This window comes from Salvelinus namaycush, chromosome 18 (genome assembly GCF_016432855.1).
Source record: "Salvelinus namaycush isolate Seneca chromosome 18, SaNama_1.0, whole genome shotgun sequence".
NCBI classification, from domain to species: domain Eukaryota; kingdom Metazoa; phylum Chordata; class Actinopteri; order Salmoniformes; family Salmonidae; genus Salvelinus; species Salvelinus namaycush.
This window is the reverse complement of record NC_052324.1, coordinates 30,230,939-30,356,004: the sequence shown is the minus strand read 5'-3', so window position 1 is coordinate 30,356,004 and position 125,066 is coordinate 30,230,939. Positions and strand designations below refer to the sequence as shown.

Below are 125,066 nucleotides of genomic sequence, written 5' to 3'. Positions count from 1 at the left end.
ACCTTAATCCGTACCCATACCCTAACCTTAATCATAACACTTACCTAACCCTAACCTTAACCCTTATACAGTTCAACTTCAATGGGGTAACGTCAGAGTTGGGACATCCCAAGGATCCCGGATAGCAGTGACCCAATCCAAATGGGAGATAAGTGAGTGGATCATTAAATGAATGACATAACCCTTTTCCGGCCTGACACTGATGTGAGTCTCAGTGTTTGCTCTACCTAAGATTATCACAGTAAGTCACAGTAAATTACCTCATGACTGAGGAATAGGCTACTGTGTATGTATAACACTATACATATATGGTATACAAATTAAATTAAATGTTATCTCTACATGATAGCTTCCTGTCCTGAACATTTCACACTCTGTCCAACTGCACTTGGCTTTAAACTTTGGGTTATAAATAGTGAATCCTTTAATACCTGCATCACGGATTACCTAGTTTATCCTGCCGCTACCTTTATTCTCTCCTGTGCTAAGCAGTAGACAGGGAATACAACCCAAATACTGAGGAGAGGGTTAGGATACTTCCAAAACCTGAACCTAGGACCGCATGACAATGTGACATCTATTTGCATTCCTGTTTACTGGTACATCTGTGTGCGGAATACAGGAACCACAGAGGCCTACGTCAAAACGGTTGCTGTTTTTTCAGTTGCATGAGCAACGCTTCATAAGTAGAAGGAAAAGAGAAAGAGAGTAAATTGATGTGCAAATACAGAGGTAAAACATATTTGGAAACATCATTGCTGACCTTTTCTGCACTCCCTTTGGCTCATATAGAAAGGCACATTTTATTGAAAGAGTGCTTTGTCTGAATTGTGACGAATATGAACAGGGAGGGCTATGATCAGTACCGATGGCTTTTTACAATGGTTTTGCTTCTGTTAATTTAATAATGATTTAATGTGGTACTGTGTGTTTTTGCTGCTTCCAAGGAAAGGAAGGAACACATTATTGACAAGGGCCGTGTCTGACATGGCACTCCCTAGTGAACTACCATATGGCTCTGGTCAAAAGTGCACTATACTGTGTATGGCCTGGTGCCATGTCAGACGGAAACAAAGAGTCATATACTGTAGGAGGAAAAGTTTAAGATGGATGGAGAGAAACAATGAGTATGAGAATTGGCAGAACGGCCAGCACACTGCCTGAGCACTGCGTAGGTACTGACAAAGAGATAAGCATACTTCAGCCAGTAGGTTTGCATTGCTCTGATGTGACAACAGTGGCTGTGGATGTGTAATTTCTTCTGGACAATAGCTTCTATGCTGTAGTTTGGAGTTAGATCCCAATGTTCTGACCTTGTGTTTTGTTCTATTGTATTATGTGATGGAATATAGCGTTCTGATTCTCCTATTCTATAAGCAGCAGCTGACACTGTCTGAGTCACACCATTGTCTGAAGGTGATATCTATCGCCATATACTGAAAGCCCCTGTTGAAATAACAAGATCACACAAAAAGCAATACTAAGACTGAAAAAGACAAAAAACAACTTATTGAAAAGAAAACAAACAGTTGGGCTTGGAGAGAACCATATAGAAGAAGAGAGATGCTGTTGCCATGGCTGGAAACTGACTAAAGAAATTACTATGAAGGAAAACTTGAGACTAATTTAAAAAGCTTCAAAATGTATCAGAAGAATGCAAAATGACAGAATACGTTATTACGTTATGTCATCATGGTCATTGTGAAATATGAGTGAGCCCGTTCCTCTGAAATTCTAGATGGATAAAAGGACACCTAAAGATCATTATCTGTGCGGTGATGGGCAGAGGCATATGGTGATGGGTATCTGCCCAGGTGAAGTGCATAAAGCCTGCAAGCAGCCGCCCACAGTACTTTATCCTCTCATGAATTTCCACTATCAGGCTTAGTGCCAGTGTTTGGCTAAAAAAGGTTGCCTTTTTGTGTTTCTACCTCAGAGGTCCGCCCCCAAAAAGCCAGAAAAAAGCCTTGGGACGCAAACCTACCCTGACATGGGGCCAGACTGAGGGGGAGTGAGACTTCTCAGTGCTCTAGCTGAATCTTCAGGTCACTACACCTTAGACCCCATACAGAAAAGTAATATATGACATATATTAAAAAATATATGATAATATATTTAAAACCCATATATGAATGTGCCATACATAAAAAAATATGATAATATATTTGAATAGCATATAGTGCATTTGGAAAGTATTCTGACCACTCAACTTTTTTCACATTTTGTAACGTTTCAGCCTTATTCTAAAATTGATAGAATTGTTGTTTTTCCTCATCAATCTACGCAAAATACCCCATAACGACAAAGAAAAAACTGTTTTTTTGAAATGTTTAAAATGTATTACAAATAAACAAACAAAATATTTCATTTACATAAGTATTCAGACCCTTTTCTCAGTACTTTGTTGAAGCACCTTTGACAGCGATTACAGCCTCGAGTCTTCTTGGGTATGACGCTACAAGCTTGGCACACCTGTATTTGGGGAGTTTCTTCCATTATTCTATGCAGATCCTCTCAAGCTCAGTCAGGTTGGATGGGGAGCGGCGCTGCACAACTATTTTCAGGTCTCTCTAGAGATATTCGATCAGGTTCAAGTCCCGGCTCTGGCTGACCACTCAAGGACATTCAGAGACTTTTCCTGAAGTCACTCCTGCATTGTCTTGGCTGTGTGCTTAGGGTCGTTGTCTTGTTGGAAGGTGAACCTTTGCCCCAGTCTGAGGTCCTGAGCAGTCTGGAGCAGGTTTTCATCAAGGATCTCTCTGTACTTTGCTCTGTTCATCTTTCATCTTTCCCTCAACCCTGACTAGTCATTCTTTACATCTAATTATACATGACATTAAACATGACATTAATTATGTCATAAACATTCTAAACATCATAAATATCTATCAATTAATATCAAGTCTATATCTCACAATGAACACAGAATATACCATACATACTGTATATGTTTTTAAACAACGTCATAGGGTCGTTAGTGCAGTTGTTATGTTATTCGGCATACTTAATTTTTTATTTTTATTTTTATTATTAGTGTGCTTGTGAAGTAACACACTCATTATTCAGCATACTTAATTTGCTTATTTTACACATTATTATTCCCACCGCTCCAACCTTTTAAGATGGGAACACCAACCCAAATCAATTTGTTATCTCATAGTGGTTCAGAAATCTGAAAATATAGTCAACTCACAGCTTCTGCATGTATACTGAACAAAAATATAAATGCAACATGCAACAATTTCTAAGATTTTACTGAGCTACAGTACATAGAAGGAAATCAGTCAATTTAAATAAATTCATTTGGCCCCAATCTAGGGATTTCACATGACTGGGAAGGGGCACAGCCATGGGTGTGCCTGGGAGAGCATAGGCTTGGGAGCCAGGCCCACCCACTGGGGAGCCAGGTCCAGCTAATCAGAATGAGTTTTCCCCCACAAAAGGGCTTTATTACAGACAAAAATACTCCTCAGCACCCCGCCTCCTGTCCTCACACAATCCCGTAGGTGAAGAAGCTGGATATGGAGGTCCTGGGCTGGTGTGGTTACACGTGGCCTGTGGTTGTGAGGCCAGTTGGATGTACTGCCAAATTCTCTAAAATGGCATTGGAGGCGGCATATGGTAGAGAAAATAACATTCAAATCTCTGTGACCAGCTCTGTTGGACATTCCTGCAGTCAGCATGTCAAATGCACGCTCCCTCAAAACTTGAGACATCTGTGGCATTGTGTTGTGTGCCAAAACTGCACATTTTAGAGTGTCATTTTATTTACCTTAGCACACAATGCAGCTGTGTACTGATCATTCTGTTTAATCAGCATCTTGATATGCCACACCTGTCAGCTGGATCAATTATTTTGGCAAAGGAGAAATGCTCACTAACATTTTTTTTCTTTCTTTTATTTCAGCTCATGAAACATGGGACCAACATTTTACATGTTGCGTTTATATTTTTGTTCAGTATACAGTATATAAATAAACATTTATGTTGAATGTGAGAAGCAGGTACAGCTGTGAGGTGGCCCAATACCTTCCCCACAGGGAGGAAATACTGAAGATTCAGAAATTTTGTGAAGAAGGTGTGTTTTTCACCCTCAAAGTACTGACCAATTGCAGAGCAAGTGTCTCCACTTCCGAAATCTGCTACAATGGAAAGCGCTGTTATCTTTTTTATTTTATTTCACCTTTATTTAACCAGGTAGGCTAGTTGAGAACAAGTTCTCATTTACAACTGCGACCTGGTCAAGATAAAGCAAAGCAGTGCGACACAAACAACAACACAGAGTTACACATGGAATAAACAAACATACAGTCAATAACACAATAGAAAAAGTCTATGTACAGTGTGTGCAAATGAGGCAAGATAAGAGAGGTAAGGCAATAAATAGGCCATAGTGGCGAAATAATTACAATTTAGCAATTAAACACTGGAGCGATACATGTGCAGAAGATGAATGTGGAAGTAGAGATACTGGGGTGCAAAGGAGCAAAATAAATAAAAATAAAAATAACAGTATGGGGATTAGGTAGTTGGATGGGCTATTTACAGATGGGATATGTACAGGTGCAGTGATCTGTGAGCTGCTCTGACAGCTGGTGCTTAAAGCTAGTGAGGGAGATATGAGTCTCCAGCTTCAGTGATTTTTGCAATTCGTTCCAGTCATTGGCAGCATAGAACTGGAAGAAAAGGCGGCCAAAGGAGGAATTGGCTTGGGGGTGACCAGTGAAATATACCTGCTGGAGCGCATATTACGGGTGGATGCTGCTATGGTGACCAGTGAGCTGAGATAAGGCGAGGCTTTACCTAGCAAAGACTTGTAGATGACCTGGAGCCAGTGGGCTTGGAGACGAATATGAAGCGAGGGCCAGCCAACGAGAGCATACAAGTCACAGTGGTGGATAGTATATGGGGCTTTGGTGACAAAACGGATGACACTGTGATAGACTGCATCCAATTTGCTGAGTAGAGTGTTGGAGGCTATTTTGTAAATGACATCGCCGAAGTCAAGCAACGGCAGGATAGTCAGTTTTACGAGGGTATGTTTGGCAGCATGAGTGAAGGATGCTTTGTTACGAAATAGGAAGCCAATTCTAGATTTAATTTTGGATTGGCGATGCTTAATGTGAGTCTGGAAAGAGAATTTACAGTCTAAACAGACACCTAGGTATTTGTAGTTGTCCACATATTCTAAGTCAGAACTGTCCAGAGTAGTGATGCTGGAAGGGCGGCAGGTGTGGGCAGCGATCGGTTGAAGAGCATGCATTTAGTTTTACTTGCATTTAAGAGCAGTTGGAGGCCACGGAAGGAGAGTTGTATGGCATTGAAGCTCGTCTGGAGGTTAGTTAACACAGTGTTCAAAGAAGGGCCAGAAGTATACAGAATGGTGTCGTCTGCGTAGAGGTGGATCAGAGAATCACCAGCAGCAAGAGCGACATCATTGATATATACAGAGAAAAGAGTCGGCCCGAGAATTGAACCCTGTGGCACCCCCATAGAGACTGCCAGAGGTCCGGACAACAGGCCCTCCAATTTGCCACACTGAACTCTGTCTGAGAAGTAGTTGGTGAACCAGGTGAGGCAGTCATTTGAGAAACCAAGGCTGTTGAGTCTGCCCGATAAGAATGTGGTGATTGACAGTCGAAAGCCTTGGTCAGGTCGATGAATACAGATGCAAAGTATTGTCTCTTATCGATGGCGGTTATGATATCGTTTAGGACCTTGAGCGTGGCTGAGGTGCACCCATGACCAGCTCGGAAACCAGATTGCATAGTGAAGAAGGTACGGTGGGATTCGAAATGGTCGGTGATCTGTTTGTTAACTTGGCTTTCGAAGACCTTAGAAGAGGGGGATGACCGCGGCAGCTTTCCAATCTTTGAGGATCTCAGACGATACGAAAGAGAGGTTGAACAGGTTAGTAATAGGGGTTGCAACAATTTCGGCAGGTCATTTTAGAAAGAGAGGGTCCAGATTGTCTAGCCCGGCTGATTTGTAGGGGTCCAGATTTTGCAGCTCTTTCAGAACATCAGCTATCTGGATTTGGGTGGAGGAGAAATGGGGGAGGCTTGGGCAAGTTGCTGTGGGGGGTGCAGGGCTGTTGGCCGGGGTAGGGGTAGCCAGGTGGAAAGCAATCTCTGTGAAAGGCTATATCTGTTCCTGGTTCAAATTATTTTGAATGGAGCATGCTTATTTAAGATGGTGAGGAAAGCACTTTTAAAGAATAACCAGTCATTCTCTACTGACGGAATGAGGTCAATATCCTTCCAGGATACCCGGGCCAAGTCGATTAGAAAGGCCTGTTCACTGAAGTGTTTTAGAGAGCGTTTGACAGTGGTGAGGGGTGGTCGTTTGATCGCAGACCCATTACGGACGCAGGCAATGAGGCAGTGATAGCTGAGATCCTGGTTGAAGACAGCAGAGGTGTATTTGGAGGGCAGGTTGGTTAGGATGATATCTATGAGGGTGACTGTGTTTACGGATTTGGGGTTGTACCTGGTAGGTTAATTGATAATTTGTGTGAGATTGAGGGCATCAATCTTAGATTGTAGGGGTGTTAACAACACGAGCTCTGAAGATAGATGGGAGGCAATCAATTCACATATGGTGTCCAGGGCACAGCTGGGGGCAGAAGGTGATCTATAGCAAGCGGCAACGGTGAGAGACTTGTTTCTGGAAAGGTGGATTTTTAAAAGTAGAAGCTCAAATTGTTTGGGCACAGACCTGGATAGTAAGACAGAACTCTGCAGGCTATCTCTGCAGTAGATTGCAACTCCGTCCCCTTTGCCAGTTCTATCTTGTCTGAAAATGTTATAGTTAGGGATGGAAAAGCCAGGATTCAGACACAACTAGGACATCCGGGTTGGCAGAGTGTGCTAAAGCACTGAATAAAACAAACTTAGGGAGTATGCTTCTAATGTTAACATGCATGAAACCAAGGCTTTTACGGTTACAGCAGTCAACAAATGAGAGCGCCTGGGGAATGGGAGTGGAGCTAGGCACTGCAGGCCCTGGATTAACCTCTACATCACCAGAGGAACAGAGGAGGAGTAGGATAAGGGTACAGCTAAAGGCTATAAGAACTGGTCGTCTAGTACGTTCGGAACAGAGCGTAAAAGGAGCAAGTTTCTGGGCGTGTTAGAATAGATTCAAGGTATAATGTACAGACAAAGGTATGGTAGGATGTGAATACAGTGGAGGTAAACCTATGCATTGAGTGACGATGAGAGAGGTATTGTCTCTAGAGACACCATTTAAACCAGGTGAGCTCACTGCATGTGTGGGAGGTGGAACAAAAGAGTTAGCTAAGGCATATTGAGCAGGGCTGGAGGCTCTACAGTGAAATAAGAGAGTAATGGACAAGGCATATTGACAATAGGGAGAGGCATGTGTAGCCGAGTGATCATATGGTCCAGTGAGTAGCTAGGCAGGCTGGAGACACAGCGATTCAGACAGCTAGCGGGCCGGGGCTAGCAGGCTAGCAGAAGGGCATTAGAGGGACGTCGCGACGGAAGAAGTCTGTTGTAGCCCTCTCATGCGGTTACGTTGGCAGACCAGTCGTGATGGATCAGCAGGGCTCCGTGTAGTAAAAGGGTCCAGGCCAATTGGCAAAATAGGTATAGTAGCCCGAGAAATTGGCTGATGTACGTCTTCAGCTAACAGTCCGATATGCTCTAGACAGTTAGCGGGCCGCGGCTAGCAGGCTAGCAGATGGGCAGTCATTGGACGTCACGACGGAGGAGCCTGTTGAAAAACCCTCTCGGGTGGGTTACGTTGGTAGTCCAGTCGTGATGAATCGGCGGGGCTCCGTATCGGCAGTAAAAGGGGTCCGGGCCAATTGGCAAAATAGGTATTGTAGCCCAAAGAGTGGCTGATGGACCTCTTTAGCTAACTCCATCAGCCACTCCTTGGGCTACAATACCTATTTTGCCAATTGGCCTGGACCCCTTTCACTGCCATAGGGCGGCGCACAATCGGCTCAGCGTCGCCAGGGTAGGCCGTCATTGTAAATAATAATTTGTTCTTAACTGATTTGCCTAGTTAAATAAATAAAAATGTGATTGCACAGCAGTCAAGGGTTAAAACAATAAAGTAACTCCCCTGTTTCATGTGTCCCGTTAAAATCATGAGTTTCATTGCAATACACGCCGTCATCCTTCAGTTCCATTGCGAGGGCACAATTTACACAGACATCATGGAATTGAATGTAATCCTTAAAATCACCTACATTCTAGAATATTTACCAGTGATGGCATTTATGACTCTTAAGGTATCCTCAAGTGCTTCATCTGTTAATTAAGCTGTGTTTTAACTTTAAATCAAGCAGCATCCAATTCGTGTTGGTTTATGGAGATCTTTACTTTGCCCCTGGCCTGCCTAACTGTTTTGTTCCCAATTAAATCCATCTTGGAAATCCAGTCCTCCATTCCTCCCTTCATTTGTGTACATAATTTGTCTTTTACTGCCTGCATCTTGGTATTCTCCTCCAACATCACCTTGTTATTGTCCTTGGGAGCCAGAGTCTGTGTCTTTTCCTGTAGGTCTACAGTGGACCTGAAAATCAATGTAATTGATGTAATCGAACAATGAACAACGTAAATCGGACCTGCTCTGCAAGAGAGTGAGAACCACTTCTTAACCATTTAACATTTATTGGTGATTCAATATCACATGTTTTATAGTAATCCACACAATATTGCTGTTTTCAGTTGTCAAAGGAGAGATCACTGCACTGGATAGGATCTTTGGCCACAGTTATATTCTAGCATTGTAAGTAAAGAGAGGAACAGTTATGAATAGAATGTTCACACCTTTTCCCCAGTCTTTGAACAGCTGCTTCTGTTTGAGCTTCCTCTGCTTCTCCAAATACATCTGCTGCTCCTGGTCTGCCTCATCCTCCTCCAACACAGTTGGCTCTGGGGGGTGAAGTTCTCTGAAGGAAGAGTAAAGTGTGAATCATAATATTGAACAAAACCAGGCATGAGTGAATCATACATTTTATTTGTAAGTCTCCCTCACCATCGTCAATGATGTGCATGTCCACCATCCTGTTGTCATCAGACTGTTGAGGTACATCTAGTCCCGGTATGCGGACACCCTCATTTACAACCTCTTGGCCCTCCTGATCCAACTGCCTGCGATCCCGGGATCCCAAGCCCTGCACTGCCTCGTCATCGAGTAGCCAATGTTTACATGCACGCTAATAATTGTCATTAAATGGGTTACGGCAGTAGACAGATTATGCAATAGTCATGTGAACATGTTACTCTGTGTATCTTAATTCGATATAAGGTCAAAATCGAATTAAGCATATGCCGATTAAAACACCTGGTTTTCTGATAAATATTTAGAATTATTAGGACATGTAGGCCTAAACAGCTTAATCGGCGTTCCAGAGGTGTATTTGATGTGCGCACGGGTCAGCATCGGGGTAGCGCAAGCTTCCTTCTTATGTGAGTGATGTGAGTTCGGAAAACTCTGAATCAAATAGTCCTCCCAAAAACAACATGCTCACTGTGGTAGAACGTTTATTTAGATTGACGATTTTCTGAATTTATCAAAGTTCCATCAGTAGGTAGTCTAGCGGTTAAGAGCGTTGGGCCAGTAACCAAAAGGTCACTAGTTCGACTCCAGGTATTGCGCAGAAAATCTGGAGTCTGCGTTTCATTTTTTTTTTTTTTATGTCGGTTTGATAGCGGGTGAGGCACTAGTAATGTCTGCAGTTTTTGGTTTGGCTATTTGTTTCAAGTGCATTAGTCAATAAATAAATCTATTTTCCAAAATTCATCATCTCTCTCATGTCTTAGACTACTAGTTGTTCTGAAATGTTTATTGCTGGTCTACATTTTACTCCCTCTGTTTAATATAACACACATACATTAATTATTAATTTAGGTTGCCTATCCTGACATGAAGTTTGTTCTATAGAAAGTATTTGACTCTGATGTGTGCCACAGAAAGTATTTGACTCTAGTGACAAAATTAAGGAAATTAGAAGGGGGGGGGAGTCAAATACTTTCTATAGAACAAACTTCACGTCAGGATAGGCAACCTAAATGAATAATTATTGTATGTGTGTTATATTAAACAGAGGGTGTAAAATGTAGGCAAGCAATAAACATTTCAGAACAACTAGTAGTCGAATAAGACATGGGAGAGATTTTGGAAAAGTTATTTATTTATAGACTAATACACAAATAGCCAAACCAAAAACTGCAGACATTGCTAGTGCCTCCCCCACGATCAAACCACCATAAAATTTTTTAATGAAACGCAGCCTAATGTGATCGTTGACAGCTGCCTTGAAGGACACAAATAAAAAATTATTTCTGCTACTAAGATCAGTGAAATGTAGGCTAAGAATCATAAATCACGGGACGAGATGTTAAAACTGTCCATTGTGCCAATAGATGGTATGCACTCACATGAGATTTGCCGTGATGTTGACAGAGTGGCATGGGAGGTTTATTTCTTAGACTGGGTTAAGATGTCAATTTTGGGACACATCCTCAGTAGTGTGCCTTCGAATCAGTGGGTGTTTCGGCCTTTAATCACTAAACACCCTCATCAAAGGTGGCCAGCTAAAGGGTGATCAAGCCTTAGCTTGTGTCCCATGCCCAATTAAGATTTCCCACGGGACTATGCAAGGCAGGGGTGTCCTCTTCCCTGAGCCAGCCCTACAGCTGACCGCATACCTCATATGCCCTCCTCAAGTTGGAGGGATCTGAATTGGGTTCTCAGGTGGGGGTGGGGGGTCAAGAAGTTATAGCCCAGCAAGGGTCCTTCCGTTTGATCCAGATCCACTGGCTGCCTCTTTCAGCTGCTTGAGAAACTGCTCTGACGGTCTGCCGCAGAGCCTGTCCATGGATTCCAAGTTCTTTCAGCAACCTGATGGTGGAAGAAGCCACGAATCCTCTGCATCCCACTTCAACTGGCCAGACTTTTGCATTCCAGCCACGCTGAGTTGCGTCTGCTGCCAACTCTGTGTAACGCAGTTTCTTACGCTCGTAGGCCTCTTCAACAGAGTTTTCCCATGAGACTGTGAGCTCTATGATGTACACAGCCTTTCGTGAAGGGGACCAGAGTACCATGTCTGGCCTAAGGTTGGTAGAAGCAATCTCAGGTGGAAAAATGAGTTGCTGGCCAATATCGACAAGCATCTTCCAGTCCCGGGCCATGCCTAGGTGTCCAGTTTCTGGCTTTGTAGGAGGATGCTTGGGCCTTTTCTGTCCCTCCCGGATGAATGTTGTTGTTTTGACGGGATTGCTTGTTTTTGGAGGTAATGAATTGGTTGCACTCCTCTTGGTCTCAAGTGCTGCAGCCAGGCTCTTGAGGACCTGATTGTGCCTCCAGGTGTAGCGGCCTTGTGAGAGGCTGGTCTTGCAACCTGTCATTATATGCCTAAGAGTCGCTGGAGCTGGGCAGAGGGGGCAGGTCGGGTCCTCGCCATACCATTGATGTAGGTTTTTTGGTGATGGAAGCACATCATAAACAGCTCTTATGATGAAGCTGATGTTGCTTGCCTCCATTTGCCAAAGCTCACTCCAATTGATCTTTCTCCTCTCCAGGCCTTCCCACCGCGTCCATTGCCCTTGTTTAGCAAGAGAGACAGCCTTTGCACTTCTTGCAGTCTCCTCCTGTCTGCGCACCTCCTCGACCACCAGCTTCCTGCGTTCAGATGTTGTTGCCTTATGGAACGTTGGTTTGCTTGCTGCCAGGCCAAAGCCTCCTCTTCCATGCTGGATATTCCCCACAATGTCTTGGTGTCTCAGGGCTGATGTTGCTTGCTGCACAGCCTTGGATGATGTCCATTTCCGTCCAGTTTGTAGGGGAGGTGCAGCCTTGCTAATGGTCTGGTCTTTGGAGTCCTTCAATGTCATCTGAAGTCTTACTTTAGAGCACTTGTACTCCTCCGTTAGACTTGTAAGAGGTAGTTCAAGGACCCCTTTGCCATAGAGGCCGATGTTACTCAGGCATCGTGGGACACCCAGCCATTTCTTCACGTATGAGGTAATGGTTCGCTCCATCTTCTCCACTGTTGTTATTGGGACCTCATAGACGGTGAGTGGCCACATTACCCGGGGGAGAAGTCCAAACTGTAGGCACCAAAGCTTGAGCTTCCCAGGCAGTAGGGTCTTGTTGATGTTCTCAAGACCGTCGGCGATGTCCTGTCTTACTTGCTGCACTTGATCTTTATCCCGGAGGCTTTCGTTGTACCATCTACCCAGGCTCTTGACGGGTTGCTCAGACACCGTTGGTATCGGGTCATCTCCAATGCAGAACCTCACATCTTTAAGCTGTCCCTTGACTATGGAGATGCTTCGAGATTTGCTTGGCTTGATTTTCATCCGGGCCCACTTGATGTTATCCTGCAGTTTTGCAAGTAGCCGCCTGGTGCATGCTGCAGTGGTGGTCAGTGTAGTCATGTCATCCATGTATGCTCGGATAGGTGGGAGACGGAGCCCTTCCTTAGTTCTCTCACCCCCGACCACCCATCTCGATGCCCTGATGATGACTTCCATGGCCATAGTGAAGGCCAGAGGTGAAATTGTACAGCCTGCCATTATGCCCACTTCCAAGCACTGCCATGTTGTTGTGAAGTCAGGTGTTGTGAAACACAATTGCAGGTCTTGGAAATAGGCCTTTACCAGTGTAGTGATGGGTTCTGGTACGTAGAAAAAGTTGAAGGATTCCCAGAGGAGTTCATGGGGAACTGAGCCAAAGGCATTGGCCAGGTCGAGGAAGATGACATAGAGGTCTCTCTTGTCCTTCTTAGCTGTTTGGATCTGGTGCCAAATCATACTAGTATGTTCCAGGCAACCAGAGAAACCAGGAATGCCTGCTTTCTGTACAGATGTATCAATGTACTTGTTCCTTTCCAGGTAAGTGGACAGCCTCTGTGCTATTATACTGAAAAAGATCTTCCCTTCGACGTTGAGAAGGGAGATTGGTCGGAATTGACTGATGTCTGTCGCATCCTTCTCTTTCGGGATTAGCACACCACCAGCCCTTCGCCATGCCTTTGGTATTATTTCCTTCTGCCACACTATCCTCATGAGCCTCCAAAGAAAGCGTAGAACATCCGGGGCGTTCTTGTAGAGCTTATATGGTACTCCATTAGGCCCAGGAGCCGAGGCCGCTCTTGCTCGTCGGACAACGTTCTCTACTTCCTTCCATTTTGGAGGGTCAGTGTCCAGATTGAATTCTGGTGGTTGAATAGGTGGGATGTCATGTGGGATGATTATCTGCTCATGCCTTTTCGTGTCCTGGTGGACCTTTTCCAGATGTTCTTCCAGTTCTGGCTTTGGAGTTTTTAGGATTCCGCACTTTTCCTTTGCGAAGAGTTCTTTGACAAACTTAAAGTTTTTTTTATAGAACCGTGTTCTTGAGTGTTCCTTCTTCCTACGAAGTTTCCTTAAGTTTTCCGCTCTTCGCAAGGTTGCCAGCCGACATTTGATGTCTGCTTGGAGTAGCATGAGACCTTCTCTCTCTGCATCAGAGGCCTTCTTCCACTGCTTTCTCAGCTGCCTTCTCTCTCTGACAAGTATCTCGATCTCTTGCTGCCTCCTAGATTTGGCTGGCGCGGGTGGTGTCTTGCCACTTCTCCTTTCGTTTACTCCAAAGCGCTCTTCTCCGTGGTAGATAATGTCTCCCATCCTTTCAAGCTTTTTCTCTGCTGTTCCTACCTGTTGTTCCAAGATTTTTGTCAGGTCGTTGTTGATTGTTTCCCACTCTCTCTTTTCAACAGCTTTGGGCCACTTCACACTCGGTCTGTACCCTTTGACCTTTTCCTCTTTTAGAGGTCTCTGTGGTTGGGTGAGTTCATCCACCGGCATTTCTGTGCTTGTGTTATCCTCCTCCGTTACAGGGGTGCTGATGCTCTGCGAACTTTGGTTTGCGTCCCGTCGCTGTGCTTCATTCGACTGATTTGACTGGCTGCTTCGTAAGAAGTACTGGTCAATGCGAGGTCCCTGTCTCTGCTCTCCCAAGCACCTTTTCCTCCCTTGATGGTAAACTGATAACGGAGTGAAGGGCAGAAATCTCAACTAGTAAGCAAGTCGCAGTAATGAAGAATTGAGTATGTGCGCTTTTCGGCACAACACCAGAGTCAACTAGGTGAAAAATCTGTCAATGTGCCCACGAGCAACGCACTTATGCCAACCCTAATTGCGGTCTGTAAAAATGTAAATGATTTCAGATGTATCCATTATTTGGGAAATCGTTCTTCTTGCAAAGCATCTAAATGTTTTAAACAAACTATTATATTAACCTGACTATCCACAATAATCACATTATTGTGTGCATGTAACCATGCTCATTGTTTCCGAGGTCGGACAGGCAGACAGCAAGGTTTATACAAAATATCACTGTCGGAAATAAAATGCTAGGCTAGAATAGAAGCAGGAGGAAATAATGTCTAAAAAGAAATGCATTATTACTTATAACATTGGTCATGTGGCAGAGATAGAATGTTGGTCGCATGTCTGTTTGTCCGTTAGCCCAGGGCTGTGGAATATGTGTGAATCCTTAGCCCAGGGCTAAAGCAGCCCAGGGTTAACAAATGCTTGTGTAAACACAGGCTAAGCTATCCCAGGGCCAGTCTAGACTGGGGATAAGATAGCCCGGGGCTAATAACAATGCAGTGTGAAATGGCCTTGTAATGCCTAGCTTTGTGGGATATGCAGATGTATGTGAACAAAAGCACTGCGATTTTGTTAGTTAGTATGATAAAAATTGTATTACTTGTTGCAGAGAATGACCTTGGCTTGGCGCATGTAATACAACCACGCACGCACGCACGCACGCACGCACGCACGCACGCACGCACGCACGCACGCACGCACGCACGCACGCACGCACGCACGCACGCACGCACGCACGCACACACACACACACACACACACACACACACACACACACACACACACACACACACACACACACACACACATACACACACATACACACACACACACACACACACACACTGAGTGGCACCTGGCTAGACAACAGTGTTGTGGAAATACTTCTCTCTGTCTTGTTGATTTAGTGCCATACAATAGATTCTTCACAAACATTCTTGAGATTTACTTTTTTTCTATTCAATACAAGAATGTGAAAATGTGCATTTTCACAGTGACAGAATCAGTCATTACAGAAACTTCATGCCAATAGATTGAACTACTCCCTGAAAGTAAGGACAAGTTCTTCACGTCCAGACTTTATGGCCATGTACTCTTACAATCTCCACCCCTCAAAGCCTGATTCCTTTCTAGTTTCCTGCCTTTCTAGGGAGTTTTTCCTAGCCACTGTGCACTGTGCTTCTACATCTGCTTTGTTTGCTCTTTGGGGTTTTAGGCTAGGTAGGAGATCTTTACTTTGCCCCTGACCTGCCCAACTGTTTTGTTCCCAATTAAATCCATCTTGGAAATCCAGTCCTCCATTCCTCCCTTCATTTGTGTACATAATTTGTCTTTTACTGCCTGCATCTTGGTATTCTCCTCCAACATCACCTTGTTATTGTCCTTGGGAGCCAGAGTCTGTGTCTTTTCCTGTAGGTCTACAGTGGACCTGAAAATCAATGTGATTGATGTAATCGAACAATGAACAACGTAAATCGGACCTGCTCTGCAAGAGAGTGAGAACAACTTCTTAACCATTTAACATTTATTGGTGATTGAATATCACATGTTTTATAGTAATCCACACAATATTGCTGTTTTCAGTTGTCAAAGGAGAGATCACTGCACTGGATAGGATCTTTGGCCACAGTTATATTCTAGCATTGTAAGTAAAGAGAGGAACAGTTATGAATAGAATGTTCACACCTTTTCCCCAGTCTTTGAACAGCTGCTTCTGTTTGAGCTTCCTCTGCTTCTCCAAATACATCTGCTGCTCCTGGTCTGCCTCATCCTCCTCCAACACAGTTGGCTCTGGGGGGTGAAGTTCTCTGAAGGAAGAGTAAAGTGTGAATCATAATATTGAACAAAACCAGGCATGAGTGAATCATACATTTTATTTGTAAGTCTCCCTCACCATCGTCAATGATGTGCATGTCCACCATCCTGTTGTCATCAGACTGTTGAGGTACATCTAGTCCCGGTATGCGGACACCCTCATTTACAACCTCTTGGCCCTCCTGATCCAACTGCCTGCGAGTGACAGAATCAGTCATTACAGAAACTTCATGCCAATAGATTGAACTACTCCCTGAAAGTAAGGACAAGTTCTTCACGTCCAGACTTTATGGCCATGTACTCTTACAATCTCCACCCCTCAAAGCCTGATTCCTTTCTAGTTTCCTGCCTTTCTAGGGAGTTTTTCCTAGCCACTGTGCACTGTGCTTCTACATCTGCTTTGCTTGCTCTTTGGGGTTTTAGGTTAGGTATCTGTAAATCAAATAACATTTTATTGGTCGTGTACACATATTTTGCAGGTGTAGTGAAATGCTTGTTCCTAGCTCCAACAGTGCAGCAATACCTAACAATACAAAGCAACACATGCAAATCCGAAAAACAAAAAGAAAGGAATTAAGAAATATAAGAAATATATGTCAGAGTCCGGAATATATACACTACCGGTCAAAGGTTTTAGAACACCTACTCATTCAATGTTTTTTCTTTATTTTTTCTATTTTCTACATTGTAGAATAATAGTGAAGACATCAAAACTAAGAAATAACACATATGGAATCATGTTAATATAAGAGTGTGCAAAGCTGTCATCAAGGCAAAGGGTGGCTACTTTGAAAATCTAAAATCTAAAATATATTTTGATTTCTGTAACACTTTTTTGGTTACTACATGATTCCATATGTGTTATTTCATACTTTTGATGTCTTCACTATTTATCTATAATGTAGAAAAATATGTAATGGCTTTAGAAGCTTCTGATAGGCTAATTGACATCATTTGAGTCAATTGGAGGTGTACCCGTGGATGTATTTCAAGGCCTACCTTCAAACTCAGTGCCTCTTTGCTTGACATCATGGGAAAATCAAAAGAAATCAGCCAAGACCTCAGAAAAAAATTGTAGACCTCCAAAAGTCTAGTTCATCCTTAGGTGGAATTTCCAAATGCCTGAAGTTTCTTGCGAAAAGTGCAAATCAATCCCAGAACAGTAAAATACTTTGTGAAGATTCTGGAGGAAATAGGCACAAAAGTATCTACAGTTGAAGTTGGAAGTTTACATACACCTTAGCCAAATACATTTAAACTCAGTTTTTCACAATTCCTGACACTTAATAGAGCAGGGGGTGGTTTTAGTTAGCGTTGGGGAAGTGTGACTCGTGTTCCAGTACAAGAAAATGTTGTCAGAGGAAGGAGGCTTGATACAGAATGTTAATTTAAGGAGTTGAGAGAGATGGCCTTTGTTTGACCGTGGTATGATTGACAAAAAACTAATTGGCTTAGGCCTCTTGTAGACGATGTACCTAACTGGAAATCTAAATAAGATAAAGAACATATATCATGATTTTCCATTGTGTAGTCTCTGTGATGACTGCTTGTCTGTAATGTCACCTTGGCTGTGGAAACAATCTGAACCTATCAGGAATCAAGGTAAGACCCAAGTGCAGACTGTGTGAAGTAACAATGTTTATTGTAACCACAGGGGCAGGCAAACGACAGGTCATGGCAGGCAGGGGTCGATAATCCAGAGCTGAGGCCAAGGTACAGGACGGCAGTCAGGGTCAGGTCAGGCAGAGGTCGGTAATCCAGAGGTGGAACAAAGGTACAGAATGGCAGGCAGGGTCAGAGACAGGCAGTGGTCGGTTGGGTACAGGGTCAGGACAATTAAAAGTTAAAAACCAGGAGGACAAGAGACTAGGGGAAAAACAGGAGCTGAGACAAAACGCTGGTAGGCTTGAACAAACAAGGTGAACTGGCAAAAGACAGACAGAAAACACAGGTACAAATATACAGGGGATAATGGGGAAGATGGGTGACACCTTGAGGGGGTGAGACAAGGACAGGTTAAACAGATCAGGGTGTGATAGTACCCCTCCCCCTCCCCCCTAGGGATGCACCATGCGTCCTACCTGGGCGCATAGCTGGTTGAGCGGGGTGCCGGCGTTGGAATTCAGAGATGAGGCCTGGGTCCAGGATGTTCCTATTGGAGACCCAGGACCTCTCCTCCGGGCCATAACCCTCCCAGTCAACCAGGTACTGGAATCCCCTGCCCCGAGGTCAAACCTTCAGGAGGCGTCTCACCATGTACGCCGGTCGGCCGTCGATGAGACGAGGAAGAGGGGTGGGCCTGGAAACAGGAGACAAGGGGCAGTCAGACATGGTTTTAATTCTAGACACAGAAAAGGTAGGAAAAATACGGAGGGTACGGGGCAACAGAAGACGAACAGCAGAGGGGCTAATGATCTTGGAGCGGGGGGGAAAAGGTATCGACTTCTGGGGTAGTAGCCGCGGCACTATACCGGCGAGCCAGCGCCTCAGGCTTGACCTTCTTGGATACAGGTTGGTGCTGGGGAAGCAAAGTGGCCCGGGCCTTACTGAACCCCTCCCAGAGGTCCTGGTACTCGGTTGAGCAGACGGACAGGTCCGGGGCAATTTCCAATCCCCCAGGAAGACGTCCCTGGGCCCAGCGTCGTCTGGGTTTGGCCGGGGTAGGCTGTCATTATAAATAAGAATTTGTTCTTAACTGACTTGCCTAGTTAAATTAAAAAAATCGAAATAAAATATCAGATTACTGTTGGCATTTCAGCAGGGTAGATTGTAGTATAATGAGTGCCAGATGTATTCTGTTAGCGGTGACAAGATGGTACTGCCACTGCCCCTAATGGCTCCGGCCCATAGCTACTAGGGTTGCACATTTTGGAATATTCAGAGGTGGGAATTAACGGGAATATATGGGAATTAATATTAATACCATTTAAATGTAGATGTTTTTTGCGTTGGATATACACTGCTCAAAAAAATAAAGGGAACACTTAAACAACACAATGTAACTCCAAGTCAATCACACTTCTGTGAAATCAAACTGTCCACTTAGGAAGCAACACTGATTGACAATAAATGTCACATGCTGTTGTGCAAATGGAATAGACAAAAGGTGGAAATTATAGGCAATTAGCAAGACACCCCCAATAAAGGAGTGGTTCTGCAGGTGGTGACCACAGACCACTTCTCAGTTCCTATGCTTCCTGGCTGATGTTTTGGTCACTTTTGAATGCTGGCGGTGCTTTCACTCTAGTGGTAGCATGAGACGGAGTCTACAACCCACACAAGTGGCTCAGGTAGTGCAGCTCATCCAGGATGGCACATCAATGCGAGCTGTGGCAAGAAGGTTTGCTGTGTCTGTCAGCGTAGTGTCCAGAGCATGGAGGCGCTACCAGAAGACAGGCCAGTACATCAGGAGACGTGGAGGAGGCCGTAGGAGGGCAACAACCCAGCAGCAGGACCGCTACCTCCGCCTTTGTGCAAGGAGGAGCACTGCCAGAGCCCTGCAAAATGACCTCCAGCAGGCCACAAATGTGCATGTGTCAGCATATGGTCTCACAAGGGGTCTGAGGATCTCATCTCGGTACCTAATGGCAGTCAGGCTACCTCTGGCGAGCACATGGAGGGCTGTGCGGCCCCACAAAGAAATGCCACCCCACACCATGACTGACCCACCGCCAAACCGGTCATGCTGGAGGATGTTGCAGGCAGCAGAACGTTCTCCACGGTGTCTCCAGACTCTGTCACGTCTGTCACATGTGCTCAGTGTGAACCTGCTTTCATCTGTGAAGAGCACAGGGCGCCAGTGGCGAATTTGCCAATCTTGGTGTTCTCTGGCAAATGCCAAACGTCCTGCACGGTGTTGGGCTGTAAGCACAACCCCCACCTGTGGACGTCGGGCCCTCATACCACCCTCAATGAGTCTGTTTCTGACCGTTTGAGCAGACACATGCACATTTGTGGCCTGCTGGAGGTCATTTTGCAGGGCTCTGGCAGTGCTCCTCCTTGCACAAAGGCGGAGGTAGCGGTCCTGCTGCTGGGTTGTTGCCCACCTACAAGTGTGCTTGTTCTAGTTCCTCAACAGCACAGTTAGAATTAGAGGTCGACCGATTAATCGGAATGGCCGATTAATTAAGTTTTCATAACAATCGGAAATCGCAAATTTTGGATGCCGATTTTTGCCATTTTTTTTTATTTTACACCTTTATTTAACTAGGCAAGTCAGTTAAGAACACATTCTTATATTCAATGATGGCCTAGGAACGGTGGGTTAACTGCCTTGTTCAGGGGCAGAACGACAGATTTTTACCTTGTCAGCTCAGGGATTCAATCTTGCAACCTTACGGTTAACTAGTCCAACGCTCTAACCACCTGCCTCACGAGGAGCCCGCCTGTTACGCGAATGTAGTAAGAAGCCAAGGTAAGTTGCTAGCTAGCATTAAACTTATCTTTTAAAAAACAATCCATCAATCAATCATAATCACTAGTTATAACTACACATGGTTGATGATATTACTAGTTTATCTAGCGTGTCCTGCGTTGCATATAATCGATGCAGTGCGCATTCGCGAAAAAGGACTGTCGTTGCTCCAACGTGTACCTAACCATAAACATCAATGCCTTTCTTAAAATGAATACACAGAAATATATATTTTTAAACCTGCATATTTAGCTAAAAGAAATCCAGGTTAGCAGGCAATATTAACCAGGTGAAATTGTGTCACTTCTCTTGCGTTCATTGCACGCAGAGTCAGGGTATATGCAACAGTTTGGGCCGCCTGGCTCATTGCGAACTAATTTGCCAGAATTTTATGTAATTATGACATAACATTGAAGCTTGTGCAATGTAACAGGAATATTTAGACTTATGGATGCCACCCGTTAGATAAAATACGGAACGGTTCCGTATTTCACTGAAAGCATAAACGTTTTGTTTTTGAGATGATAGTTTCCGGGTTCGACCATATTAATGTATTTCTGTGTGTTATTATGTTATAATTAAGTCCATGATTTGATTGAGCAGTCTGACTGAGCGATGGTAGGTAGCAGCAGGCTCGTACGCATTCATTCAAACAGCACTTTCGTGCGTTTTGCCAGCAGCTCTTCGCAATGCTTCAAGCATTGCGCTGTTTATGACTTCAAGCCTATCAACTCCCGAGATTAGGCTGGTGTAACCGATGTGAAATGGCTAGCTAGTTAGCGGGGTGCGCGCTAATAGCGTTTCAAACGTCACTCACTCTGAGACTTGGAGTAGTTGTTCCCCTTGCTCTGCATGGGTAACGCTGCTTCGAGGGTGGCTGTTGTCGATGTGTTCCTGGTTCGAGCCCAGGTAGCGGCAAGGAGAGGGATGGAAGCTATACTGTTACACTGGCAATACTAAAGTGCCTATAAGAACATCCAATAGTCAAAGGTATATGAAATACAAATCGTATAGAGAGAAATAGTCCTATAATTCCTATAATAAATACAACCTAAAACTTCTTACCTGGGAATATTGAAGACTCATGTTAAAAGGAACCACCAGCTTTTATATGTTCTGAGCAAGGAACTTAAACGTTAGCTTTCTTACATGGCACATATTGCACTTTTACTTTCTTCTCCAACACTTTGTTTTTGCATTATTTAAACCAAATTGAACATGTTTCATTATTTATTTGAGGCTAAATAGATTTTATTAAGTTAAAATAAGTTTTAATTCAGTATTGTTGTAATTGTCATTATTACGAATAAAAAATAAAAAATCGGCCGATTTAATCGGTATCGGCTTTTTTTTGGTCCTCCAATAATCGGTATCGGCGGTGAAAAATCATAATCGGTCAACCTCTAGTTAGAATAGCTCAAAAGAAGGACCTTATGGTTGATGACTCTTTGAGTCAGAATCACCCTTATTCGCCAAGTACATTTACACGTACTCAGATTTTGACTAGGTAATATGGTGTTGCTTGTGATCGACAACATTTAGAGACAGAATACAGACAGCAGAGTTTAAAAAACGTACATTATATAGAACTAGGTAGAGTGAGCATAGAGCTATGAGAATGAGCAGCTATACACATATACAGTGGATGTACAAATGTACACTATCAGTATGAATATACAGTGGGGCAAAAAAGTATTTAGTCAGCCACCAATTGTGCAAGTTCTCCCACTTAAAAAGATGAGAGAGGCCTGTCATCATAGGTACACTTCAACTATGACAGACAAAATGAGAAAAAAAATCCAGAAAATCACATTGTAGGATTTTTTATGAATTTATTTGCAAATTATGGTGGAAAATAAGTATTTGGTCACCTACAAACAAGCAAGATTTCTGGCTCTCACAGACCTGTAACTTCTTCTTTAAGAGGCTCCTCTGTCCTCCACTCGTTACCTGTATTAATGGCACCTGTTTGAACTTGTTATCAGTATAAAAGACACCTGTCCACAACCTCAAACAGTCACACTCCAAACTCCACTATGGCCAAGACCAAAGAGCTGTCAAAGACACCAGAAACAAAATTGTAGACCTGCACCAGGCTGGGAAGACTGAATCTGCAATAGGTAAGCAGCTTGGTTTGAAGAAATCAACTGTGGGAGCAATTATTAGGAAATGGAAGACATACAAGACCACTGATAATCTCCCTCGATCTGGGGCTCCACGCAAGATCTCACCCCGTGGGGTCAAAATGATCACAAGAACGGTGAGCAAAAATCCCAGAACCACACGGGGGGACCTAGTGAATGACCTGCAGAGAGCTGGGACCAAAGAAACAAAGCCTACCATCAGTAACACACTACGCCGCCAGGGACTCAAATCCTGCAGTGCCAGACGTGTCCCCCTGCTTAAGCCAGTACATGTCCAGGCCCGTCTGAAGTTTGCTAGAGAGCATTTGGATGATCCAGAAGAAGATTGGGAGAATGTCATATGGTCAGATGAAACCAAAATAGAACTTTTTGGTAAAAACTCAACTCGTCGTGTTTGGAGGACAAAGAATGCTGAGTTGCATCCAAAGAACACCATACCTACTGTGAAGCATGGGGGTGGAAACATCATGCTTTGGGCCTGTTTTTCTGCAAAGGGACCAGGACGACTGATCCGTGTAAAGGAAAGAATGAATGGGGCCATGTATCGTGAGATTTTGAGTGAAAACCTCCTTCCATCAGCAAGGGCAATGAAGATGAAACGTGGCTGGGTCTTTCAGCATGACAATGATCCCAAACACACCGCCCGGGCAACGAAGGAGTGGCTTCGTAAGAAGCATTTCAAGGTCCTGGAGTGGCCTAGCCAGTCTCCAGATCTCAACCCCATAGAAAATCTTTGGAGGGAGTTGAAAGTCTGTGTTGCCCAGCAACAGCCCCAAAACATCACTGCTCTAGAGGAGATCTGCATGGAGGAATGGGCCAAAATACCAGCAACAGTGTGTGAAGACTTACAGAAAACGTTTGACCTCTGTCATTGCCAACAAAGGGTATATAACAAAGTATTGACAAACTTTTGTTATTGACCAAATTCTTATTTTCCACCATAATTTGCAAATATATTCATTAAACATCCTACAATGTGATTTTCTGGATTTTTTTTCTTCTCATTTTGTCTGTGTCACGACTACGACCGAAGGTGACTCCCCTTCCCGTTCGGGTGGCGCTCGGCGGTCGTCGTCGCCGGCCTACTAGCTGCCACTGACTCTTTTTCCTCCCCCTCCTTATGTGTTTATTTGTTACACCTGTGTGAAGGTGATTATCATTAGTTGGGCTTTATTAGTCAGCCAGCCTGTACGTTTCTTTGTGCGGGATTGATTCAGTTGTACATTGGGATTCGGGAGTAGACGAACGTATTTGTTTGTTGCGTTCATTAGAGTATATTTGGACTGGGTTTTTGTCTCCCGTGTATGGGACATTTGTTTTGTTACACCCAGTGTTTTCGTGGGGACATTGTTTCCCGTGTGTGCATTAAAAGCACTATATTGAACTCTCTGTTGTTCCTGCGCCTGACTTCACACCCCCGACACCCAGAGCGTTACAGTCTGTCATAGTTGAAGTGTACCTATGATGAAAATTATAGGCCTCTCTCATCTTAAGTGGGAGAACTTGCACAATTGGTGGCTGACTAAATACCTTTTGCCCCACTGTATCTAAATGCTGAGAGATTAACAGTGCAATGCAGTATAGTGCAGTTATTTTGTGTACAGTTCAAGTCAGAGATGACTTGATGCGGTGTGCAGCAGAGTTCATAGTCCTTTAGTCATAAAAGTGCATTGAAATTGCTTAGGAACTGTGCACACTTTAGAGAGGTGTGTGGCCACTTGGAGACACCAATTAGTCCTCTCACTTAACCTTGTAATTTGTTTGTCTTATTTTTCACCTACCCCACATTTTCCAGGAAAATATCATGTTACTGAATGTTACTGAATGTATCCAGAGTGTTTTCAGATTTCGTTATCAACAAATGCGTCAAAAAGTACAGTAAACATAAAATCAACACTAATGTTTGGATTCAGTCTTTTCAGGGGAACTGTTGTGGTCTAATAATTTTTTTAATTTTCTCCAAACTGTTCCTTTTCAATTGCTACCAACGTTATGCATATACTTGTCATATTTATTATGTAAGAAACATTTGAATTAAGCCCTATCGATATAGGCCAATTCCCATGATTGTAAAGGGTTTACAACCCATATGAGCAAACTTATTTAATTTCAAACTTCACATTTCTCTTGTATAGGCTACTTATCATAATACACAATATCAGCAAAATGCCTGTGATAAGTAATCGGTATGGTCGTTGTCGATAATTTCCAATTTATCATCCCAGCTCTAACTCGCACACACATGTTTGTTTTACTATACTTGTGAGGACTTTTTAGGAACCAACAATTGATTACCATTCAAAATCCTATTATCTCTTAACCTAACCTTAACCTTAAACCTAACACTAACTCCTAAGCCTAAAATAGCCCTTTCCCTTTGAGGACTGGCAAAATGTCCTCACTTCTCAGAATTATCTTTGGTTTACTAATCTTGTGAGGACTTCTGGTTCACACAAGTATATAAGCGGTTACACACACACATACTAATTGTGCTAATTCAACACAACGTTATGTAACTTCAGTGGGAAAGCAACAAAATAGAGACATACACTTATAACCACGTAAGCAAACAGATGGTTCCTTTGTATAGCTATTAGCTACCCATTGTCACTGCACGGTAAACCTCATGAGCATTGACTACTCATGTCAGGCTGTAAGTCAGACATTCAATAAGGAATCAATAGCGTCCTGTCCAGGGGGTAGACTGGTACGTCAAGCTGCCTCACGCTACAGAAACAGGAAACATGCTCCTGCCCTATTAGCCTTTCTGTCTCGAACAAGGCCTGTTGTAATAATGCATCTTCTTTTCTCTGTTGCCCTTTCCTAAGGTCAGGTGGATAAATACCTTTACCACCTTCCAGTTACAGTGCATTCGGAAAGCATTAAGACCCTTTGACTTTTTCCACATTTTGTTGTTACAGCCTTATTTTTTAAAATGGATTCATTCTTTCCCCCCCCTCATCAATCTACACACAATACCCCATAATGACAAAACAAACAGGTTTTTCAAAATTGTTGCAAATGTATTAACACTGAAATATCATATTTACATAAGTATTCAGACCCTTTACTCAGTACTTTGTTGAAGCACCTTTGGCAGCGATTACAACCTCGAGTCTTCTTGGGTATGACGCTAGAGGCATGGCACACCAGTATTTGTGGAGTTTCTCCCATTCTTCTTTGCAGATCCTCTCAAGCTCTGTCAGGTTGGATGGGGAGCATCACTGCACAGCTATTTTCAGGTCACTCCAGAGATGTTCGATCGGGTTCAAGTCCGGGCTCTGGCTGGGGCCACTCAAGGACATTCACAGACTTGTCCTGAAGCCACCCCAGCTTGGTCTTGGCTGTGTGCTTAGGGTTGTTGTCCTGTTGGAAGGTGAACTTTCACCCCAGTCTGAGGTCCTGAGTGCTCTGGAGCAGGTTTTCATCAAGGATCTCTCTGTACTTTGCTCCCTAAATCTTGACTAGTCTCCCAGTCCCTGCTGCTGAAAAACATCACCAGAGAACTGTGGAACACTGTCAGTGACCATCGGGTTCTTGGTCACCTCCCCCGATTGCTCAGTTTGGCCGAGCGGCCAGCTCTAGGAAGAGTCTTGGTGGTTCCAAACTAAACTCAGCAAAAAAAGAAACATCCTTTTTTCAGTACCCTGTCTTTCAAAGATAATTCGTAAAAATCCAAATAACTTCACAGATCTTCATTGTAAATGGTTTTAACACTGTTTGCCATGCTTGTTCAATGAACCATAAACAATTAATGAACATGCACCTGTGGAATGGTCGATAAGACAGTAATAGCTTACAGATGGTAGGCAATTAAGGTCACAGTTATGAAAACTTTTCTACTGACTGAAAAACACCAAAAGAAAGATGCCCAGAATCCCTGCCCATCTGCGTGAACGTGCCTTAGGCATGCTGCAAGGAGGCATGAGGACTGTAGATGTGGCCAGGGCAATACATTGCAATGTCCGTACTGTAAGATGCCTAAGACAGGGCTACAGGGAGACAGGACGGACAGCTGATCATCCTAGCAGTGGCAGACCACGTGTAACAACACCTGCACAGGATCGGTACATCCGAACATCAGACCTGCGGAACAGGTACAGGATGGCAACAACAAATGCCCGAGTTACACCAGGAACGCACAATCCCTCCATCAGTGCTCAGACTGTCCACAATAGGCTGAGAGGGGCTGGACTGAGGGCTTGTAGGTCTGTTGTAAGGCAGGTCCTCACCAGACATCACCGGCAACAACGTCGCCTATGGGCACAAACCTACCGTCGCTAGATCAGACAGGACTGGCAAAAAGTGCTCTTCACTGATGAGTCGCGGTTTTGTCTCACCAGGGGTGATGGTCGGATTCGCGTTTATCATCGAAGGAATGAGTGTTACACCGAGGCCTGTACTCTGGACTGGGATCGATTTGGAGGTGGAGGGTCTGTCATCGTCTGGGGCGGTTTGTCACAGCATCATCGGACTGAGCTTGTTGTCATTCTCAACGCTGTGCGTTACAGGGAAGACATCCTCCTCCCTCACGTGGTACCCTTCCTGCAGGCTTATCCTGACATGGCCCTACAGCATGACAATGCCACCAGCCATACTGCTTGTTCTGTGCGTGATTTCCTGCAAGACATGGATGTCAGTGTTCTGCCATGGCCAGCGAGGAGCCCGGATCTCAATCCCATTGAGCACGTCTAGGACCTGTTGGATCGGAGGGTGAGGGCTGGGCCATTTTCCCCCACAGAAATGTCCAGGAACGTGCAGGTGCCTTGGTGGAAGAATGAGGTAACATCTCACAGCAAGAACTGGGAAATCTGCTGCTGTCCATGAGGAGGAGATGCACTGCAGTACTTAGTATCTGGTGTGTCCACCAGCTGCATTGACTGTTACTTTTGATTTTGACACCCCCCCCCCCCCCCCCCCCCCTGTTCAGGGACACATTATTCAATTTCTGTTAGTCACATGTCTGTGGAACTTGTTCAGTTTGTCTCATTTGTTGAATCTAATTTTCATACAAATATTTACACATGTTAAGTTTGCTGACAATAAACGCAGTTGACAGTGAGAGGACGTTTCTTTTTTGCTGAGTTTACTTCCATTTAAGAATAATGGAGGCCACTGTGTTCTTTGAGACCTTCAATGCTGCAGAAATGTTTTGGTACCCTTCCCCAGATCTGTGCTTCGACACAATCCTGTCTCGGAGCTCTACTGACAATTCCTTCTACCTCATGGCTTGGTTTTTGCTCTGACATTCACTGTCAACTGTGGGACCTTATAGAGACAGGTGTGTGCCTTTCCAAATCATGTTCAATCAATTGAAGTTACCACAGGTGGACTCCAATAAAGTTGTAGAAACATCTCATGGATGATCAATGCACCTGACAATGCACAGGATGCACCTGACCTAAATTGTGTCTCTTTTCAAAGGGTCTGAATACTTATGTAAATAAGGTATTTCTGTTTTTTTTATATTCACTAAAGTTAAAAAGTTTGGGGTCACTTAGAAATGTCCTTGTTTTTGAAAGAAAAGCTTTTTTTTTTTGGTCCATTTAAAATAATATAAAATTGATCAGAAATACAGTGTACAGGGCCTCCCGGGTGACGCAGTGGTCTAGGGCACTGCATCGCAGTGCTAGCTGTGCCACCAGAGACTCTGTGTTCGAGCCCAGGCTCTGTCGCAGCCGGCCGTGACCGGGAGGTCCATGGGGCGACGCACAATTGGCCTAGCGTCGTCCGGGTTAGGGAGGGTTTGGCCGGTAGGGATATCCTTGTCTTATCGCGCACTAGCGACTCCTGTGGCGGGCCGGGCGCAGTGCACGCTAACCAGGTCGCCAGGTGCACGGTGTTTCCTCCAACACATTGGTGCGGCTGGCTTCCGGGTTGGATACGCGCTGTGTTAAGAAGCAGTGCGGCTTGGTTGGGTTGTGCTTCGGAGGACGCATGGCTTTCGACCTTTGTCTCTCCCGAGCCCGTACGGGAGTTGTAGCGATGAGACAAGATACTAATTACTAACAATTGGATACTATGAAATTGGGGAGAAAAGGGGGTAAAATTCAAAAATATATAATAATACAAAAATAAAAGGAAATAAAAGATAGTGTACTGTAGACATTGAGCAAGAGGACAAGTATATTATTCTCTAGTTTGAGAAACAGACGCCTCACAAGTCCTCAACTGGCAGCTTCATTAAATGGTACCCACCAAAACACCAGTCAATGTCAACAGTGAAGAGACGACTCCGGGATGCTGGCCTAGGCAGAGTTACAAAGAAAAAGACATATCTCAGACTGGCCAATAAAAAGAAAAGATTAAGATGGGCAAAATATCACAGACACTGGGCAAAATATCACAGACACTGGACAGAGGAACTCTGGAGTGGTTGAAAAACACTTTGGTTGGTGGCATTAAAACTCGTATGTAAACCTCCGACTTCAACTGTAATTGCAAAAGGGTTTTCTAATGATCAATTAGCCTTTTTAAAATTATAAACTTGGATTAGTTAACACAACGTGCCATTGGAACACAGGAGTGATGGTTGCTGATAATGGACCTCTGTACGCCTACGTAGATATTCCATTAAAAAGCTGCCGTTTTCATCTACAATAGTCATTTACAACATGAACAATGTCTACACTGTATTTCTGATAAATTTTATGTTATTTTAATGGACAAAAAATGGGCTTTTCTTTCAAAAACAAGGACATTTCTAAGTGACCTCAACTTTTGAACGGTAGTATATATTTGCAAAAATGTCTAAACCCGTTTTTGCTTCGTCATTATGTTTTTTTTGTGTGGTTTGATGCAAAAAAATTATTAATTCAATTTTAGAATAAAGATGTAACGTAACAAAATGTGGAAAAAGTCATTGGGTCTGAAAACTTTCCGAATGCTCTGTATATCTATCTTACTCTGTTTTCTTCCTCTCTCTCTCCCTCTCTCCCTCTTAAGGTGGATAAATTCTTGTACCACCTGCGGTTATCGGACGAGAACCTGATTGACGTGTCTGAGAGGTTCCGGAGGGAGATGGATAAGGGGCTAGGGCGTGACTCCAACCCTACGGCCGCTGTGAAGATGCTGCCCACATTTGTGCGCTCCACCCCTGACGGGACAGGTAAGGGGGTCGGTGGAGGGGGTCTGACAGACATCTGTTGAGTAATTTCTATTTTATTTACGTTGTGTCCCAAATGGCACCACATTCCCTTTAAAGTGGGACTGGCCAAAAGTACTGGTCAAAAGTAGTTCACTATAAAGGTAATCGGGTGCCATTTGGGACACAGACTTAAATGTTATTTAATCAGGAAGTCCCATTGAGGTCAGAAGACTTCTTTCTTCAGGGAGGCCTGGAGTAGTCTCAGTACATCCATGCCACAGGCCCTTCTTAGAGTCCATAGAGACCCATGCCTTGCCTACCAATGCACTGTACAGGAATAAGAAAAATTGCACAATCCTTCAATAATTTCATATTTGTAACTTGCTTAGATGAGGGCAGGCTGGTAGGAAGTTTTTTGAGTGACAGTTGTTTAGATGGCAAATGAGAGACTGGTGGTGAAAAGCACATACATCCTGAAGCTGTGTGTCTCAGCGGCAGAATATGACCTGTGTCAGTGAACTGTGTCAGAATGACAGAGCTAAGCCCAGTTAAGAGCCATAGATATTTATAGCTATATGACTCTGACCCCATCTAAAGTCTTTTTAAAATCTTATTTAACCTGTATTGAATGAAAAAGTGCCATTGGTGTCAGAAGACCTCTCTCCCAAGAGAGACCTGGCCTTCAAGCCTTCTCATGCACAGTAATTGGAATTTTCAAGGAACAGCACAACCATGCTTAGAAATATGTCAACTATGGACTGGTTGTTGAGGTGAGAATAGGAGGGAGTTTTTTTTAGTTTGACAGCCCTTTAGATCAGGGTTTCTCAATCTTCGCCCTAGTTTGTCAATCTTGGCACCTTTTTGTTTTTGCCCTAGCACTCACCCACTTGATTCAACTAATCTACTCATCATCAAGCCTTTTGATTTAAATTGGGTGTGTGAGTGCTAGGTCAAGAACAAAATGTGCACCCCTTTGGATCCCCAGATCCATGATGAACCCTTAGCTAATGAGAGTATGCTGGTGAAGAATGGCACATAGAAAATCTGGGCTCTGTTATAATATCCATCCACACTAGCATACCACTTTGAATGAAATTAATTGGACATGCACTCTAGGAGGGTTTTGTCTAGAAGGGATACAGCTTTTGTCAAAATTGACTTTTTTTTGCAGGTTAGAAGAACTTACCAGCAGGTTAGGAGAATTAACGTAGCAGCTTAGGAGAATTAGGTTAAGGTTAGGAAAAGGGTTAAGGTTAGCTAAAATGCCCCCCCCCCCCAAAAAAAAATGTTGACGTAGCTGTATCCCATCTAGACATTACACTCTAGCGGTAGGTCTATGCTGCATGAACATTGAAATGTCCCAGCTGCGTTTTCCTTTGAGTTTGACGTGTGTTAGTGACTGTGACCGGGTCATATCAAAAACCACTCTTGGAGACTGGGGAAGGTGATTTGTCGTAAGTGACTGGAGAGGAATGGTAAATGTGAATTGCAGAGGAAGTGCAAAAGCACCCAGGCCAAACCTCTGTTTGCTCAGCCTGTTGACTCTGGTCATTATTGGCATATTAAACTCCAACCTATCAGATAAGTGTCTATCCAGCTGAACCACTGTTATGTCTCCCTCCCTCTTTCCCATCACTCTCACTTCCTCTGCCTCTATCTTGTCTCTCTCTCTCTCACTCTTTTGTGTTGCACGATATACCGAAACGTCTGTACTTTTTTTATACTAAAACATGAAAAGCGGTTTGGTACTAGAATTGTTGTTACTTTCTGTACTTTTGTCAAATGTGTCTCACGTGACATCATATATGGTTTGAGAGGATCGAGTCTGAATCTTTGACAGACAAATGATTGTTACTTTCTGTACTTATGTCCAATGTGTCTCACGTGACGTCAAACATTTCAAAGATTCAGACAAATTACTGAAGGGGGCAGTAGCTAGCCAGGCTGCGTTTGCACATGCAGCTGACACCGAGCAAGCCACTTCCTTAAGAAGCAAGCAAGAAGAGCATGGCTTCTTCAAACGTAAATTCAACTTTTATTATAGCTCAGTGTCCGCAGCTTGTTGACCAAACTGTCTGCAGAGGCAAACTATGGTAATACTTTGATTACAGAGCAAAACAACTAAGTAAAAGGTGTTACAAAGCAGTACAGTGCAGTTTATTAGGCTACAGATTAAATAAGTGATGAACTTCACAGGTGGTGAATGTGCAAAGTGATGAGCTTGATGCTCCTTTCCAATAAATAACGAGGGTTTTATTCTGGTGACATGATCAATGCTTGGTTGCCATTTGACAAATACAAATAACTCTCTTATCCATAATAATCTCATAATGTAGGTAGCCTATCTGCGAGTTGTTGTCTATAGCGCACATGCCAAGACCAGAGTGGGCACATTTGCTATATAAACGCAACAGTTTTTGACATAACCATCAGCAGAGTTGAAAAAGTGAACGAAACTCATTTAACATGTATTTGCATTCGGTAATTTAACGTCAATAGACGTTAACGTCAAAAGTTATTTTTATGTGCACTACGTCATCAAATAATCAAAGCTTGATGATGAGTTGGTTATTTGAATCAGTTGTTTAGTGCATGGGGGGACACTGCTGTAGACTTAATGTCTATGGTAGACTATTGCAGTATAGAAGCTTCAGAAATTAGATATTCTATTTGTTATTTTATTTGTTCTATCAGTTATCAATATATTGTTCAATGTTAAATGTTATCTGTATCGAAAAAATCTGCTATTGTGTGTGTGTGTGTGTGTGTGTGTGTGTGTGTGACAGCACTATTTCTTACTCTCTCTCTTCGTTCTCTCTCCTTCCTTTCGATGTGGTTTTCTTTTCAATCTAAATTATGTGGTTAGCCATTGATCATGTAAACCTCACTTTGAAAAGGACATTTCAATGAAAGGGACATTGAAATGTTGAATGTTCGGTAGCCTATTCACTCGTGACAGGATTCAAAACTTATTTTATACTTGTTTATTGCGTTGAATAAAACCTTATAGTTTGGTAATGAACATTTTATGTTGGTTGTTATGCATTATAACATAAGGTCAGTCCATTGAAAGATTCACCTTTATATCTCATAAAAATGGTAGAAGGTCATGGGTATGTTATTGGCAATGGGTGAAAGACATCACTTTTCAAAGAGGACTCCGATGTTCAGAAGGACCCTACTGCTTCATGGTCAAAGTCCTCTGTGGTTGTAATGAAATTAATTTTAGTCTGACCTGTGATCACCCCTGCTCCAATCAACATTATTGCTGCTCATGGTTATCTCTATTGCAGCTTTGTAGCTTTCATAAAGACTGTGGTAGAAACGTATACACTTTTTATAAAATAGTACTATGACATGAAAAATACCATTAGGCCTTATTGTTGTCCTCCATATAGGCTGTGTCACGCCCTGACCTTAGTTATCTATGTTTTCTTTATTATTTTGGTTAGGTCAGGGTGTGACGAGGGTGGGTATGCTTGTTTTGTATTGTCTAGGGTTTTTGTATGTCATTGGGTGTTTGTAAGTCTAGGCATATGTATGTCTATGGTGGCCTGAATTGGTTCCCAATCAGAGGCAGCTGTTTATCGTTGTCTCTGATTGGGGATCATATTTAGGTTGCCATTTTCCCTTTTGGTTTTGTGGGTTCTTGTCTGTGTAGTTACCTGTTCAGCACTCTTTGTATAGCGCCACTGTTAGTTTTGTTCAGTGTTCATTCTTATAATAAAGAGAATGTACGCATACCACGCTGCGCCTTGGTCTCCTCCTTATGACGGCCGTGACAGGCTGTTTGGAAGACTTGTAGTATATAATATATTTACCCAGACGAGCACCACATTCCCACTTAACTATTTGGTAGAGCATACCTGTTTTCTTTACCCTCTCTATTGCAGTTTAGTAGACTTAGTACTGTTAGTTTGTGTTTTTTGTATAATTCTTTTTTTCTTGCTTTACTGCATTTTTGAGTGTGTGTTTTTTCCCTGACTCGTCCAGAAAAGGGAGACTTCCTGGCTCTAGATCTGGGTGGGACCAACTTCCGGGTCCTGCTGGTGAAGGTGTCTGACAACGGGAAGCAGAAGGTGGAGATGGAGAACCAGATCTATGCCATTCCTGAGGAGCTGATGAGGGGCAGTGGCGAAGAGGTGAGAGGAGAAGGGGATGTTCATTTCAATGGACATCAGGAATGACCTAAATTCACACAGCAAATCCTTGCAATGGGCCAGATGCTTGACCTTTGACCTTATTACTGTGACCTCTTAAAGGGCCAATCGGGAGTTGAAACAATAACAAAGCAACCACCCCATCACTTTTTCTGTAAAAAGCTGAGGGATGGGGCTGGAGAAATGTAATTAACACACAGACCTATGGATGCAAGGACTAACCATCCATGATATCAAAATTATAGTTTTAACTATGTTATGAGGCTTTAACTTGTTTTTTTACATTTACTTTGTTTACAAACATTGGTGTAAAACAGTTTTCTATTTTGGGTTCTGATGGGGTACGAAACTAATAAGCTCATGAGTCATAAGTTATATTCTTCAAGAATCAACAGATACATTTTTTTAAACTTATAAATGAATGATATGTATGTAGCAACTGCTGATTGTCCCTTTACACACTTTGCCTCATTGTTCAGACCAAGCAGTATCAATGTCGGTAGGTCTGATTTATGACATTTGTATAACATCGCTAACTTTGATGCTGGGAAGAACATCTGGTTCTGGAATAGGGGTTTCATAGGTATTTCTAATTCTTAACTGTGTTGGGTAAAGACAACATTTGGGGTGTTCAATAAGGGTTGAGGTTGGTAATGGCTTTTATGTCATATTTGTAATATTTGACCATAACATTATTTTGCTAAAATATGAGAAAAATGGGGTGGGAAAAAACCATAGATCATATCAATGAACTGAAGGGGTTACTAGCACATTAACCAGTTTGCTGCTGTATGTTAACACCCCTCTGTTTCGCCCTTAGCTCTTCGACCATATTGCTGAGTGTCTTGCTAACTTCCTGGAGAAGCTGGGGATCAAGAACCAGAAGCTTCCTCTGGGCTTCACCTTCTCCTTCCCCTGCCAGCAGACCAAACTGGATGAGGTGAGGAATAAGGAGGTTGACTATTGAGGACCGCATTTGAAATTTAAAGAGAAAAAAGGAACTGTGATTTGGAGGTTTGAGCCTTCAGAATGATCCAGAAGTTGTCATTTGTCTGTGTGTGTGTGTATGTTCATGCAGAGTATTCTGGTGTCATGGACCAAGGGCTTCAAGTCGCATGGGGTGGAAGGGAGAGATGTGGTCAGCTTTCTGAGGAAAGCCATCATAAAGAGAGGGGTGAGTCAGTGGAAAATGAATGGGCCAAGGTTATGCACCAGTGGCAGCACTCTCTGTGCCTACCACCTTGCCACATTATGCCTTTTTCCTTCCATACAGATAATGTATGGCCTTCCAGCAAACTCCCAGACATTGTGTGCTATAAAAGTAATCTGACCTATATAGGTTATGCTGAAAGTATAACATGAAGGCTTCAGGCCAGCAACATTAAGATGAACTGAAACCCAGTGTTTATTCAAGTTTAGAAAGAGACCATCACACTCAACCCACCAATATCAAACAAAAAGATACGCCATACAATATACAGTACCAGTCAAAAATTATATAATAATAGCGAAGACATCAAAACTAGGAAATAACACACATGGAATAATGTAGTAACCAAAACAGGGTTCAACAAATCCAAATATATTTTAGATTCTTCAAAGTAGCCACCCTTTGCCTTGACAGCTTTGCACACTCTTGGCATTCTCTCGACCAGCTTCACCTGGAATGCTTTTCCAACCGTCTTGAAGGAGTTCCCACATATGCTGAGCACTTGTTGGCTGCTTTTCCTTCACTCTGCGGTCCAACTCATCCCAAAACATCTCTATTGGGTTGAGGTCGGGTGATTGTGGAGGCCAGGTCATCTGACGCAGCACTCCATCGCTCTCCTTCTTAGTCAAATAGCCCTTACACAGCCTGGACGTGTGTTGGGGAATTGTCTTGTTGAAAAACAAATGATAGTCCCACGAAGCGCAAACCAGACGGGATGGCGTATCGCTGCAGAATGCTGTGGTAGCCTTGCTAGTTAAGTGTGCCTTGAATTTTAAATAAATCAGACAGTGTCACCAGCAAAGCACCCCCACACCATCACACCTACTCCTCCTTGCTTCACGGTGGGAACCACACATGCAGAGATCATCCGTTCACCTACTCTGCGTCTCACAAATACAGGGAGGTTAGAACCAAAAATCTCAAATTTGGACTCATCAGACCAAAGGAGAGATTTCCACCGGTCTAATGTCCATTGCTTGTGTTTCTTGGCCCAAGCAAGTCTCTTCTTCTTATTGGTGTCCTTTAGTAGTGGTTTCTTTGCAGCAATTTGACCATGAAGGCCTGATTCACGCAGTCTCCTCTGAACAGTTGATGTTGATGTCTCTTACTTGAACTCTGTGAAGTATTTATTTGGGCTGGTAACTCTAATGAACTTCTCCTCTGCAGCAGAGGTAACTCTGGGTCTTCCTTTACTGTGGCGGTCCTCATGAGAGCCAGTTTCATCATAGCGCCTGATGTTTTTTGCGACTGCACTTGAAGAAATTTTTAAAATTCTTGAAATGTTCAATATTGACTGACATTCATATCTTAAAGTAATGATGGACTATCATTTCTCTTTGCTTATTTGAGCTGTTCTTGCCATAATAGGGACTTGGTCTTTTACCAAATAGGGCTATCTTCTATATACCACCCCTACCTTGTCACAACATAACTGAATGGCTCAAACGCATTAAGAAGGAAATAAATACCACAAATTAACTTTTACAAGGCACACCTGTTAATTGAAATGCATTCCAGGTGACTACCTCATGAAGCTGGTTGAGAGAATGCCAAGAGTGTGCAAAGCTGTCAGAGGCAAAGGGTGGCTACTTTGAAGAATCTCAAATATAAAATCTATTTTGATTTGTTTTAACACTTTTTTTTGGTTAGTACCTGATTCCATATGTGTTATTTCATAGTTTTGATGTCTTCCCTATTATTATACAATGTAGAAAATAGTAAAAATAAAGAAAAACCTTTGAGTAGGTGTGTTAACTCGACTGGTACTGTATAATAAATCCAATAAATTAAGATTTTAACACTAAAGAGAAATACCAAGGTTTTTGTTTTTGCAATTTTTCTATTTTATAACATCACACCCTGAATAATGCTTGTTAGTAGCTGACATGTCTGTGTGACTTTGTTCCCATGCTTAAGAAAATTACCGCACTGATGAACCTTGGAGTATTTACCCATTTTGTATGGAACATTAAGTCAAGCTCTTCATACTGAGCTTTACAGTAGTTATCCTTTCATGTCTTAGGGTGTATTCAAAACTCGGGGGGAGTCATAGGGCGCAGGTAACCTAGCGGTTAGAGCGTTGGGCCTGGTGTACGTAACCCTAAGGTGCCGTACTACTTTGGCTGACCCTATAAAACAACACATTTTACTGCACCTATTTGGTGTGACAATAAAACATATTTCTTTTATAGCCCACTCTGTGATGGCTATTATGGGAATGTGCTGTGTGTATGTACACACAGTGCGTTTGGAAAGTATTCAGGTCCCTTCACTTTTTACAGTTGTGGAAATTCTTAAACAAGGACACTCAAAGTCAATTTTAAATGAATCATTGTCTGTCAGCGAGCTGGAGAGGTTCCAACAAACTTAATGCACCATAGTGAATGTCTGTCAGAAGCTCTGCTAGAGCAGTCCCAGCAGTTGTCTGTGTATAGCTGTATATAAGACAAGTTATATTTGCATGATTTAGCATAATTAATTCATCATTACCATTTTGTTTCATTCATATGACCGACCAATACTGACTGGTTCATAACATGTGACACACCAATACCTCACGAGGCTTCTTCTCCTTAAGCTGAGACCTTGAAATATTAAGTTGTCAAAACAAGGTCTAGGCATACTGCCAAATTGCAGATACTGATAAGTGAGGATTTGTTCAATCAGTCACTTGCATGAACTCAGAAATTGGTTATTAGAACAGCACATGTATAAAATGTCCATCACATTACGTTACAGCCTTGTTCTAAAATTGATTAAATAATTTTTTTCCCTCAATATACACCAAGCATAAGGACAAAGCGAAAACGGGTTACATTTTTTTTTTTTTTTTTTTTTTACAAATGTATTAAAAATAAAGAGCAGACAGACACCTCATTACATAATTATTCAGACCCTTTGCTATGAGACTCAAGTGAGCTCAGATGCATCCTGTTTCCATTGATCATCCTTGAGATGTTTCTACAACTTGATTGTGGTCTACCTGTGGTAAATTTAAAATGACATGATTTGGACAGGCACACCTGTCTGTATAACTCCGAGACAGGATTGTGTCGAGGCACAGATCTGGGGAAGGGTACCAACAATTTTCTGCAGCATTGAAGTTCGCCAAGAACACAGTGTACACCATCATTCTTAAATGGAAGAAGTTTCGAACCACCAAGGCTCTTCCTAGAGCTGGCTGCACGGTGATCATCTCAAGGATGATCACTGGAAATAGGATGCACCTGAGCTCAATTTCGAGTCCCATAGCAAAGGGTCTGAATACTTCTGTAAATAAGGTATTTGTTTTTTATTTTAATAAATGTGCGATTTTTTTTTTTTTTTTTTTTGTCATTGTAGTATCTGGGATCTACATTTGTTTATATTAGTTACTATGCTGTTACTAAGCGGTGATGTATTACGACAGTGTTACGTTACTACACCTAATAGGAAATGCACATGCGCACTAGTGTGCCCGGGAACTGTAGAGCACAAGAGGTTTTGACCAAACGAAAACTGTACTCCCGGCACCTGCCTGGTCATTTATCCACAACACAAATATTACAGTCATTATGGGGTATTGTGTGTAGATTGAGGGGGGGGGGGAAATAATTTTAATACATTTTAGAACAAGGCTGTATTGTAACAAAATGTGGGAAAAGTCAAGGGGTCTGAATACTTTCCAAAGGCACTGTATATATGTACAGTACCAGTAAAGTTTGGACACACCTTCTCATTCCAGGGTTTTTCTTTATTTGTTCTATTTTCTACATTGTAGAATAATAGTGAAGATATCAGAACTATGAAATAACATATGGAATCATGTAGTTACCAAAAAAGGTGTTAAACAAATCAGTAAATTGTGTATTTGAGTTTCTTCAAAAGTAGCCACCCTTTGCCTTGATGAGCACACTCTTGGCATTCTCTCAACCAGCTTCATGGAGGACAGTCCATCATTACATGAAGGTCAGTCAAAATGGCGCTGATAGAGGGCAGCCGTTCTTCTAGCCCCTAGGCAACTTTGCAGTATTTTTCATGTTTTTTCTTACATTATTAGGTCAGAAACTTGTGTTATTACGTACAGCCGGGAATAACTTTTGGATATCAGAGCGGTGGTAACTTACCAGCATTACGACCAGGAATACGACTTTCCCGAATTGGATCCTTTGTTCGTACCCCCGAGGGCAATAGAACTGTTTCCAGAGGCTGATCCAAAACACCGCTGGCGGAGTAGAGGTACTCAGAGTGGACTTACAAGTATATTACTCGCTAATGTTCAGTCTCTGGACAATAAAGTTGATGAGCTGAGGGCATGGATTTCCTTGCAGAGAGACATCTGGGATTGTAACATGCTCTGTTTCACGGAAACATGGCTCTCCGTACAGCCAGTTGAGTTCTCAGTTCAACCAGCAGACAGGATTAAATCTCTTCGGGAAGAAGGAGGGCGGGGATGTATGTTTCATGATTAACTACTCATGGTGTGATTATGATAATATACAGGAACTCAAGTCCTTTTTTTCACCCGACCTAGAATACCACAATCAAATGCCGACCCTATGACCTCCCAAGAGAATTCTCTTCGGTTAGTCACAGCCGTGTATATTCCCCCTCAAGCCGATACCATGCAGCCCTCGAAGAACTTCACTGGACTTTATGCAAACTGAAAACCACATATCCTGAGGCCAAATGTATTGTAGCTGGGAATTTGAACAAAGCAAATTTTAGGAAAATGCTACCGTAGTTCTATCAACACATTGACTGAAGTACAGTGGCTTGTGAAAGTATTCACCCCTTTGGCATTTTTCCTATTTTGTTGCCTTACACCTGGAATTAAAATGGATTTTTGGGGGGTTACCACTTTGGTAACCTACCACTTTGAAGATGCAAAATTGTTTTTTTTGTGAAACAAACAAGAAATAAGGCAAAAAACAGAACTTGAGTGTGCATAACTATTCACTCCCTCAAAGTCAATACTTTGTAAAGCCACCTTTTGCAGCAAGTCTCTTGGTATGTCTCTATAAGCTTGGCACATCTAGCCACTGGGATTTTTGCCCATTCTTCAAGGTACAACTGCTCCAGCTCCTTCAAGTTGGATGGGTTCCTGCTGATGTACATCAATCTTTAAGTCATACCACAGATTCTCAATTAGATTGAGGTCTGGGCTTTTGACTAGGCCATTCCAAGACGTTTAAATGTTTCCCCTTAAACCACTCGAGTGTTGCTTTAGCAGTATGCTTAGGGTCATTGCCCTGCTGGAAGGTGAACCTCTGTCCCAGTCTCAAATCTCTGGAAGACTGAAACAGGTTTCCCTCAAGAATTTCCCTGTATTTAGCGCTATCCATCATTCCTTCAATTCTGACCAGTTTCCCAGTCCCTGCTGATGAAAAACAGCCCCACCGCATGATGCTGCCACCATGCTTCACTGTGGGGATGGTGTTCTCGGGTGATGTGGTGTTGGGTTTGCGCCAGACATAGCATTTTCCTTGATGGACAAAAAGCTCAATGTTAGTCTCATCTGACCAGAGTACCTTCTTCCACATGCTTGGGGAGTCTCCCACATGCCTTTTGGCGAACACCAATTTTTTTTCTTTAAGCAATGGCTTTTTCTGGCCGCTCTGTGCAGTGTACGGCTTAAGGTGGTCCTGTGGACAGATACTCCAATCTTCGCTGTGGAGCTTTGCAGCTCTTTCAGGTTTATCTGTGGTCTCTTCGTTGACTGATTTAATGCCCTCCTTGACTGGTCCGTGAGTTTTGGTGGGTGGCCCTCTCTTGGCAGATTTGTGGCCATATTCTATACATTTTTTAATAATGTATTTAATGGTGCTCCGTGGGATGTTCAAAGTTTCTGATATTTTTTTGTAACCCAACCCTGATCTGTACTTCTCCACAACTTTGTCCCTGGCCGGTTTGGAGAGCTCCTTGGTCTTCATAGTGCCGCTTGCTTGCTGGTGCCCCTTGCTTAGAGGTGTTGCAGACTCTGGGGCCTTTCAGAACAGGTGTAGATATACTGAGATCATGTGACACTTAGATTGCACACGTGGACTTTAAATAATTGTGACTTCTGAAGGTAATTGGTTGCACCAGATCTTATTTAGGGGCTTCATAGCAAAGGGGGTGAATACATATGCATGCACCACTTTTCTGTTTTTAATTATAATTTTTTTTCAACACATTTTTCACTTCACCAAGTTGGACTATTTTGTATGTCCATTACATAAAATCCAAATAAAAATAAATTTAAATTACAGGTTGTAATGCATCAAAATAGGAAAAACACCAAGGGGGATAAACTTTTGCAAGGCACTGTACCCGTGCTCAGGACTATTCAACGCTGGTCTGACCAATCGGAATCCATACTTCAAGATTTTTTTTATCACGTGGGCTGGGATATGTTCTGGGTAGCCTCTGAGAATAACATTGAATACGCTGATACGGTGACTGAGTTTATCAGGAAGTGTACAGGAGATGTGACTGACCATTAAAACCTACCCTAACCAGAAACCGTGGATAGATGGCAGCATTTGCGCAAAACAAAGTGAGAAACCACTGCATTTAACCATGGCAAGGTGACTGGGAATATGGTTGAATACAAACAGGGTAGTTATTCCCTCTGTAAGGCAATCACAGGCAAAACGTCAGTATTATGACAAAGTGGAGTAGCAATTCAACGGCTCATGCACGAGACGTATGTGTCAGGGTCTACAGACAATCACGAACTACAAAAGGAAAACCAGCCACATCGGAGACCAACGTCTTGCTTCCAGACAAGCTAAACACCTTCTTCGCCCGCTTTGAGGAAAATACAGTGCCACCGAGGCAGTCCGCTACCAAGGACTGTGGGTTCTCTTACTCATGTTGGCCACGGAGAAGAACATTTAAGCTTGTTAACCCTCGCAAGGCTGCCGTGCCAGACGGCATCCCTAGCCTGTCCACCGAGCATGCACAGACCAGCTGCCTGGAGTGTTTACGGACATATTCAATCTCTCCCTGTCCCAGTTTGCTGTCCCCACATGCTTCAAGATGGCCACCATTGTTCCTGTACCCAAGAAAGCAAAGGTACCTGAACTAAATGTCTATCGCCCCGTAGCATCCACTGTCATTAGGAAGTGCTTTGAGAGACTAGTCAATGATCATATCACCGTTACCTTACCTGACACCCTAGACCCACTTCAATTTGCATACCGCCTCAATAGATCCACAGACGATACAATCGCCATCGCACTATCCCATCTGGACAAGAAGAATACCTAAGTAAGAATGTTGTTCATTAACTATAGATCAGCATTCAGTACCCTCCAATCTCATCATTAAGCTCGGGGCCCTGGGTCTGAACCCCGCCCTGTGCAACTGGATCCTGGAATTTGACAGGCCGCCCCTAGGTGGTGAAGGTAGGAAACACCTCCACACTGTGGCCCCACAGGGTTGCCTGCTCAGCCCCCTCCTGTACTCCCTGTTCACCCATGACTGCGTGGCCACGCACGCCTCCAACTCAATCATCAAGTTTGCAGACGACACAACAGTAGTATGCTTGATTACCAACAATGATGAGACAGGGAGGAGGTAATGGATCTGAGTGTAGTGCCATGAAAAAAATAACCTCTCACTTCGTCAAAAACAAAAGGAGCTGATCATGGACTTCAGGAAACAGCAAAGGGAGCACCCCCCTTTCCTCATAGACGGGACCGCAGTGGAGAAGGTGGAAAGCTTCAAGTTCCGCGGCGTACACATCACTGACAAACTGAAATGGTCCACCCCACACAGACAGTGTGGTGAACAAGGCGCAACAGAGAAATGTTCGACATTACTGCACTGTTCGAGCTACAAACAAGCATTTCGCTATACCCGCAATAACATCTGCTAAACATGTGTTTGTGACCAATAAAATGTATTTCAATTATAAAAAATGAAGAACTTAACGTTTCTTCAAGTGCAGTCGCAAAAACCATCAAGCGCTATCCCATCTAGTTTGCGCTTAGTGGGACTATCAATTGTTTTTCAACAGTACAATGACCCAAAACATAGCTCCAGGCTGTGTAAGGGCTATTTTGACCAAGAAGGAGAGTGATTGAGTGCTGCATCATATGAACTGGCCTCCACAATCACCCGACCTCAACCCAATTGAGAGGGTTTGGGATGAGTTGGACCGCAGTATAATTGCACAAGGCAAGACCCAAATGCAGACACAGGAGGCAGATGGTTGAGCTCCGATATTTATTGCACCAAAAGGGGTAGGCAAAAAGGCAGGTTGGGGAAAGGCGAGAGTTCATAAACCAGGTCAGAGTCCAAGGTGATAGGCAGGCTAGAGGTCAGGCAGGCGGACCAAGGGTTAGAGTGGTCAGGCAGGCGGATTCGGCGTCAGGACCGACAAGGGTCAAAACCAGGAGGGCTAGGAAAAAACAGACTGGGAAAAATAGGAGCTAGGAGAAAAGATGAACTGGCACAGAGAGAAACACGGGGATCAGCAGACGAACGGGTGTTCCCAATACCCGACCTCCTCACTCCGCCGTTCTCGTAGGCGCCCATCAATCCTAATCTCCCAGGCGATGAGGGAATCGAGATCACATGGTATTTCCCTAGCTGCAAGCTCGTCCTTTATCCCCTCCGACAGTTTGTGGAGAAAGGTGTCAAACAGAGCCTCCGGATTCCAAGAACTTTCTGAGGCCAATGTGCGAAAATCTACTGCGTAGTCTGCCACGCTACGGGAGTTCTGATGAACCTGCAGTAGTTTGAGCCTCCTCCCCCCCGGGCACTGGAGAATCAAACCTTTCTCACTTCTGCCATGAATTCCTCCAGGCTATGGCACACAGCGGATTGCTGCTCCCACACAGCCGTTGCCCAGGAGAGCGCCCTTCCGGACATTAGCGTGATTAAATACACTATCTTCGATCAATCCGACGGGAACAAAGAGGGCGGAATTCGAAAATGAGGGAGCACTGGGAAAGGAACGCCCGGCAGGTACCAGGATCGCCTGCATAACGTTCCCGGAGGTGGTAAGCAGGGTTCTCGAGGAGCCAGGGTAGGTTGAACAAATCTACTAGTAGTAGAAATGTTACTGGGGGGTTAAGAGGTTTCAGAGGTGGCAGGCTGCCTATGAGCTAACTTACTGATTTGCTCCATTATAGACTTGAACCCTTGGTCGTGAAGTTCCGTCAGGGAACAAAGCCCTTCCAAAAGGTCCAGCAGTAGCTCCTCATGCCTCCCAATGGTGGCTCCCTGCAGGGAGACAGCGTGACGGAGCTGGTCCTAGTCTGCTGGGTTTATCATGGCAAGTTCCTACTATAAGGGCACAAGGCGAGACCCAAATGCACACACAGGAGACTGGTTGAGCTCCGATATTTATTACACAAAAAGGTTGTAGGCAAAAGGCAGGTCGGGAACAGGCGTGAGTTCATAAACCAGGTCAGAGTCCAAACAGTACCAGGGGATAGGCAGGCTTGAAGTCAGAACAGGCAGAGTGGTCAGGCAGGCGGATTTGGCATCAGGACAGGCAAGGGTCAAAACCAGGAGGGATAGGAAAAAACGGGAGCTAGGAGAAATCCTGGTTGACTTGGCAAAACAAGATGAACTGGCACAGAGAGACAGGAAACACAGGGATAAATACACCGGGTACTAACGGGGAAAATAGGAGACACCTGGAGGTGGGTGGGGACAATCACCAAGACAGGTGAAACAGATGGAAGGAAAAGCAGCCAACAAGTGCTCAGCATATGTGGGAACTCCTTGAAGACTGCATTCTTCATGAAGCTGTTTGAGAGAATGCCAAGAGTGTGCAAAGCTGTCGATCAAGGCAAAGGATTGCTACTTTGAGGAAACTAAAATATATTTTGATTTGTTTAACACTTTTTTGGTTACTACATGATTGCATATGTGTTATTTCATAGTTTGTCTTCACTATTATTCTACAATGTAGAGAATAGTTCAAATAAAGAAAAACCCTTGATTGAGTAACTGTCCAAACCTTTGACTGGTTCTGTATGTGTGTATAACATGCACTGTCCGGTTTGGATTTTTACTTTACATAATGGTATTTCAAATATATATTTTTTTAATGTAATAACTGAGTGATAAATCGAACAATTATGACAATCATCCTTTCTTACCGCCAATAAGACTTTGTGTCTTTCACCACTTGAAAAAAGTAATAACCATTTAGTTTGCAAGAAAATGTAAAGCTAGTCTGAGTTTAGGCCGGGGCACATTTGTTTAAAGGGATAGTTTACCCAAATTACATACTGGTTTCCTTACCTGTAAGCATTTATGAACAAAGTATGACAGGAATCCATGCTTTGGTTTAAGCTGTGTTCGAATACTCATACTAATGTACTATTTGTGATGTAAATGGAGTATGTAGTATACCTTTTGGATGTTGTAAGTGTGCCTAAAGTTCCCAGATGACATACTAAATTTGCCAAAATACAAAGTATACAAGCGGTGGACACTATTTCCATGCTTTTAGGGCCCATAATGCAATTCTTCAGAAAATGGGTATGGCTTCACAATGGTTTCAGATTTGAAGAAAATGATGGAAAATATTCAGCCGAAGTCCAACAAGATCGGATACAAATTAATTTCTTTAACTAATTATGCGAAACATTAAAATGTTGAGTAATGTAATAAAGTAATGATTGAAATAAATTACATTACATGTTATGTTGGCTGACAATTTGTTAGCTACACTATCCTTACGAACCGCATAGCAGTACAGCAGTATGTACCGGTATGCTAGTTACCTAACGTTAGTTGGCTACTAATACATCGAACTTGCCATGCAGTATGTTAATTATATGCTAACTACGCAGCTTTTATTGACTTGATTATTCACTTCATTCTTAGCTAAGTGGTATAGTCGTTGTGCCTTCTCAATGGACATTGTTAATGCTGGCCATCTACTCTGATTTCAGAGCACTCTCGTCTGAGTGTTCCAGAATAACTGAATTTATGAACGCTCAAAACCTGTTGAATGTGTCGGTAAACATCGGCAAAAAAAATAAGCATAATTTTGCCAGCAGTACATTTACATCACCAACACTCTGGATAACATGAAAACAGCCTAACCAGCTCTGTTTGGGCAAGTAAAATGGTCAGAGTGAGGTGTTCTCTCATTTGTGTCTGGAAGTAGCTAGCCAACCTTAGCTTGGGTGCAGTTGTGAGGTCAAAACGCTCGGATCAACTCTACTCGGCCAGAGCGTCCAGTGTGTGCTCTGAACGCTCTGAGTTTACAAACAGATAATCTGACAATGCTCTGGATTTTCAAATGCTCAGAGGGCACTCTGGCACTCCAGATTGAATTTACGAATACACCCGAAATCATAAAATGTCTAGCTAGTTATGCTAACAAGCTAGCAAGAGGTTGCATAGCAACAGCATCAATTTCCGGTAGACAGGGAAAATGCTAGTACGCTCAACTGAAACGATACTGTTCGTTTACAGTATGCTAAAATGAACTCGTGGTGTATACACTAATTATGTAGTATACAGTATGTTAATATGGGTATTCGAACATAGCTTTAGTTTCCCTAGCATGTTTTTCAAATGCAAAATTATCTGAAATTGATTGTGTAGCTTATCGAAGATGATTTGGACATGAAGCACGACATGCATGGGATTTGTGCCACAAATGCTAAAATGTGTGGATTTGGAAACAGTCACAGGGTAACTAAACCAAAGCATGGATTGCTGTCATATCTTGTCCATAGACTACTTACAGGGTTAGGAAACCAATATGTAATTTGTGTATGTGTCACGTTCCTGACCTATTGTTCCTTTTTCTTTTATTTATTTAGTTGGTCAGGGCGTGAGTTGGGGTGGGTTGTCTTTGTGTGTTTTTGTATTGTCTAGGGTGTTGTATGGTTTAGGGGGTTAAGTAGAGTAGATGGTTTAGTGTTCAGTGTAGGTGTCTAGGAAAGTCTATGGTTGCCCGAATTGGTTCTCAATCAGAGACAGCTGGTTATTGTTGTCTCTGATTGGGAGCCATATTTAAGGCAGCCATAGGCTTTAACTGGTTGTGGGTAATTGTCTATGTCTAGTCTGTTGCATGTTTGCACTTAGTTCTGTTTAGCTTCACGTTTGTTTTGTTCATTTTGTAAGTTTTGTTTTTCCCTTCATTAAAGAAGATGTATTTTTCACGCGCTGCGCCTTGGTCCTCTCTCTTGTCAAGACGATCGTGACAGAATTACCCACCAATCTAGGACCAAGCGGCGTGTCAAGCGGCAACAGGACCCACCTACACAGGATTCATGGACATGGGAGGAGATACTGGATGGTAAGGGACCTTGGGCACAACCGGGAGAATATCGCCTCCCTCGTGAAGAGCTGGAGGCAGCTAAAGCCGAGAGGAGGCGATATGAGGAGGCAGCACGGAAGCAAGGCTGGAAGCCCGTGAGTACAACCCAAAAATTTCTTGGGGGGGGCCTTAAAGGGAGTGTGGCGAAGTCAGGTAGGAGACCTGCGCCTACTCCCTGTACTTACCGTGGAGAGCGAGAGTACGGGCAGACACCGTGTTACGCAGTAGAGCGCATGGTGTCTCCTGTACGCGTGCATAGCTCGGTTCGGTACATTCCAGCTCCACGTATCGGCCGGGCTAGATTGAGCGTTGAGCCGGATGTCATGAAGCCGGCCCAACGCATCTGGCCACCAGTGCGTCTCCTCGGGCCGGCTTACATGGCACCAGCCTTACGCATGGTGTCCCCGGTTCGCCTACATAGCCCGGTGCGGGTTATTCCACCTCCCCGCACTGGTCGGGCGACGGGGAGCATACAACCAGGTAAGGTTGGACAGGCTCAGTGCTCAAGGGAGCCAGTACGCCTGCACGGTCCGGTATTTCCGGCGCCACCTCCCCGCTCCAGCCCAGTACCACCAGTGCCTACACCACGCACCAGGCTTCCTGTGCGTCTTCAGAGCCCTGTGCCTCCTCCACGCACTAGCTCTATGGTGCGTGTCTCCAGCCCTTTACCACCAGTGCCTACACCACGCACCAAGCCTCCTGTGTGTCCCCAGAGTCCTGTGCGTCCTGTTGCTGCTCCCCGCACTAGCCCTGAGATGCGTGTCCTCAGCCCGGTACCACCAGTTCCGGCACCACGCACTAGGCCTAATGTGCGTCCCCAGGGTCCAGCATGCCCTGTTCCTTCTCCCCGCACTAGCCCTGAGATGCGTGTCCTCAGCCCGGTACCTCCAGTTCCGGCACCACGCACCAGGCCTACAGTGCGTCTCAGCCGGCCAGAGTCTGCCGTCTGCCCAACGGCGCCTGAACTGCCCGTCTGCCCAACGGCGCCTGAACTGCCCGTCTGCCCAACGGCGCCTGAACTGCCCGTCTGCCCAACGCCGTCTGAACTGTCCGTCTGCCAAGCGCCGCATGAACTGCCCGTCTGTACTGAGTATTCAAAGCCGCCCGTCTGTACTGAGCCTGCAAAGCCGCCCGTCTGCCATGAGCCTTCAGAGCCGTCCGCCAGACCGGAGCCGCTAGAGCCTTCCGCCAGACAGGAGCCGCTAGAGCCTTCCGCCAGACAGGAGCCGCTAGAGCCTTCCGCCAGACAGGATCAGCCAGAGCCTTCCGCCAGACAGGATCAGCCAGAGCCTTCCGCCAGACAGGATCAGCCAGAGCCTTCCGCCAGACAGGATCAGCCAGAGCCTTCCGCCAGACAGGATCAGCCAGGGCCTTCCGCCAGACAGGATCAGCCAGAGCCTTCCGCCAGACAGGATCAGCCAGAGCCTTCCGCCAGCCATGAGCAGCCAGATCCGTCAGCCAGCCATGAGCAGCCAGATCCGTCAGCCAGCCATGAGCAGCCAGATCCGTCAGCCAGCCATGAGCAGCCAGATCCGTCAGCCAGCCATGAGCAGCCAGATCCGTCAGCCAGCCATGAGCAGCCAGATCCGTCAGCCAGCCATGAGCAGCCAGATCCGTCAGCCAGCCATGAGCAGCCAGATCCGTCAGCCAGCCATGAGCAGCCAGATCCGTCAGCCAGCCATGAGCCGCCAGATCCGTCAGCCAGCCATGAGCCGCCAGATCCGTCAGCCAGCCATGAGCCGCCAGAGCCGTCCAGCCAGCCATGAGCCGCCAGAGCCGTCCAGCCAGCAATGAGCCGCCAGAGCCGTCCAGCCAGCCATGAGCCGCCAGAGCCGTCCAGCCAGGATCCGCCAGAGCCGTCCAGCCAGGATCCGCCAGAGCCGTCCAGCCAGGATCCGCCAGAGCCGTCCAGCCAGGATCCGCCAGAGCCAGCCAGCCAGGATCCGCCAGAGCCAGCCAGCCAGGATCCGCCAGCCAGCCAGGATCCGCCAGAGCCAGCCAGCCAGGATCCGCCATTCAGTCCGGTGCTGCCCCTCAGTCCGGTGCTGCCCCTCAGTCCGGTGCTGCCCCTCAGTCCGGTGCTGCCCCTCAGTCCGGTGCTGCCCCTTAATCCAGTGGGGTTAATGTGGAGGGTGGCCATTTGGAGGAGGCTACGAAAGCGGGTAGTGACTATGGTGGGGTGGGGACCACGACCAGTGCCAGAGCCGCCACCGTGGACAGACGCCCACCCAGACCCTCCCCTAGACTTTATGCTGGTGCGCCCGGAGTTCGCACCTTAAGGGGGGGGTTATGTCACGTTCCTGACCTATTGTTCCTTTTTCTTTTATTTATTTAGTTGGTCAGGGCGTGAGTTGGGGTGGGTTGTCTTTGTGTGTTTTTGTATTGTCTAGGGTGTTGTATGGTTTAGGGGGTTAAGTAGAGTAGATGGTTTAGTGTTCAGTGTAGGTGTCTAGGAAAGTCTATGGTTGCCCGAATTGGTTCTCAATCAGAGACAGCTGGTTATTGTTGTCTCTGATTGGGAGCCATATTTAAGGCAGCCATAGGCTTTAGCTGGTTGTGGGTAATTGTCTATGTCTAGTCTATGTTGCATGTTTGCACTTAGTTCTGTTTAGCTTCACGATCGTTTGTTTTGTTCATTTTGTAAGTTTTGTTTTTCCCTTCATTAAAGAAGATGTATTTTTCACGCGCTGCGCCTTGGTCCTCTCTCTCTTGTCAAGACGATCGTGACAGTATGATTTAAATTGGCTGCTTATAACGGACCAGGAGTGTTGATCTAGGATCAGTTTTGACATTTAGATGACAATTAATATTACATGGACATGATGGACCTGATCCTAGAACAGCACTATCACCCTGATCACAACCTGCATCTTTACTTGTTGATCTTCATAGGTGTTGCGTAATGTCAATCACAGCACACTGGCTACTAGGTAAGTCACTTGATAAGTTAATTATGTCCTGTTTCTATTTCTTTCTAGGACTTTGACATTGACATTGTGTCGGTGATCAACGACACTGTGGGCACCATGATGACCTGTGGATACGATGACCATCACTGTGAAATAGGCCTAATTGTCGGTGAGTCTCACCAGGATCCTGTTGCACATATATGGGGATTAGTGAAAATGTGTGACATGGCATAGTAGGGTTGGGTGTCTGATTTGACAGACAACGGTTTAGCCTATTTGAACTTGACTGGCGCCTCAGTGGCAGCGCATAGCACGAGTGGCATTCCAAATATTTTCCCTATTTGCCATAACCTATTTCAATAAATGTTATTTACATTTTAGTAATTTAGCAAACAATCTTATCCAGAGCGACTTATAGTTAGTGCATTCATCTTAAGATGGCTAGGTTAGTCAACCAAATACTCTATGGGGCGGCAGGGTAGCCTAGTGGTTAGAGCGTTGGGCTAGTAACCGAAAAGTTGCAAGTTCAAATCCCCTAGCTGACAAGGTACAAATCTGTCGTTCTGCCCCTGAACAAGGCAGTTAACCCATTGTTCCTAGGCCGTCATTGAAAATAAGAATTTGTCCTTAACTGACTTGCCAAGTTAAAAAGGTTAAAACATTTTTTAAATAAATCATCTGTCATAGTAAATACGTCTTTCCTCAATAAAGTAGCTATCAGCAAAGTCAGAACTAGTCGGGGGGAAATCAAATTCGTGCAGGGGTTGATGGCACAAGCGGGGAGCCCAGCCAACAGCGTGTTGCAGTAGATGACAAGTGCCTGGGAAAGGGGAATACCTAGTCAGTTGTACAACTGAATGCCTAAAACTGAAATGTGTCTTCTGCATTTAACCCAACCCCTCTGAATCAGAGGTGCGCGGGTTGCCTTAATTGACATCCACGTCTTTCGCGCCTGGGGAACAGTGGGTTAACTGCCTTGCTCAGGGGCAGAACGACAGATTTTTACCTTGTCAGCTCGGGATGCGATCCAGCAACCTTTTGGCCCAACGCTCTAACCACCAGGCTACCTGCTGCCATTAGGACCTGTGCCACTTCCTGTGTGAGGTAGGGTCGTACTCTAAGAATGTTGTAGAGCAGAGTCACTGACTTTGATATTTGCAGAGAACGCCAGGGTGTTGTCCAGGGTCACGCTAAGGTTCTTTGCTCCCCGGGAGGGGGACAGTCCTGAAGCCTGACTGGTTAGGGTCAAGAAGATTGTTCTGAGAAGATAGCGAGAGAGTTGGTCAGAGACCGCGCGCTAAGTGTTATGGAAAGACAATAATGAATGGATACCGGTCTGTAGTGTGACGTCAGAGGGGTTGAGTGTTGGTTTTGAGGTGGGGAGCGACTCTGGCCATTTTGAAGGCAGATAACGCAGCTAGTGGTCAGGGATGAGAGAAGTGAGGAGTGGCAGAAGGTCCCCAGACATGGTCTAGAGGGGATAGGGTCGAACAAGCAGGTTGTTGGTCGGCCGGACCTCACTAGTCTCAGGATTTCATCTGGAGAGAGAGGGGAGAAAGAAGTCAAGGCGTAGGATAGTTGTGTGAGTGGGACCAGTGGACTCAATAGGCTGAGTGAATGAGGAGCGGATGTCGTCAACTTTCTTTTCAAAGTAGTTGACAAAGTCGTAGGGAGGGGTTGGAGAATTAAGGAGGGAGGAGAAGGTGGAAAATAGTCTCCTACAGTTAGAGGCAGAAGCTTAACATTTTGATTGATAGAAAGTGGCTTTAGCAGCAGAAGATAGAGAGGAGGGAATGAAAGGATGATTGGTTGAAAACAAAACTTTCGCTCAGCTGCCCGCAGCCCTGTAAGCTCGCAATGAGTCACTCAGCCACAGAGTAGGAGGGGAGGGCTGAGCAGAAGGGGAGGGCTGAGCTGGCCGGGAGGAAAGGGGACAGTAGGTGTCCTAGGATGCAGAAAGGGAGAAGAGTAAGGTCGAAGAGGCAAATTCAGGAAACAGGGGGAGAAGGATTTAGCAGAAGGGAGAGATGATAGGATAGAAGAAGAGTAGTGAGAGCGAAGATTGCGACGGCGCATGACTATCTGTGTAGGGTTGGAGGAGAGGGAGACAGAAAAGGAAACAAAGTAATGATCAGAGACCTGGAGGGGGGTTGCAGTGAGATTAGTAGGCAAACAGCCTCTAGTAAAGATGAGGTAAAGCGTATTCCCTGCATTGTGAGTGGGAGGGGACTGGGAAAGGGTGAGGTCAAAAGAGGCAAAGAGAGGGAAGAAAGAGTTGAAAATAAATTAATTGAAGGCAGACATCGGGAGGTTGAAGTCGCCCAGTACGAAGAGCGGTGACCATCAGGAAATTAGCTTATCAAGGTGTCAAGCTCATTGAGGAACTTAATGTACCTGGTGGGCGATAGATGACAACAATGTTAAGCTGAAGTGGACAAGTGACAGTAACATAGAATTCAAATGAGGAGATTGACAGGTGAGTGAGGGAGAAAATATCGTTTCCATTTAGGAGAAATTAGTAGGCCTGTGCCAGCACTTTGACATCCAGATGCTCTCGTACAACGAGAGAATACGTAGTCCGATGGAGAGCAGCTGGAGTAGCAGTGTTCTCTGGGGTGATCCAGGTCTCCGTCAGGGCCAAAAAGTCTAGGGACTGAATGGCAGCATAGGCTGAGATGAATTCAGCGCTCTTGACCGCAGATCAGCAGTTCCAATGCTATACCTGTTTGCGTCTAATGCCTAGGAGACGCAAACAGGTATAGAAAACACACATGGTTGCCAATGCTACAAAAGAGCAAAAGGAGATAATTTGAAAATAACAAGGTTAGATCCTCAAGTGAGAGAGTGGTGCCTTCCTCGAACAACTTCGCAGAACAGTCTTTGTTTCGGCGACGAGACCTGTCGGTCGCTGACACGACCGTCGCTTACAGCTGGGGCTGAGAAAACAGGGGAGACTTAAGTACTAACACTAATTGCTAATTATCTTGCAGAGGTGAAGTGCACACCTCCCGGTACTAATTGTTGATTTCCTAGGAGAGGAGAAACCACTCCCCCTCCAATACAGCCACTGATTACCAAAACAACAACAGTCACAAATTGCCCTGCTCATTAATCCTGGTTGATGTGTCAACAATCATCTGCAAGTTATGAGCAGTCAGCAGTTCACACACCAAATAGGCTACTGGGAAGAGAGACAGCACTTAAAGTAGATGGCCCTAGCTAGCAAAAAGACCGTACTAGACAACAACAGATTAAGAAAATACTTATACTGAACGCAAGAGAGAGCAAAAAATTCCACCAAAGCAGTGCAAAATGTCCAGTCAGAAAATATTGTTTTTCTCTCTGTCGGATGCAAGGGCCATATAGCCTAAACTTGTAAAAATTTTAAATAATGAACACTTCCTAAGTATCTCCATAAGTATCTAGCAGTGAAAAAAAATGTAGGCTATATTCCTTTCTCTTTCCATTCGATAGGCTTTGAATATGACTTTGGGCTAGGCAACGCTTTCATCGTTTTAAGCATGCATGGCTTTCTCCTGATCAAACAATGAATAATTCTAACGGGAGTTCCATCTCAAAAAGTTGCTTCAATGGTCTAAAAAAATGTAAGGTAGCCAGAGTAGGGATGGGCATTTTAAATAATTTCACTATCGAATAATACTGTTTAAACTTGGTAACTGGCTTGCTGTGTAGCCTGTGCGGCTTGGGAGATCTGTTTGCTTGCAGCAGTGTGGGGGATGGGCAGGGGCCAATAAGTTTGACATGAGGGAGAGAGTAGCCATACAGACTCGCGCTAGTTTGACAAACTTGTAGATACCGTAGGTTATCTATCATCCCATCTTGTAGTGCTTCTCTTGACTGCATCAAATTGATGTAATGAAGTTAGCTAAAATAGATTAGCCTAAGATACCTAGGCTAATTGAAGCTATTTTGCTGCGCTTCCCATCCCTCTCTACAACAACTACATTCCGATTAAACAACAGCCTACCTAATGGTTGCTTGTTGTAGCCTACTCATTCTCATTTAGCTAATTTAATTCCATAATTTGTATTCAATTTTGCATTGATTAGAAATCTCCCACATTGCTTGCTACACATGGAGCCACAGATTGTAGCCTAGTGCCACATTGATTGCCCGACAATAACAAAAAATGTGTGAAACCTGTGTAGATTCAAGTGTGTATTTTTATGGGGCACATGTCATAAAAACTATACTGAACAACAATATAAACGCAGCATGCAACAATTTCAACGATTTTACTGAGTTACAGTTCATGTAAGGAAATCAGTTAATTGAAATAAATTAATTAGGCCCTAGTCTATGGATTTCCCATGACTGGGCAGGGGCCTGGGAGCGAGGCCCACCTACTGGTGAGCCAAGCCCAGCCAATCCAAATAAGTTTTTCCCCACAAAAGGGCTTCATTACAGACAGAAATAAGACCCCCAGCTCCACTAAAACCATTGACAACTACATAACGTTTTCTAGGGATTGTGAAATAAATGTTATAACTATTTGTTTTAATATCAACACCTATTGAGCATAGTCGGAACTACAAATGTTTAATTATTCCATGCGCACATTTAGCCCTATCATCAGAGTTGTACTGCAAATAACTATGCTTTTCATGATCAGTAAACATTAATGATCATGTAATGTCAGATACGTGAAGGTACAGTTGAAGTCGGAAGTTTGCATACACCTTAGCCAAATGCATTTAAACTCAGTTTTTCACAATTCCTGACATTTAATCCAAGTAAAAATTCCCTGTCTTAGGTCGGTTAGGATCACCACTTCATTTTAAGAATGTGAAATGTCAGAATAATATTTGGGCGAATTATTTTTTTCAGCTTTTATATCTTTCATCAAATTCCCAGTGGGTCAGAAGTTTACAAAAAGAGAGAGAAGGAGAGAATTAGAGAGAGCATACTTAAATTCACACAGGACACTGGATAAGACAGGAGAAGTACTCCAGATATAACCAACTGGCCCTAGCCCCCCGACACAAACTACTGCAGCATAAATACTGGAGGCTGAGACAGGAGGGGTCAGGAGACACTGTGGCCCCATCCGATGATACCCCCGGACAGGGCCAAACAGGAAGGATATAACCCCACCCACTTTGCCAAAGCACAGCCCCCGCACCACTAGAGGGATATCTTCAGCCACCAACTTACAATCCTGAGACAAGGCCGAGTATAGCCCACAAAGATCTCCACCACAGCACAAACCAAGGGGGGGGGGGCACCAACCCAGACAGGAAGATCACGTCAGTAACTCAACCCACTCAAGTGACGCACCCCTCCTAGGGACGGCATGAAAGAGCACCAGTAAGCCAGTGACTCAGCCCCTGTAATAGGGTTAGAGGTAGAGAATCCCAGTGGAGGGGAACCGGCCAGGCAGAGACAGCAAGGGCGGTTCGTTGCTCCAGAGCCTTTCCGTTCACCTTCACACTCCTGGGCCAGACTACACTCAATCATATGACCTACTGAAGAGATAAGTCTTCAGTAAAGACTTAAAGGTTGAGACCGAGTCTGCGTCAAACTATCCCATCTAGTTTGTGCTTTGTGGGACTATCATTTGTTTATCAACAGGACAATGACCCAATATACACCTCCAGGCTGTGTAAGGGCTATTTGACTAAGGAGAGTGATGGAGTGCTGCATCAGATGACCTGGCCTCCACAATCACCTGACCTCAAACCAATTGAGATGGTTTGGGATGAGTTGGACTGTAGAGTGAAGGAAAGGCAGCCAACAATATGTGGGAACTCCTTCAAGACTGTTGGAAAAGCATTTCAGGTGATGCTGGGTGAGAGAATACCAAGCGTGTGCAAAGCTGTCATCAAGGCAAAGGGTGGCTACTTTCAAGAATACAAAATGTATTTTGATTTGTTTAACCCTTTTTTGTTTACTACATGATTCCATTTGTCATTTCATAGTTTTGATGTGTTTACTGTTATTCTAAAATGTAGAAAGTAGTAAAAATAAAGAAACTCCTTGAATGAGTAGGTGTGACCAAACTTTTGACTGGTACTGTATTTGCAGAAAACATCATCTGAAACACAACCAAAACATATTGCAAAGGCATGCAACAAGTTTGTAGAGTCACAAGCTTGATATCATTGCATGCTAGGAATATGGGACCAAATACTAATCTTTTGACTAAATTGAATAAGTGAATTTGTCCAAATACTTATGACACCATCAAATGGGCGGACTACATATGTAAAGTGCATTTATTTCTAAACGGTAAAACAGACATGTATAAAATTACCCTTAAAAAGAAGGCGACATTCTGTTTAAAACATTTGATCTCAAATTCAAAATGCTGGCATATAGAGCCAAATTAAAAGTTTTAGCTTCACTGTCCAAGTAAATATGTGGGGGAGTGTAATTGCATATTGAACACTGAAGGCCTCCATTGGGAACACATTCCATACATAATTAGTAGGACTCAATCAGTATGTAAATAATGGAACTACTCTAGTTGTATTGTGACATGTTCAAGTGTGCTTTGGTGTTAGGGTGAGAAAAGCTTACCGTTGAAACGTGTCTGTAAGTTTAGTACAATTATAAACCTAGAAGTGTGGTTGTTGAGGGAAGGTGAACATATATGCAGTCTGTAAATAAAAAACTATTTACATCATCAGATTAGTCACACCTTTCAATATACAAATTATTTAATTTAAAACACTATTTGAAGAAGAAGAAAAAACACTCAGCATGTCGTGTCTATTGTTCAACAAAACAAACATTTATTTTGCTGATCATCCCAAAAATGTAGCTGGCACAAAGCACAGCAGGGATACTCTGTTGTAACCAAGCCTGGAGGGCCAGATGGAGTACTGTTAGTTTCCAGATTTGAGAGAATCCTTGAATTACAGTATGGAGCCGAGCTCAAGACCAGTGTAATGTAGGGCTCACCTGGGCCTGGAAAGAGGTGTCTAAAATAGCCCAGGACAGAAAGAGATAGAAGGGGGGCCCTTTTGAGGCCTTAAATGCCGCATGACGTGATGAGACCTTGGTAAGTAAGAAGTACAGTATGACCATGTTGTCTGTTGCTGCCCCCCCAGGCACTGGCACCAACGCCTGCTACATGGAGGAGATGCGTCACCTGGAGCTGGTGGAAGGGGACGAGGGGAGGATGTGTGTTAACATGGAGTGGGGGGCATTTGGGGACGATGGCACTCTGGATGATCTTCGTACAGACTTCGACCAGGAGATCGACGCCGGCTCCCTCAACCCCGGCAAACAGCTGTGAGTGACAGACAGACAACTGGCCCGCCCTCTACTTCTACCATACTGTCTATTACACTAGTCCTCACTGTCTGTTGCCCAATCCCACCTGGAAAAGATATCAACCTCCAGCTGCTATATAGATCTGGCTTTGTGTTGAAAGTGTCATTTTCAGCTTGTTAAGTATCACCATCAGCATTTATTCACAGCTAGCCAAGTGTTGTTGTAAATGTGTGACATCCTGCTGTGTGTGTGTGTAGGTTTGAGAAGATGATCAGTGGGATGTACATGGGCGAGCTGGTGCGTCTGATCCTAGTAAAGATGGCCAAGGAGGACATGGTGTTTCAGGGTCACACCACCCCTGACCTCGTCACCAATGGACAACTCCAGACCAGCTTTGTCTCTGCCATCGAGAATGACAAGTTAGTAGTTTTTGTGTGTGTACGATATGTGGGCCGATCTTGATATAACTTGGTTCATGATGATGATGATGATAATAGGTAGTAAATGTAATTCATACAAATACCAAACTGAATGTTATACTTTATAAGCTGGTATGTAACTGAGGTGGTACTATTTTCCTGACAGAGACAAGGAGGGTCTGGTGAGTGCAGAGAAGATGCTGAGGGGGCTGGGCCTGGACCCCTCTGTGGAAGACTGCGTGGCCACTCGGAGGGTGTGTCAGGTGGTGTCGACCCGGGCCGCCCACCTGTGTGCTGCCACCCTGGCCGCTGTGTTAAGACAGATCAGAGACAACAAGGCTGCAGAGAGGCTGAGGACAACAATAGGAGTGGACGGCTCTGTCTACAAGAACCACCCACAGTGAGTGGGGCGGGGGGGGTGCGCAAGGTGTGTGTGTGTGCAAGTGCATGTGAGAGTGTGTGCGAGTGTGTGGGGTTGCGTGTGTGTGAGTGCTTGCGTGTGTATTAGTGCGTGTGTGCGCACACGTGTGTGAGCATGGAGATACTGTAATCTGGGGTTATCTCTAACATAGTTGGGGTCAATGATGCTGCCATTGCAGCTCCCATCAATTCAGAAGAGAACAGATGAAGTGTTGCACTTGACATGGCGCTCCGATAATCTACTCTGAGGCACTACTCACTGAAGTATAGAAGACATACTCTTATTTCTATTAGAATTAACTAAACTAGACTGCATAGTGTAATTACAGTGGAACGGAATCTCTGATCTTAAAGCTCCCATGCAGTCTTTAATTTTTTTTTTTTTATCATCACTGTATGTCTAATAAATCACTGTCACGTTCCTGACCTGTTTTCTGTTATTTTTGTATGTGTTTAGTTGGTCAGGGCGTGAGTTGGGGTGGGCATTCTATGTTTTGTGTTTCTATGTTTAGGTCAGGTGTAATTAGCCTTATATGGTTCTCAATCAGGGACAGGTGTTTGACGTTTCCTCTGATTGAGAACCATATAAAGGTAGGCTGTTCACACTGTTTGTTTGTGGGTGATTGTCTTCCGTGTCTGTGTATGTTGCACCACACGGGACTGTTTCGGTTTGTTCGTTCGTTTGTTGTAGTCTGTACCTGTTCGTGCGTTCTTCGTGTTATATGTAAGTTCTCATAGTTCAGGTCTGTCTACGTTCGTTTGTTATTTTGTAGTTTGTTGAAGTGTTTTCGGTTTTCGTCTTTTCTTTAATAAACTTCATTATGTCAAACTATCACGCTGCGCTTTGGTCCAATCCCTACTCCTCCTCTTCGTCCGAAGAGGAGGAGGACAGCCGTTACACACTGTGTGTTTATTTAATAAAAATAACTCCAAATTATATGTTTTATAATGTTTTTCCTTGAGCCCAGGGCTTAAAAAAAGTTTGGTCCTTCAACCACTGTGGTAGGTAGATAAAAACAATCTACCAGCCACTCAGATTTTTTACCTTCCAAAAATGTTTTTGTTGTTGCTAAAATTACACCAACAAACAGAAAAAACGGATGAACATGCTTTGTAAAGTTTCCAAAACAATAATACATTTATTACTAGTAAGGTAGCCTGGCGGGTAGGAGTATTGGGCCACTAACCAAAAGGTTGCTGGATCGTATCGCCGGCATGTCTGTAAATGTAATTCTGACCCTGAGCAAGGCACTTGACCCCAAACAACAACTGCTCCCAGGGTGCCAAAGATGTCGATTAAGGCAACCCCCATCACCACTCTGATTCAGCCACCGGCACCACTCAAGGACATTCAGAGACTTGTCCTGAAGCCACTCCTGCATTGTCTTGGCTGTGTGCTTAGTGTCGTTGTCCTGTTGGAAGGTGAACCTTCGCCCAAGTCTGAGGTCTTGAGCGCTCTGGAGCAGGTTTTGATCAAGGATCTCTTTGTACTTTGCTCTGTTCATCTTTCCCTCTATCCTGACTAGTCTCCCTGCAACTGCAAAACATCCCCCTTTTTATACCTGTGCACAGCGCTTCTAAAAATGAAGCTTTCACTCAGCTCTTCACGTGTGCACAGCCCCCAGCCAGGCAGTGTTGCAGTGCAAGGTAGGATAGGTTAAGTAGAATTCGTAGTTCTTTGACTTAGTACAATTTAATTTACCAGCTATGAAACAAAACAGCAGAAATTATTTGAAAACAGCTACTGTAGAATTTGTTTTGCTATAAATGTGATCATACTTGACTATTTTTGTTGTGAAATGCTCGCACTGTGGAGCCCTGACCCCCCGCCAACGTGGCTGGTGAAATAGACAATTTACCCTCCAATGCCAAAATGTACTCGCATTTGGCGGGTGGCAGGTGTTAATTTTAAATCCTGCCTTAGGCTTTTGGCCATTGAAATGCTCAGTCTGATCGTGTGGGTGTTAGGACACAAATTTGAAGATATTTACATACAAAGCCCTGATAGGCTGATTGGATGGTCTAATCCTGAATGCTGATTGGTTAAAACCACATTCTAGTGTCTATTCCGGAAGTTACCACAGAAGTTAAAATGCCTATTTACTCTGTTCCATCTGACAGCGCAATCCACTGTCTCATCAGCCCAGCCAGGCAACTTATAAACTTGATCTCCACTCTAAAAAGCAGTGGGTCAGAAGTTTACATACACTCAATTAGTATTTGGTAGCATTGCCTTTAATTGTTTAACTTGGGTCAAACGTTTAGGGTAGCCTTCCACAAGCTTCCCACAATAAGTTGGGTGAATTTTGGCCCATTCCTTCTGACAAAGCTGGTGTAACTGAGTCAAGTTTGCAAGCCTCCTTGCTTGCACACATGTTTTCAGTTCTGCCCACAAATTTTCTATAGGATTGAGGTCAGGGCTTTGTGATGGCCACTCCAATACCTTGACTTTGTTGTCCTTAAGCCATTTTGCCACAACATTGGAAGTATGCCTGGGGTCATTGTCCATTTGGAAGACCCATTTGCGACCAAGCTTTAACTTCCTGACTGATGTCTTGAGATGTTGCTTCAATATATTGACGTAATTTTCCTGCCTCATGATGCCATCTATTTTGTGAAGTGCACCAGTCCCTCCTGCAGCAAAGCACCCCCACAAAATGATGCTGCCACCCCCGTGCTTCACGGTTGGGATGGTGTTCTTCGGCTTGCAATCGTCCCCCTTTTTCCTCCAAACATAATGATGGTCATTATGGCCAAACGGTTCTATTTTTGTTTCATCAGACCAGAGGACATTTCTCCAAAAAGTACAATCTTTGTCCCCATGTGCAGTTGCAAACTGTAGTCTGGATTTTTTTATGGCGGTTTAGGAGCAGTGGCTTCTTCCTTGCTGAGTGGCCCTTCAGGTTATGTTGATATAGGACTCGTTTTACTGTGGATATATATATAGTTTTGTACCTGTTTCCTCCAGCTGTTGTTCTGTGATTGATTTGCACGTTTCGCACCAAAGTACGTTCATCTCTAGGAGACAGAACGCGTCTCCTTCCTGAGCGGTATGATGGCTGCGTGGTCCCATGGTGTTTATACTTGTATACTATTGTTTGTACAGATGAACGTGGTACCATCAGGCATTTGGAAATTGCTCCCAAGGATGAACCAGACTTGTGGAGGTCAACATTTTTTTTTCTGAGGTCTTGGCTGATTTCTTTTGATTTTCCCATGTCAAGCAAAGAGGCACTGAGTTTGAAGGTAGGCCTTGAAATACATCCACAGGTACACCTCCAATTGACTAAAATTAAGTCAATTAGCCTATCAGAAGCTTCTAAAGCCATGACATAATTTCTAGACTTTTCCAAGCTGTTTAAAGGCACAGTCAACTTAGTGTATGTACATTTCTGACCCACTGGAATTGTTATACAGTGAATTAGATGTTAAATAATCTGTCTGTAAACAATTGTTGGAAAAATTACTTGCGATATGCACAAAGTAGTTGTCCTAACCGACTTGCCAAAACTATAGTTCGTTAACAAGAAATTTGAGGAGTGGTTGAAAAACGAGTTTTAATGACTCCAACCTAAGTGTATTTAAACCTCCGACTTCAACTGTATACAAGAAAATGTCACTTGAAAAAAGGTAAAACGGAACACAGCTAATTTGCAGTCTTTCCAGCTTCAGTTTGAAGAGATTGTGTTGCTCTGTTGTTGGCTAGCTCCTCTGAACAACAGTGTCCTGACGAGTGAGCACATTTTCTATGCCAGGCGAAATCGCACCTCATTAATTAATTGTTATTGATTTATCCAAATAAATGTCACTAGAAAACAGCTTATGCAAATGCGGCTACTTTGCTGTTATTCTGGCCGCACTTATTGACGTGACTGTAAATTAGCCGTAGTTGGCTAGCTAGTGTTGGTTTTCGTTTCCTTGTTCCTTGTCAATTATTGGCTCATTGGTGAAATTAGAATTATGACAATATCTTTAATTAAATCATTCAAAAACCTTTATTAATGCAATTGCAGACAGACGTTGACAACAGGAACATAACGCATGATTCCGAGTAAGTTCTGCATCCAAGAAAAGGTCCCATGTTATTTTATTAAACCCGAAGTCTAGCCCTAGTGATGTCACTGCCGACATCATTATCTTTTACTCATGAGGTGAAATGAGTCCCAAACCATGCCTACCCCAAACCATGCCTACTCAACACTTAAACTCTTGTTTATATAGCTATCTAAAAGCATAGCAGTAAATGTCCAAGTTTATTTATAGTGAAATGTTTAACTAATCTCTTATCTCTTACACTCCCCTGCAGAGTTCTGTCTTCACAGTCACACATTTCTCAGACAGTTTCTTCATAAGAGGCAGAGAGCCTAGAAAAGTACTGTGGAACAATATTAAACCTCATAATGTATATATATTGTTAATCTGTAGTCTAGGACCCTATAAATGTAAGGAGGGAGGGGTCTTATAACCCCTCCCCTTCTATTAATACAACATAAGCATAATCAATTATTATAATACATCAAACATTTGGTACAGCCCCTATCATGACCCCTAGGTGAACCTGAAGCAAGGATATGCATATTCTTGATACCATTTGAAAGGAAAAACTTTGAAGTTTGTGGAAATATAAAATGAATGTAGGAGAATATAACACATAAGATATGGCAAACAAAAAACATGCATTTCTTTTTTTTAATCATCTTTGAAATGCAAGAGAAAGGCCGTCATTTCAGATAGGAGACTGTGTAATTTAGATTTTGGCCACCAGATGACAGCAGTGTGTGCGCAAAGTTTCAGACTGATCCAATGAAGAATTACATTACTGCACAATATTTTGTATCAAGTCTGCCAGGAGTTTGCCCAAATGTGCCGAATTGGTCAATTGATACATTTTCAAGTACATAACTATAGAGAATATACAAAAATACTATGGTAATAAAACATTTCAGTTTACACACTCAGGAATGTCATACATAATAGATTATTAGCTTATACACTAACTTTCACACATCTAGATGGCGGGGTAGGTGTGGAGCCAGAGATAGCAGTGGGGTCAAACACTATCCCCAGTTCCTACATTTGAACATAAAAAATAGATTTTATCAAACAAAACTATGCTACATTTTTATCTCTGGGACCTTCAGGATGACAAATCAGAGCAAGATTACTGAATGTAAGTACACTATTTACCTTCAGAGGTGAATGTATCAAACCAGTTGCCGTGGTAAACGTTTTTTGTTGTTCTGCACTCTCCTCAAACAATAGCATGGTATTTTTTCACTGTAATAGCTACTGTTAATTGGACAATGCAGTTAGATTAACAAGAATTTAAGCTTTACGCCTATATAAGACATGTCTATGTCCTGGAAAGTTGGCTGTTGTATAAAACGTCATTCTAGTCACTTTAGCACACGTTAGCAACACCCGTCCCATAGAGGTTAAATTAAGTGCTACCATTTTCCTCCTCTCCCCTCTTGTGGACATTGCTACTTCTCTGTGATACCCCTGGTTACATAGTCTGAGACATTGTCATACATTGTTTGGAAAATTTCCTCTCACTAGCTCTACATGCCAGATTGTTGAATAAAATGTAATTTAAACTTACTCTTCCAGTTATCTATGCGGTTGGTCCTTTTGCGGGTAGGAATTTAAGAAAAAATATCCACATGAAAGATTATTAAACCGCTAGCTAGCTAAATACGCCAAACTTTGGGAAACTGCTAGCTAGTTAACTTACAATGCATGTAATGGACACTGCAAAACTAGCTAGGTAGGCTACTCCATAGACCAAGCTATGGTAAGACAAGGGAGCCAGATTTCAGACAGGACAAACACTGCAGTTAACTAAGCTAGATTTCCTCGACTAAAAACAACCAAAGCCACAACACAAACCATAGCCGAGAAAACAAATCGCTTTGTTAAGAAACAGTAAGCTAGTTATGAACCGCATATAGTAAATGGTGGAACCCCAAACACACATGTAAATAGCCTCAGTTTAGTTTTGCACTGCAAGTGTGCAAATGCATGTTAGCATCAGACAATTTACCGGACTCGACTGACAGCATCGCTGTTTCAAACATGTACAGTAGAATAAATTCCAGTTCCGGCAGTCCTGCCTTCTTGTCATTATTATAATCCAAATTTGTGCTGACTGATTAACACAGTGTCAAGTTTCTTTTCAGTGTGTTCCCAGAAGTCGCCATCCACAAGTAAAAAGTAGTCAGGGGGTGCGGGTGCTGACCACAGTGCACCCAGGAAAAACAACATCAGAATCATTGAGGGGGTTCAATTTACCTCGCCCGTGTACCCGTGTAGGCCTGTTTTGTACTGGTTGAAAGTTGATTGCATTTGATTTGGAACCGGGCTGCCTCCCGGGCGTGATCCAGGTGCCCCGCTCTGTCCGTCAGCTAAGTCGGCTCAAAACAAAAGTGACGTAATTAAGCACGTGTAGTAATCAAATCAAAGTTTATTTGTCACGTGCGCCGAATACAACAGGTGTAGACCTTACAGTGAAAAACTTACTTACAGACTATAACCAATAGTGCAAAAAAGGTATTAGGTGAACAATAGGTAGGTAAAGAAATAAAACAACAGTAAAAGACAGGCTATATACAGTAGCGAGGCTATAAAAGTAGCGAGGCTACATACAAACACCGGTTAGTCAAGCTGATTGAGGTAGTATGTAAATGTAGATATGGTTAAAGTGACTATGCATATATGATGAACAGAGAGTAGCAGTAGCGTAAAAGAGGGGTTGGTGGGTGGGTGGGACACAATGCAGATAGCCCGGTTAGCCAATGTGCGGGAGCACTGGTTGGTCAGCCCAATTTTTTATTTATTCGTTATTTTACCGGGTAAGTTGACTGAGAACACGTTCTTATTTACAGCAACGACCTGGGGAATAGTTACAGGGGAGAGGAGGGGGATGAATGAGCCAATTGTAAACTGGGGATTATTAGGTGACCGTGATGGTTTGAGGGCCTGATTGGGAATTTGAGGTAGTATGTACATGAATGTATAGTTAAAGTGACTATGCATATATGATAAACAGAGAGTAGCAGCAGCGTAAAAAGAGGGGTTGGGCGGGGCACACAATGCAAATAGTCCGGCTTGGGGGTAAAAACTGTTGAGAAGCCTTTTTGTCCTGGACTTGGCACGCCGGTACCGCTTGCCATGCGGTAGTAGAGAGAACAGTCTATGACTGGGGTGGCTGGGGTCTTTGACAATTTTTAGGGCCTTCCTCTGACACCGCCTGGTGTAGAGGTCCTGGGTGGCAGGCAGCTTAGCCCCAGTGATGTACTGGGCCATACGCACTACCCTCTGTAGTGCCTTGTGATCAGAGGCCAAGCAATTGCCGTACCAGGCAGTGATGCAACCAGTCAGGATGCTCTCGATGTTGCAGCTGTAGAACCTTTTGAGGATCTCAGGACCCATGCCAAATCTTTTTAGTTTCCTGAGGGGGAATATGCTTTGTCGTGCCCTCTTCACGACTGTCTTGGTGTGTTTGGACGATTCTAGTTTGTTGTTGATGTGGACACCAAGGAACTTGAAGCTCTCAACCTGCTACACTACAGACCCGTCGATGAGAATGGGGGTGTGCTCAGTCCTCCTTTTCCTGTAGTCCACAATCAACTCCTTAGTCTTGGTTACGTTGAGGGATAGGTTGTTATTCTGGCACCACCCGGCCAGGTCTCTGACCTCCTCCCTATAGGCTGTCTCGTCGTTGACGGTGATCAGGCCTACCACTGTTGTGTCGTCTGCTAACTTAATGATGGTGTTGGAGTCGTGCCTGGCCATGCAGTCATGAGTGAACAGGGAGTACAGGAGGGGACTGAGCACACACCCCTGGGGAGCTCCAGTGTTGAGGATCAGCGTGACAGATGTGTTGCTACCTACCCTCACCACCTGGGAGCGGCCCGTCAGGAAGTCCAGGATCCAGTTGCAGAGGGAGGTGTTTAGTCCCAGGATCCTTAGCTTAGTGATGAGCTTTGAGGGTACTATGGTGTTGAACGCTGAGCTGTAGTCAATGAATAGCATTCTCACATAAGTGTTCCTTTTGTCCAGGTGGGAAAGGGCAGTGTGGAGTGCAATAGAGATTGCATCATCTGTGGATCTGTTTGGGCGGTATGCAAATTGGAGTGGGTCTAGGGTTTCTGAGATAATGGTGTGGATGTGAGCCATTACCAACCTTTCAAAGCACTTCATGGCTACGGACGTGAGTGCTACGGGTCTGTAGTCATTTAGGCAGGTTGCCTTTGTGTTCTTGGGCACAGGGACTATGATGGTCTGCTTGAAACATGTTGGTATTACAGACTCAATCAGGGACATGTTGAAAATGTCAGTGAAGACACCTGCCAGTTGGTCAGCACACGTCCTGGTAATCCGTCTGGTCTCACAGCCTTGTGTATATTGACCTGTTTAAAGGTATTACTCACGTCGGCTATGGAGAGCGTGATCACACAGTCGTCCGGAACAGCTGATGCTCTCATGCATGCCTCAGTGTTGCTTGCCTCGAAGCGAGCATAGAAGTGATTTAGCTCGTCTGGTAGGCTCGTGTCACTGGGCAGCTCGCGGCTGTGCTTCCCTTTGTAGTCTATAATAGTTTTCAAGCCCTGCCACATAAGACGAGCGTCGGAGCCGGTGTAGTATGATTCAATCTTAGCCCTGTATTGACGCTTTGCCTGTTTGATTGTTCGTCGCAGAGCATAGCAGGATTTCTTGTAAGCTTCCGGGTTAGAGTCCCGCACCTTGAAGCGGCAGCTCTACCCTTTAGCTCAATGCGAATGTTGCCTGTAATCCATGGCTTCTGGTTGGGGTATGTACGTACAGTCACTGTGGGGACGACGTCCTCGATGCACTTATTGATAAAGCCAGTGACTGATGTGGTGTACTCCTCAATGCCATCGGAAGAATCCCGGAACATGTTCCAGTCTGTGATAGCAAAACAGTCCTGTAGTTTAGCATCTGATTCATCTGACCACTTTTTTATAGACTGAGTCACTGGTGCTTTTTGCTTTAATTTTTGCTTGTAAGCAGGAATCAGGAGGATAGAGTTGTGGTCAGATTTGCCAAATAGAGGGCGAGGGAGAGCTTTGTACGCATCTCTGTGTGTGGAGTACAAGTGATCTAGAATTTGTTTTCACTCTGGTTGCACATTTAACATGTTGATGGAAATTTGGTAGAACTGATTTAAGTTTCCCTGCGTTAAAGTCTCCGGCCACTAGGAGCGCCGCCTCTGGGTGAGTGGTTTCCTGTTTGCTTATTTCCTTATACAGCTGACTGAGTGCGGTCTTCGTGCCAGCATCTGTCTGTGGTGGTAAATAAACAGCCACGAAAAGTATAGCTGAAATCTCTCTAGGCAAGTAGTGTGGCCTGCAATTTATCACAATATACTCTACTTCAGGCGAGCAAAATCTAGAGACTTCCTTAGATTTCGTGCACCAGCTGGTGTTTACAAATATGCACAGATCGCCCCCCCTCGTCTTACCGGAGTGTGCTGTTCTATCTTGCCGGTGCAACGTATATCCCGCTAGCTGAATATCCATGTCGTCATTAAGCCACGATTCCGTAAAACATAGAATATTACAGTTTTTGATGTCCTGTTGGTAGGATATTCGTGATCGTACCTCGTTTAGTTTATTGTCCAATGATTGCAAATAACGTGAAAAAACACATAATGGCACAATTGGTTGGGCACCCATAAAACTGCTGCCATTTCTTCCGGCGCCATTTTGTCATTAATGAGTTGGATTGTGTGTTTTTACAGGCAAACGTGAATTGCTTTTTTAGACTATTGTATTTTAACCAAGCAACATAAATAAATGTTCAATCAGTACTGAATGAATGAACAAAATTATTTTGAAACAAACGCATCGAGAATTTAAATGGTCTGTGAATGTTTGTAGAACAGAGTTTGTAGTGTAATGGTTAGAGATACCGTCTGTGGATCTGAAGATTGTGGGTTCGCCTTCTGTAGGATACATTTTGACAATTATTTAGTTTATAGTTTTGACAGCCCCTTCCTGACATACACACTTATTTTAATTTATTAGGTGGCTCTTAATAGAGCCTTTGGGTTTGTGGAGTGGCAGGCAAATGGCAGTGAGTGTGGTGGTGTGTACTACTGTGTGCGTCTTGCTAGAACGGAGGAGAGCCAGCTCTGACTCTCAAAGAGGAGGTTGTTACCCTCCGTGCGATGCACGCCATACCTATGTTACTACCCAGGGGAACTGCTTTATTACAGAGGGGCGGATTGTGGGCATGCGCCTGTCACGGAGAAATGCAAACAGAAGCTGGTTGACATAGCGCCGGGCCATCTCTATGCGCTTATTGAAGTCCTCCTCCCACTAGAACATCCAACTCCTCTTCTGCGCGATGCCAGAGTAGAACACCATTGTCCCGGGGAACATTTGGATGACTACCTCCAAATCAGCTCGCATCTGACGCACCAGGGCTGTCACCTTTGTGTGTCCCAAGTCGTTTTCACTGAGGTGGGTGACTATGATATCAGGGGGAGCAGCAGCACCTCTGCAGGCGCAGAACATGGAGCAGTTTGCCCCAATTCATTCCTCGCTCTCCGAGCCACCTAATGTGACAGTAGTCAAGGAAGAGGTTGTGATGTTGTATTATAATTTTGTATAATCACCTGCCAGTGTAAAAACCATGGAAATTAGAAACAAAAAACTGTTTTAAGTGAGAAGTAGGCATTGGTCAGAAGGCAAAAAAATAAAGGAAATTCAGGAGAACCACAATGCCTACATCACCCATGAACTACCAAGGTTTTCTAGCACACAGCTTTGACCTACTAAAGTAGCGATCTTTGTCTATTGTGTTTTAAACAATGTGTAGGCAGGTTGCTTAGGATTCAAACCTTCTCAAACACCCTAATTAATACTCTTCAGAGGAATAATGGACTTTACAGTGTTCTGCTATTAAAATAATGTATATCTATTAGGGGTGTGCCGAGTACTCGGACAAAATGAGTATCTAATGGGGATGGAGAATTTTCTGAATACGATTATGACAACTATTGGCTAGTTCTTCTGTCTGTAAAGAAACAGGCGGGATATCAGTTGAACAAGCTGCTCTCCCTCTGCTCTCATTTCTCCAGACAGACCCGTGTGGCTCTGTTAAGTCTCCCGTTCTCCAAACATCATGAGTGAATCCTAATCCGTAGCTAGTCATTGTTGTTAATTTTAGTTTTTTCCTGTCGACTTTTCTGAGGCCATATGGTTGTTTTTGCCTGTCTACTTGGTGTTGTTTAGTATGCCTACTTTGTCTGTCCGTATAAGTATTCCATTGCTGACGACTACTGTCGTTATGTTGCGATCCCCATGCTTTCTTGCTATTATTATTTCTTCTTGCCCAGTCATGTTTACTGAGTGACAGATAATTAGAAAATAAAATTACAAATGTAGATGGTTTATTTTGATTGTGCAAATGTGTTGGCATAAGTTTCGGGAGAGAAGTTTTGCTCCTCTCAAAAGTGAAACAATATATGGGGCAAGTGAATTAGCCTACCTTCATCTAAATCTGTCTGGAATAATTGCAGGCAGTAGTAGCCAGCCATGCATTAGACTATTTATTAGCCTCCTTTGTTGAGAAATTTAATAGGACTAAGTAAGTAAATCGTGCATTTTCATCTGTCAGGGTCGTTTAACAACGTGTGTGTGTGTGAAGGAACTAAACGATGCACTCTGAGTGATTTTGCAGTAATGCACACTTGAGGCTTCACCGGCATTTAAAGCACACTTCCAAATTTTCCGTTCACGAGTAAATCCAATTACCAGTATCAAGTGTGATAAAACGTATACAATTACCAATACGAGTATGATGAGATCGGTACACCCCTAATATTTATCATTAGTCTGTATGTATTTTTAGATTTAGCCCCTATTGTAGGCCTAAATGTGTTTTATTGTAGTGTCATCATCTTTACTGCAAAAATAAATAGAAATACAAACATAACTTTAATCTACATATTCCTTTGACAGGTAATGAACTGTCCATTGATTAGCACAGCAATTGATTAAACAGGACCCATGTTTGCAAACAAGTGGTTTTGAGCTTATGTCAATATTACACAGATTAGCTAATGGTTACAGAAATCAGGAATGCAGACAGGTTCTATAGACCTTTATCTGAGGGACTGTGTCCAACACACCACCACCTGTTATGTTGCACACCTACTAACCAAAAAAGGATGTGATTATGAAATATATACACTGAATAAAATATAAATGCAACATGTTAAGTGTTGGTTTCATGAGCTGAAATACAAGATCCCAGAAATGTTCCATATGCACAAAAAGCTTATTTCTCTCAAATTTTGTGCACAAATTCGTTTACATCCCTATTAGTGAGCATTTCTCCTTTGTAACATGTAACCACGCCAGCCCAGGACCTCCACATCCTGCTTCTTCACCAACGTGATCATCTGAGACCAGCCAACCGGACAGCTGATGAAACTGTAGGTTTGCACAACCGAAGAATTTCTGCACAAACTGCCAGAAACGTCTCAGGGAAGCTTATTTGCATGCTCGTCATCCTCACCAGGGTCTTGACCTGACTGCAGTTTGGCGTCGTAACCGACTTCAGTGGGCAAATGCTCACCTTCGATGGCCAAAGGGGAGCTGGAGAAGTGTGCTTTTCAAGGATGAATCCCAGTTTCATCTGTACTGGGCAGATGGCAGACATTGTGTATAAGTGGAGTGGGATAATGTCTTAGTGTGGTGTGTGAAGAATCGAGTACTTTACCTTATATGCATTACAAATCACATTATTGTGGGAGCACCTTCTCTAAGCGTATGAGTTAGGCTATTTGAGAAGGTTTGAATCCTAAGCAATCCTGCCTACACATTGTTTGAAGTACAATAGACCAACATAGCTACTGTAGTAGGTCAAAGCTGTGTGATAGAGCATGGGTGAAGTAGGCATTGTAGTGCTCGTGAATTTCCTTAATTTTTCGGCTTCAGAGCAATGCCTACTTCTCACTTAAAACAGTTTTTGGTTTTTAATTTGTGTGCGTGTGGTTCCATGAGGTGTTGTTTTAGCTGTTTTTTTTTTTTAACTGATTTTATTGCTAGCTTGAGTTACCTGAGGTGGAGGAGAGTTCCATGCGTTTCCTAGCCTCTGTTCTGGACTTGGGAACTGTGAAAAGACCCCTGGTGGCATGTTTTGTGGGGTATGCATGGGTGTCTGAGCTGTGTGTTAGCTGTTTCAACAGTGCTTTCAACATGTCAATCTCTCCTCTACTTTGAGCCAGGAGAGATTGACATGCATGTTCTTGATATAAGCATTACGTGTACATTTAAGGGCCAGTCGTGCTGCTCTGTTCTGGGCCAACTGTAATTTGCCTATGTGGTCATGACTCAAAAAATGAAACGCTATTGCACATTGTCAAGTTTTATTTGAATAAATTCCAACTCAACTTGATACTCAAACAATCTACACCTCCCTGAGTTTCACAGCACTCAGAGCATGAGTCATATAAGGTACTGTTTGGAATTTTTTACCCTTTATATATTAAAGACGAGTGAGGAAGTAGACTTCCACTCGGATTCCAGAGGCAAGACTCGAATGCACTTCAGCTCCAGTCGTTTCAGGACATTAAAAATGAAATGTTATGGACATTGTCGAGTTTCATTTGAATGAATTCCAACTCAACTTGACAACAATCTACACCTCCCTGAGTTTCAATCTACACCTCCCTGAGAGCATGACTACTCAGAGCAATTCTCCTAGAATAGACTTAACTAAATGACACAGTGGATGAGGGAAATTACAATGGAGTTGACCCTTACATCTCAAGTGCCAGTTAAAATTACAAGACCAAGTAGGAAATGGCTTATACATACAGTACCAGTTAAAAGTTTGGACACACCTACTCATGCAAGGGTTTTTCTTTATTTGACTATTTTCTACATTGTAGAATAATAGTGAAGACATCAAAACAATGAAATAACACATGGAATCATGTAGTAACCAAAAAAATGTTAAACAAATCAAAATACACCCAGATCCTTACAGAATCACGCACCAGAAAATGGAGTCAGCAGGAGTGCAGACAACCCCCCTTTGGCGGTTGAGGAGCGCGTCCAGCAGCATGCGACCATGTTGCAACGTCTCGGCACCGCCATGGATCGCGTGCTGCAGACGATGGACCGATGGGAGAGAGGAGGAGTTCTGCCAGCGCCTCCACTGGCACCACTACAACAGGCACCACAGTTCACCCCTCCTTCACCCGGTCCCAGTGGGTTTCGGCTCACGCTCCCGAAGGGAGTATGATGGGACAGCTGCCGGATGCCAGGGGTTCCTACTCCAGCTGGAACTCTACCTGGTGACCATCCACCCGGCTCCTTCGGGACGTGAGAGCGTGTCCGCCCTCGTCTCCTGTCTCTCAGGGAAAGCCCTGGAGGGGGCCAACGCCGTATGGGGGGAAGGAGAAGCGGTGTTGGACAATTACGCGGAGTTCACCTGCCGCTTTCGGGCAGTTTTCGACCGGCGGGTGAACGTCTGTTCCACTTGAGGCAGGGGACGAGGAGCACACAGGAGTTCGCCTTGGACTTCCGGATCCTGGCCGCCAGCGCGGGATGGAACGAAAGGGCCCTGATCGATCACTACCGGTGCAGTCTGCACAAGGACGGGAGTTGGCCTGCAGGGACACCACTCTTACGTTTGACCAGCTGGTGGACCTGTCCATCCGGCTGGATAACCTGCTGGCTACCCGCGGACGTCCGGATCGTGGCCTGTCAGTTCCATCCCCCAGCACCTCCGCTCCGATGCCCATGGAGCTGGGAGGTGCTGCGCTTAGGGCGACCGGAGGAGGGGCCGTTCCATGTACCATCTGTGGCCGCAGAGGGCACACTGCTGGTCGGTGCTGGGGAGGTTCTTCTGGGAGTCGAGACAGCAGGCAGGGCACTCTCGTGTCACCCCAGGTGAGTCGGCACCAGGCTCACTCAGAGCCTCCTGTTGCTCACATGTTTTTGTTTATACATTTTCCTGAGTTTTCCCCGCATTCCCAGCATAAGGCGCTCGTAGATTCAGGCGCAGCTGGGAATTTTATTGACAGAGCATTTGCCCGTAGTTTAGGGATCCCCATTGTTCCTGTGGATATGCCCTTCCCTGTGCTCGCCCTAGATAGTCGACCATTAGGGTCAGGGCTAATTAGGGAGGCCACCGCTCTACTGGGCATGGTTACGCAGGAGGGTCATAGGGAGAGAATTAGTATTTTCCTTATTGATTCTCCTGCGTTTCCCGTGGTGCTGGGCCTACCCTGGTTGGCCTGTCATGACCCCACTATTTCGTGGCAACAGAGGGCTCTCAAGGGGTGGTCATGAAAGTGCTCGGGGAGGTGTTTAGGGGTTTCCGTCGGTGCTACTACGGTGGAAAGTCCAGACCAGGTCTCCACCGTGCGCATCCCCTCTGAATATGCCGATTTGGCTCTCGCCTTCTGTAAGAAGAAGGCGACTCAATTACCACTCCATCGACGGGGGGATTGTGCGATAAATCTCCTGGTAGACGCAGCACTTCCCAGGAGTCATGTGTATCCCCTGTCACAGGAGGAGACGGTGGCTATGGAAACATATGTCTCCGAATCCGTCCACTTCACCTGCCTCCTCGAGTTTCTTTTTTGTGAAGAAGAAGGATGGAGGTCTGCGCCCGTGCATTGACTATCGAGGTATCAACCAAATCACTGTGAGGTACAGCTACCCGCTGCCTCTCATAGCCAGTGTGATAGAGTCAATGCACGGGGCGCGCTTCTTCACAAAATTGGATCTCAGGAGCGCTTACAACCTGGTGCGTATCCGGGAGGGGGATGAGTGAAAGACGGCATTTAGTACCACCTCAGGGCACTATGAGTACCTCGTCATGCCGTACGGGTTGATGAATGCTCCATCAGTCTTCCAGGCATTTGTAGACGAGATTTTCCGGGACCTGCACGGGCAGGGTGTAGTGGTGTATATCGACAACATTCTGATATACTCCGCTACACGCGCCGAGCATGTGTCCCTGGTGCGCAGGGTGCTTGGACGACTGTTAGAGCATGACCTGTACGTCAAGGCTGAGAAATGTCTGTTCTCCGCATTTCCACTTCAGGGGTGGAGATGGAGAGTGACCACATTTCAGCCGTGTGTAATTGGCCGACTCCCACCACGGTAAAGGAAGTGCAGCGGTTTCTAGGGTTTGCCAACTACTACCGGAGGTTTATCCGGGGCTTTGGTCAGGTAGCGGCTCCCATTACCTCACTGCTGAAGGGGGGACCGGTGCGACTGCAGTGGTCGGCGGAGGCGGACATGGCTTTTGGTCACCTGAAGGCTCTGTTTACCTCGGCTCCCGTGCTGGCTCATCCGGATCCCTCTTTGGCGTTCAAAGTGGAGGTGGACGCGTCTGAGGCTGGGATAGGAGCCGTGCTCTCTGTGCTCGGGTACGCCACCAAAGCGCCGCCCCTGTGCTTTCTTTTCGAAGAAGCTCAGCCCGGCGGAGCGAAACTATGATGTGGGGGACCGGGAGCTGTTGGCTGTTGTCAAGGCTCTGAAAGCGTGGAGACACTGGCTTGAGGGGGCTAAACACCCTTTTCTCATCTGGACTGACCACCGCAATCTGGAGTACATCCGGGTGGCGAGGAGACTGAACCCTCACCAGGCAAGGTGGGCCATGTTCTTTACCCGTTTTGTTTTCACCCTGTCCTACAGACCAGGTTCCCAGAATGCTAAGGCAGACGCACTGTCCCGGATGTATGACACAGAGGAGTGGTCCATAGATCACACTCCCATACTTCCAGCTTCTTGCCTGATGGCACCGGTGGTGTGGGAGTTGTACGCGGACATCGAGCGGGCGTTACATACAGAGTCTTGAAGGAGTTCCCACATATGCTGCGCACTTGTTGGCTGCTTTTCCTTCAGTTTGCAGTCCAAATCATCCCAAACCATCTCAATTGGGTTCAGGTTGGGTGATTGTGGAGGTCAGGTCATCTGATGCAGCACTCCATCACTCTCCTTCTTGGTCAAATAGCCTTTACACAGCCTGGAGGTGTGTTGGGTCATTGTCCTGTTGAAAAACAAATGATTGTGCAACTAAGCGCAAACCAGATGGGATGGCATATCGCTGCAGAATGCTGTGGTAGCCATGCTGGTTAAGTGTGCCTTGAATTCTAAATAAATCACTGACAGTGTCACTAGCAAAGCACCCCCACACATCATACGTCCTCCTCCATGCTTCACGGTGGGAACCACACATGCGGCGATCAACGTTCACCTACTCTGTGTCTCACAAAGACAGGGCGGTTGGAACCAAAATTCTCCGATTTGGACTCGTCAGACCAAACGACAGATTTCCACCGGTCTAATGTCGATTGCTCGTGTTTCTTAGCCCAAGCAAGTCTCTTCTTCTTATTGGTGTCCTTTAGTAGTGGTTTCTTTGCAACAATTTCGACCTGATTCATACAGTCTACTCTGAACAGTTTGTTTGTTTAATCCATTTTAGAATAAGGCTGTAACGTAACAAAATGTGGAAAAGTCAAGGGGTCTGAATACTTTCCGAAGGCAAATGTATATACAGTACCAGTCAAAGGTTTGGACACACCTACTCATTCAAGGGTTTTTCTTTATTTTACTATTTTCTACAATGTGTAATAACAGTGAGGACATAAACTATGAAATAACACATATGGAATCATGTAGTAACCAAAAAAGTGTTCAACAAATCAAAATATATTTGAGATTCTTCAAAGTAGCCACCCTTTGCCTTGATGACAGCTTTGTACACTCTTGGCATTCTCTCAACCAGGTTTACCTGGAATGCTTTTCCAACAGTCTTGAAGGAGTTCCCACATACGCTGAGCGCTTGTTGTCTGCTTTTCCTTCAGTTTGCGGTCCAACTCATCCCAAACCATCTCAATTTGGTTGAGGTCGGGTGATTATGGAGGCCAGGCCATCTGATGAAGCACTCCAACACTCCTTACTGGTCAAATAGACCTTACACAGCCTGGAGGTGTGTTGGATCATTGTTCTGTTGAAAAACAAACGATAGATGGGATGGCGTATCGCTGCAGAATGCTGTGGTAGCCACGCTGGTTAAGGGTGCCTTGAATTCTAAATAAATCACTGACAGTGTCACCAGCAAAGCACCCCCGCACCATCACACCTCCTCTTCCATGCTTCATGGTGGGAACCACACATGCGGAGATCATCCGTTCACCTTCTCTGCATCTCACAAAGACACCACGGTTGGAAGCAAAAAGCTAACATTTGGACTCATCAGACCAAAGGACATAAAGGAAAGAAATTTCACAAATTAACTTTTAACAAGGCACACCAGTTAATTGAAACGCATTCCAGGTGACTACCTCATGAAGCTGGTTGAGAGAATGCCAAGAGTGTGCAAAGCTGTCATCAAGCTAAAGTGTGGCTTCTTCCACCGGTCTGTTACGTGAACTCTGTGAAGCATTTATTTGGGCTGCAATTTCTGAGGCTGGTAACTCTAATGAACTTATCCTCTCTAGCATAGGTAACTCTGGGTCTTCCTTTCCTGTGGCGGTCCTCATGAGAGCCAGTTTCATCATAGTGCTTGATGGTTTTTGCTACTGCACTTGAAAACTTTCAAAGTTCTTGAAATGTTCCGTATTGACTGACCTTCATTTCTTAAAGTAATGATGGACTGTCGTTTCTCTTTGCTTATTTGAGCTGTTCTTGCCATAATATGGACTTGGTCTTTTACCAAATAGGGCTATCTTCTGTATACCACCCTTACCTTGTCACAACCCAACTGATTGCCTCAAACGCATTAAGAAGGGAAGAAATTCCACAAATTCACTTTTAATAAGGCATATATGTTACTTGAAATGCATTGCAGCTGACTACCCCATTTTTTTTTCACCTTTATTTAACCAGGTAGGCTAGTTGAGAACAAGTTCTCATTTGCAACTGCGACCTGGCCAAGATAAAGCATAGCAATTCGACACATACAACAACACAGAGTTACACATGGAATAAACAAAACATACAGTCAATAATACAGTAGAAAAATAAGTCTATATACAATGTGAGCAAATGAGGTGAGCTAAGGGAGGTAAAGGCAAAAAAAGGCCATGGTGGCGAGGTAAATACAATATAGCAAGTAAAACACTGGAATGGTAGATTTGCAGTGGAAGAATGTGCAAAGTAGAAATAGAAATAATGGGGTGCAAAGGAGCTAAATAAATAAATACAGTAGGGGAAGAGGTAGTTGTTTGGGCTAAATTATAGATAGGCTATGTACAGGTGCAGTAATCTGTGAGCTGCTCTGACAGCTGGTGCTTAAAGCTAGTGAGGGAGATAAGTGTTTCCAGCTTCAGAGATTTTTGCAGTTCGTTCCAGTCATTGGCAGCAGAGTACTGGAAGGAAAGACGACCAAAGGAGGAATTGGCTTTGGGGGTGACCAGTGAGATATACCTGCTGGAGCGCGTGCTACGAGTGGGTGCTGCTATGGTTACCAGTGAGCTGAGATAAGGCGGGGCTTTACCTAGCAGACTTGTAGATAACCTGTAGCCATTGGGTTTGGCGACGAGTATGAAGCGAGGGCCAACCAACGAGAGCGTACAGGTCGCAATGGTGGGTAGTGTATGGGGATTTGGTGACAAAACGGATGGCACTGTGATAGATTGCATCCAGTTTGTTGAGTAGAGTGTTGGAGGCTATTTTATAGATGACATCACCGAAGTCGAGGATCGGTAGGATGGTCAGTTTTACGAGGGTATGTTTGGCAGCATGAGTGAAGGATGCTTTGTTGCGAAATAGGAAGCCGATTCTAGATTTAAATTTGGATTGGAGATGCTTAATGTGAGTCTGGAAGGAGAGTTTACAGTCTAACCAGACACCTAGGTATTTGTAGTTGTCCACGTATTCTAAGTCAGAGCCGTCCAGAGTAGTGATGCTGGACGGGAGAGCAGGTGCGAGCAGTGATCGGTTGAATAGCATGCATTTAGTTTTACTTGCGTTTAAGAGCAGTTGGAGGCCACGGAAGGAGAGTTGTATGGCATTGAAGCTCGTCTGGAGGTTAGTTAACACAGTGTCCAAAGAAGGGCCAGAAGTATACAGAATGGTGTCGTCTGCGTAGAGGTGTATCAGAGAATCACCAGCAGCAAGAGCAACATCATTGATGTATACAGAGAAGAGTCGGCCCGAGGATTGAACCCTGTGGCACCCCCATAGAGACTGCCAGAGGTCCGGACAACAGGCCCTCCGATTTGACACACTGAACTCAATCAGAGAAGTAGTTGGTAAACCAGGCGAGGCAATCAGTTGAGAAACCAAGGCCGTCGAGTCTGCCAATAAGAATGTGGTGATTGACAGAGTCGAAAGCCTTGGCCAGGTCGATGAATACGGCTGCGCAGTAATGTCTCTTATCGATGGCGGTTATGATGTCGTTTAGGACCTTGAGCGTGGCTGAGGTGCACCCATGACCACCTCTGAAACCAGATTGCATAGCGGAGAAGGTACGGTGGGATTCGAAATGGTCGGTAATCTGTTTGTTAACTTGGCTTTCGAAGACCTTAGAAAGACAGGGTAGGATAGATATAGGTCTGTAGCAGTTTGGGTCTAGATTGTCACCCCCTTTGAAGAGGGGGATGACCGCGGCAGCTTTCCAATCTTTGGGAATCTCAGACGATACGAAAGAGAAGTTGAACAGGCTAGTAATAGGGGTTGCAACAATTTTGGCAGATCATTTTAGAAAGAGAGGGTTCAGATTGTCTAGCCCGGCTGATTTGTAGGGGTCCAGATTTTGCAGCTCTTTCAGAACATCAGCTGTCTGGATTTGGGTGAAGGAGAAATGGTGGGGGCTTTGGCGGGTTGCTGTGGAGGGTGCCGGGCAGTTGACCGGGGTAGGGGTAGCCAGGTGGAAAGCATGGCCAGCCGTAGAGAAATGCTTATTGAAATTCTCAATTATAGTGGATTTATCGGTGGTGACAGTGTTTCCTAGCCTCAGAGCAGTGGGCAGCTGGGAGGAGGTGCTCTTATTCTCCATGGAATTTACAGTGTCCCAGAACTTTTTTGAGTTAGTACTACAGGATGCATATTTCTGTTTGAAAAAGCTAGCCTTACCTTTCCTAACTGCCTGTGTATATTTGTTCCTAACTTCCCTGAAAAGTTGCATATCACGGGGGCTATTCGATGCTAATGCAGAACGCCACAGGATGTTTTTGTGCTGGTCAAGGGCAGACAGGTCTGGAGTGAACCAAGAACTATATCTATTCCTATTTCAATTTTTTTTGAATGGGGCATGCTTATTTAAGATGGTGAGGAAGGCACTTTTAAAGAATAGCCAGGCATCATCTATTGACGGGATGTCAATGTCATTCCAGGATACCCCGGCCAGGTCGATTAGAAAGGCCTGCTTGCTGAAGTGTTTTAGGGAGTGTTCGACAGTGATGAGGGGTGGTCGTTTGGTCGCTGACCCATTACGGATGCAGGCAATGAGGCAGTGATCACTGAGATCTTGATTGAAAACAGCAGAGGTGTATTTGGAGGGCGAGTTAGTTAGGATGACATCTATGAGGGTGCCCGTGTTTACGGATTTGGAGTTGTACCTGGTAGGTTCATTGATAATTTGTGTGAGATTGAGGGCATCAAGCTTAGATTGTTGGATGGCCGGGGTGTTAAGCATGTCCCAGTTTAGGTCACCTAGTAGCACGAGCTCAGAAGATAGATGGGGCGCAATCAATTCACATATGGTATCGAGGGCACAGCTGGGGGCAGAGGGAGGTCTATAGCAAGCGGCAACAGTGAGAGACTTGTTTCTGGAATTTTTAGAAGTAGAAGCTCGAATTGTTTGGGTACAGACTTGGATACTAATACAGAACTCTGCAGGCTATCTTTGCAGTAGATTGCAACACCGCCCCCTTTGGCAGTTCTATCTTGGCGGAAAATGTTATAGTTAGCGATGGAGATTTCAGGGTTTTCTGTGGTTTCCTAAGCCAGGATTCAGACACGGCTAAGACATCCGGGTTGGCAGAGTGTGCTAAAGCAGTGAGTAAAACAAACTTAGGGAGTAGGCTTCTAATGTTAACATGCATGAAACCAAGGCATTTACGGTTACAGAAGTCAACAAATGAGAGCACCGTGGGAGTGGGGCTAGGCACTGCAGGACCTGGATTAACCTCTACATCACCAGACGAACAGAGGAGAAGTAGGATAAGGGTATGGCTTAATGCTATACGAACTGGCTGTCTAGCACGTTCGGAAAAGAGAGAGTAAAAGGAGCAGGTTTCTGGGCTCGATAGCATAGATTCAGACAAAGGTAAGGTAGGATGTGAGTACATTGGAGGTAAACCTAGGCATTGAGTAATGATGAGAGAGATATAGTCTCTAGAGACGTTTAAACCAGGTGATGTCATCACATATGTAGGAGGTGGAACAACATGGTTGGTTAAGGCATATTGAGCAGGGCTAGAGGCTCTACAGTGAAATAAGACAGTAATCACTAACCAGGACAGTAATGGACGAGGCATATTGATATTAGAGAGAGGCATGCTTAGCCAAGTGAACATATGGGTCCAGTGAGTGGTTGGGCTGACTGGGAACACGGCGATTCAGACAGTTAGCAGGCCGATGCTAACAAGCTAGCAGTTAGCAGACCGGGGCTGGCAAGCTAGCAGTTAGCAGACCGGGTTAGCAAGCAAGCAGTTAGCAGGGGCTAGCAGTTAGCAGACCGGGGCAGGCAAGCTACCAGCTAGCAGACCGGGGCAGGAGAGCTAGCAGTTAGCAGACCGGGGCAGGCAAGCTAGCAGTTAGCAGACCGGGGCTAGCAAGTTAGCCTTTGGGGGACGTCGCGATGGGTGTAAGTCTGTTTTTGCCTCTTCGTGCGGTGACGTCGATAGACAAGTCGTGGAATTAGTAGGGTTCCAGGTAGCTCTAGGTAGCTAGCAGGCCTAGCAGGTTAGCAGAATGGGCCTTCAGCTGGCGTTGCGCCTGAGGGGCCTGTTGGAGTCCTCGGGCAGATTATGTCGGTATTCCAGTCGTAGAGGATCGGCGGGGTTCCGTGCCCCGTACCGGCAGTAGAAGGTGGTTGAGAGAATGCCAAGAGTGTGCAAGGCTGTCATCAAGTTAAAGGGTGGCTACTTTGAAGAATCTAAAATCTAAAATATATTTTGATTTGTTTAACACTTTTAGTAGAAAAAAATGTAGAAAATAGAAAAAAATAAAGAAAAACCCTTGAATGAGTAGGTGTGTCCAAACTTTTGACTAATACTGTACATGTATTCACTAGTAACTGAAACATGATCAAATATATTTAATTTACAAACAGTTTACTAATAGCTAATAAGCCTTTTAATAAAGTTTTATAAGCTTAAAATAAAGTTGTACCTCCTCTCCCAGGTTTGCGCGGCGGCTCCACAAGATGGTGCGGCGGCTTGTGCCGGATTGCAACGTGCGTTTCCTGCGCTCGGAGGACGGAAGTGGGAAGGGAGCGGCCATGGTGACAGCAGTGGCGTTTCGGCTGGCTATCCAGCATGCCGGGCGGCAGCGTATCCTGGACGCTCTGCGTCTGAGCCAGGAGCAGCTGCTGGACGTGAAAAGGAGGATGGGAGAGGAGATGAACAGAGGCTTGGCCAAGGAGAGTCATGACCAAGCCACCGTCAAGATGCTACCCACCTTTGTTCGCTCCATCCCCGACGGCACAGGTACAGGGTCAAGAGGAGAAGATGGAGAGAGGAGGGAGAGGGGTGTTATCTGTGGGAGAATCTCAATGGCATTTTCTTGATTCCTCATGTCGTCTCTCCTTGCCCGCTTTTCAAAACCAATTGGATTAGAAAGTCAGAGGGGAGTGACCTCTGACCTCATCCAATGGGTTTTTAGGAGGTGAGAACAGGGGACGCGAGTAATCGAGGAAATGCAGTTGAGAGGGAGCCATAAGCTACTGATGGGCCTTGAAAATCCTTGAAAATAGATGGATGTCCTTGGCAGGGCTATAGCAGGAAACTGAGAAGAAAGCCTTAAGCTGTTACAAATAAAAACACAAACTCAATATAGTTGCAAATTATTAAAACCAAATCGAATTATAATGGACTTATAATACAGTTTCTTGATTGTGTCTAGCTCACTAATAGTCACCTAAATGAAAGCTAGACAGTCAGGGAGCATGGAAAATTCCAAAAACAATGGATAGAGGACTATTTTTATACAATTATTGAAAGCGAGGAAATGTAATACATTTTCAGTACGGCCCTCCGTTTGTTTAAGACCCAATGCGGCTCCTGGGGTAAATGAGTTTGACACCCCTGGGTTAGAGAGATGGGCCAGCAATCAAAACCTCAGCGGTTGGAAATTCATGGCTGACAAAATGTATGTTAGGATGTGAGCACCTACTGCTGTTGTGGTCCTTAACAAGGCACATAACCCCCAAACGGCTAAATATAATTTTGGAGTGTTATCTTACTTTCTTAGCTTCTCTCCCCATTGTGCTCATTGAACTCATCAGAGAGCGGTGAATTCTTGGCCCTGGACTTGGGAGGGACCAACTTCCGGGTACTGCTGGTGCGTGTGCGGTGCGGGAAGAGACGCAGTGTGGAGATGCACAACAAGATCTACTCCATTCCCCAGGAGGCCATGCAGGGCACTGGAGAGGAGGTAAACCGTGTTTTCACTGACAGCCGTTCTGAACTTGAGCACCTCGTGCAATGAAGTTTCCCCCAATCTTTCCTGCTAATTTGGGAACTTTTGGTTGTTTGTGTGTGAGAAATGCTGTAAATTAAGAGGACTCTATGTATTTTGAAAGATGAGACTTGAGGATTATATTCTTGTTCTTTTTGAAAGCGACAACTGTAGGACAACAGTATCTTCTTAGGCTATTCAAATATTTGGGAAATAGGCTGCTGTTCATAACTTTCATTTGTCTTCAAACTTTTATGATAAGTGTAGGAGGAGAGGTTATTGGCCATTTAGATTTTAACCTCACATGGAGGGATTTTTTCGCCCTGCACTGATAATTTAAACTTGATTTAACTTGTCATTATATTTTTCTATAGGCCATTGATATTGTTTGTTCTCTTTCATTATCAGTCCCATGGCTACCTTACGTTTTTAGGATATTTAAACAACTTTGAGATGGAACGCCGTTAGATTCATTCATTGTTTGATCGGGAGAAAGCCATGCATGCATAAAACGATGAAAGCGTAGCCTAGCCCAAAGTCATATTCATATTGAAGGGAGAGAAGGGAATATAGCCTACGTTTTTTTTTAACAGCTAGACAATATAGTTAAGGAGTGTCAGTTATAAAACATGTACAAGTTTAGGCTATAAGGCCCATGCATCCGACAGAGAGAGAAAGAGAAACAATATTTTCTGAATGGACATTTTGTGCTGCTTTGGTGGAATTCTCTGCTGTCTAGCCTACATTCCTCTCTTGCGTTCTGTAGGCCTGTACAACATAGGCTATTTATTGAAATAAGCTAAAGCAAATAGGAATGGCGCCAGTCAAGTTCAAATAGGCTAAACCACCGTCTGTCAATTCACTATGTCGTCACCATCGACAATGGCTTTCAATTATCAGGAGGATAATTATATCTATGGATATAATATTTTATATCCATAGATATAAAATATTGGCCAACCCTAATAGGTAGAACTCAGTCCCAGTCCACTGCATTGGTAATTTGACCTATCTATTCTCTCTTTCTCACTCACTCTTTTCTATTTCCCTTTCTCTCTGTCATCTCTCTCGTTCTCTCCTTCTCTCTCTGTTCTCTCTCTCCCTGTCAGCTGTTTGACCACATAGTGCACTGCATTGCTGACTTCCTGGAGTACATGGGTATGAAAGGAGCGTCCTTGCCCCTCGGCTTCACCTTCTCCTTCCCGTGCCATCAGAGCAAACTGGACCAGGTAAAAAAAGCAAACACACACACACACACACACACACACACACACACACACACACACACACACACACACACACACACACACACACACACACACACACACACACACACAGACACAGACACCACATATACACAAAAAGCAATGCATTTCAATCGTTTTTTTATCGATTGACCCACTACTGCTGAAACTCTCACAGACAAAACATTGAGAAGACTAGAGAACACTCATTGTGCTCTGTCTGCACCTCATCATTCCCAGGCCAACGCTTGGAAGGACAAGTGTTGACAGGAGTGGTCGGAGTGCAACACATGGTCTATTCACGCATGCTCTAGGTGCCTGTAGCCTGTGATCCTGACATAGCATAGACCTTTTTTGTGTGGAGTGCCAATTTACAATTTACCCTACCATTTCTAACGATCTGCGTGCCAGTTAGGATTTTCATATGTGCATTAGAACTAATTGTGCCTATTGAATATCTAATTGCCCACAAATGGAAGAATTCCATAGCTCACTAAAGAGAGGTGCTGTCCATCAGCACCACAGGCTTGATCTTGGAACACAGTTTCTCTTGGTGAATGATAGTAACATTCTTTTTTTTTACACCCCTTTTTCTCCCCAATTTCGATCTTGTCTCATCACTGCAACTCCCCAACAGGCTTGGGAGAGGCGAAACATGACCCGCCTAACCATGCTCCTTAACACCCGCCAGCTTAACCCAGAAGCCAGCCACACAAATGTGTCGGAGGAAACACCGTTCAACTGGCGAACTGGGTCAGCCTGCAGACACCCGGTCCGCCACAAGGAGTCTCTAGGGCACGATGAGCCAAGTAAAGCCCCCCCGCCCAAACCCTCCTCTAACCCTGACGACGCTGGGCCAGTTATGTGCCGTCCTATGGGACTCCCAGGAATGAACCCGGGTCTAGCACTCCTGAGTGGCCTTAGATCGCTGGGCCACTCAGGAGGCCCGGACAATCTTTTCTTCAATCAGCTTTGCAAATCTTTTTTGTTTCCCCACCATAGCGGGGGCACCGTCAGTTGTAATAGCGAGATGTTTTTAATATCGACACCTCTCTCCTCAAAATTATCTGTGAATGCTTTTGCTACATCTTCCCCTTTAGTAGTACCATGCATGGGTTATAGACCAAGCGGCTCCTCACTTACCTACTCTAGGTCACAGTATCTTGCAACAACCGTCAGACGTGGAATGTCATTCACATCCACACTCTCATCAAGAGCCACACTAAACATAGGTGCATCTTTTAACGCTACAGTTTGCTGTTCCTTTACATTTTCAACCATTTTCAACCATCTCCGTAACGCGCCCTTAAACAGTTCTGGCAGACACAGGCATGTCTTTGAGATGATTTTGTCTTTGTTAGGCAATCCATCAAATTAAGCCTGGGAACTACTAAGTAAAGCCTCCTTGATATATTCTCCATTAGTAAATGGTTTTCCATGTTTAGCAAAGCACTGCTCAACTTTGTAGCTCTCCTCTGTAGCTTGATTTTTGACTGCACGTAGATTTGTAAACACACTGCTTTGCTTTTCATACCTGGACACGACCCTTTTGATTCCTTCAGCCTTGTCCGCCTCATCCATGAAGTTTTTCCCATGTCTCGTTTCAAAATGACGCCATACACTTAATGTCCAACAAACAACAGTTTTACAACAGAGAGCGCAAACAGAACGGTCCTTCAGTAAAACAAATTTATATTCCTCTGTCCAATGTCTGTGTTCTTTTGCCCATCTTAATCTTTTCTGGTGGGGTAAGTGTGTGTGTCAGAGCTGTGAGTAAGTTGACTATGCAAACAATTTGGGATTTTCAACACATGAATGTTTATTATAAAATGAAGAAGTCAAGAGGTCAAGAGACAAAGAAAAAGCCACATCTCAGACTGGCCAATAAAAATAAATGATTAAGATGGGAAAAAGAACACAGACACTGGACAGAGGAACTCTGCCTAGAAGGCCAGCATCCCGGAGTCGCCTCTTCACTGTTGACGTTGAGACTGGTGTTTTGCGGGTACTATTTAATGAAGCTGCCAGTTGAGGACTTGTGAGGCATCTGTTTCTCAAACTAGACACTCTAATGTACTTGTCCTCTTGCTCAGTTGTGCACCAGGCCTCCCACACCTCTTTCTATTCTGGCTAGAGCCAGTTTGCGCTGTTCTGTGAAGGGAGTAGTACACAGCGTTGTACGAGATCTTCAGTTTCTTGGCAATTTCTCACATGGAATAGCCTTCATTCCTCAGAACAAGAATAGACTGACGAGTTTCAGAAGAAAGTTCTTTGTTTCTGGCCATTTTGAGCCTGTAATCGAATCCAAAAATGCTGATGCTCCAGATACTCAACTAGTCTAAAGAGGGCCAGTTTAATTGCTTCTTTAATCAGCACAACAGTTTACAACTGTGCTAACATAATTGAAAAAGGGTTTTCTAATGATCAATTAGCCTTTTAAAATGATAAACTTGGATTAGCTAACACGACGTGCCATTGGAACACAGGAGTGATGCTGATAATGAGCCTCTGTACACCTATGTAGATATTCCATTCAAAATCAACCGTTTCCACCTACAATAGTCATTTACAACATTAACAATGTCTATACTGTATTTCTGATTAATTTGATGTTATTTTAATGGACAAAAAATGTGCTTTTCTTTCAAAAACAAGGACATTTCTAAGTGACCCCAAACTTTTTAACTGAAGTGTGAGTGTGTGTGTATATGTATATACAGTGGGGAGAACAAGTATTTGTATTTACACTGCCGATTTTGCAGGTTTTCCTACTTACAAAGCATGTAGAGGTCTGTAACCTTTATCATAGGTACACTTCAACTGTGAGAGACGGAATCTAAAAAAAACAAAAATCCAGAAAATCACATTGTATGATTTTTAAGTAATTAATTTGCATTTTATTGCATGACATAAGTATTTGATCACCTACCAACCAGTAAGAATTTCGGCTCTCACAGACCTGTTAGTTTTTCTTTAAAAATCCCTCCTGTTCTCCACTCATTACCTGTATTAACTGCACCTGTTTGAACTCGTTACCTGTATAAAAGACACCTGTCCACACACTCAATCAAACATACTCCAACCTCTCCACAATGGCCAAGACCAGAGAGCTGTGTAAGGACATCAGGGATAAAATTGTAGACCTGCACAAGGCTGGGATGGGTTACAGGACAATAGGCAAGCAGCTTGGTGAGAAGGCAACAACTGTTGGCGCAATTATTAGAAAATGGAAGAAGTTCAAGATGACGGTCAATCACCCTCGGTCTGGGGCTCCATGAAAGATCTCACCTCGTGGGGCATCAGTGATCATGAGGAAGGTGAGGGATCAGCCCAGAACTACACAGCAGGACCTGGTCAATGACCTGAAGAGAGCTGGGACCACAGTCTCAAAGAAAACCATCAGTAACACACTACGCCGTCATGGATTAAAATCCTGCAGCGCACGCAAGGTCCCCCTGCTCAAGCCAGTGCATGTCCAGGCCCGTCTGAAGTTTGCCAATGACCATCTGGATGATCCAGAGGAGGAGTGGGAGAAGGTCATGTGGTCTGATGAGACAAAAATAGAGCTTTTTGGTCTAAACTCCACTCGCCGTGTTTGGAGGAAGAAGAAGGATGAGTACAACCCCAAGAACACCATCCCAACCGTGAAGCATGGAGGTGGAAACATCATTCTTTGGGGATGCTTTTCTGCAAAGGGGACAGGATGACTGCACCGTATTGAGGGGAGGATGGATGGGGCCATGTATCGCGAGATCTTGGCCAACAACCTCCTTCCCTCAGTAAGAGCATTGAAGATGGGTCATGGCTGTGTCTTCCAGCATGACAACAAACCGAAACACACAGCCAGGGCAACTAAGGAGTGGCTCCGTAAGAAGCATCTCAAGGTCCTGGAGTGGCCTAGCCAGTCTCCAGACCTGAACCCAATAGAAAATCTTTGGAGGGAGCTGAAAGTCCGAATTGCCCAGCGACAGCCCCGAAACCTGAAGGATCTGGAGAAGGTCTGTATGGAGGAGTGGGCCAAAATCCCTGCTGCAGTGTGTGCAAACCTGGTCAAGAACTACAGGAAATGTATGATCTCTGTAATTGCAAACAAAGGTTTCTGTACCAAATATTAAGTTCTGCTTTTCTGATGTATCAAATACTTATGTCATGCAATAAAATGCAAATTAATTACTTAAAAATCATACAATGTGATTTATTGGATTTTTGTTTTAGATTCCGTCTCTCACAGTTGAAGTGTACCTATGATAAAAATGACAGACCTCTACATGCTTTGTAAGTAGGAAAACCTGCAAAATCGGCAGTGTATCAAATACTTGTTCTCCCCACTGTATATGTATGAGTCCACCTGTGGTAAATTCAATAGATTGGTCATGATTTGGGGCTCCCGAGTGGCGCAGAGGTCTAAGGCACTGCATCTCAGTGCTACAAACCCTGGTTCGATTCCAGGCTATATCACAACCGGCTATGATTGGGAGTCCCATAGAGCGGCGCACAATTGGCCCCGCGTCGTTAGGGTTTGGTCGGGGTAGGCCGTCATTGTCGCTGTTGCTGCTGGGGATTCTCTGATCCACCTCTAAGCAGACGACACCATTCTGTATACCTCTGACCCTTCTTTGGACACTGTGTTAACTAACCTCCAGACGAGCTTCAATGCCATACAGCTCTCCTTCCGTGGCCTACAACTGCTCTTAAATGCAAGTAAAACTAAATGCATGCTCTTCAACCGATTGCTGCCCGCACCTGCCCGCCCATCCAGCATCACTACTCTGGACGGTTCTGACTTAGAATATGTGGACAACTACAAATACCTAGGTGTCTGGTTAGACTGTAAATTCTCCTTCCAGGCTCACATTAAGCATCTCCAATCCAAAATTAAATCTAGAATTGGCTTCCTATTTTGCAACGAAGCATCCTTCACTCATGCCGCCAAACATACCCTCGTAAAACTGACTATCCTACTGATCCTCGACTTTGGCGATGTCATTTACAAAATAGCCTCCAACACTCTACTCAACAAACTGGATGCAATCTATCACAGTGCCATCCGTTTTGTCACCAAAGCCCCATATACTACCCACCACTGCGACTTGTACACTCTCGTTGGCTGGCCCTCGCTTCATACTCGTCGCAAAAACACACTAGCTCCAGGTCATCTACAAGTCTCTGCTAGGTAAAGCCCCGCCTTATCTCAGCTCACTGGTAACCATAGCAGCACCCACCCATAGCACGCGCTCCAGCAGGTATATCTCACTGGTCACCCCCAAAGCCAATTCTTCCTTTGGCTGCCTTTCCTTCCAGTTCTCTGCTGCCAATGACTGGAACGAATTGCAAAAATCACTGACGCTGGAGACTCATATCTCCCTCACTAGCTTTAAGCACCAGCTGTCAAAGTAGCTCACAGATCACCGCACCTGTACATAGCCCATCTGTAAATAACCCATCCAAATACCTCATCCGCATACTGTATTTATTTATTTATCTTGCTCCTTTGCACCCCAGTATTTCTACTTACACATTCATATATATATATATTCTGCACATCTACCATTCCAGTGTTTAATTGCTATATTGTAATTACTTCGTCACCATGGCCTATTTATTGCCTTACCTCCCTTATCCTACCTCATTTGCACATACTGTATATAGACGTTGTCTATTGTATTATTGACTGTATGTTTGTGTTGTATGTGTCAAACTGCTTTGCTTTATCTTGGCCAGGTCGCAGTTGCAAATGAGAACTTGTTCTCAACTAGCCTAACTGGTTAAATAAAGGTGAAATAAAAAAATAAAAAATTGTAAATAAGATTTTGTTCTTAACTGACTTGCTTAGTTAAATAAAATAAATTTATTTAATTAATTTAAATAAAATTTGAAAGGCACACACCTGTCTATATAAGGTCCCACAGTTGACAGTGCATGTCAGAGCAAAAACCAAGTCATGAGGTCAAAGCAATTGTCCGTAGAGCTTCGAGACAGGATTGTGTCGAGGCACATATCAGGGTAAGGGTACCAAAAAATGTCTGCAGCATTGAAGGTACCCAAGAACACAGTGGCCCCCATCATTCTTAAATGGAAGAAGTTTGGAACCACCAAGATTTTTCCTAGAGCTGGCCAAACTGAGCGATCAGGGGGAAAGGTCCTTGGTCAGGGAGGTGACCAAGAACCCGATGGTCACTCTTGACAGCTCTAGAGTTCCTCTGTGGCCTTTATGGTCGAGTGGAAGGAAGGAAGCCACTCATCAGTAAAAGGCACATGACCGCCCGCTTGGAGTTTGCCAAAAGGCACCTAAATACTCTCGGACCATGAGAAACAAGAATCTCTGGTCTGATGAAATAAAGATTGAACTCTTTGGCCTGAATGCCAAGCATCACGTCTTTAGGAAACCTGCCACCATCCCTACGGTGAAGCATGGTGGTGGCAGCATCATGCTGTGGGCTTGTTTTTCAGCAGCAGGGACTGGGAGACTAGTCAGTATCGAGGCAAATATGAACGGAGGAAAGTACAGAGATCCTTGATGACAACCTGCTCAAGAGAGCTCAGGACCTCAGACTGGGGCGAAGGTTCACCTGCCAACAGGACAACGGCCCTAAGCACACAGCCAAGACAACGCAGGAGTGGCTTCGGGACAAGTCTCCGAATGTCCTTGAGTGGCCCAGCCAGAGCCTGGACTTGAATCTAATCGAACATCTCTGGAGAGACCTGAAAATAGCTCTGCAGCAACGCTCCCCATCCAAACTGACAGAGCTTGAGAGGATCTGCAGAGAAGAATGGAAGAAACTCCCCAAACACAGGTGTGCCAAGCTTGTAGCGTCATACTCAAGAAAACTCAATGGTGTAATTGCTGCTAAAGGTGCTTCAACAAAGTACTGAGTAAAGGGTTTGAATACTTATGTAAATGTGATATTTCAGTTTTTATATTTAATAAATTAGGAAACATTTATAAAAACCTGTTTTTGCTTTATCATGGTATATTGTGTGTAGATTAATAAGGGGGGAAAACAATTTAATCAATTTTAGAATAAGTCTGGAACATAACAAAAACATTTTTGGGGGGGTGGCTTGCCAAGCCTTGGCGTGCCAAAACAAATACCCTCACGTGCCAAGGCTGGCCTTCATGTCTTAGGTTTCCGACTAATCAACATTCCAGATAAAGATGCCTGTCCTAATGTGATGTCCGTTCCTCCTACTTCTCCTCCAGGGCATCCTGCTAAAGTGGACCAAGGGTTTCAAAGCTACTGGCTGCGAGGGGGAGGATGTTGTCACTCTACTGAAGGATGCTATCTACCACAGAGAGGTCAGAGGTCACACCTACTGACTGGGCTTTCTCAAAATCCTACACTGCCCAGAATCAAAACAGTACCTGTAGGATCTCAAATCCTTTAAAAATGGAATATGATACTGTGAAAGTACACCGTCCGTAACCATTTTGGAAGTTGATGTTAAAGTATACCAGTCTCAAATCTGAAATCCTCTGGTTATAGCACACTGTTCCATGTTAGTGATCCGTACTTCTTCGTGTTGATGTTTTTGTAGGAGTTTGACCTGGACGTGGTTGCCGTGGTGAATGATACGGTGGGCACCATGATGACATGTGGCTACGAGGACCCACTGTGTGAGGTGGGCCTCATCGTAGGTGAGTCTCAGAGCCTACGGGATGTGCCTTCTGGGCCACAAGCACAGGCTGTATGTCACGTTCCTGACCCGTTTTCCGTTGTTTTGTATTTATTTAGTATGGTCAGGGCGTGAGTTGGGTGGGTTGTCTATGTGTGATTTTCTATGTTGGGATTTTGTGTTCGGCCCGGTATGATTCTCAATCAGAGGCAGCTGTCAATCGTTGTCCCTGATTGAGAATCATACTTAGGCAGCCTGGGTTTCACGTGTGTTTTGTGGGTGTTTGTCTACCGTGTTAGTGTTTTCACCACACGGTACTGTTTCGGTTTTCTGCACATCGTTTATTGTTTTTGTATTTCAGTGTTCAGTTTCGGTTTTAATAAATCATCATGAGCACGAACCACTCTGCATATTGGTCCGATCCTTCTCGCCTCTCCTCGTCCGATGAGGAGGACGAAATAGACAATCGTTACACTGTAACAGATCAACAACGGTCTCCCTTTTATTTCAATGAGTTTCCTCTCTCTCTCTCACTCACTCACTCACTCACTTCCCCTCTTTCCAGGTACTGGCACCAACGTGTGCTACATGGAGGAGATGCAGAACATGGAGCTGGTGGATGGGAGCGAAGGGAAGATGTGTGTTAACATGGAGTGGGGGGCGTTCGGGGACCACGGAGAGCTGGACAACTTCAGCACAGACTTCGACAAAGCCGTGGATGAGCACTCCGCCAACCCTGGCAAACAGACGTAGACTATTACTGTTTGTTTGCAGTTGTGTTATAATTAAGCAATAAGGCCAGAGGGGGTATGGTATATGGCCAATATACCATGGCTTTCAGCCAATCAGCATTCAGGGCTTGATCCACCCAGTTTATAATAAAGAAAGAACACCCTTAGTTGAGGTGTTGACTTACAAAGGATGAACTGAAGAAAGGAGTTTGTAACTTTATCTCCTTCTTGTGAGTGTATTGGATTTATTATTTACTGTTTTTTCAAGTTGATTGATGTATCTTTGGAGGCTGGGGACTACTAGACACACACCAGGGCAATAACACTTTCATCCATAAAGCCTGATAGCTGGTTTTCCAGGGGTAAGCCACAGGAATCAAGTGTCTTTGTCTCGCTCTCTCTCTCTTGCTCTCTCTCGCTCTCTCTCTGTCAGGTATGAGAAGATGATCAGTGGGATGTACCTTGGGGAGATAGTGAGGAACGTACTGCTGGAGTTCACTACTAAGGGACTGCTGTTCCGAGGCAAACTCTCTGAGAGGCTCAAGACCAGAGGCATCTTTGAAACCAAGTTCCTCTCCCAGATCGAGAGGTGAGTCAGTGTCTAGTGTCTGGTCATGTTTGTGGTAACCACACCTTCAATCAATATCTAGTGTTGATGCATGACGAGCAAGAAGAAGATTGGAAAAGTGTTTCAATAAAAAAAGTTGCTTAAAAGTTGACAGCCATGGTGGGAGCAATGTGTGAATCCCTTTTTCTGTGTATCAAAGCTATTCGATTTCGATATGTCTAGCAAAGGATGGAGAACAACGTGTGCTATTTATGTTCATAAAAAGTGTTGATTTGATATAGATCTCGTTGATATTTACTTGACTGTTGTCTGTGCCCCTCTGTTAGTGACCGTCTGGCCCTGAGGCAGGTGCGCTCCATCCTGCAGCACCTGGGTCTGACCAGCTCTACGTGTGACGACAGCATCCTGGTGAAGGAGGTGTGTAGCGTGGTGGCTTGCCGCGCAGCCCAGCTCTGTGGTGCCGGCCTGGCTGCCGTGGTCGATAAGATCCGGCAGAACCGCAACCTCCCTGAGCTCAAAATTACAGTGGGTGTCGACGGAACACTCTACAAACTACACCCACGGTAAGTGCTTGTTTTTTTGTGATAATACTGTCAGGTTAAAGCTCACAAAACATATTCAACCACAAAGACCAGGGAGGTTTTCCAATGTCTCGCAAAGAAGGGCACCTATTGGTAGGGGGGGGCAGGCAGAGATTGAATATCTCAACAACAAAAAATATATTTTTGAGCAATGTTAAGTTATTAATTACACTTTGGATGGTGTAGTGACTACAAAGTTACACCTAGTCCTTCCTAACAAAGTTGCCGAAGAGGAAGGAAACCGCTCAGGGGTTTCACAATGAGGGCAATGGTGAATTTAAAACAGTTACAGAGTTTAATGGCTATGATAGTAGAAAACAAAGGATTTACTCCACAATACTAACCTAAATTACAGAGTGAAAATAAGGAAGCCTGTACAGAATATAAATATTCCAAAACATGCATCCTGTTTGTAATAAGGCACTCAAGGAAAACTGCAAATCGTGGCAAAGAAATACATTTTATGTACTGAATATGAAGCATTATGTTTGGGGCAAATACAACACAACACATAACTGAGTACCACTCTTCATATTTTCAAGCATGGTGGTGGCTGCATCATCTTATGGGTATGCTTAACATCGGCAAGGATTAGGGAGTTTTTTTAGGATGAAAAACGGAATAGAGCTAAGCACTGGCAAAATCCTAGCGGAAAACCTGGTTCAGTCCGCTTTCCAACAGACACTGGGAGTCAAATTCAGCTTTCAGGAGGACAATTACCTAAAACACAATGCCAAATAGGTTATACAAGGGAGTTGCTTACCAATACGGCATTGAATGTTCCTAGTTACAGTTTTGACTTGAATCAGCTTGAAAATCTATGGCAAAACTTGAAAATGGCTGTCTAGTAATGATCAACAAACATCTTGACAGAGATGTCAAAGGTTCTAACCTGTATTTAGTCAGGGGTGTGAATACATATGTAAATGAGATATTTCATTTACAATAAATTAGCAAAAATGTCTAAACATGTTTTTGCTTTGTCATTATGGGGTATTGTATGTAGATAGGTGAGGGGGAAAATAACTATTGAACCCATTTTGAATTCAGGCTGTAACATAACAAAATGTAGAAAAGGTCGAGGGGTCTGAATACTTTCTGAAGGCACTGTAACTAGAAATCTGGACGTTTTTTACTTTATTGTCTTTAGTTTCTCTTTTTTAATCTGGCTGAATCTATGAATAAAATTAGTGGGCGACAAAAAGATAAACATTGAGATCTTCTAACCTAACTTTTTATGCAAGCTGTCTGTTTCCATGGTTTTGATAACATTCTCAAAGGTTTTCTTTTTTTTTTACTGTAGGCTACAAAATATAGTTATTTGGTTTCTTTATGCATTTTTTCCCCAAATATATTTAATTTGAGTGATATAGTGTTGAAATCAGCAGTAAGCATCTAGGAATCCTAAAGTCTACCCTCAAATGCCTTTTCACCGCATCTTTTTACAGTAGCTGTGAGTACATGTACATCTGCCTATGCGCTTCTACCTCATTCTCTTGCTTCTGGCCATGTGAGCTCACTCCTCTGCATTCCCTGCAGCTTCTGGTCTATTGTCTTATGTTCAGAAATCATTGTAAACTGCCTCTCATCTCTCGTCTTCACAGCTTCTCCAACTTCATGCATGAGACTGTCAGGGACCTGGCGCCGCAGTGCAAGGTCACTTTCATCCAATCAGAGGATGGCAGTGGGAAGGGGGCGGCTCTCATAACGGCGGTGGCCTGTCGCATCCGAGATGCCGGGCAACGCTGAGCAGGGGGAGTTCTGGGTACGCTGAGGACAAGGGCTGTCTCCCAAAATGGCACCCTATTTCCTATGTAGTGCACTACATTTGACCAGAGACTTTGGTCAAACGTAGTGTACTATATAGGGAATAGGGGCCATTTGGGACTCATGAAGGACTGGATCACAACAGGGACAGCACAGGATGACAAAGGGATACTGGAAAAGGAGCGCAACGGACTTCTTACTGACAGATTTGCTAGGCCACATCGCATCTGTTAAGCAAATTATGTCATGTTCACAAGCCTGCATCACCAGTTTTTTTGTACTATTTTATTTGATTATTGTTGTATGTGTCTGTTTGTCCTAGTTTGAGAGCGCTTGTGTGGGTGTGAACGCGTTGTGAGCAGTGGGGTAGGAGATGGTGTGTTTGTAAGAGAAAGTGTGTAGCAGCTGGGCCACATTAAATAGGGACTTTGCAGAGAATTCTTGAGGCTGTTATTGCTGCCAACAACATAGTACTGAGTAAAGGGTCTGAATACTTTTTATTTCAGCTTTTTATTTTTAATACATTTGCAAAAGTGTCTAAAAACCTGTTTTTGCTTTGTCATTATAGGGTGGGGTATTGTGTGTAGATTGATGAGGGGGAAAAAACTATTTTATCAATTTTAGAATAAGGTTGGGAAAAGTCAAGGGGTCTGAATACTTTCCGTATGCACTGTATAAGTGATTTTGTTGAGCTTCGCAATATATTTGAGAAAGTTTTGGATCATTTGCACATGATGCGCGAAAAATGCTAATATCGGTTCAATGACATGGTTCCGTGCCACAAATGCGTAAACATTAGCATGTGGAAACAGTGCCAGGGTAACTAAACCAAAGCATGGATTGCTGTCATACCGCGTCCATAGACTGCTTAAACCATTGTGTATTTTTTTTAAACTATCTCTTTAAGTACTTGAAAGATTTTGAATAGTACTTGAACCCAGGTCTGGGAGTAACCACTAACATAATATAATAAATGGTGCCGGAGAAGAAGGCTGACGTTTTACGTGTCCCCAACCGATTGTGTTTCTTCGTTCGTTTATTTGTGTTGTTTGTAACTTTAAAAAAAAAACGTATATTGTTGTAACGGTTTTCTTCCGTTGGTGAAGGAGAGGACCAAAATGCAGCGCGGCTAGTGTTCAACATGTTTAATAAACAAAGAGACAATAACGTGAACACTATACAAAATACAAAATAACAAACGTGAAAACCGAGACAGTCCTATCTGGTGCAGAACACAAAGACAGAAGACAATCACCCACAAAACCCAACACAAAACAAGCCACCTAAATATGGTTCCCAATCAGAGACAATGACAAACACCTGCCTCTGATTGAGAACCATATCAGGCATACATAGAAATAGACAAACTAGACACACAACATAGAATGCCCACCCAGCTCACGTCCTGACCAACACTAAAACAAGTAAAACACACAAGAACTATGGTCAGAACGTGACAATTGTACATAATGTTGCCGCTACCATCTCTTATGACCGAAAATAACTTCTGGACATCAGGACTGCGATTACTCACCACGGACTAGCAGAATCCTTTTTTTCTTTTAACGAGTCTGACGAGCCCGATGCAAATGATATACTTCTTTCTTGGGAACAGGCCCAGATCCTCGTGATTTGCGTGAAGACGAGGTGGAGAAAAAAGGGCCAGAGGGCGGGGCTGCCTTCTGAGAATTCGTAGGCGACCGAATAAACCCCCACTTCCTTCCATTCTGCTAGAAAACGTGCAATCTTTGTAGAATAAAATAGATAACCTACGCGCAAGATTAAACTACCAACGGAACATTCAAAACTGTAATATCTTATGCTTCACGGAGTCGTGGCTGAACGATGACACTATCAACATACAGCTGGCTGGTTATACGCTGTACCGGCATGATAGAATAGCGGCGTCTGGTAAGACAAGGGGCAGCGGACTATGTATTTTTGTAAATAACAGCTGATGCAAGATTTCTAAGGCAGTCTCAAGCTATTGCTCGCCTGAGGTAGAGTTTCTCATGATAAACTGTATACCACACTATCTACCTAGAGAGTTTTCATCTGTATTTATTTCTATCTGTTTACATACCACCACAGACTGAGGCTGGCACTAAGACAGCATTGAATGAGCTGTATTCCGCCATAAGCAAACAAGAAAATGCTCACCCAGAGGCAGCGCTCCTAGTAGCCGGGGACTTTAATGCAGGGAAACAAATCCGTTTTACCAAATTTCTATCAGCATGTTAAAAACTTCTTGTCAATAGGGGGGCGCTATTTTCACTTTGGAAAAAATCGTGCCCAAATTAAACTGCCTCGTACTCTATTCTAGATCATACAATATGCATATTATTATTACTATTGGATAGAAAACACTCTCAAGTTTCTAAAACTGTTTGAATTATATCTGTGAGTAAAACAGAACTCATTTTGCAGCAAACTTCCATATAGGAAGTGAAAAATCTGAAAACGAGGCTCTGTTCCAGGGCCTGCCTATTCAACTGGCTTATATTTATCGATATGCATGCACTTCATACGCCTTCCACTAGATGTCAACAGGCAGTGGAAGGTGGAATGGGGTGTCTAGCTTGATCTGAGGTCGAACAAGAGCTTTTGGAGTGGCAGGTCAGGAATTTCCTTTCTCTACCTAGGCGCGCGAAGCACCTCCATATTGTCTTCTGATAAGCGTTCGGTATACACGGCTAATATCTCCGGCTCTGATTTTATTTGATACATGTGATAACATCGTAAAGTATGTTTTTTCAACTGAGTTTTATCAGATTATTCAACGTTTATTGGGACTTTTGGAGTTTTCCGTTCTTTGCGTCGAGAGAAACTGGGAACGTCATCAACATTGGCTAGCATTGTGGCGCGAATTCGACAGGAGAAAAGGACATTCTAAAACCAAACAACGATTTATTCTGGACAAAGGACTCCTTGTACAAGATTCTGATGGAAGCTCAGCAAAAGTAAGAACAATTTATGATGTTATTTCGTATTTCTGTGGAAAATGTTATTTCTATTCTCCGCCGTTTTGGCGGGCGCTGTCTCGCAATAACGCAAGCTGTTTGTTATGGTAAAGTTATTTTTAAAAATCTAACACGGCGGTTGCATTAAGAACCAGTGTATCTTTCATTTGCCATACAACAAGTATTTTTATGTAAAGTTTATGATGAGTTCTTTGGTCAGATTAGGTGAGTGTCCAAAATATCTCTGGAGATTCTGGTGAATCGATGCTACGTATTCACAATGTATAATCAGGATTTGTAGCTCTAAATATGCACATTTTCGAACAAAACATAAGTGTATTGTATAACCTGATGTTATAAGACTGTCATCTGATGAAGTTGTTCAAGGTTAGTGATTCATTTTATCTCTATTCTGTCGGTTTTGTGCAAGCTATTTTGGCGGGGAGTAAATTGCGTTGTGTGTTTGGCTACTGTAGTGAGCTAATAGAAATATATATTGTGTTTTCGCTGTAAAACACTTAAAAATCGGAAATATTGGCTGGATTCACAAGATGTTTATCTTTCATTTGCTGTACACCATGTATTTTTCATAAATGTTTTATGATGAGTATTTAGGTATTTCACGTTGCTCTCTGTAATTATTCTGGCTGCTTTGGTGATATTTTTGATGGTAGCTGCAATGTAAAACTATGATTTATACCTCAAATATGCACATTTTCGAACAAAACATACATTTATTGTATAACATGTTATAAGACTGTCATCTGATGAAGTTGTTTCTTGGTTAGTGACTAATTATATCTCTATTTGGTCGGTTTTGTGATAGCTACCTATGCGGTAGAAACATGGTGAAAATATGCGGTTGAGTCTTTGGCTATTGTGGTTAGCTAATAGAAATATATATTGTGTTTTTGCTGTAAAACATTTTAAAAATCGGAAATGATGGCTGGATTCACAAGATGTTTATCTTTCATTTGTTGTATTGGACTTGTGATTTCATGAAAATTATATTATATGATATCCCTGTCCCGTTAGGCTAGGCTATGCTTGTCAGCTTTTTTGATGAGGAGGATCCCGGATCCGGGAGAGAGAAGTGGTAGAGGTTTTAAATGTTCAACCAGAGGGAAAGAAACTCTGGACCACCTTTACTCCACACACAGAGACACATCCAAAGCTCTCCTTCGCCTCCATTTGGCAAATCTGACCATAATTCTATCCTCCTGATTCCTGCTTACAAGCAAAAATTAAAGCAGGAAGCACCAGTGACTAGATGAATAAAAAAGTGGTCAGATGAAGCAGATGCTAATCTACAGAACTGTTTTGCTAGCACAGACTGGAATATGTTCCAGAATTCCTCTGATGGCATTGAGGAGTACACCACATCAGTCATTGGCTTCATCAATAAGTGCATCGATGCTTCTACACCTGCATTGCTCGCTGTTTGGGGTTTTAGGCAGGGTTTCTGTACAGCACTTTGTGACATCAGCTGATGTAAGAAGGGCTTTATAAATACATTTGATTGATCGATGACGTCGTCCCCACAGTGACCGTACGTACATACTTCAACCAGAAGCCATGGATTACAGGCAATATCCGCACTGAGCTAAAGGCTAGAGCTGCCGCTTTAAAGGAGCGGGACTCTAACCCGGAAGCTTCTAAGAAATCCCGCTATGCCCTCCGGCGAACCATCAGACAGGCAAAGCATCAATACAGGACTAAGATCGAATCGTATTACATCGGCTCTGACATTTTCGCTCGTCGGATGTGGCAGGGCTTGCAAACCATTACAGACTACAAAGGGAAGCACAGCCAAGAGCTGCCCAGTGACTCAAGCCTACCAGACGAGCTAAACTACTTCTATGCTCGCTTCGAGGCAAATAACACTGAAACATGCATGAGAGCACCAGCTATTCTGGACGACTGTGTGATCACGCTCTCCGCAGCCAATGTGAGTAAGGCCTTTAAACAGGTCAACATTCACAAGGCCGCAGGGCCAGACGGATTACCAGGACGTGTACTGCGAGCATGCGCTGACCAACTGGCAAGTGTCTTCACTGACATTTTCAATCTCTTCCTGTCTGAGTCTGCAGACCACCATAGTGCCTGTGCCCAAGAACACTAAGGTAACCTACCTAAATGACTACCGACCCGTAGCACTCACGTCTGTAGTCATGAAGTGCTTTGAAAGGCTGGTCAAGGCTCACATCAACACCATTATCCCAGAAACCCACTTCAATTTGCATACCGCCCAAACAGATCCACAGATGATGCAATCTCTATTGCACTCCACACTGCCCTTTCCCACCTGGACAAAAGGAACACCTATGTGAGAATGCTGTTCATTGACTACAGCTCAGTGCTCAACACCATAGTGCCCTCAAAGCTCATCAATAAGCTAAGGACCCTGGGACTAAACACCTCCCTCTGCAACTGGATCCTGGACTTCCTGACGGGCTGCCCCCACATGGTAAGGGTAGGTAACAACACATCCACCACGCTGATTCTCAACACAGGGGCCCCTTAGGGGTGCATGTTCAGTCCCCTCCTGTACTCACTGTTCACTCATGACTGCACGGCCAGGCACGAATCCAACACCATCATTATGTTTGCCAATGACACAACAGTGGTAGGCCTGATCACCGATAACGACAAGACAGCCTATAGGGAGGAGGTCAGACCTGGCCGAGTGGTGCCAGGACAACAGCCTCTCCCTCAACGTGATCAAGACAAAGGAGATGATTGTGGACTACAGGAAAAAGAGGACCGAGCACGCCCCCATTCTCATCGACGGTGCTGCAGTGGAGCATTTTGAGAGCTTCAAGTTCCTTGGTGTCCACATCGCCAACAAACTGACATGGTCCAAGCACACCAAGACAGTCTTGAAGAGGTCACGACAAAATATTTTCCTCCTCAGGAGACTGAAAAGATTTGGCATGGGTCCTCAGATCCTCAAACGGTTCTACAGCTGCACCATTGAGAGAATCCTGACCGGTTGCATCACTGCCTGGTATGAGGCCAACAACTGCTTGGCCTCCGTCCGCAAGGCACTACAGAGGGTAGTGCGAACTGCCCAGTACATCACTGGGGCCAAGCTTCCTGCCATACAAGACCTCTATACCAGACGGTGTCAGAGGTAGGCCCTGTGCTTCCCTTTGTATGGTCATAGACTGTTCTCTCTGCTACCACACGGCAAGCTGTACCTGAGCGCCAAGTCTAGGTCCAAGAGGCTTCTAAACAGCTTCTACCCCCAAGCCATAAGACTCCTGAACATCTAGTCAAATGACTACCCAGACTATTTGCTTTGCCCCTCCCCCCTCTTTTACACCACTGCTACTCTGTTGTTATCATCTATGCAGTCACTTTAATAACTCGACCTACATATTACCTCAACTAACCGACTAATTGACTCTGTGATCGGTACCCCCCTGTATATAGTATCGTTTTTGTTATTTTACTGCTGCTCTTTAATTACTTGTTACTTTTATTTCTTATCCTTATCCGTATTTTTTAAAACTGCATTGTTGGTTAGGTGCTCGTAAGTAAGTAAGCATTTCACTGTAAGGTCTGTTGTATTTGGCACATGTGACTAATAAAATTTGATAGGATATAATACTGTACTCATCATTGATGCCTAGAACACTGTTAGAACTATAACAGTGCATACATTTATTCTACACTGAACAAATATATACTGAACAAAAATATAAACGCAACATGTAAGGTGTTGGTCCCATTTTTCATGAACTGAAATAAAAAAAATCCTAGAAAAGGCTAATGTATCAAATTTTGTGCACAAATTTGTTTACATCCCTGTTAGTGAGCATTTCTCCTTTGCCAAGATAATCCATCAAAACAAATCAAATGTATTTATATAGCCCTTCTTACATCAGCTGATATATCAAAGTGCTGTACCTAAACCCAGCCTAAAACCCCAAACAGCAAGCAATGCAGGTGTAGAAGCACGGTGGCTAGGAAAAACTCCCTAGAAAGGCCGAAACCTAGAGAGGAACCAGGCTATGAGGGGTGGCCAGTCCTCTTCTGGCTGTGCCGGGTGGAGATTATAACAGAACATGGCCAAGATGTTCATAAATGACCAGCATGGTCAAATAAAAATAATCACAGTAGTCGAGGGTGCAACAAGTCATCCACCTGCCAGGTGTGGCATATCAATAAACTGATTAAACAGCATGATCATTACACAGTTGCACATTGCGCTGGGGACAATAAAAGGCCACTTTAAAATATGTTTTTTCACATGACACAATGCCACATATGTCTCAAGTTTTGAGGGAACATGCAATTGGCATGCTCACTGCAGGAATTTCCACCATAGCTGTTTAATTTAATGTTAATTTCTCTACCTTAAACTGCCTCCAACGTCGTTTTAAAGGATTTGGCAGTATGTCCAACCGGCCTCACAACTGCAGACCATGTGCAACCACGCCAGCCCAGGACCTCCAAATTCAATTTTATTGGTCACATACACATATTTAGCAGATGTTATTGAGGGTGTAGTGAAATGCTTGTATTCCTGGCTCCAACAGTGCAGTAGTATCTAACAGTGAAGTACTATCTAAAAACGATTCACAACAATACACACATCTAAAAGTAAAAGAATGGAATTAAGAAATATATAAATATTAGATTGAGCAATGTTGGAGTGGCATTGACTAAAATACAGTAGAATAGAATACAGTATATACTGTACATATGAGATATTAAATTGACTAGTGTTCCATTATTAATAAAGTTGCCAGTGATTCCAAGTCAAGGAAGTCCAGTCAGGAAGTCCAGGACCCAGTTGCACAGGGCGGGGTTCAGGGTACTATTGTGTTGAATGCTGAGCTATAGTCAATGAACAGCATTCTTACATATGTATTCCTCTTGTCTAGATGGGATAGGACAATGTGCAGTGTGATGGCGATTGCATCGTCTGTGGATCTATTGGGGTGGTAAGCAAATTTAAGTGGGTCTAGGGTGACAGGTAAGGTAGGTAGAGGTGATATGATCCTTGACTAGTCTCTCAAAGCACTTCATGATAACAGAAGAGAGTGCTACGGGGCAATAGTCATTTAGTTCAGTTACCTTTGCTTTCTTGGGTACAGGAACTATGGTGGCCATCTTTTTATTTATTTATTTCACCTTTATTTAACCAGGTAGGCTAGTTGAGAACAAGTTCTCATTTACAACTGCGACCTGGCGAAGATAAAGCAAAGCAGTTTGACACATACAACAACACAGAGTTACACATGGAATAAACAAACATACAGTCAATAATACAGTAGAAAAAGTATTTATACAGTGTGTGCAAATGAGGTAAGGCAATAAATAGGCCATAGTGGCGAAGTAATTACAATATAGCAATTAAACACTGGTGTGATAGATGTGCAGAAGATGAATATGCAAGTAGAGATACTGGGGTGCAAAGGAGCAAGATAAATAAATACAGTATGCGGATGAGATAGTTGGATGTGCTATTTACAGATGGCTATGTACAGGTGCAGTGGGCTGCTCTGACAGCTGGTGCTTAAAGTTAATGAGGGAGATATGAGTCTCCTGTCACGCGGGACTAGGTGGGTGAAGGAATCAGACGCAGAGAGAGAGCCGCTTGGGAAAAAATATTCCTTTTTACTTATTCACAAAAATAGATAAGCCCAAACATCCATGGCGCAGAGAAACACTTGAATACCCAAAACACACACACGTAACCAAAAGACAATCCCGCACAAAACAAGGGCGGGTCAAACTCCTAAATATAGGGAAGCTCATTTACGAAAACAAAACCACAGGTGCAACTAATAAGACAAAACAAACAGACAAACGAAAAAGGGATCGGTGGCGGCTAGTAGGACGGTGACGACGACCGCCGAGCACCGCCCGAACAGGCAGGGGAGCCAACTTCGGCGGAAGTCGTGACAGTACCCCCCTCCTGACGCGCGGCTCCCGCAGCGCGCCGCCACCGGCCTCGAGGACGACCCGGAGGGCGAGGTGCCGGGTGGAGGCGGTGGAAGTCTCTCAGTAGAGAAGGATCTAAAATGTCCCCCACCGGAACCCAGCATCTCTCCTCCGGACCGTACCCCTCCCAGTCCACGAGGTACTGTAGGCCCCTCACCCGGCGTCTCGAGTCCAGAATGCCACGTACTGTGTACGCCGGGGACCCCTCGATCTCCAGAGGGGGTGGAGGGACTTCAGGCACCTCACCTTCTTGCAGGGGACCAGCCACCACCGGCCTGAGGAGAGACACATGAAACGAGGGGTTAATACGGTAATACCTAGGGAGTTGTAACCTATAACACACCTCGTTTATTCTCCTCAGGACTTTAAACGGCCCCACACACTGCGGCCCCAGCTTCCGACAGGGCAGGCGGAGAGGCAGGTTTCGGGTCGAGAGCCAGACCCTGTCCCCCGGTGTGAACACGGGGGCCTCACTGCGGTGCTGGTCAGCGCTCCTCTTCTGCCGTTGTCCCGCTAACTTTAGCGATTCCTGGACGGCTTTCCAGGTGTCCTTGGAGCGCTGTACCCATTCCTCTACCGCAGGAGCCTCGGTCTGGCTCTGATGCCATGGGGCCAGGACCGGCTGGTAACCTAACACACACTCAAACGGGGACATGTTCGTTGAGGAGTGGCGGAGGGAGTTCTGAGCGAGCTCAGCCCAAGGAACATACCTCGCCCACTCACCAGGCCGGTCCCGGCAATATGACCGCAGAAACCTGCCCACATCCTGGTTTACGCGCTCCACCTGCCCATTACTCTCGGGGTGAAAACCCGAGGTCAAGCTGACCGAGACCCCCAGTCTCTCCATAAACGCCCTCCAAACTCTGGACGTGAATTGGGGGCCCCGATCAGAAACGATGTCCTCAGGCACCCCATAGTGCCGGAAGACATGGGTAAACAAGGCCTCCGCAGTCTGCAGGGCCGTAGGGAGACCGGGCAACGGGATGAGACGGCAGGACTTAGAAAACCGATCCACAACGACCAAGATCGTAGTACTTCCCTGGGACGGGGGAAGATCGGTAAGAAAGTCCACCGATAAGTGTGTCCACGGCCGTTGTGGAACGGGGAGGGGCTGTAACTTCCCTCTAGGCAAGTGCCGAGGAGCCTTGCTCTGAGCGCACACCGAGCAGGAGGAGACATAAAATCTCACGTCCTTAGCCAACGTGGGCCACCAGTATCTCCCTCTAAGACTCCGCACGGTCCTCTCGATGCCAGGATGACCCGAGGAGGGGAGAGTATGAGCCCAACGGATTAGCTTATCCCGGACCCCCCCCGGCACGTACTGAACCCCCGCTGGACAGTTAGGGGGGGTCTGCTCTAACCGTGAGGCTCTCTCTATCTCCGCGTCCACCTCCCATACCACCGGTGCCACGAGACATGAAGGTGGAATGATGGGAGTTGGCTCAACGGACCGCTCCTCGGTATCAGAGGCGGGACAGCGCGTCGGCTTTGGTGTTTTGGGAGCCTGGTCGGTACGAGATGGTGAACTGAAACCGAGTGAAAAACATGGCCCATCTAGCCTGACGCGGATTTAGTCTCCTCGCTGCCCGGATGTACTCGAGATTACGATGGTCAGTCCAGATGAGAAAAGGGTGTTTCGCCCCCTCAAGCCAATGTCTCCACACCTTCAGAGCCTTGACTACAGCTAACAACTCCCGGTACCCTACGTCATAGTTTCGCTCCGCCGGACCGAGCTTCCTCGAAAAGAAGGCACAAGGGCGGAGCTTGGGTGGTACGCCCGAGCGCTGGGACAGCACGGCCCCGACCCCCGCCTCGGACGCGTCCACCTCCACTATGAACGCTAAAGAGGGGTCCGGATGCGCCAACACGGGCGCATTGGTGAACAGCTCCTTCAGACGACTGAAAGCTCTGTCCGCCTCTGCTGACCAACGCAAGCGCACCGGTCCTCCCTTCAGCAGTGAGGTAATGGGAGCAGCCACCTGACCAAAACCCCGGATAAACCTCCGGTAGTAATTGGCAAACCCTTAAAACCGCTGCACCTCTTTCACCGTGGTCGGAGTCGGCCAATTACGCACGGCTGTAACGCGGTCATCCTCCATCACCACCCCGGAGGTGGAAATACGATAACCCAGGAAGGAAACGGCCTGTTTGAAGAACTCACATTTCTCCGCCTTGCAATACAGGTCATGCTCCAGCAGTGGCCCAAGTACCTTACGCACCAGAGACACATGCGCCGCGCGTGTGGCAGAGTAGATCAAGATGTCATCGATGTACACTACCACTCCCTGCCCGAGCAGGTCTCGGAGAATCTCATCTACGAAGGATTGAAAGACAGCTGGAGCATTTTTCAACCCATATGGCATTACGCGGTACTCATAATGGCCAGATGTAGTACTAAATGCGGTTTTCCACTCATCTCCTCCCCGGATACGCACCAGATTATACGCACTCCTCAGGTCCAATTTTGTGAAGAAGCGCGCCCCGTGAAATGATTCCACCGCCGTAGCGATGAGAGGTAGTGGGTAACTAAACCGCACTGTGATGGAATTTAGACCTCGATAATCAATGCACGGGCGTAAACCGCCATCTTTCTTCTTCACAAAAAAGAAGCTCGAGGAGACAGGTGATGCGGAAGGCCGAATGTATCCCTGTCCCAGTGATTCAGTAACATATGTCTCCATAGCCACTGTCTCCTCCTGGGATAAAGGATACACGTGACTCCTCGGAAGTGCAGCGTTCTCCAGCAGGTTTATCGCACAGTCCCCTCTACGATGGGGTGGTAATTGGGTCGCCTTCTTTTTACTGAAAGCGATAGCCAAATCGGCATATTCAGAGGGAATGCGCACGGTGGAAACCTGGTCTGGACTCTCCACCGTAGTCGCACCAACGGCAACTCCTATACACCTGCCTGAACACTCCTCTGACCACCCCTTAAGAGCCCCCTGTTGCCAGGAAATCACCGGGTTGTGCTGAGCTAGCCAGGGAATTCCCAACACCACTGGAAACGCAGGTGAGTCGATAAGGAACAGACTAATCTGCTCCTTATGACTACCCTGCGTTACCATGTCCAGTGGTACCGTGGCCTCCCTGACCATTCCTGACCCTAATGGTCGGCTATCTAAGGAGTGCACGGGGAAAGGTAGGTCTAACGACACAAGGGGAATCCCTAGCCTTAACGCCTCTTTCCCCGGGTTTTCTCCCTCTCTACAGCATAATCTATCTTTGATCTATGAAATTCCCAGCTGCGCCTGAATCGACTAGCGCCTTATGCTGTAGAGAGGGAGAACCCGGGGAAAGAGGTTAACCTGTCTGGCTCTGGCGTTCCGCTAGCGGAACTCCTCCCACATTCCACTGAAAAGGCGAAATTCAAAAGATATTTTTTAGAAATATTTAACTTTCACACATTAACAAGTCCAATACAGCAAATGAAAGATACACATCTTGTGAATCCAGTCAACATGTCCGATTTTTAAAATGTTTTACAGCGAAAACACCACATATATTTATGTTAGCTCACCACCAAATGCAAAAAAGGACAGACATTTTTCACAGCACAGGTAGCATGCACAAAGCCAACCTAACTAACCAAGAACCAACCAAACTAACCAAGAAACAACTTCATCAGATGACAGTCTTATAACATGTTATACAATAAATCTATGTTTTGTTCGAAAAATGTGCATATTTGAGGTATAAATCAGTTTTACATTGCAGCTACCATCACAGCTACCGTCAGAAATAGAACCGAAGCAGCCAGAGTAATTACAGACACCAACGTCAAATACCTAAATACTCATCATAAAACATTTCTGAAAAATCGATGGTGTACAGCAAATTAAAGACAAACATCTTGTGAATCCAGCCAATATTTCCGATTTTTTTAAGTGTTTTACAGCGAAAACACAGTATAGCATTATATTAGCTTACTACAATAGCCTACCACACTACCGCATTCATTCATCAAGGCACGTTAGCGATAGCAATAGGCACGTTAGCGATAGGGAATAAACCAGCAAAAGATATTAATTTTCACTAACCTTCATAAACCTTCATCAGATGACAGTCCTACAACATCAGGTTATACATACACTTATGTTTTGTTCGAAAATGTGCATATTTAGAGCTGAAATCAGTGGTTATACATTGTGCTAACGTAGCATCTTTTTCCCAGAATGTGCGGATATTTTTATGACACTCCAACTATTCTGACCAAATAACTATTCATAAACGTTACTAGAAAATACATGTTGTATAGGAAATGATAGATACACTAGTTCTTAATGCAATCGCCGTGTTAGAATTCTAAAAATAACTTCATTACGACATCCAGCTTAGGTATAGCGAGAGAGTGCCCAAACTCTGGGCGCAAACGACTATTTCACATGTTCGACAGATATATGAAATAGCATCATAAAATGGGTCCTACTTTTGATGATCTTTCATCAGAATGTTGTACAAGGGGTCCTTTGTCGGGAACAATCGTTGTTTGGATTTAGAATGTCCTCTTCTCCAGTCAATTAGCACGGAAAGCTAGCAAAGTGGCGCTAAGCTCTCCTTCCTGAACAAAGGCACACAACGCAACACGCCTAACGTCCCGAATAAATTTCAATAATATAATAAAACTATATTGAAAAAACATACTTTACGATGATATTGTCACATGTATCAAATAAAATCAAAGCCGGAGATATTAGTCGTCCATAACGACAGCTTATCAGAAGGCAAATCCAGGTCCCTTCTCGCGCTCTCCAGAAAACAGGAAACTGGTGACACGTCATGCCAAGAGCTATTATTCGACCCCAGATCAAGTTACACACTCAATTTCTTCTCTCACTGCTTGTCGACATCTAGTGGAAGACGTATGAAGTGCATGTATTCTAATAAATATTAAGGACATTAATAGGCAGGCCCTAGAACAGTGCATCGATTTCAGATTTTCCACTTCCTGTCAGGAAGTTTGCTGCAAAAGGAGTTCTGTTTTACTCACAGATATAATTCAAACGGTTTTAGAAACTAGAGAGTGTTTTCTATCCAATAGTAATAATAATATGCATATTGTACGAGCAAGAATTGAGTACGAGGCCGTTTAAATTGGGCACGATTTTCCCCCAAAGTGAAAACAGCGCCCTCTGTCCTCAACAGGTTAACTCCATAGGGATAGGAGCAGGAGGGCTGGGAGGTGGAAACGACAGGACCTGTTCCGAACGTCCGCGGGCAGCCAGCAGGTTGTCGAGACGGATGGCCATGTCAATGAGTTCATCCAGCGTGAGTGTGGTGTCCCGACATGCTAGCTCCCTGCGGACGTCCTCCCTAAGGCTACATCGGAAATGGTCTATTAAGGCCCTGTCGTTCCACCCTGCTCCTGCGGCCAAGGTCCTGAACTCCAGGGCAAAGTCCTGTACGCTCCTCGTCTCCTGACGCAGGTGGAACAGCCGTTCACCCGCCGCACGACCCTCTGGTGGGTGGTCAAACACAGCTCGGAATCGGCGGGTGAACTCAGGGTAATAATCCCTCGCCGAGTCTGGGCCATTCCGCACTGCGTTGGCCCACTCGAGAGCTCGTCCAGTCAAACAGGAGACGAGGGCGCTCACACTCTCCTCTCCGGAGGGAGTAGGACGAACGGTCGCCAGGTAAAGTTCCAGCTGGAGAAGGAAACCCTGACACCCGGCCGCCGTTCCATCATACTCCCGTGGGAGCGCCAGCCGAAGAGCCCCGGAGCCGGATGCGGTAGCAGGAACAGGAGGTGCTGGAGGAGGGGGTGCTGGAGATGAGGTGGGAAGGCCACTCCTCTCCCATCCTCTCCATCATTTGGTCCATAGCTGACCCAATTCTGTGGAGAACACTGGTATGATGGAGGACCCTTTCCTCCATCGATGGGAGAGGAGACGCGGCTGCTCCTGCTGATTCCATTTGTGAGGTGCGGGATTCTGTCACGCGGGACTAGGTGGGTGAAGGAATCAGACGCAGAGAGAGAGCCGCTTGGGAAAAAATATTCCTTTTTACTTATTCACAAAAATAGATAAGCTCAAACATACAGGGCGCAGAGAAACATTTGAATACCCAAAACACACACACGTAACCAAAAGACAATCCCGCACAAAACAAGGGCGGGTCAAACTCCTAAATATAGGGAAGCTCATTTACGAAAACAAAACCACAGGTGCAACTAATAAGACAAAACAAACAGACAAACGAAAAAGGGATCGGTGGCGGCTAGTAGGACGGTGACGACGACCGCCGAGCACCGCCCGAACAGGCAGGGGAGCCAACTTCGGCGGAAGTCGTGACATCTCCAGCTTCAGTGATTTTTGCAGTTCGGGCGTAACCAGTGAAATATACCTGCTGGAGCGCGTGCTACGGGTGGGTGATGCTTTGGTGACCAGTTAGCTGAGATAAGGCGGGGCTTTACCTAGCAAAGACTTATAGATGACCTAGAGCCAGTGGGTTTTGCGACGAGTATGAAGCGAGGGCCAGCCAACGAGAGCGTACAGGTCGCAGTGGTGGGTAGTATATGGGGCTTTGGTGACAAAACAGATGGCACTGTGATAGACTGCATCTAATTTGTTGGGTCGAGTGTTGGAGGCTATTTTGTAAATTACATCGCCAAAGTCGAGGATTGGTAGGATAGTCAGTTTTACGTGGGTATGTTAGGCAGCATGAGTGAAGGATGCTTTGTTGCGATATAGGAAGCCGATTCTAGATTTAATTTTGGATTGGAGATGCTTAATGTGAGTCTGGAAGGAGAGTTTACAGTCTAACCAGACAACTAGGTATTTGTAGTTGTCCACATATTCTAAGTAAGAACTGTCCAGAGTAGTGATGATGGGCTGGCAGGTGCAGGCAGCGATCGATTGAAGAGCATGCATTTAGTTTTACTTGCATTTAAGAGCATTTTGAAGCATGTGGGAACAGCAGACTAGGATAGGGAGAGATTGAATATTTCCGGTCACAACTTGTGGACTTGTTTACGTGCTGCTGTGCGGTTTGTTGCAGAATTTGGAACGGATATGGTGCTACACCAAACTGGAAGTCTTCCAATTAGCTTGGAAAGACAGTACCTTGCGTATCGAAGAGCCCTCACTGCTGCTCGATCATCCTATTTTTCCAACTTAATTGAGGAGAATAAGAACAATCCCCAAAACATTTTTGATACTGTCGCAAAGCTAACTCAAAAGCAGCATTCCCCCAAGACAGGATGGCTTTCATTTCAGCAGTTATAAATTCATTAACTTCTTTGACGAAAAGATCATGATCATTTGAAAACAATTTACGGACAGTTGTCCTGAGTCTGCACAACTCTGCCAAGACCTAGGATCAAGGGAGACACTCAAGTTTTTTAGTACTATATCTCTTGACACTGATGAAAATAGTCATGGCCTCTAAACCTTCAAGCTGCGTATTGGACCCTATTCCAACTAAACTACTGAAAGAGCTGCTTCCTGTGCTTGTCCCTGATATGTTCAACATAATAAACGCCTCCCTATCCACCGGATGTGTTCCAAACTCACTCAAAGTGGCAGTAATAAAGCCTCTCTTGACCCAGAAAATATAAAAAACTATCGGCCAATATTGAATCTCCCATTCCTCTCAAAACATTTTGAAAAAGCTGATGTGTAGCAAATTACTGCCTTCCTGAAGACAAACAATGTATACAAAACTTTTCAGTATGGTTTTAGACACCTTCATAGCACTGAGACTGCACTCGTGAAGGTGGTAAATTACCTTTTAATGGCATCAGACCAAGGCTCTGCATCTGTCATCGTGCTCCTAGACCTTAGTGCTGCTTTTGATACCATCGATCACCACATTCTTTTGGAGAGATTGGAAACCCAAATTGGTCTACACGGACAAGTTCTGACCTGGTTTAGATCTTATCTGTCGGAAAGATATCAGTTTGTCTCTGTGGATATTTTGTCCTCTGACAAATCAACTGTAAATGTGGTGTTCCTCAAAGTTCCATTTTAGGACCACTATTGTTTTCACTATGTATTTTACCTCTTGGTGATTTCATTCGAAAAACATGTTAACTTTCACTGCTATGCAGACGATACACAGCTGTACATTTCGAAAAAAATCAAAAATTGTCCTCCCTGGAAGCCTGTGTTTCAGACATAAGGAAGTGGATGGCGGCAAATGGAACAAAGAGATCTTCTGTTGGATCTGACAATTCATCTTGATAGTTGTACAGTTGTCTTAAATAAAACTGTGAAGGACCTCGGCGTTACTCTGGACCCTGATCTCTCTTTTCACGAACATATCAAGACTGTTTCAAGTACAGCTTTTTTCCATCTATGTAACATTGCAAAAATCAGAAACTTTCTGTCCAAAAATGATGCAGAAAAATGTATCCATGCTTTTGTCACTTCTAGATTAGACTACTGCAATGCTCTACTTTCCGGCTACCCAGATAAAGTACTAAATAAACTTCAGTTAGTGCTAAACATGGCTGCTAGAATCTTGACTATAACCAACAAAGTTGATCATATTACTCCAGTGCTAGCCCTCTACACTGGCTTCCTGTTAAGGCTAGGGCTGATTTCAAGGTTTTACTACTAACCTACAAAGCATTACATGGGCTTGCTCCTACCTATCTTTCCGATTTGGTCCTGCTGTACATAAACTCAGCAAAAAAAGAAACGTCCCTTTTCAGGACCTTGTCTTTCAAAGATAATTTGTAAAAATCATTGTAAAGGGTTTAAACGCTGTTTCCCATGCTTGTTCAATGAACCATAAACAATTCATGAACATGCACCTGTGGAACTGTCGTTAAGACACTAACAGCTTACAGACGGTAGGCAATTAAGGTCACAGTTATGAAAACTTAGGACAATAAAGAGGCCTTTCTACTGACTCTGAAAAACACAAAAAGAAAGATGCCCAGGGTCCCTGCCCATCTGCGTGAACATGCCTTAGGCATGCTGCAAGGAGGCATGAGGACCCCAGATGTGGCCAGGGCAATAAATTGCAATGTCCGTACTGTGAGACGCTTAAGACGGCACTACAGGGAGACAGGACGGACAGCTGATTGTCCTCGCAGGGGCAGACCACGTGTAACAACACCTGCACAGGATCGGTATATCTGAACATCACACCTGCGGGACACGTACAGGATGGCAACAACAACTGCCCGAGTTACACCAGGATCGCACAATCCCTCCATCAGTGCTCAGACTGTCCGCAATAGGCTGAGAGAGGCTGGACTGAGGGCTTGTAGGCCTGTTGTAAGGCAGGTCCTCACCAGACATCACCGGCAACAACGTTGCCTATGGGCACAAACCCACCGTCGCTGGACCAGACAGGACTGGCAAAAAGTGCTCTTCACTGACGAGTCGCGGTTTTCTCTCACCAGGGTTGATGGTCGGATTTGCATTTATCATCGAAGGTGGAGGTGGAGGGTCCTTCATGATCTGTGGCGGTGTGTCACATCATCATCGGACTGAGCTTGTTGTCATTGCAAGCAATCTCAATGCTGTGCGTTACAGGGAAGACATCCTCCTCCCTCATGTGGTACCCTTCCTGCAGGCTCATCCTGACATGACCCTCCAGCATGACAATGCCACCAGCCATACTGCTCGTTCTGTGCGTGATTTCCTGCAAGACAGGAATGTCAATGTTCTGCCATGGCCAACGAAGAGCCTGGATCTCAATCCCATTGAGCACGTCTGGGACCTGTTGGATCGGAGGGTGAGGGCCAGGGCCATTTCTCCCAGAAATGTCCGGGAACTAGCAGGTGCCTTGGTGGAAGAGTGGGGAACATCTCACAGCAAGAACTGGCAAATCTGGTGCAGTCCATGAGGAGGAGATGCACTGCAGTACTTAATGCAGCTGGTGGCCACACCAGAAACTGACTTTTGATTTTGACCCCCCCCCCTTTGTTCAGGGACACATTATTCAATTTCTGTTAGTCACATGTCTGTGGAACTTGTTCAGTTTATGTCTCAGTTGTTGAATTTTGTTATGTTCATACAAATATTTACACATGTTAAGTTTGCTGAAAATAAACGCAGTTGACAGTGAGAAGACGTGTCTTTCTTTGCTGAGTTTACCTACACGTACGCTACGGTCACAAGATGCAGGCCTCCTTATTATCCCTAGAATTTCTAAGCAAACACCTGGAGGCAGGGCTTTCTCTCATTGAGCTTCATTTTTATGGAATGGTCTGCCTATCCATGTGAGACACGCAGACTCAGTCTCAACCTTTAAGTCTTCATTGAAGACTCATCTCTTCTGTAGGTCCTATGATTGAGTGTGGTCTGGCCCAGGTGTGAAGGTGAACGGAAAGGCACTGGAGCGACGAACCACCCTTGCTGTCTCTGCCTGGCCGGTTCCCCTCTTTCCACTGGGATTCTCTGCCTCTAACCCTATTACAGGGGCTGAGTCCCTGGCTTACTGGTGCTCTTCCATGCCGTCCCTAGGAGGGGTGCGTCACTTGAGTGGGTTGAGTCACTGACGTGATCTTCCTGTCCAGGTTGGCACCCCCCTCGGGCTTGTGCCGTGGGGGAGATCTTCGTGGGCTATACTCGGCCTTGTCTCAGGGTAGGTTGGTGGTTGAAGATATCCCTCTGTGGTGTGGGGGGGCTGATTTTTGGAAAAGTGGGTGAGGAAATATCCTGCCTGTTTGGCCCTGTCCGGCAGTATCGTCGGACAGGGCCACAGTGTCTCCCGACCCCCTCCTGTCTCAGCCTCCAGTATTTATGCTGCAATAGTTTGTGTCGGGGGATAGGATAAGTCTGTTATATCTGGAGTATTTCTCCTGTCTTATCCGGTGTCCTGTGAGAATATAAGTATGCTCCCTCTAACTCTCTCTCTTTTCCCTCTTTTCTCCTCTCGGAGGACGTGAGCCCTAGGACCATGTCTCAGGACTACCTGGCCTGATGACTCCTTGCTGTCCCCAGTTCACCTGGTCATGCTGCTGCTCCAGTTTCAACTGTTCTGCCTGCAGCTATGGAACCCTGACCTGTTCACCGGACGTGCTGATCTGTTCATCGGACGTGCTGCCTTGTCCCGGACCTGCGGTTTTCGACTCTCTCTCTCTCTACCATACCTGCTGTCTCTAACTCTGAATGATCAGCTATGAAAAGCCAACTGACATTTACTCCTGAGGTGCTGACCTGTTGCACCCTCTACAACCACTGTGATTATTATTATTTGGCCCTGCTGGTCATCTATGAACGTTTGAACATCTTGGCCATGTACTGTTATAATCTCCATTCGGGACAGCCCGAAGAGGACTGGCCACCCCTCAGACTTTGTTTCCTCTCCTGTTTTCCTAGCTACCATGCTTCTACATCTGCATTGCTTGCTGTTTGGGGTTTTAGGCTGGGTTTCTGTATAGCACTTTGTGACATCGGCTGATGTAAAAAGAGCTTTATAAATACATTTCATTGATTGATTTGATTGAATATGTCCGTAAACACACCGGCCAGCTGGTCGGCGCATGCTCTGTGGACGCGGTTAGGGATGTTGTCTGGGCAGGCAGCCTTGCGAGGGTTAACATGCTTAAATGTCTTACTCACATCGGCCATGGAGAAGGAGAGCCCACAGTCCTTGGTAGCAGGCCGCGTCGGTGGCACTGGGTTATCCTCAAAGCGGGCAAAGAAGGTGTTTATCTTGTCCGGAAGCAAGACGTCGGTGACCGCGACGTGGCTGGTTTTCCTTTTGTAGTCCGTGATTGCCTGTAGACCCTGCCACATACGTCTCGTGTATGAGCCGTTGAATTGCAACTCCACTTTCTCTCTATACTTTGTCTCTTTTCCTCTTGCAGAGGGAATAACTACACTGTTTGTATTCTGACATATTCCCAGTCACCTTGCCATGGTTAAATGCGGTGGTTCGCGCTTTCAGTTTTGCGCGAATGCTGTCATCTATCCTTGGTTTCTGGTTAGGGTAGGTTTTAGTAGTCACAGTGGGTACAACATCTCCTATACACTTCCTGATAAACTCAATCACCGAATCAGTGTATTCATCAATATTATTCTCAGAAGCTACCCAGAACATATCCCAGTCCGCCTATAGGAAGGGAGGAGCAAAATGGAGTCGTGGTCAGATTTCCCGAAAGGAGGGTGGGGGAGGGCCTTGTAGGCATCCTAGAAGTTGGAGTAGCAGTGGTCGAGTGTTTTATGTTGATAATATGTTGATAGAACTTCGGCAGCCTTTTGCTCAAATTTGCTTTGTTAAAATTCCCAGCTACAATAAATGCAGCCTCAGGATATGTGGTTTCCAGTTTGCATAAAGTCCAGTGGAGTTCTTTGAGGGCTGTCGTGGTATCAGCTTGAGGGGGGATATACACGGCCGTGACTATAACTGAAGAAAATTCTCTTGGGAGATAATACATTTGATTGTGAGGTATTCTAGATCGGGTGAACAAAAGGACTTCCTATATCTTATAACAATTACACCATGATTCGTTAATCATGAAACATACACCCCCGCCCTCCTTCTTCCCAGAGAGATATTTATTCCTGTCTGCATGAACTGAAAGTCCAACTGGCTAGACCGATTCAGACAGTATATCCTGTGAGAGCCGTGTTTCCGTGAAGCAGAGTACGTTACAATCCATGATTTCTCTCTGGAAAGAGACCCTCGCCCTGAGCTCGTCAACTTTATTATCCAGAGACTGAACATTAGCGAGTTATATACTCGGAAGCGGTGGGTGGTGTGCGCGCCTCCTAAATTGGAGTAGAAGACCACTCCGAGTACCTCTCCTCCGCTGGTGTTTTGGGTCGGCTTCTGGAATCAGTTTAATTGCCCTGGGGGGAGCAAACAAAGGATCCGCTTTGGGAAAGTTGTATTCCTGGTTGTAATGCTGTTAGTGCTGGTGAGTTACCGCCGCTCTGATATCCAATAGTTCTTCCCGGCTGTATGTAATAAGACAAAAATGTTCCTGGGCTAACAATGTAAGAAATAATACATAAAAAACTAAATACGGCAAAGTTAACTGAGAGAAAGAAGCGAGGTAGCCCTCTCTGTCGGCGCCATCATTGTCATAGAACAGATCTACTCCTTCTTAGGCTTACTTTAAATGACAACTCACATTTCTATGAGAATTTGGTCGGGTCGCCCAAAAAATTACATATTGCAGCTTTATGTACTTTTAAATTACAAGGCAATGCATTTCTCAGAGACCAGTATACTTTATGAAGGAATAATATTTATTATAAAAAATAACCAAGGTTAAAGGTCCAATGCAGACGTTTTTTTAAAATCTCAATATCAAATAATTTCTTGGTAACAATTAAGTACTATGATTGTTTTGAATTAAAATGGTCAAAAATAGCTTCTTAACAAAGAGCAATTTCTCAAACAATAATTTTGCTAGGACTGTCTGGGAGTGGTCTCAGTTGGGAGGGGAAAACTGCAAACTAGGGGATTGGAACTCTCTTTCTTATTGGTCTATTCACTAATTTACCACCTTGTGATATGTGGTGGCATATTTCTGCTTTACCAAATGAGGAGAGTTACAAACTACACACCAGTCAAAGTTATACTTAAACTACATCTTTAATAATAATAAGCTTTGCAATAGCATTTGACTTTCAACAATTCACTATTTCTAATGAACCGTTGAGAAGTACCACCAGAAAAGTACAAAGATCTTTTATAGCCAAGATACACCCCTCTCAACTTACACTGACGAACCACAGATCTTAGGAACAGTTCACAAAGGTTAAGATTTGTATGAAAGATATCTATAAAACATAGCAAACAGTTACTGCTGTGTCAACAGTTCTCATTGTAAAGACCAGTGTCTGGGCCCCTCACTCCAAAAGGGAACCGTCTCTCCCTGATACGGCATAGAACAGAACCATTAACTCACGTTATCTGGAATGCTCTTTAGGTTTTATCACCCCAAAGACATCGTAAATCTCCTCTGTCAGTGCTATCTCATAGAGGCCCATCCTCAGTGGATGTCTGTCGAATAAAACAACCATTATAATGCAATTCAAGCATTATAACATACTCTTACAAGCATTATAACATAATTGCAACGTAGCAATTTTCCATGACAGATTTACATTTAAGTCATTTAGCAGACGCTCTTATCCAGAGCGACTTACAAATTGGAAAGTTCATACATATTCATCCTGGTCCCCCCGTGGGGAATGAACCCACAACCCTGGCGTTGCAAGCGCCATGCTCTACCAACTGAGCCACACAGGACCACAGATGTCACCAGGCAGGCCAAAACTCCATCCCACGAAAACAGACAGGCATTTCAGGCAGTCTTTTCAAACAGCTCTCAAACTAAAAGGGCATTATCATAATTTTCATAGTATTATTCCAACCTCATAGTTCGGAAATATATATAAAACACTGAAAAATCATGTTTTTGACTGCACGGAGAAAGAAACGGGATAGGATATTTCTATAGCATTTGATTAAATGGACAAAAGACGAGCAGTAATTTGAAAGTCCAAATTATGAACAGAGACAGGAATTTCAAGGACAAAAATAGGCAATAATAATAAAAGTAACAGATACAGATTACACCGTCAAATCAGGGAAAAGACAAGATGAGATGAAGCTAGACAACTCATCTATATTATTCATAGCCGTCTATATACCACCACAAACCGATGCTGGCACTAAGACCACACTTAACAAGCTGTATAAGGCCATAAGCAAACAAGAAAATGCTCATCCAGAAGCGGTGCTCCTAGTGGCCGTGGACTTTAATGCAGGCAAACTTAAATCCGCTTTACCACATTTCTACCAGCATGTCACATGTGCAACCAGAGGGAAAAAAATCGAGACCACCTTTACTCCACACACAGAGAAGCATACAAAGCTCTCCCTCGCCCTCCATTTGGCAAATCTGACCATAACTGTATACTCCTGATTCCGGCTTACAAGCAAAAACTAAAGCAAGAAGTACCTGTGACTCGCTCAATACAGAAATGTTCCGATGATGCGGATGCTACGCTACAGGACTGTTTTGATAGCACAGACTGGAATATATATGTTCTGTGATTCATCCAATGGCATTGAGGAGTACACCACCTCAGTCACCGGCTTCATCAATAAGTGCATTGAGGACGTCGTCCCTACAGTGACCGTACGTACATATCCCAACCAGAAGCCATGGATTACAGGCAACGTCAACAGCGAGCTAAAGGCTAGAGCTGCCGCTTTCAAGGAGTGGGACACTAATCCGGACGCTTATAAGAAATCATGCTATGCCCTCAGACGAACCATCAAACAGGCAAAGCGTCAATACAGGTGTCACGTTCCTGACCTTATTTCCTTTGTTTAGTTGGTCAGGACGTGAGCTGGGTGGGCATTCTATGTTATGGGTTTCTATGTTGGGTTCATTCAACTAGCCTGATATGGTTCTCAATCAGGGGCAGGTGTTTTACGTTTCCTCTGATTGAGAACTATATTAAGGTAGACTGTTTCTCACTGTTTGTTTGTGGGTGATTGTTGCTGTGTCTGTGTTTGTTCACCACACGGTACTGTTTCGTTTCGTTCGTTCGTTTGTTCCTGTTCGTGCGTTCATGTTTTATGTGTTCTCAAGTTCAGGTCTGTTAACGTCGTTTATTATTTTGTAGTTTGTTCAAGTGTTTTTTCGTCTTCGTTATTATTATTAAAATTATTATGTATTCAACCCACGCTGCGTTTTGGTCCGATCCTTGCTCCTCTTCAGACGAGGAGGAAGACGAGCGTTACAACAGGACTAAGATTGAATCCTACTACACTGGCTCTGATGTTCGTTGGATGTGGCAGGGCTTGGAAACTATTACGGACTACAAAGGGAAACCCAGCCGCGAGCTGCCCAGTGACTCGAGCGTACCAGACGATATTTTTTTTTTTAATGCTCACTTCGAGACAAGCAACACTGAAGCAGGCATGAGAGCACCAGCTGTTCCGGATGACTGTGTGATCACACTCTCCGTAGCTGATGTGAGCAAGACCTTTACATAGGTCAACATTCACAAGACCAGACGGATTATCAGGGCGTGTACTCAGAACATGCGCGGACCAACTGGCAAGTGTCTTCGCTGACTTTTTCAACCTCTCCCTGACCGAGTCTGTAATACCCATGTTTCAAGCAAACCACCATTGTCCCTGTGCCCAAGAATACGAAGGTAACCTGCCTAAATGAGTACCGCGCCGTATCACTCACGTCGGTAGCTTTGAAGTGCTTTAAAAGGCTGGTCATGGCTCACATCAACACCATCATCCTGGAAAGCCTAGACCACTCCAATTCGCATACTGCCCCAACAGATTCACAGATGACGCAATCTCAATCGCACTCCATACTGCCCTTTTCCACCTGGACAAAAGGAACACTTTTGTGAGAATGCTGTTCATTGACTACAGCTCAGCGTTCAACACCATAGTGCCCACAAAGCTCATCACAAAGCTAAGGACCCTGGGACTAAACACCTCCCTCTGCAACTTGTTCCTGGACTTCCTGACAGGCCGCCCCCAGGTGGTAAGGGTAGACAACAACACATCTGTCACACTGACCGCTTCCCCTCGGGTGCGTGCTTAGTCCTCTCCTGTACTCAGTGTTCACCAATCATGACTCCAACACCATCATTAAGCTTGCCGAACAGGCCCCCATTTACATCGACGGGGCTGAAGTGGAGCGGGTCGAGAGTTTCAAGTTCCTTGGTGTCCACATCACCAACAAACTATCATGGTCCAAACACACCAAGACAGTCGTGAAGAGGGCACGGCAACACATTTTCCCCCTCAGGAGACTGAAAGAATTTGGCATGGGTCCTGAGATCCTCAAAAAGTTCTACAGCTGCACCATCGAGAGAATCATGACTGGTTGCATCACCGCCTGGTACGGAAACTGCTCGTATCTGACCGCAAGGCGCTACAGAGGGTAGTGCGTACATCCAAATACATCACTGGGGCCAAGCTTCCTGCCATCCGGGACCTATATACCAGGCGGTGTCAGAGGAAGGCCCAAAAAATTGTCAAAGACTCCAGTCACCCAAGTCATAGACTTTTCTCACTGCTACCGCACAGTAAGTGGTACCGAACGCCAAGTCTAGGTCCAAAAGGCTTCTTAACAGCTTCTATCCCCAAGCTATAAGACTGCTGAACAGTTAATCAAATGGCCACCCAGACTATCTACGTTGACCGCCTCCTTTGTTTTTACACTGCTGCTACTTGCTGTTTATCATCTATGCATAGTCACTTTTCCTCTACCTACATGTACAAATGACCTCGACTACCCTGTACCCCTGCACATTTACTCAGTACCGGGCCCCCTGTATATAGCCTCGTTATTGTTATGCAATTCTACTGTGTTACTTTTGATTTTTACTTTATTTTATTTAGTAAATATTGCAATGTTGGTTAAGGGATTGTAAGTAAGCATTTAATGGGAAGGACTACACCTGTTGTATTCGGCACATGTGACAAATAACATTTTATTTTATTTTATTTTACACTTGTCATTTTCAGTCAGTTTACGCTGTTCACTTAAGAAAATCTGTGCAGTCCATTGTTCTACAATGGAGAAGTTCCTTGGCTAAGTTGGCTGAGTCGTAGTCATCATCACTCTTCGTCAGAACCCTGTTGGGTCCATGTCTCCTACAGGCCGTCTGATTACCATTTGGTTCAATCAGGCTGATTGTTCTATGCTGGAGGTGTAAAATTAGCAAAAGGGGGGGGAGTACGATTCCTGCTGGAAACCTGCTGCGAGTCCCCCCCCTCTTCATGGGTTCTCTGGCCAATGAAGAGAGGCCCATGTGTATTGTATTTGCTCTTGTTGTCTGGCGTTGATGTACAAAGTCAACACTGCTCTACAGTAAGTTAGTCTAGCCAGCTATTTAAACTTGTAGTAATCATGGTTCAATTACCGACCGTGCAAGCAGGGCACATGCCCAGGTTCCCTGACCTCCAGGGACCCCAATGGATTTTGTTAGTCACTCTCACTCAGATATTATATTACATTTTTAAATATTATAAGTCATGGCAAAATGTTTAGAATTGCAGGAAATTAACTCTAAAACTTACATTTCTTCTCTCTGCCATCAAGAGGGGGGGTCACTAAAATGTGTTGCCCGTGAGGTGGTGAGGGCTGCTACAGTACATATGTTCCCTCTCTATACAGTGCGTTTGGAAAGTATTCAGACCCCTTGACTTTTTCCACATTTTATTACATTACAGCCTTATTCTAAAATTGATAGAATAGATTTTTCCCCTCATCAATCTACACATAATACCCCATAATGATAATGCAAAAACACCTTTTTTGTTTTTTGCTAATTTATATATATATATATAAAAAGAAGGAAATATCACGTTGACATAACTATTCAGACTCTTTACTCAGTACTTTGTTGAAGCACCTTTGGCAGCGATTACAGCATTGAGTCTTCTTGGGACTGACTCTACAAGCTTGGCAAACCATCTCTTCATTCAAAGACTCAATCATGGACACTCTTGCTGACAGTTGTGGCTGCTTCACGTGATGTATTGTTGTCTCTACCTTCTTGCCCCTTTGTGCTGTTGACTGTGCCCAATAATGTTTGTTCCATGTTTTGTGCTGCTACTATGTTGTGCTGCTACCATGTTGTTGTCATGTTGTGTTGCTACCATGCTGTGTTGTCATGTGTTGCTGCCATGCTATCATGTTGTCTTAGATCCCTCTTTATGTAGTGTTGTGGTGTCTCTCTTGTTGTGTGTCTGTTTAATCCTGTTTTTATTTTTAATCCAAGCCCCCGTCCCCGCAGGAAGCCTTTTGCCTTTTGGTAGGCCGTCAAGGTAAATAAGAATTTGTTCTTAACTGACTTGCCTAGTTAAATAAAGGTTAAATAAAAAATTACAATTAAAATGGGGGAGTTTCTCCCATTCTTCTGTGCAGATCCACTCAAGCTCTGTCAGGTTTGATAGGGACCATCGCTGCACAGCTTTTTTCAGGTTTTTCCAGAGATTTTCGATCGGGTTCATGTCCGGGCTCTGGCTGGGCCACTTAAGGTCATTTAGAGACTTGTCCTTGAAGCCACTCCTGAGTTGTCTTGACTGTGTGCTTAGGGTTGTTGTCCTGTTGGAAGGTGAACCTTCACCCCAGTCTGAGGTCCTGAGCACTCAAGGATCTCTCTGTACTTTGCTACCTTCATCTTTGCCACGATCCTGACTAGTCTCCCAGTCCCTGCTGCTGAAAAACATCCCCACAACATGATGCTGCCACCATCATGCTTCACCGTATGGATGGTGCCAGGTTTCCTCCAGACGTGATGCTTGGCATTCAGGCCAAAGAGTTCAATCTTGGTTTCATCAGACCAGAGAATCTTGTTTCTCATGGTCTGAGAGTCTTTAGCAGCCTTTTGGCAAACTCCAAGTGGGCTGTCATGTGCCTATTACTGAGGAGTAGCTTCCGTCTGGCCACTCTACCATAAAGGCCTGATTGGTGGAGTGCTGGTTGTCCTTCTGAAAGGTTCTCCCATCTCCACAGAGTAACTCTAGAGCTCTGTCAGAGTGATCATCAGGTTCATGGTCACCTCCCTGACCAAGGCCCTTCTCCCCCTATTGGTCAGTTTGGCCGTTCGGCCAGCTCTAGGAAGAGTCTTGGTGGTTCCAAACTTCTTACCATTTAAGAATGATGGAGGCCACTGTGTTCTTGGGGACCTTCAATGCTGCAGACATTATTTGTTACCCTTCCCCAGATCTGTGCCTTGACACAATCCTGTCTTGGCGCTCTACGGACAATTTCTTCGACCTTATGGCTGTTTTTTTCACTGTCAATTGTGGGACCTTATATAGACAGATGTGTGCCTTTCCAAATCATGTCCAATCAATTGAATTGACCACAGGTGGTGTAACGATCGTCTGTGGTGGTAGAAGGATCGGACCAAAGCGCAGCGTGTTAAGTGTTCATGTCTTTAATATAAATCCAAAAACTGAACACAGGAACAAAAACAATAAACGATGATCAAACGAAACAGTACCGTGTGGCGACAAACACTGACACGGAAACAAACACCCACCAACCAAAAGTGAAACCCAGGCTACCTAAGTATGATTCTCAATCAGGGACAACGATTGACAGCTGCCTCTGATTGAGAATCATACCAGGCCGAACACAAAACCCCAACATAGAAAAACACACATAGACTGCCCACCCCAACTCATACCCTGACCATACTAAATAAAGACAAAACAAAGGAAATAAAGGTCAGAACGTGACAGGTGGACTCCAATCAAGTTGTAGAAACATCAATGATGATCAATGGAAACAGGATGCATCTGAGCTCAATTTTGAGACTAATAGCAAAGGGTCTGAATACTTTAGTAAATATGGCATTTCTGTTTTTGCTTCGTCACTATGGGGCATTGTGTGTAGTTTGCTGAGGATTTTAAAAAATCAATTTTAGAATAAGGCTGTAATGTAACAAAATGTGGAAAATTTCTAAGGGTCTGAATACTTTCCGAAGGCACTGTTTAACATCAGCACAGGAGAAGTAAACAACAGTCAGAATGAATGGTAGAGACAAACTTTTTTCCATTCTGTTGAAAAATGGAATCTATGGTATTGATATACTGAATGGTAAATATTGTGTTGTCATATGGTGTCTCTTGTTTAAGGCTAAAGGGAATACAAGCCCGAAGTTTACTGTCTTGCCTTGGGAAACAGTGTAGACAAACACTGTTCACATTAGTTGACAACTCAACCAAATGTAAATCAAAACAATACGTTGAAATGACATCTGTGCCCAGTGGGAACATTGGAAGGAATCAATACAAAGCGGTATCAAGGTCTAATGGCATTGGCAAGATTGTTATATTACCAACCCTTTATGTCATATTGAGAATGGACAACATATTGTATTCCTTTTAC

The 125,066-nt window shown here is 44.5% G+C and overlaps 1 protein-coding gene across 1 annotated transcript; it reads left to right on the top strand.

Annotated features, from left to right (window-relative positions):
- Window positions 1–18,204: 18,204 nt before the first annotated feature.
- Window positions 18,205–95,330, top strand: LOC120062908 (hexokinase-2-like). The gene is made up of 18 exons (XM_039012969.1): window positions 18,205–18,306; window positions 29,454–29,616; window positions 33,589–33,737; window positions 34,576–34,695; window positions 34,834–34,929; window positions 50,209–50,308; window positions 57,213–57,396; window positions 57,636–57,797; window positions 57,964–58,197; window positions 81,569–81,873; window positions 82,671–82,819; window positions 83,953–84,072; window positions 91,289–91,384; window positions 91,624–91,723; window positions 92,267–92,450; window positions 92,866–93,021; window positions 93,327–93,563; window positions 95,186–95,330. Exons 1-18 carry the CDS (start codon window positions 18,205–18,207, stop codon window positions 95,328–95,330), a joined length of 2,802 nt encoding a protein of 933 aa, XP_038868897.1.
- The last annotated feature ends 29,736 nt before the right edge of the window (window positions 95,331–125,066 follow it).

Coding starts and splice junctions, on each gene's coding strand:
- LOC120062908 (XM_039012969.1), top strand. CDS start 18,205: ATGTACGCCGGTCGGCCGTCGATGAGACGAGGAAGAGGGGTGGGCCTG. Junction 91,385..91,623: donor ATGCTATCTACCACAGAGAG/GTCAGAGGTCAC, acceptor ATGTTTTTGTAG/GAGTTTGACCTGGACGTGGT. Junction 92,451..92,865: donor GCCAACCCTGGCAAACAGAC/GTAGACTATTAC, acceptor TCTCTCTGTCAG/GTATGAGAAGATGATCAGTG.